At 52.7% G+C, this 141656-nt stretch overlaps 1 protein-coding gene and 2 long non-coding RNA genes across 15 annotated transcripts in view; 2 read left to right on the top strand and 1 right to left on the bottom strand.

Annotated features, from left to right (window-relative positions):
• Window positions 1-68095: 68095 nt before the first annotated feature.
• On the top strand, window positions 68096-82148 carry LOC135361551 (uncharacterized). Of its 2 annotated transcripts, none has more exons than XR_010404966.1 (3): window positions 68096-68400; window positions 71223-71347; window positions 81701-82148. It is a non-coding gene; the product is annotated as an uncharacterized LOC135361551 (long non-coding RNA). The 2 variants fall into 2 exon arrangements; XR_010404967.1 differs by having other exon boundaries at window positions 71218-71347.
• On the bottom strand, window positions 81626-129032 carry TLE3 (TLE family member 3, transcriptional corepressor). 12 transcript variants are annotated; one of them, XM_045899774.3, is made up of 20 exons: window positions 127951-129032; window positions 127279-127379; window positions 126716-126779; window positions 125619-125663; window positions 107940-108002; window positions 106272-106376; window positions 98084-98288; window positions 96566-96582; window positions 92888-93007; window positions 92050-92100; window positions 91252-91404; window positions 90715-90856; window positions 89965-90164; window positions 89122-89198; window positions 88166-88415; window positions 87585-87832; window positions 86795-86942; window positions 85842-85992; window positions 84651-84727; window positions 81626-83669 (listed from the first exon to the last, which is right to left on the bottom strand). In XM_045899774.3, the coding sequence occupies exons 1-20, from the start codon at window positions 127972-127974 to the stop codon at window positions 83562-83564; spliced, it is 2349 nt and encodes a 782-aa protein (XP_045755730.1). In that variant the 5' UTR covers window positions 127975-129032; the 3' UTR covers window positions 81626-83561. The 12 variants fall into 12 exon arrangements, with proteins under 12 accessions (XP_045755730.1, XP_045755732.1, XP_045755731.1 ...); XM_045899776.3 differs by having other exon boundaries at window positions 89980-90164; XM_045899775.3 differs by having other exon boundaries at window positions 90724-90856.
• Window positions 129033-135622: 6590 nt separating this feature from the next.
• Window positions 135623-141656, top strand: part of LOC135365702 (uncharacterized) — a 10914-nt gene continuing 4880 nt past the window's right edge. The window contains exons 1-2 of the long non-coding RNA XR_010413912.1: window positions 135623-135747; window positions 137342-137450. This is a non-coding gene — a long non-coding RNA (uncharacterized LOC135365702). The remainder of the gene's footprint in view (window positions 135748-137341; window positions 137451-141656) is intronic.

Here is a 141656-nt window from a genome sequence, read left to right as displayed (position 1 = left end):
TGGTCTGTCTCTCTGGTTTTAAGTCACCTAACTGCTTTTGGGCTGGACAGAACAATTACAGGCAATTGATCTGAATCAATCTTGAGACCACAGGGACCTCCTTCTGGGTTCATTAAAATGGCCACTGTTGTGCCTGGTAAGCATATCTGATTCATGTCCGGGGACTAAGGCGAGAGCACCAGGCTCGCTGGGTCTGGAGACTCAGTTCTCAGGCAGTATTCAAAACCATCTGCTACATCCCGGGCACCCTGCCCCTCTGCCCTGTCCCATCTCCCTCCTTTGGGCCTTGTAGCCCCATTTCTTCCTCCACCCCATCAGTCGGCGTCAACACGACATACCGCAGTACCATTTGTCACATGTCCTTTTTAGACATCTTGCCGGGATTTATTTTAAGCCCCCGAGCCTTGCACCAGGATGGCAGAGTTGGTGGTGCTACAAAGCACAGGGTGAGGCTTAGGGAACGGTACCTCGCCCAGCAGGGTAGGGTTCACCCGGGTAGTCACACGGTGTGCCTTGCAGGGCTCACGGGTTACATGGCAGCCTGGCATGCTCTGGGGTGCGGGGATGTCGGTTTCTGGGCTGGGAGGAGAAGCCTGAGTCCTGCCAAGGCCTCTGGCTTGCTGTGAGAGTTGGTGTCCGCTCTCCACACAAGCCGAGACCTAGGACACATGCTGAGCCAGGCGCCAGTCCCCCTGGCTGGGAAAGCTGACCCAGACAGGCTGCCCCAACCACAGCCTAGGCCCAGGTGCCATGAGCAGCACCCACCAGCAGTGTGAGGGGGTCATTTCCTTGGTTGGTCCACAGTGGCATCGGGGCCTGTCCTGCCGAAGGCCATCTCTTCCCCCAACCATGTACGGAATGCTTTCCAGGAGGACCCTTTGGGTAGGCTGTCCTGGGCACCCAGGGCTTGGCCAGCAGACACCCAGTGTTTGAGGAAGAGCACTGTCCTGGGGGGCAAGGAGACCCGAGTTCTGCCCAGCTCACGGTGAGCACACAGGTGGATCATGGCCTTGCCTGAGCTTCCCTGTTCTCATTTATTGATCTGAAGATCCACTGATAGAGACGTGAGTGAGAAAATGAAGATACATGCACACAGGGGAAGGCCAGTCACTGGGGCCTGATAGCCACCGCGTGGTCTTTGTTAAAGCAGCCAAGGTGATATCTGAACTCGTGTTTATGCTCTGGAATACTGTGAAGTCGTTGAAAAGAACAAAGTGGTTCTGTAAGTACCTCTGTGACATGATCTCCAGGAAATGTTGTGGATTTAAAAAGGCAAGCTGCAGAAACACGTAGAGCATGATTCCATTTAGGTTACGGCATGCACAAACCCACACACAGAGAAGCAAATACGTTTCTCCGTGTCCATTCATACACACGAATGGAGAAGCACAGAGAAAGGGCCGAGAGGATGCCGGCCAACTGTTAACAGTGGTGACTTCTAGAGACAAGGGGTCCCAGGGGTTCGCGTGAGAACTGAGATTGTTTGTCCAACTCACTCCTGGCAGACTGTGGCCGTGGAATCCCAGTCCCCTACCAGCCATGACGTCCAATGGTCCTTAAGTGCGGCGAGTTTGATGTGACACCACCACCTACTACCAACCCTCATTCTCGAGAGACTCCCAGGACATCTTGGTTAACCAAATTACCTCCGCCCCATGGCACCCCAGCCTCCCTCTCCCCCTCCAATGCTCCAGATCATTCCTCCTCCACTCCCCCTATTAAATGTAACCTTCCCTTTATCCATTCCCCTCTCTGCTGACCACGAGCCTGCAAAGTATGGGATAGACTGATCACAGTTATGGGTAATGACTGATGCCCCATGCTTCCTCAGGATACCTGGGCGCAGGTAGGACTGGCCTGAAGCAACAAGAACTCCAGGAAACAGAGACTACCTTGAAGACATCAGGGTAAGTGAAATAAGCCAGACATGAAAGGCCACATGCTGGGTGATGCTCCTTACATGAGGTACCTGGAATAGTCAAAAACATAGAGACAAAGGAGGACCACAATTGCCAGAAAGTGCTGTAGGAGGGAACGCGGTGTCGTCGTTCAATGGGTCGAGTTTCAGTTTAGGAAGATGACTATGTTCTGGAGAAGAGTCCCCAACAATGTGAGTTATTTAATACCACTGAACTGGATACTTAAAAATGGTTAAAATGTTAAGTCTGATGGATATGTTACCACAATAAAAAAAAAATCAGTCAAAAAAAGAATAGAAGGAGAAGGAGGAAAGGAAAGCATGGGACACATGATGTTCTGAGGCAGAGAGAGGGGCTTCCCAGTGCCCTCTGGAAAATCCTCAAAACATGTTACCTTCTGTCCTACACCTAGTGCTGTAAACTTTCTTCCAAGCCACATCAATCTAAAAATAAGTGATAGGGGCACCTGGGTTGGCTCAGTCGGTTAAGCGTCTGCCTTCGGCTCAGGTCATGATCCCAGGGTCCTGGGATCGAGCCCCGCATCAGGCTCCCTTCTCATTGGGAGGCCAGCTTCTCCCTCTCCCACTCCCCCTGCTTGTGTTCACTCTCTCGCTGTGTCTCTCTCTGTCAAATAAATAAATAAAATCTTAAAAAAAAAGTGATAAATCCTGGGGCTTTGAATTTCTATTCAGTGAAAAGGTTACCTTTCAAAACCAGATATGATGCCACCAATTATTGCTGAAATAAAGGAGAAAGAGAAGATGGTGGCGTCACAGCGCCCCAGGACGGAGATCACCTCAAGAGGCATTTCAAGGGCGCTGGAGGTCGGGTAGAGGAGGGCTGGATTGTGGCAGTGGATTTAGAGACCGGGAGGCCGGAAGGGAACTTTCTAGCGTGGCGGGGGCACAAACCTGCTTACAGCGGGCTACAGGACCCAGTGGCCGCGCATGCACGTGCACGCACACACGACATGAGATGTGGTATGATACGTATGGCACTCTGCTAATTGAACAAAGCTGTTACAGAACTATATATATGGTATGGCTTTCATTATGTTAAAATTAAAACAACAACCAAAGACCAGGGGAGAGATATCAACATAGGAACCATTATGTTTTTGGGTGTTCTTTATCCTATTTTTCTATTTATAAATTTGATTTCATGCACATGTGTTACTTTTAGAATAACAGATAAAAATCTATGCCTCTGTGGAGGTGCATTAGAATCATCACAGTCTGGCGGGGTCCAGACCGCAAAGAAATAAACAGCGTGTCAGGTGAGTAACCTGGAAGAAAAATAAAGCAGGGGTAGGGGGTCAGAGAGTGTGAGACAGAGGGGTTTTTTAGTAGAGGGTGCTCCAGGAAGTGGCAGGCAGCAGAGACCTAAGGGAATTGAAGGGCAAGCCTTGTGGATATATGGGCAAAAGATATAAGCAATGATGTGAATAATTTATGCACAAGGATATTCAATGCAACATTAGTTACGACAGGGAGAAATTAGGAACAATCTAAATGATGAACAGAAGGGGAATATTAAATAAAATAGGGCATGTCCACATCCTGGGTTACCATGCAGCACTTAGGGAATACAAAATAAAACTGCAAGACGCCACTTCCCACATTAGCAGGACTGATCTGAGGATGACGTCAGGGCCAACCAGTCACCTGGGGGAGGGGTCCTCAGAATCGCCATTGGGCAGGGCATGCCTTGGTCCAATATGGCAGGAAAGCAGGTTAGCTACATAGGCATCAAGAATCTCAGAAGTGTTTGTATTTGTTTAAGGAATAATCCTTCTAGAAACCCATCTAGGATAATAATAATAATGATAGTTATTATTTTAAGTGATCTCTATGTCCAACGTGGAGCTCGAACTCATGACACCGAGATCAAGAGTTGCATGCTTACCAAGTAAGCCAGCCGGGTGCCCCCATCCTAGGATAATTTTTAAATTGGCAAAACAAACCACATTATTACTTACGGCAATGAAAAACTAGAAATGGTCTAAATGTCCAACATTTAATGGTTAAGTAAAATACACTACATCTGTAGATGAAATTCTATGAGGTCATTAAAAGCATGTTTCAAACAGTTTTTTTAATATTATAGGAAAATGCTCCTGATATAATGTTAAGAAAAAAAAGGTCAATACTCAAATTGTATACAGCACAATATTGTGTAGGAAAAGAAAAATATCCTTAAGTAAGCATGAAATAAATGTGTTTGAAATATTATTCATGGCTGCCTCTGGGTAAGAATATGGCTGTTGTTATTGGGGTTTTTTTCTAACTTCTTTACTCTTTCCTGAACTTTACACATTTGATACAAAGAGCACATATTATTTTGATAGCTATAAAAATCATAAAACTTTAAAACTTTAAAAATTACTTTCTGGGAAAAAGCCAGAATAAACACATGTGGAAAAGTGGGGATAATAATTATAGGATATTCTTTTAATAAAAAGGACTCTCAAGGAAATTTCTTCTTGTAACTGAATGGTGTAAGGAGGGTCTGGTTCTCAGGGTGAAATTATGATTTTTTTAGTTGCTGGTTTTTGCTTGTGTTTGTGTTTCAAGCGATGGGAGAGATTGGACCCAGCTCATAGGTGGTGAGGAAAAGGCCAGCGGAGATAAAGCAGCAAAGATTCGGGACCCAGGCGCTGTGGGGGAACTTGAGAGCCGGCTAAGCGAGGCCTGGTGGGTCCTTTTCAACTCACAGTTAAAATGTCTCGACTGATAAGGAAGTGTCACCCTGGACACTGAGAGGAGGAGGGGCACACGCCCAGGTTGGGGAGTTAGTCCTGGCTGCCGAGTCTGCAGGGCAGGAATGACAAAAAGATGGGGGCTGTTTCCACCCCCCCCCCCAAATCAGAGCAGGTCAGAGTCGGAAGGAAAGTCAGAAGAGCCTTTGGCTCACCCCAGCGACTGTGTCTGTCACCGGGCACTGGGCCGTACTGACCAGAGTAGCAGGCAGCCCCCCACCCCCCCACCTCCCCACCTCCACTTCACGACTCCCAGGGGATGGATGGTGCACTTGGCACAGTGGGGTGAGGAGGTAGTGGGAAGGGGGTGGAGAGGCTGGGGGGAGGCAGATGGAGTAGGCACCCTGGCTGCACTGAGTGGGGAGCAGCAGGTCAGAGAAGACACCCCATAACCAGAAGCCTTCGGCAGATGTCCACGAGACTCTAAAAACTGAATGGTGAACAGACAACGAAAGTGTGACCCATCCAAACAAAGGGACGCTCCTCATTGGTCTAAGGGACCAAATTGCTGGTATAAACTACAACATAGAGGAACCTCGAAGACATGATGTGAAGTGAGAGAAGCCTGTCTCCAAAGGTGACCTACTGTATAACTCCATTTATAGGACATTCTGAAAGAAACAAAGTGATGGCGAGGGAGAAGAAATTGGGTGGGGGAGACCACGTGAGGAGTCTTTTTGGGGGGACAGAATTGGACCGTGGTCTGGACTGTGGTCACGGGAATCCCATGTGTGCGAAAATTCATAGACCCATGCTGGACACCAAAAGAAAGAAAAGGCAATGTTTATATACGGTAATTCCAGAAGTGAAATGAGTAATTCTTTTTAAAAAATCGCCTGATGGCAGGAAACAGATCAGTGGTTGCCAGGAGCTGGTGGTGGGGCTGACTACAAGGATGAGAGAATTCCGGGGGGAGTGACAGAAATATTTTGTCTCTGGACTGTGGTGGCAGTTACATGGCTAAACATTTGTCTAAATTCATAGAGCTATATACACCAGGGACTTCATTTTACTGTACATAACTTAAAAGGCAAGTAAGTAAAATTTTAAAACTTCAATTAAAAATGATTTTTTTATGGGGCCAGGGGTATACACCTATGCTCCCAGATCGAGATTTTACCCATTCCTTGGAAAAGACACCTTGAAGAAGAAAACTGAGCAAATAGAATAAAGTCAACAATCAAACTCAAGGCAGAAGAAACCTTTGGCTTTTCACTGTTTCTTGGGGACTAGCTTATTTCACTTACCATCATATCCTTAAACATCTCCACATTGTATCGTAGAGCTGATTTGAATAGTTCGGCTGTTGGTAGCAATACCTAATGAACAAAGACTTATCTTAGGGAAACTTTCTGAAATTTCAAAAACTAAAATATGCCTTTGGAGCATTCAAGATGAAAAAAACAGGTTCACCTTACACCCGAAGAAAATGGAATCTTTTTTTTTTTCTTAAAGAATCTTCATGGGGAAAAGTGAAGCCCAAGAATTCCCTATCCAGCCGATTTGTTTTCATCTGAGAGGTCAACATAAAGACAGTTTCAGACATGTAAGCCTCAGGAAATAAATCACCCACATGTCTCTCCTGGAAAAAAAAAATTTCAAGACATGCTTAGTCATCTTAGAGATGAGTCACAATGGAGAACTCAAGAAAAGAAATGTAATAGCACAAAAGGATTAGGGGCACACATTAAAATCAATTAAAATATTAAAATATAATTGTGCAAATTAATGCAAAAGGAAGAAACAATTCTTCGCAGAGGATAACTATATCTATATCTATATATAGATATAGATATATTTAAATACCCCCCAAAAATAAACTGGATCATTAAGCTCTGATTACATTAACACAGCTAAAAGGTGAATATAGAGGTAAAACTTCCAGGCATATGGGGCGCCTGGGTGGCTCAGTCGTTAGGCATCTGCCTTCGGCTCAGGTCATGATCCCGGGGTCCTGGGATCGAGCCCCGCATCGGGCTCCCTGCTCAGCGGGAAGCCTGCTTCTCCCTCTCCCACTCCCCCTGCTTGTGTTCCCTCTCTCGCTGTGTCTCTCTCTCTCAAATAAAGAAATAAAATCTTAAAAAAAAAAAAAAAAAAACCTTCCAGGCATAATACAAGCCGCTGCATTTGACAGTCTAACAGGAGAGCAATTCTCCGTGACCTACTAGGGCTGACATCAGGAACACGGGCGTCAACTCACGTAGGCAGGTGTAATGATGACACCCAGCATTTCAGTGTCAAATTTTTAAAAAATCTACTTCAGGTTTGCTAACAATCACTCAATGAATTTAAACATACTCTTAATTTAAAATTTCCAAGAAGATTAAGAATAGAAAGACATTTTTCTAACCTGGTAAAGAAGATCTGTCTCAAACGAACAGCAAAACTGTTCAAATCAGCTCTATGGTATGACGTGGATGATGTTTAAGGATACGATGCTAAGTGAAATAAGCCAGTCCCCAAGAGACAAATAGTGCCTGACTCCACTTATATGAGATCCTCTGAGTAGTCACATTTATAGAGACAGAAAGCAGAAGGGTGGTTTCCAGGGGCTAGAGATGGGGGGTGGGGCGGTGATGGAGAGTTACTATTTCATGGGTATAGAGTCTCTGGTTTATAAGATGAAAAGAGTTATGGAGATGGATGGTGGGGTGGTGTTTGTACAACATCATGAATGTACTTAATACTACTGAACTGCGCACTTAGAAGTGGTTAAGATGGTAGATTTTATGTTTTATGTCTTTTATCACAATAAAAATATTTAAAGACCAGAAGGGAATAAACAAAGATAATAATGTGTAACAAGGGATTAGGAGTAATTATTTTCCTTTAGCAAACTGTTCATAATGATACGTGTCTTCTATCATTTAAAAATAAATGGAGGGACGCCTGGGTGGCTCAATCTATTAAGCGTCTGCCTTCGGCTCAGGTCATGATCTCAGGGGCCTGGGATCGAGTCCCACATGGGGCTCCCTGCTCAGCAAGGAGCCTGCTTCTCCCTCTGCCTGCCACTCCCCCTGCTTGTGCTTTTTCTCTCTCTCTCCCTAATAAATAAATAAAAATCTTAAAAAAATAAAATAAAATAAAAATAAATGGAAAATCCAGCCAAAGAAAATCAGCTCTAAGAATAGTAATACCAGCTATGGCTGAATTAGCCCCTGCTATGCGCCAATGGCTCGAAGAGGTGTAGTCTACACGGAGGTGTGGTCTAACCCCACAGCTACTCCGCAGAGTTGGTGCATTTGACATATGACGAAGTGGGTCTTGTGGGGACCATGTGAAGACAATCACAAATCTTTTTAAAAACACAAACAGGGCGCCTGGGTGGCTCAGTCGGTTAAGCGTCTGCCTTCGGCTCAGGTCATGATCCCAGGGTCCTAGGATTAAGTCCCACATTGGGCTCAGGGGGGAGCCTGCTTCTCTCTCTCCCACTCCCCCTGCTTGTACTCTCTCTCTTTCTCTTTCTGTCAAATAAATAAATAAAATCTTAAAAAAAAAATAAAAAGACAAACATAAGAGGACGATGTATTTGGTTCCTAGCAGGGCATTTAATTGAGCTTCTATTATGTGCCCCTCCCTCTGTCTGTGCTGCACGGGACAGGCATTCCAGGCCAAGAGAGCAACGTCACAGAAGGTCAGGAGCAAAGCAGGAGTGCTGGAGGGGGCCAGTCGGTGGACAGCTGTGCCAGGACCATGCCCATGAGGTTGTGGGGGAGCCCACGAGGGCTTCTGACGGGGAGGGTGGTGGTCAGAGATGTATTCTTGAATATTAGAGGCTGGGAGGGCAGGGAGTGAACAGCACTGACATTTTGAATCTCCAGTCAAATGGCAAGTGGGTTAAGGTGGGAATGAGAGCCTCGTAGGAGCAAGGACGTCTATGAGGGGGGCGGTACAGTCCAGTCAGGAGGCCTCCCAGAGCAGCTGAGACCTGGGTCAGCCTGGAGGGGCAAGTCTGAGGGGCAAGGAAGGGGCCCGCAGCAACGCAGCCCTGCCTCTGGTGTCTGCACGCTGGGAGGAAGGTGGAAGTCACTGGACGGTCTCTCTGCAGAGACTGGTTACATTAGGGACCCGCCTTCACAGACAAGACTCCACAGATGTGTAAGAGAACACAGCCACAGTGTAGAACAGTAGCTTAAGTTGGACCCGAGGAAATCACCACTGTACGTTAGTTACAAAGCAGTCACATGTCAGCAAGTTCAGATGGTTCGAGCTAATGCAGAGTGTGGTCTTCCCTTCTCATCGAAAGGGGAGGGAAAAACAAGCATGCCTGTCCTAGCACAGTGCTGGAGTCCAGAAGGAATCCGGCTGGGCTGGAGGGACAGGTGCTTTTATTTTCGCTTTAACGCTACACCTCTACGTAACTCAAATTCATCACAATTGGTATGGTGATGGTTGTTGTTCTTTTTTGTTTAAGAGCTTATTTATTTATTGGAGACAGAGGCAGAGAGAACACAAGCAGGGGTGGGGCCGGGAGGGAGGGAGAGGGAGAAGCAGGCTCTCCTCTGAGCAGGGAGCCCGACGTGGGGCTCCATCCCAGGACCCCGAGCTCATGACCCGAGCTGAAGGCAGACGCTTACCTGACTGAGCACCCAGGCGGCCCCGGTTGTTTTTCTTAATAAAGGAAAATTAATTAAGTACAGAGGTTGAGTTAAGGGTATTTTAACCCTCCAGGCTGACCTGGTTCTCATCTAGGCTCTGTACCCAAGGCACATCCTCAGTCATGCATTTCCTCTCTTGTTAAGTGAGGGGTTGGAGGAGATTGTCGAGCCCCAAACCTGGACGCACATGAAAATCTCCTAGGGACCTTCGTAAAAACAAAACCAAACAGAAACAGAAAAGAAAAGAAATCAGCAGGCCTGGGAAGCTGCATTTTGACCAGTCCCTTCCCAGATGCCTCAGATGATCAGCCAGGTCTGAGAGCCCCGAGCCCGAAGTTTCCATAGTTTTCCTTCCAGCTCTGACATTGCCTTATTCCACCTAGTGGGTGCTTCCGTCGTCCCCTCTTTGAGTACAGCCCCAACCCAGTAAGACCTCCAACTTCCTACCACAGCAGTGTCTTAAAGAACGCTTCTAGCACCCAACCCCTCAGCAAAGGACTGGAGACAGAACCACGAAAAAAAAAAAAAAAGAATAGTTTTAATGTTCAAATGCTTCAACTGGATTAAGCATTTGGTTTTACTTGGATTATTATTTTTTCCATGACTATAAACCATTTTGCATGTTGGAACCCTTCTGCAAACAGAGCAGTTTGTCTTTGTGTTTGCTCATTTAAAAACAAATATTTGCCTGCCAAGCAAATACTGTCTCTTAGGATGTGCTATTAATAGGATAATTAGGCAGCCGGTAATGAAAAGGATTGCTGGTAATTATGGCAAGATTTGTTTTGGCATTTGAAGGCAGTGATGGAGGCTGGAGTGCTAAAATCTACCTTAGAGTTAATTAGTACAATTAGAACACACCTGAAAAAATAGCCCAGCTAATGAACACTTCACTCCGCATTTAAAGTGACAGCGCTCGGTGGTTCCCCCAGCACCCTGGGCAACCCCAGCCCTGGCATCTCTGATGGGATGGAGGGTGGTGGACACACAGAACTTGAGTTTGCCTAGCCTCGGTTTTCCAAAGAGCTCATTGTCTCTGAGCGCCTTCTTCTCAACCCCACCCCTACTCATCCCATGGTTTGTCTAAAAGCAAGTTCTCCCGTATTTTCTTAATTGACTTTCATGATAACCCTTTGGTGAGGTTAGGTTTAGGTGTTTTGTTTTGCCATTTTCCAATGGGGATATTGAGGACCCGAGATGCCCAGGGGTTGCCCAAAGTCATAGATGATGTCGGAGGTCAGAGGTGAGGTCGGAGGTCACAACCTGTGCCTAAGACAAACTCGAGAACGATTCCAAGGAAAGCAGCTGTCTAATTCCTGCAGGGTCCCCATGTCTGCATCAAATGCTGCACATCACTGTTGAAAGCATGGGCGTCAGGACCCTCTGGCCTGCGACGCTGGTAAACTCCACTGGTAGCAGGTCACAGGTGTGAAATCACTGAAATCATTCAACTTAGAAAATATTCTCAGACAGTCTCCTTTTCCCTCGTCCCTGTGGGGCTTCTTCCCATGGCTCCTTCTCAGGCAAGTTCCCTCAGCAAGCCGGCAGGCACGTGGGCTTGCTGGGCATTGCTGGCCATCGGCAGTGTGGCTGGCTGAGTGCTGGAGGGCCGTGCCTGGGAACTGAGTACACACACACACACACACACAGCCTGGGGAGAGCATTAGAACAGCAAAGAGGGAGACAATGGCAGTCAATCTAAGAAGGGCTCTGCAATATATGGGGAATGATTGGGCCTCTTTAAAGTCTTAGTTTCTGGGGGCGCCTGGGTGGCTCAGTGGGTTAAGCGTCTGCCTTCGGCTAAGGTTATGATCTCAGGGTCCTGGGATCAAGCCCCGCATCAGGCTCCCTGCTTAGCGGGAAGTCTACTTCTCCCTCTGCCCCTCCCCTGATTGTGCTCTCTCTCTCTCTTTCTCAGATGAATAAATAAAATCTGAAAAAAAATAAAAAAAATAAAGCCTTAGTTTCCCCCTCCAAAAAAAATGAGGATAAAATCAGTATCCACGTGTAGGTTTGCCACGAAGGATACAGTGAGGCAAAGTAGGCCTGGCCTGTCATCATCACCATTATGGAAGCCGTTGTAAGACATGCTTTCTTGCTGACCCTGTATGTGAGGCGTCAAACCCTTGAGCTGTCTCATTCAGACCTTTGGGGCAGTTTGGGTTGGGGGCACGGCACAAGGAAAGGAGGGAGGGAACTCCAGGAAGACCATGCCCCTCCTGGATCCATCAGCTCTGCTGTCTACACAGGCCAGACCCTAAACCACAGAATCCTGCCAGAACCAGCTAGAGGCTCAGGCCTGGGATTCGGGGCTGTCTCCCTCTGTAGTGCACCCTCTAGAACCTTCGCCCTCCACTGCAAACACCAGCAGGTAGCGATTCACTGGGCACTTTCAAACATGGCATTTAATCTCCATAGCAACCCCGTGAGGCAGATCTATCTCATCATCTTTTTAAGAAAGAGGACACTGGGGCTCAGAGAGGTTAGGTAACATGTTCTAGGCCACAAAGCCTGTCAAGCCAGGCTTGAACCTGAACCAACTGGCCCCAAGCCCAGGCTCTTTCCATCCCACACAAAGTTGTGCATTGTCCAGGGTCCAAAGTCCCCTTTGAGGATTTGGGGCCCACTATGGGCACATTCTTGGGAATTGTCAGACCTCTCAACCACCCCATGACCACTAGCATTAGAAATCACAGGAACAGGACTTACATTTTGTAAACTGAACTCCAAGAAGAAACCCCCTCCCACAAAACCTGAAATCTATGTCCCTTGCAGTAGCTGGATTTGCACTGATTAATTAGAAAATTGCATTTATATAACCCTTTAATCTGTATTTATGTGTTGCTAAGGGTGCAGTGAACTGGGCGGGGAATTACATCCAGATTAGCTTTGATCCATAAGCAGCCTGGATGGGAGCTGCTTTCTGTGCTAAAAGGGGAGAATCAAAAGGATTTGGGACCAGGATCCCCAGTGAGGGCTCTCTCCCCCTCTCCCACCTTAGACCCAGTGAGTCTGGGGCCTTCCAGGGCTACTCAGTAAAGCCTGCATGGCCCGCTTGGTCAGAACAACGGGCGAGATTACCCGAAGAGCTAATTTCAAGCTGAGTGGGCCCCTGGTTTCCTAAATAAAATTGGTTTTATTTCTCTCAACATGTGTTCAGCAAGCTTAAAGATCCATCAACCTGTACCGCTTAATACATGCTGTACTGATAGCAGCCCATGTCCTCCCCAGAGTGGGGGAGGGGTGCGGGAGGGGACAGGCCTCAAATCCTATGTATTGATTTAGGAAGACCCTTCATGGATAAAGGGTATTGATGTAGGGAATCTTAATAATTTGTGATGATTCGAGAAAGTTATTTGATATCTAAAACCATTTTAAAGTATTTCAGCTGTGGTTGTCATTTTTTTCTTTTTCTTCTTCAAGTTGGATCAACAGATGGGCATGGCTGGGGGGCAGTGTGGCTGGGAGGGTCAGTTCCATTCTTTAGCATATGGGAGGCAGCGTGACTCGGGCATTTGGTGTAGAACTCACTAGGTGCTGGGTCTAGGCTGCCAGCTGGGGCGGGGGAGGGGAGTACCACTGGGCTCAAGGGTGCCCTGGGGAGGGAGGCAATGTGGCTGCAGTTTGACTCCAGGGCAAGGAGCCTCCCACTGTTCCCCCTTCCGCCGCTAGGAAGTTCAATTCCATTCAGCTAGTGTGGCCAGAAGTTGTTGACCTTGGCCAGTCTGTTGTCCCACCTGGACCTGGCCTTCATTAGTTACAATGGAGTCGACCAAAGGGCTGATGAGGAACCAAAATCCTGATTTTATAAGCATCTCCATGGATCTCGTAGTCAGTCAGAGCAGCAATTCCTAAGACTCTCTAATAGCCCCGAGCATTGTGGTTTAAAAGTGTGGGTTCTGCAGTCAGCCTGCTGGGGAGATATCCCCTCTGGCTCTACCACTTTCGAGCCCTACAACCTCGAACAAGCTCCTTCACCTTTCCTGGCTTTGTTTCCTTCCTCTGCGATCTTGCAAAGGCAGCAACCGTGCCTTCATCACGGAGCTGAAGTGAGAAGTAGATGAACAAATGTGTACAGAGCTGCCAGAACAGTACCTGGGGCCCAGCAGGCCCTCGATGATGATCCTTGTGATTGTCATCACCCTCCTGACTGCAAACCACAGCACCCACCCCCCACCAGGCGCACTCACTTAAGCCTGAGAACACACACGCTGGACAGCTCCTGGGGTGCTCTTGAGCTGGACTGTGCTGCCTGGGCCATGTTTCCCAGAGGACCCACCAGGCTCTCACCAAGAGCTGCTAATGAACAGCCATTGCAACCTGTGGCCCGTGAGCAGCACTTGGTTTCCACACTGAGGTCTTCTTGGTCCACTTCCTCTTGTCTGGTCCTCAGTGAAGTTGAAAACCAAAGATTCTCTACACCCCCAGCATTCCCAATCACACTCATACTCACACTCTCTCTTACCCTGGGTATTTTACCAAGAAAGAACATGTTTCTGCATCCCAAGGGATTGGAAAACAACCTGGACCGTCTTAGAGGCAGAGAGAGTTTTCTGTGTGGGTGGGAGCGTGTTGGTGCTGTTGGAAGAGCCCTGGGACAGTGGACGGGGCAGAGGGGTTGGGGCATCTGCTCCCCCTGACTTGCCCTGTCTGGGTCTTCCTGCTCTTCTCTGTGAAGTGAGGGTGTGACACTGGATCACTCTTCCTCCCAAAGTGTGTTCAGCAGGACACGAGTCCCATAAATGCTTTGTCGGGGAAAGAAAAAAAAAAAAGTCTGGCCAACAAATATATATATTGGGAAACATGGCTGCTGTATCCCTTTCTTGATGATGAGCAAAACTCACTAGTGTATTAAAGGCCCGGAATGGTCCTACAGCATAAAAACAAAATCACTTAGCCTCACGTTATGCAGGGATTTCCGAGAGTTTCTGCCAAGACTCCTCTTGTCATGTGATTGGCCTCCTACGGAATTAGGTGGCAGCTTCTGGTCCTTCCTGGTTCCAGCAGACTGTGTTTCCTCCCCCAGGAAACAATCAATAAACACGTAAGATATAGCCGTCCCAAGAAGCAGCAGCTCGGTGTCCTCATTTCTCGGCCTCGGGGAGAAAGCAGGAGGAGGAGAGCAGAACCATGTGGCCAGGCTTGCACCCTGTCATAAAGGGAGCCCAGGGACCCCTGACCTGGGGCAGCAGGGAGAGAGGTGAGACAGAGGTCATGAAGAGCCAGGAAGCCCAGCATGAGTTGCCCGCCATAAATAAATAAATCAGGGGGCCACCCTGCAAAGCAGGTTGTATGGCGTTATTTGAGCAAGGCTGCTAGACATCTGGACGTTTCTGTTAGCCCCTATCCCTCCTGTTGCCATAAATTTAAGCTAATCCTAGGAGGCCCAGGATCAGAAGAATAATCCTCACATCTGTGTGGGCTTTTCAGCTTTTGAAAGCTCGTTCACAACATTATCTCATTAGTTCCCCTCAGTGCCTGTGGGAGGGACTCAGGGATGATCATCCCCATTTGGCAGAGAAGAGCCTGAAGCCCAGAGAAGGAAAGTGACTTTCTCAAGGTCACACAGCAAGGTGGGGGAGAGGTAAGACTCATGTGCATGTCTTCTGATCCCCAGCCCAGAACTCCCATGAGCACAGTCTCGTGGAGAAAGCTGGCCTGTGGGACTGAAGCTGGTGTGCAGAAGGAGGAAAGCAGAGATGGGGAGAGAGCCCTGGGAGTGGCTGAGACCTGGGATGCCCCTACCCTTCCCAGGGGTGGTTTGCATCATCCCTATGAATCAGCTGGCAGGCCCTCCATCCAGCCGCTAGGACCCAGACTGTCCTGAATGATAAAAAGTGGAAATTACCACCACGCCACTCACTTTGAGGGACCCTACCAGCACGAATACAAGGAAAACAGGCAGTGATCTAGGAGACCCCCCAAACAGCACCCCATATAATGAACAAAGGACCTGAGTCTCCTCAGTTTTCTGAGACTCCTAGGAATTCAGAGCTTGAAAGACTGGAGTCCTGCTCTCTCATTTTAACACAAGGCTGAGAAAATCCACTGCATGTGCTTGGATGTTGAATTCCCACCTAGTTAGAAAGCTGTAGGACACTGGGCATCTAGAAGTCTGGACTCCCAGCCTGCTGCTCTTCTGGCTGCCCTCCCCTCCCCTAGCTCACATACCAAGAGACTAAAAGGGGAAAAGGGGAGTGGATATGGAACGCCCCTGGATTCTCTGCTTTTCTCCGAAATGGTTATGAGGACTGAGCCAGATTATATAATATGTGGCTAGGAAAGGATTTATCAAAGTCTAAGCATTGTCCAAAAAAACAAGAGATTATTATTATGAAATTATAGACTCAAGATTCCCTTGGCACAGTCTGACTCTCCCCAGGGAATTAATGGTAAGCCAGACTGTGTACGAACCGTGGAGGAGGCAGTTAGAAGACTGAGCCCAAATCATCTCCCTGCGAGTCTTGGCCAGGGGGCCATTAACTCAGTCCCCTACCTCCCCTGCCTTGTACCCCCAGGCCTCCAAGTGCCTGCACTTGTTGACCGATGAACCATCCTGATTTGTCTGTGACCGGCCGGGGGGGGGGGGTTCCTGAATTAGTAGCTGTCTGACAAGACTCACTAGCACCTGCAACATTGCCATGTTGTTGTTGTTGTTGTTGTTGTTGTTGTTTTTAACACTTCTGTCTCCCCCTGTACCCTGAACCACTATTCTCACTCTCACCCCAGGGGCCGGCTTGCGCACAGCTAGACTCAAATACACCGTATCCTGGTGCCTCTGTCCATGGTTCTGAAATATTTTTTGTGCACTAGGACAAGGCTATTTCTCCTAAGCCTGGGATACTTGTTGGTTCATCCAGGAATTTATTCAATACCGTCATCAGTTAACTTTGACTGTCCAATAAACCATCCCCAAATGTAACAGCTTAAAATAAAAACATTAATTTTTTTTCTCACAATCTGTGGGTGGCCTAGACCATTTTGGTTCGGGCCATCTTGGCCATCTGCGGTCAACCAGTGGTTTGACTGAAGCTGGTTGAGTTACGATGGCCTCCCTCATATGTGATTGACAAGCTGTTGGATGGGGCACCTCAGTTACCTACCGAGCAATCTCTTGAGCATGTTAGCTCGGGCTTATTTGTATGGTGAACTCAGTGCTCCAAGCCTACACGAGAAGGCAAGAGCCAATGCTTAAGTTGTTTTCAAGTCTCTGCTGCACTTGCTAATGTTCTGTTGTCCAAGGCAAGTCACATGGACAAGCTCTGAGTCAGTGTGGGAGAAGAGTCCCCAGAGGGAACACATGAAGGCAAATGACTGTGGCTGGTTTTTAAAAACAATCTGCCTCTTCTTCCATTACCCTGAATCCTCAAAGCACCATGAGGCTACAAACAATGAGATGACCTTCTGGTGACCCCACAGAGAGACAAGTTTGTCCCAGAGCTGTTTTAAGCTGAAAATCACCTAGCCTCTGCTGAAATCACTTTCATAATTGTATCAGGAACAATTAAAAGCCCTCTTTGAGCTCTCCCTCTAACATTCAAGGCCACACCTCCAGTTCTTTCTGTATCAGAGAAGTACATCTTTTTTTCACTTCTAAATGAACAAAAAATTTTCTGAATTGCAAGTCTTTTCGATAATATTCAGCAATAATTTTTTTGAGTTGTGCATGTCTGGGCAGTAAATGTCTTAGCGACCTTCTTGGATGAATGCAGAAGAGATCTAGAGTGCGGTAGAATTCCCTGGCCCCCAACTCCCCAGAAGGAAGGAGGTTCTAGAGAGCACCTTCTAGGGGCCAGACCCTTACATAAATTCTCATTTAGTCCTCAAAACTGTCACTCCTTGAGAGTGTTCATAGAGGAAAAATTGAGGTGGGAGAGATTCAGTATTTAGGCCGAAGTCACAGAGATGGCAAAGTTGCATGGCAAGAATTCAGACTTAGGAACTGTGACCTCAAAGTCAGAGTTCTTTCCAACACTGCCATTACCTCAGGGCCGCAGGGTTTAGTCTCAGGGTCTGTGGGCACAAGGTCTTTGATCCCAGGTCTGCCCCCAATTCCTGTATGACACTGAGACACTCCTAGTCCCCTTTGAGCTTCTGTTGTCTCATTTGCAATATGGCCATCAGAATACCTACACCTGCTACTCCAGGCTCAGATGGGGCAAATGGAAACATCCGTTGGGCTGTTCCCCTATACCATGAAAAGCAAGGTCAGTTGACCTCTTTGTAGAGTGATCTTGGCATCACCTTTCAAAATTTTAAATGTGTGTCTTCTTTGATCTGGTAGTTCTACTTCTAAGAATCCATGTTAAAGAAATATATGTACATGTGAGTTAGGTATATGCACAAAGATGTTTATTTCAGCATTATTTATAATAGCAGGGGAAAAAAGCCTAGAAATGATGCAAATGCCAAAATGAATTACACCTTTCCATGCTGCAGCAAAACTATTTGTCATTTTTATTTACTTATATATTGAAGATCTAATTGACTTTATTAAGTGATTCATGAATTGGGCAACATCCCATCTAGCAAGTAGAGAGAGACTCCCTATTCATCATGTTTAAAGGTAGGGAAAGACTTATTGATGAGGACATGTGTCCAAGATATATTATTTAAAAAGAATATAGTAGGGATGCCTGGGTGGTTCAGTTGGTTAAGCATCCAACTCTTGATTTCAGCTCAGGTCATGATCTCATGGGTTGTGAGATCGAGCTCCACGTCAGGCTTCAAGCTCAGCGGGAAGTTGGCTTGAGATTCTCTCTCTCCCTCTCTCTCCCTTTCCTTCTGCCCCTCCCACCACTCACGCGCATGCTCACTCTTTTTTTTTTTTTGAAGACTATAGTAGATCTATAAATAATGGCACAGAAAAACCACTGAAATATATTTTAAGTAAAAAATACATTTTAGCATGATATATAAATTTATATATGTTTATTTAGGTTGAGAGAGAGAGAGGGAAAACCATTTGGAAGGAAACACACCAAGAAATGGTTAACCATTACTGCCTCTAGCAATGGTAAAGAGATGATGAGTTAGTTTTTTGCTGTTGATTTGGTTTTCCTTTCTATATTTCTATATTATTGAACATGTTCACACAAGTATTATATTTTTAATGTAAAGAAAGAGTGCAATTCTAATGCTGGAAGAAACTTCAAAGATAACTCTGGCCCACGGAGAGAAAGCTTGTGACAGTCATATAGCCAACCATGGGTAGAGTCAGGCTGAAACACTGGCCTCTCGATGCCCAGCCCAGCCTGGTTTCCCTCATAAGGGCAAGGCCTTCAGAAAGCATATAAGCCATATATACCTGAAGAATAGCCAGTGTTGTACAAGGGGAAAATCCTGGTCAGGGTGTGGTAAATGGCCTTTGGCCTTGGCATAGCCACCTATCTACTGAGCCAAGTCACTTAACTTCCCTGAGTCCTATTTTCAGCATCTGTAAAATGAGACTGATTATGTCCACCTTCCAGGGTTGTTCTAAGCTTCAAATAAGATAGGCAGCAGGTCCTGGCAGGAAAACATGAACTTGAACCCTAAACAGGTCTGTGTTCAATTATGCAGTCCCCTTCTCTGAACACCGCAACCAGCAAAACCCACCTTACTGGGTTGTTGGTGAACTAAAGTGACAAAATTCGTGTCAAACACTTGGCATGGTCTAGCGACTCCATGCAGAAGCCATCATCATGATGTAAAAGCTCAGTGAGGACTGACAGGCTTTGCAAGGCTCACACCAAGCCTCGAGGTCTTGTGATTTCTGGGTTGCTAGGCCTCCTGGCCTCCTCTTCCCATCTTCCTTCCTCCTTGAAGCAGGATGCAAATTCCCTGATGCTCCATGGCTCCAACTCACGGGGGAACTACTCTCTGACACAGCTTCTCCATTGGCCAAGTACAGAAGGCAGCTATACATTTATGATCCCCACAGATGCAGAGCCTCCCCCACGGGGAGAGGGACATGCTTGGGATCTGGAACCAGACAGGGACAGATTCACATCTTGAATCAGCCCTTTACAGGTTTAAGAACCTTTTGACTTGATTCTACAAACAATAGGGAGCCATGGCAGGCTGTTAAGAGAATGACCTGATTTGGGAGAAAATTGTGTTCTTTTCTCTATATATCTTGTCTTTGTTTACGGCCTCAGGAATGAAAAAAAAGGCAACCCTTCCCTGTGTATTTTAGGATGGATAGAATCTGCGCTGTTGTCTCTTCTCTAGCCAGTCTGGGACTGGCTAAATGAGAGTGAGAAGTCACCTAGCAGCAAGATATTGCAATATCAGAGGGAGGCTTCAGTTTGGGGATTGGCCAGGGGCTGGGAGCAAGGGAGAGGTCTTCCCAATCCTCTTGCTGTGCTCACGGAAAACCCCCCTGGCATCCTGGGTCAGGCCTCTGCTCAGCACATAACCTTCATGCACCTCTAGCAATTCTCCCTGATCCCCCTTAGTCCCTGGCTTGGCTCTCCTCCCTCAGGGCACCTCAGACACACTAGATGCACAACACGGATTACACTGAACTGTATCGGGGAAATCAGGAATTGCTGCATGGCGGGTCCTCGCTGACCTGCCAGCAGCAGGGTAGAGAAAGACATCTGAGCTCTGGGACTGACTCTGGGGGTGGAAGGGGCACGACTTTGCATTTAGCTGGAGCCTGTTTTTCACCCTGAGCACAAGAGTGGTCCATCGGAGCCACCATGAGCTGCCCCCTTCACACCTCTCATAAAGACAACTTCTTTTCGTGTCCTGGACTCAAGGGCCAGCCGTGGCCTCAGTCCTGTGTGCATCCCCAAGGAGCAGCCTCACTCCCCTCCTGGCTCCAGTCACCACCACCCCCACCGTCTACTACTAGAGCTTATGACCCCCCACCGGGAACGCACGACATGAACACACAAAGCCACAGTGAGTCAGTGGATGTGTGGCTCCGACTGCGAGGATGGCAGGACTCAGAGCAGGGAAAGCCTTGACCAGTCAGGCTTGCCAGAGCCACGGGGTTCTGTCTCTCAGCAAGAGCCTGGCCCGGGCTATAGGCCAGGCCGGCAGGATTTATGACCAAGGTCCCAACTGGAATGGCTTTCCCTGTTCAGGTCTTTAAATGAAGGCATGAAGGGGGTGGCTCTGAAAAGACCCACATAAGTCTAAGCATGGACAACGATAGCTCTCAGTGCATAAAGTAAAGGTAAAGTAAATGTATATTAAGGAGAAAAAAAAAGAGATAACAACTCTCTTGAGTTTTCTTCTTCTATTAAGCCTTTGTTTCTAAGTTTGGATATGGGTCTCTGCAGTTCACTTAAATTTTTGCAAGGGTTGGGGGGCGTGCACCTGGGTGGCTCAGTATGTTGAGTGTCCCTTGATTTCGGCTCTGGGCATAATTCAGGGTCATGAGATCGAGCCCCACAAGGGGCTCAGCACAGGGTCTGCTTGAGATTCTCTTTCTCTCTTTTCCCCTCCCCTATTCCTGTACTCTATAAATAAACAAACAAACAAACAAACAAATAAATAAATGAAATCTTTTTCAAAAAGTGTTTGCAAGAGGATTTGCTGTTTTGTTTCTACTGAAGTTCTTGCCCTACCCTAGAAGGTGAGGGTGGGGAAACTCCATGGAGCCTTCTTAGTCAGAGTGGGGTGTCTGGACCAACAGTATTGACACCTCCTGGGAGCTTGTTAGAAATGCAGAGTCTCAGGCCCCACCCCAGACCTACTGAATCAGAGTCCACATTTTAGTAAGTTCCCCAGGTGTTTCCGGTGTGCAGGGGACAGGCTTCCCCAAGCGGGGTACACTCGGGCCAGCAGCAGGCATAACAATCAGAGGTGATACAAGGGTGAACATTTACGATGTTCATAGCTAACTTTGATGTCCATTTATAGCAAATGATGCATTGCTTACAGAAATGGTAGATTGACATCAATTGGTGTGTTTTAAAAGTGAGTCAACTTAAAGGATTATCCACTGACGAATAGTAGGGAGTGCTCACATATGATGATGCCTTCCAAGGGGGCATGGGATGACTCTTCCCAGAAGTGCTGATCTAGCACGGCCCTCAAGCCAGCTGTGGTAAGGACACAGCTGTGCACAGAGAGACGGGGACTTGCCAAGGTCGCTCAATGAGAGTGGGGTGGAGACAGCACTGCGGCCCAAGGCTGCATCCAGGTCAGCAGGGCACCCCCCCCCCCTTAAAGCCAATCGCCCAGCTGCAGATCTGAGCCCAAAGCTCAAGCTGCAGCCACAGCAGCATCAGGAACTGGGACGTTTGCAGGTGACACGAGGCAAATGAGCAGTGCAAATGCCTATTACTGAAAATGAAGGCATCACATGGCCTGGGGTGGCCAAGGATGAGTCATTTCAAGATGAGCTGGCTCCCTCCACCCAGGGACCACGGGGCACCCAATTCTTCACTCATGAATAAACATTTTAAGCTGCTCTGCATAGGCTGAGAAGCCGAATGTGTCACCTGATGAAGTTTTGCGAGTAAGAAATCTGAGCAAGTTAGGAAGGAGTTGCTCGTTGACTTTCAACCTGGTGTGTGGAGGTTTGCTCAGATTTCTGGGATAAGGACATTCAGCTGCATCCCCAAGTCAGACAAAAACCTTCATAGTATTTTAAAGTTTTCTCAGCCCTATTTGGATTACCTGTGGTTCAGTATCGTCAGTACCTGTCCATTTTTCTACTTTTTCCTTTTTAAATTTGCAAAATTTGCTGTCAAATTTCCATTGACTAGTTCCTAGCTCCTTATCTTGGCATTCAACGCCGTCATCAATATGGCCTTAATCTAGCTTTCCATCCACACCACGTTCCAGCCCAAATATACCATGAACCACCTGTGGCCAAACCACACCCACCTTCTGCAACCTCCCCACCTCACATTCCACAAAAGCTGTGCCATCTGCCTAGAATTCCCTCTCCATCGTTAAAATCCTTCTCCTTCAAGTTGCAATTTAAATGCCCTTTCTTCCAGGAAGCCTCTTTGGATTATCCCCAAGCCCTGTTGGGAACTCCCATAGCCCTCTACTGCTACCTTGTTACAGCATTTAGAAGAGGCCTTGAATGACAGGGTTGTGAATCTCCAGGGTTGTGGCTGGGTTTTCCCTTATCTCTGTGTTCCTGGCTTCCTCACCTGACTCCCAGACATCCTACCAGAATTAAAGGACCCAGACAAGTCCTGGGTTTGATTCCCAGCTCGCTGGCAATACTAGTTAGGGTATGACACTGGGCCAGTGTGCTCATCTGTAAAATGGGAACATGAATCACTTGTTTGTAGGGAAGACATGAAAATGAAATGAGGTGGCATGTACGGCATGTGTCACTTACTGCCCAGCACCAGCTAGTATGTCAGCGCTCTCATTACTGCTGTGGGTAATAACCAGAGTTAATGCTATTTGGAGTAAAAGGCAGGTTCTGGGCCCCTGGGACATCCCATCCACCTCCACTGGCACCTCTGCCTAGCTGTGCCTCCTTCACACTCCAGCCCCCAGGCCTGCCCCAAACCCTCCCCCTTTGCTGCGTCTTCAGTAAACACCGCAGGCATTTAAGGGGTCTGCAGTCTTAACTGAGCTTAGAAACAGTGATCTGGTCCCAGCTCTCATGTCCCCGGGGGAAGGAACCCAGGCCCCAAAGGAAGGAGGTACTTGCTGGAGGGCTCAGTAACTGCAGCTCTCAGACCCCGAGGGGGGTGTGGAGTGGGGGCAGCATTCTGTGGTTTCCAGAGTGCCATTTCCTCCCCGCCCCCCAGTCTGGCACAGAGATGGATGCTAAAATGCGGCTGAACTTCTCTGTTTTCAAAAAAACAATGACCTTTCTGAGTCAACATCATTTTCAACACACTCATAAAAGAGAAGCATAACTTTCAGGTCTCTCTTCTCTGAGCTGGGAGGAGACCTTGGGGCAAGGAAACTTTCCACTGTGGGCTGGAGCTTGGAACAGAATGTGGAGCAGGCTGTCCAAGCCTGCCCAGGACAGTGCATGGTGAGCTTTGTGGGAACAAGCCAGGCGCTGCCCCTCCCAGCTGTCCGGCCGGCCCTGCAGGTGAGAGGGGGCTGGGGGCAGCTAAGACACCAGACAGGTGTATCGGGCTGGAGTACAGCCCTGAGGAGCAGAAGCAGGGTGGGACATCTGAGCCAGACACCAAGGAACCAAGAACGAGAGAGAGCTGGAGTTGAGCCAGCTAGGGAGGGGACAACTCAAGGGACAGCCATAGGAGTAAAATAAGAGGTAGGACCTTTCAAGGGCTCACGATGAACATCAGCTCCTGTGACCCTTAGAGCACCCCTATGAGGGAGGCTCTCTTCTCATACCCTCTTCACTGTTGGGATCAAGGTTCTGTTTTAAACATCACACAGCCCCCCTTGATCCACAAGAAAGAAAAACTGCTCAAGTGCTCAGTTGAGGGTGGAACAGGGGAGTGGGCCTTAGAGTGCAGGGAGGTCTGCATGAGCTCAGCCTGAAATGCTCATGCCTTTGGGGTAAAGCATTGAGTGACGATGCAAGAAGGGAAGAGGAAGAGGGAGAACGAGCTGTTCTTTACCTAGATGGGCGGTGATCGGATACACTGCCTGCCCTTCCCTAGCAGAGTTCTGGGCCCCCCCAGAACTGGGTTAGATCCAACTGAAAAAGTCAGGATCTGGCTCAGAGATGTGGCAACTGCTCAAGAAAAACCTGAAGAGGCTCCCCGATGGGGAGGACCTGAGTGGTTTTTCTTTTAACCCAGTCAACAGTCTGGATTTTTTTTTTTTTTTAACTCCAAGGAATCCACTTTATGAGACCAGGATTAGCGAGACAGGGTGAAGGTCAAAGCTGTCAGCTTACCCACGCAGCAGGCTTTTAACATGTATTGTATTCTTTCTGTGGGGCTTGATACAGGCAAAATTCATAAAAATTAAAAGGGCGAGGAACCTATACACCGTAATGACAGACTTCATCTGGAGAATTCCTGATGTTAGTTGGTTTAGTGCACTCACTGCTTTAATGGCCCCAACTACACACACACACACACACACACTCCACATCCACAGCCATTGCTACATGACTTTCACCGAAAAGCTGGAGATGATTTCCCCATCCTTAACCCTGGGCTAGTTTTATGACTTCCCCTGGCCAATGGAATATGGCTGAAGTGACCCATTGTCATTTTCAAGTCGGAGCCTCACTGACGTGAGCAGATGCCCCCACTACCTGCTGGGGAATGAGAGACACGAGGTGCAGAATCCAGTTGCCTCAGTTACCAAAGACGAGGCCATCCTAGATCAGCCAGTAGCCAGCCGACCCCAGCCTTGAGAGAACCCAGCCAAGAACAGCCTGACCTCCCTGTGGCTGACCCCATACCTGACAGCAATCAGCAGTGTTGTGTGCCTAGGAGGTTTGGGGGTTGTTTCTAATACAGCATTACTGTAGCAATAGATAACTGATACAATTTATTAGTTTTCATCTGATACTTGGCCATGAAGAGCTACAGTCCCTAATGCTCCCCATCACAATTATGGATCTCTAAGAAAACTTAGCCAGAAAATACTTGGAAGACACAAGCTGTTTATTGGCTCCTAAATTATAAATTAAGGCTAAGACCCTTTCTCTGCATTCAGAGACAACATACGACCTAAACAATCAATTATTGCACTAGTTAAACATTTTTAAATCAGTTGGACCTCCAGCTTATCTCTGCTTCCTCTCAAAAACTTTACTAAAATCACAGAAAAGAGGTTGTAAAAGGTTAAATATCAAAAAAGGAGGGGTGGGGGAATGAAAGAGAAGACAGAAATAAGATCTTAAGAAAAGTTTGGAAGGTAAGAAACAAGGGGCAAAACTGATGGAATGACTCAGGTCTCAATCTTCTCTGTCTACAAGAACCTACAAGGACTAAGCCAAAAGAGGGAAGCAGGTTGTGCACTGAAACTCAGGAAAGTCTCAGGAATCGAAGCTATCAGGCAGGGGTGCTGGGAGGGGCTGAAAATTACACACCTGATTGGAAGTCATGCTCCGCCGTAGTGGAGGGGTAAGCCGGGAGAGAGGGAGGAGGGTGTCTACGAAATAAGGGAGGCAACAGAGGAGAGATGCCCCAAAATAAACAAATAAAAGTTACCAGGAAGATGCTGGAGGGAGGTCCGGGAGGGTCGCTGCACAGTGGACCAGAAGACCTCCCTACCCCAGTTCTGATCAGAGCAGAAGGTAAAGAGCTCCAGAAAGCATGTATCCATGGGAAGAAAATAAAACTGAACTACTATCTGATGTTTTAACCATATTTAGAGGAGCTTTGCAATTCTTTTGGAGAATTTGGAGGTCAATTAGTAATAGGAATAGAGAAAACTAAACGAACAACAAAAAAAGAGGAAATTATTATCTGCAGAAAAACCCAAAGTTATAGAAGAAAGGAAATGTATTCAGAGTACACTACGTACATGGCTCAGCTGTGAACAATATTTAAATTGTCATAGTAGTGTAAACACTGAATATTGATATACTACCAACATTTGTGATAGAGGGTGGGAGGGTGGGGGGGGGCTGAAAATGCATGTGCGCATGTATAAGAAAGCTAAATGCTATCATGCAAAGCCAATAGATAATATTTACAATGGAAAAAAATCAGAAAATAGATGTATAATCACAGTATTCAAAAATATGGAGATGAAAAATGCAGAGAAAAGAGTTGATTGCACACAGAGCAGCCTGCCCTCCGCTGTCCCTGACAGCCCCAGCAAGACCACGGGGTGAGGCAGCAGCTTCTGACCATCAGCCCCGACCCGGAACGATAGCAGGTCAGGTTCAACATCTCAAAGCAGTCCTCCAGGTCATTTCAAAATCGGGCTTCCTCCAATCGATCCCTCCGGGGGAGCTATCAGGCCAGCCGCTTCCTGGTGTCAGCCAAGAGGAGGGAAGAAATTCATTTGCTGGGTCTGGTTGTGGCTAAATGAAATCAAAGACAGAGGGGGCACCTTCTGCAAAGGAGAGAAACCGTTCACTGGGGACGGCCACAAAGGACAGACAGGAGGTAACAGGAAGGAAGGCAGAGACTAGGAAACCCTCAAAGCTATCCCTCCTCACCTCACAGATGGGGGAAACCAAGGCACAGAGAGAGGAAACAACTTGCTCAAGGTCACTTAGTCCTTTAGGGAAGACTCTGAATTATAGTGATAAAACCCAGCATTTATAAAGTGCTTACGGTATACAAAGCCCTTAATATATATATGTACTCCCCCAAAATTGTGATCCAAGGATCCTTGTATATTATATGAGGATCTCCATTTTACAGATGAAGAAACTGAGGCTCAGAGGTTTAATTAAGTCGTTCAATATCACAAACATCTAGTATGTGGGAAAACTGGGACTGGAACACCATCTGATCATGGCAGTCAAATTCCTAAGCCATGGATCTTAGCACAGGACTACACTGCCTCTTGGAGTTAGAATCAAGTGTCCTTTGCTATAAGCCAGGGCCCAGCTGCCCCCCAATGCACAGTTGTGCCCAAACCCTGCGTGGTTATGCCCCTGCCCTCCCTCTGTGGGGCATATCTGTTTCTCCCTTCATCTTTGTCTGTTCCTTTCTGTATTTCCTTCTCCATGAGTGTCCATTTCCATCACTGCCTCTCCCTGTGTCTCTTTATCACTGTTTCTCTGTCTGAATGTCAGTGTTTAGCTTTGTTCTGTGTGTGCGTGTCTCTGGGTGTTTATGTGTATCTGTCTGTCTCTATCTCCCTCTGAATAACTGAGAAACAGCATTCTGTGGTGGATGGATGGATGGATGGATGGATGGATGGACAGACAGATAGATGGACAGATGGATGGATGGAGGGCTACCTCCAACCACAAAGAGCAGACACAGTAATGAGCAAGCACATCCCAGCCCAAATAACACTGGCAGCCAAGTCTCACTGAGCCATTGATCTGTCTCACCCTCTAATGCCCTCCCTCCCCAAGGCCTGTGCATTCCATTTCTGTCTTAACCCAAAGCTGCTTCCCCAGGGCTTGGTGGCTTGCATCCAGTTTTATTGTTGATACAGATCTTTATCTGCCTTGGGCTTATAACTGACATTTAAATTACTCTGCAAACAACGAATCAATATTTATGGATTCTTAGACTGGTGCATTTGCCAAACCTGGTGTCCTGAGTTTCTCCCAGGCCAAAGGGGCACATGAGTCAAGGTCAAGGCTTTATCTAATTAGAAATGGGGGAACTGGGTCTGCCTCTAAGCAAAGGTCTCGAATCAGAGTACAGCTGGGTGCTCCTAGACCATCTAACTAGAGCAAGGCAGCTCCCCATGGGAAATGCAATTCACTTCACAAACAGTAGGCATTTCCTGTGTGCAAAGCACCACGTTAAGCCTATAGGACAGACAAGGATAATAAAATCAGGTCCCTACCCTTTAGAGGTTCCTACACTGGGAGGAGACAGAGGTACACATAGGTGACTACAAGCAGATTATACCAAAGGTTGCAACAGAGGTCCAAACCTAGTGCGCGGGGAGACAGACAAAGGAAAAGTGGAGCTTCCTGGAGGGCTCCCTGGAGGAGGAAGGGCATTCCAGGAGAGGAAAGCAGCCAGGGTCAATAAGACCCAGAGTTACAGAACAGGTTTCCGGGCTGGAAGAGCTTTGTGGGTAAAGTGTCATAGAAAGGTGAACTGAGGCCTGAACCTAACGAACTCGGGACACCAAACTGAGGCTCATGGCTTTCCTCCTGTGCGTGAGAGCCATGGGAGGCCTTTGAGACAGGGAAGCACCCCGAAAGAGCTGTGCTTTGAGTTCTCTGGAAGCCGTGGGAAGCATGGGAATCAGTGGGAAGTGGGGCCTCCCAGGGGCGAGTGGGAGGGCCAGGTCCCTGGGGTGCTCCATGGTGGGACACCCCCATCCCTGAGCCTCGCTCCCCAGGGTACCACAGGATGGCTGGACCCTGTGTTTCTCCACCTTGTCAGCGTGGCCCTCACCCGCCTTGAGAAAAACAGCAAACATGAGATGGATGCTTCTGGGGCTTTTGGGCGCTGAGTTATGGAGCTGGCCTTCATCGCGAGGCCAGACCGTTTATCACCCTGGTGAATTTAAGCTCTGGTTCCAGGAAAAAAGACAAGCAATCTCCTGTCCCTGCATCAGCACAGACACATACGTTCCCAGGGGACCATTTATTTGTCCAGCTGCCCTTACCAGCCCAGTTGCAGAGACCCTCGAGCTGCAGCTTCCCTTGCAGCATCTGTCCCAGCGCAGGGCACAGTCTGGGCATCTCAGGGGGTGGCAGCTGAGCTCTTGGAGTCTGGGGGGGAGGCTGTGCGATCTGGAGGTGCTGCAAGAGCTGCTTCTCCATTAGGCGCACTGAGCACAGTACCCCAGGCCCGTGATGCATGGGGAGACCCATGAGCATGTTGAAAAACCTTTTAAAAACTGAAGAAGACAAACACATTCATCTTGAGACCAACACAGTCATAAAAATATAATTTTTAATAGTTTTTAATGAAGAAATGGGGCCCATGAAGGCCAAGGGCTCAGAGCCCATGAAAATCAGAATATGACCCTGCTGCCCAGACCAAGGCACCCAAGTTTCAATCTTCTCTCGGTGGGAATGGAAAGAGCCAAGCAGAGCTGGCCTCAAATCCCATGTACATCCCTCGGTGGCTCTAATTCCCTCCCTGCACCTCGCTTTCCTCCTCTGTGAAATGGGCTAATGATCTGCACCTCACAGCTGGCCTGAGAAGGCTGGAGCTGTGCATGGTGTCCAACAGAAAGGAACTTGTACCTCCAATTCGTGCCCACTTGCTCAAGTTCCATCTTCTCTGGGAAGTCGTCCTGGCCGCGCTAAGCCTCCATGTTGTCTGCTCCTGAATGTCTGGGGCTGTTGGTGGCAAAGAGGCTCCAGGAGCCTCAGCTTATCTCTGTGGTTCTCAGCTGGGCTGGATCCAGGCCACAGGTAGCAGGTGCTGGGTCTGGGGAGGCTGTCCGGGTCACAGCAGTTGTCACCCCCTTGAGAGCAGGAACCACATCTTACACATTCTGTTTCTGTAGCATCAGGCACAGAGCTGTATGCAGGAGGGGTTCTGTGACCATTAGTTGGTCGGGGAATCTCTAAAATTTAGTGTTGAGGGTCCTTGTGGTTTTTTGTCATGCTTAAAACTCCTCGTGGCTACACACTTGGGCTTGCCCAACTTGCTAAGCCTGCCTTACAACCAGTCTCCTTCCTCCAGGCTCTGGCCACACAAAAACCTCAGGACCTTTGCACATGCTGTCTGCGCCTCCAGGAATGCCCTTCTGCCCACAGTCTGCATGGCACCTCATTCCTCAGGTGTCATCTAGACATCACCGCCACAGAGAGGCCTCCCCAAAATGGATCCTTCCATTATTTCTTATAGCTCTGAACCTGACCATGTCTTCATGGTACTCAACACAAGTTTACTATCTCTCTCTCTCAACACATGAAAGTTTCTCGAGAGCAGAAACTTGGCCAGTTTAAATCATTACTATTTTACATAATACCTAACACAGGGATGGACTCTGAAACATATTTGTCAAATGAATAAATGGATGAATAAATCCTTTGTCTTATTAGGAATATCTTATTACTCAAAAAAAAGAGAGAGAAAGGAAGAATATCTTTTACTCTATTCTGAGCAGAATGCTGAGGCACCATGAGAGATTCCTGGGCCCAGGCCCCCCTGTGCCTTAGCAAGGTGACCCCTGCAGCCTGAGCATGGGGCTCAGGTGGCCAGGTATGTGGGGAGGACCGGGACCCTGTCAGTGGTAGGGGGACTCCCAGACCCTGACCCTCGCTTAAGGGGCTGATCCCCCACTAGGGGAAGCAAGACATTTTGAGGGTCCAGTATGGGCCCTCCATGCACGGAATGCAATGCTGGGTGGGATTCTTACCAAACTTCACTAGAACCTTAACCTGGCTGATTATCATATACGTGTTTGAAAGAATTTGATTTTGCCCATTCAAACCAACAAGTATCTATTAAGCCCCTCCAACGTGCCAAACACTGTGCTTAGGGGGGCTGTTCACTGTTGAACAAAAGCAGCTACTTTCTGTTTGGGGTGAATAAAGAATATAAACGGCAGATCAATCGGAAAAAAAATAAGTGGGGCAAGACACATCCAGAATATAAGATCTAGAAGGATTCTTAGACTTACAACTGACTAGTATGTGTCAGAATGGCCTGGAGTGCCCGTGACCCTCCTCGGAGTTCCTGGCCTTGGCCTTTTCACTGGACCCGACCACCTGACTGGAGGGAGGGCAGGTGTGGAGAGGGGAGGTGCCCATGCAGGGGTGAGGGGCAGGTGGGAGGAGCCCGCATGCTCCACTGAGGGAAGACCACTCTTTGAGTGAGGGTTACTACCTCGGGAGTCAAGGCTTCTCTCTGTCCTCCCAGCTAGACAAGTATTGTAGGGGTACACCCACCCCCCCCCCAGCGCCCTGGACCTGGGGCCCTGAGAGGATCAGGCAGAGAGCTGGGAAAGGTGCGTGAGGGCCTTGTCTGGGCCCTTCAGAGGCAAATGCCGCCTTAGCCACCTGCACCTCCTGCCCAGATGGGCTGCAGGCTTGTGTGTGAGTGTGACTAGGAGTGTGTGTGCGTGAACAACCGCGGGTGGGTGTGTCTGAGTGTGACTGTGTGCAGATGCGTGTGTGCGTGTGCTGGCTGAGTGTGAGCGCAGGCAGCTGGGCCCCTCCCGCCCTCTCCCTCCTCTCTGGAAGGAAGCTGCAGGGAAGGGGCCAGATGGTCTCCTCTGACCTGCTATTTATCATCCCGGCAAAAGCTTATTCAGTTTAATGCTCTTCGGCAATTCATTTAAGGGCTCTGTTTGTTTCTGCTGATGAGGACTGTTAATTTGCACAGCGGTCTCATTAGGCCTAAACCACCAATTAATTCCTTTTGTTCTCATTAAATGGCTGATTCCTAAACATTTCTCGGACAACAATGGGCCTCCCGAGCAGAGCCGCCACCGGGAGGGTGGCGCGGAGCAGGTACGGGTGGAGGACTCTTCTGGTCCCTGTCCCCAGCACAGCCAGCCACCCCGGCCGAGCTTTGTAAACCCTCGGGGCCTGCCAGCCACGGCCAGGCCCCAAATCCAGGCCCTGGACTGTGGCCTGGGAGGGTCGGGGCAAAGCAGGCAAAGGGCAAGGGCGAGGTACCCAGCAGGGAACATCCCCTGGCTCCCTGGGAGCCCCTGGAGTAGGCGATGGGCAGGTGTGTGCCCCCCCCACCCACCCAGCAGCAGTGACCACCCTCAGTGGCGCTGAGCCTGCAGCTTTTGTCTGCTGGAGATGCCAGACTTATGCCCTGGAGTCTGGGGCACAGAAGCAGGTGGGGTGGGAGGGTGGGTGGTCCTGAGGTTGCATCAAGCCATCCGCCAGAGTCCCCCCGCGGGCTGAGCGAGATCACCCCCACCTCCTCTGGGGCTCAGTTTCCTCCTCGGAGCAGAGGGCGTTGAACTACCAGCAGGATGTTTATTTCCAAACCGCTGAGCCATTTTTTAATCGACTGCAGGCTCACACAGATGCCCCATGGAAACAGTGGCTAAAAGCTGAGCTGCTCTAATTGGAGTCCCCGCTTTTGGCCTCCCCTTTGCAAGGCGCTCCCCCTCTCCCCCATCCCCTCCCCTCCATAGAGGGGCGTTCGGGGATTCTCCTGAGTATGCTGCAGGGCTCCTAGCGTGGAAGCCTCTGGACTAGCTAGCCATTCTCTGGGGGTCCCAGGGCCAGGTTCTCGAGGAACTTCCCTGGGCCCTGACTCAGTTTCTCCTCTGTTAAGGCAGCGAAGTGGTTGCCAACCCTGCCTTGCTGATAGGAAGGGAGGGTCATAGGAAGTGGGAGTGAACGAGATAAGGCACGGCCAGCGCCACGGAAAATTCCAGTAAGGTACAGCTGGATGGGCACCCAGAGCTTGAGTCCCCACACCACCACCTCCTAGCTGTTACTTAACCTCCAGTTTTCCTCATCTGTAAAGTGGGGATAAGAGAAGTACCTCCCTCCTCGTGATGGGATGAGGATTAAATTAGTCAGTACCCAAGTGCTTGGCAGAATTCCTAGCATTTAGTAATTGCTCTAATAAATGTTAGCTAATAGATACTCCTAATTCCTAGTAACCAGACAATGACCTGCCTCGCTTCCTTTTTCCACCTTACACACACTGCCATCCTGGACACACACATACTCCTCACTCCTCCCTCACTCCAGCCTGCCAAGCTGTAGCCAGCTCCCATCCCTTGGGCTGTTTTGTGTCAGCTCATTGGACCTGAACCGCCCTCACCCCCACATGGAGTTACCAGATTTAACAAATATGAAGATAAGATGCGAGTTAAATTTGAATTTCAGATAAAAAATGGAAAATTTTTTATATAAGTACGCTCCAAATACAAGATGGGTTATACTTTTCCTGAAATTATGTACTTATCTAGAATTAAAATGTAGTGGGGCATCTGTATTTTATCTGGCAGCCCTACGCCCAACCCATGTCTGGTGAACTTCCACTCATCCTTCCACACTCAAATCAAGCATCACCTCCTCCAGGAAGACTTCCCTGATGGCCGGTTGATGCAGCTATCCCTTGTTTGTGCTCTCACAGTTCCCTGAGCTGGATGACCCCTACCCAGCTCTGATCACCGCTGATCACAATGCTTTGTAATCAGTAATCCACATGTCCATCCCTCCCGCTATCTTTTGAGCCCCTTGGGGCAGTGCGGAAGGAATTCATCTAGTACACCCTTCTCCAAACCTGTGCGCCCTTGTTTCCCATATTCAGTGTGCTCTGTATGTGGACAGGGAGCTCCTTTCTGTCCCCACCACCCGTCCAGGGATGGCAACCAGGAGATGGGGCCAGGGACGGAGATTAGTTTGCCAACCAACATATCCATTCTCCTTCTTCCTTAGTCACAAAGCACTGTCTAGCACAGCATGGCACCCAGCTTAAAGATATTTCCCAGCCTCCCTTGCAACTAGGCAAGGCCATGTAATTAAGTGACAGTCAATGAGTATTGTGTAGGAATTCCAGAAGGGCTGAGAAGTGGTGACTTTGTCCTTCCCCTTCCATATTTCCTGTTGCTTGGAATGCAGATGTGCTGGCTGGAGCTCCAACAACCATCTTGGACTATGAAGTGAACTTGAGGATTGTGAAACAGAAAGATAAAAGGAGCCGGGCCTGGATTACTTTATGGAGTCAGCATTCCAGCCCTTTCTTCTATACCACTGGGGCCTGTGAAATTTTACCCTACTTGCAAGCTAACAGGTTAGCCTGTCCCAGTTTTGTGGATGCTAACAGAAGACACTCGCCTCCCAGGTCAGATAAAAGGCACTTTATCATCCATGACACAGCAAGCAGCATGAACCGCATGTTCATGTCTGTCCCCATTAGGTCCGCTTGTCCCCGATCCCCTTGGGGCCATGTGGAGCCGTCCATGCAGATGCTGCAGATGCAGTGGATTTGTGTCCCAGCTGCAGAACCTCGAGCTTTATAATGGGGCTACTAGCAAGCCTACCCAGCCTTTGCCCCTTTGACACATTATCCTTCCTGGAAAGCCAAGCAATCTACCCTTTGATCTCGGAACGGTGCTCTATCCATCTTCCAAGTCTCTTCGCTATAAAACGTGCTTGAAAACATGGTCTGGAGCAGAAGCTGCCCGGGGCTCTGCTTGTAAGGCCCACGGAGCTCGGTCTCCGCCCTGTACCCACAGAGGTCTCCCAGGAGAGCGACAGCTCCTGTGCTGAAGCCGCCATCATTCAGCTGTTCTGTGCAGCTGAACCAGACTGTAAATGAGACAACAAGGAAGCTTGTTCGGTGTTCTTTTAAAGCTCGTATCTGTGTTCTCTGCTCAAGGAAGCCCTAGAGGAAAAGACCCCGTTCCAAGCTGTGCCCCCAAAACCAGCACATTTGTCTTTAACAAGCCTACAATAAAGCAACGGCTGCATTCATTATGGAAAGATTCATCTTTTCCTCCCCGTTGAATCATCAAAGACCTAGAACAACCACGATGGACCTCAGAACAGCCACCTCGATAAGACTGTGGTTCAGAGTGTCTGGCTACATTTCCGCTGGCGTGGATAACCTGCCCCGGGGTGAATATACAGCTCACGGTGAGAAATTGGAGAAATAACTCAAGAAAGCACATTATGACTCTGTTGGCCCCCACAGCAGAACGACGGTGTTGTCTGCCCTGACTCCCCTCTTTTTGGCAATAGCATTCTCACTGCTCTGGGGAGTGTCCCTCCAGCTCATCTAACCGGTGAGGTTGTGGAGGAGACAGCCAACCAGAGTACCCAGCCCTGGCCACAGTGCAGGGGCGGGCGCGTGACTCAGCCTGAGCCGACCGAAGCCCTTCCCAGGCACCGCTGGATTTGAGACAAGGACAGAAAGTCTGGATGGGAGTTACGGCGGTCAGGGTGCTCAATCCTGTCAAGAAAACCAAACTGGGAGGTTAATGCTGAGGTGAGATGAGAGAATGCAAGGGTTTTGTTGGTGATGGTGGTCAGATGCCTGGGGGCCAATGCCCTATGCTTTCCCAAGCTCAGTCCCGTAAGTCAGTGAAGCCCCTCTTTTGCCAGATTGGTTAAAATGGATCGCCATGAGTTGCAACTTAGGATCTGAAGGACCCAGGTGGGTCTGGGGACTTGAGACAGAAGCCAACTGGCCTCCTCCGTCCACTCCACGTCAGCCTTTGGGGGAAGGCAAAGAAACACATAACCAGCCCACCTATGCGGATGATCACACCAGAGAGACCACACCAGGGGAGGTGTGCCTCAGATCACAAGGTTAAGAGAAGATCAGAAAGCTCCCAGCCCGTCTCCATCCCACGGTGATTGAACCCATGGAGTGAACCAGGAAGGGAGGCCTCGGCTGACCTCTGTTACCTGCTGGCGTGAACCCAGTCTCAACCCGAGCCCATCAAAGCCCGCCCCAGGAAAGCAGGTGCTGCGTGCTCGCTCCATATTATTAGAATTCATTTCCATATGTTCCTTTCGTCTTCTCTCCAGGATAATTGTTCTTCTGGGGCTCGGGGCGTGGGAGGGCAGGAGGTGTGCACTCTTGTTTATCAACTCACTAAATGCCTGCTTTAAATTAAAACCCACACCACATGCTGGCTCACACAGGAATAATATTAAGACCGACTGTTTGCCTGCCTTCTGCTATTAATGCTAGTCTGATTTAAACCTGCTTTTCTTTCTCATCTGGGGACACCCATTCTGGAAACATCGAGCAATAACCTAGTTCCTACAGCTCCCAGTCCTTTTTTTCCTTTAAGTTTGGGAGCCCCTCCACAGCTGAAGAGGACAGAGATTGGATGGTCCCTTTGTATCCTTTACTCTTTTTCTTTTTTTAGATTTTATTTATTTATTGGACAGAGAGAGAGACAGCGAGAGAGGGAACACAGGCAGGGGGAGTGGGAGAGGGAGAAGCAGGCTTCCCGCAGAGCAGGGAGCCCGATGAGGGGCTTGATCCCAGGACCCTGGGATCATGACCTGAGCCGAAGGCAGACGCTTAAGGACTGAGCCACCCAGGTGTCCCTGTATCCTTTACTCTTAGCCAACCCTATTCCAACAAGGCGTCTGCGTCATCGTCAGCAAGCCACCATGGTGCCATCTCTGTGCTGGGCTCAGTGCTCAATCCTTCACATCCATCACCTCCTCTCATCTGACCTAGTCCTCCCAATAAACCTGAGAGAGGTATGATCAGCCCTTTCCAAAGCAGAAAACCGAGGTTCGGAGAGGGAAGTAGAGTGGTTCAAGGTCATGCCTCTGGCAGGTGGCGACACTGGCCCTCCTACCCCCACATTAAAGCCACACACTCTCCCCAGCGGTTTGCCATCAATCTGGGTTCCATTTTCAGCTGCTCCCCCACCTGACCTGTGGCCCATGGGGCAGGATCATAGCTGTTCCGTATGCACAGGATCCAGCCTTAAATGCAGACCCTACCCGTGGCCACTCCCCTAGAGGGATGTGATCCACAGGAAGACAGATTCTGTTGCCGCCCCCAATCCGAGCTGCAGTTGCTTCCATTGACTGAAATGTGCCCATCAATCCTTTGGGCGAAGGCGTACGGTCCCTTGACATCCCCTTCAAAATGTACAGACTCTCCATGTATCAGCTCTCTATCTCTGCCAAACAAACAGTCCCAAAGCTTAGTGGATGGGGTCAAACAAGCACCATTCTGTGGCTCAGCAATTTGGGCTGGGCTTTTCTGGGTGGTTCTTCTGCTGGTTTCTCCTGGGATCACTCACATAGCTATACTCACTGGCCGGCTGTCCAGGGCTGAATGATTTAAGATGACCGTGATGTGGTGGTTGATTCTCATTGTCGTCTGGGGCTCTAACCAGTGACAATGGAAGTGGTAAGACCTCTGGAGGCCTAAGCTCAGAAATCCCATGGTACCTCTTCCATTTGGTTGGAAATGTGGTCGGTCAGAGCGAGCCACGGGAGTGGAGAAATAGACTCCCCTTCTCAGTGGTGTGAAGGAGCCTTACATACAGAGATGGGAGGACTTTGGTTTTGCAACCTGCCACTCACAAGAAGGCTAGTGCCTCTGAAGGAGGTTTTCTCAACCTCAGTATTACCGACATGTTGGGACAAAAAATTCAGACGATTCTTCTCTCTGGGGGCTGTCCTGTGTGCAGTAGAGAATTCGGCAGTGTCTCTGGCCTTGCCCACTAGACGCCAAGTCCATCGCTTCCACCCTGCACTCAGCAGTGACAACCAAAACCATCTGCAGGCCTTGCCTGGTATCTGCTTGGGGGCACTGTCCCTGTTTGAGGACCACCGCTCTAAACCGAGAGCGCCAGAGAAGCAATTCACTCAGCCCCTCTCAGGGGGTCCCCCTGGGGCCTGGGACGTGCTGTCCTCAGAGCTGACCAGTCAATAGAGAGGGGACTTGGGGTGGGAAGCGGGAGGTGCAATTTGGAAAGGCAGCCCCCATCTTTGCCTGCTCTGCTCAGCACAGACACTCATGCCCAGGTCAAGGCCAAGAGGCACTGTCTCAGTCCCGCCAGCCTGTGGCAGGGGAAGGAACCCTGTGCAGTGGGTCTGACTCTGGCTGTGTTCTTGGCCCCCGTGTGCTCACCAAGAGCCTCTCATTGAGCTGCCCCCTGCCCCACCAGCTCACTTGGCAAGGCCAGGGGAGTCCAGCTGGAGGGACTGGCCATCACTGTTGCCAAGCTCCTGCCGGCCCTCTCCCCAGGTGGGCTGGGGCCCATCCTTAGTGGACGGAGCCCTGGAATCACAGACCTGCTGCCAACCTGCCCACGAGTGGCGTCGCTGCCTGAGGTCCCCCCAGCTGATCATGCAGCAGATGCGGCCAACTCCACCTTCAAAGGACGCGCTCACCCTGCTCCCAAAGCTACCACCTGGTACCAGGCTCTGTATGCCTCAACTACAGGGTCCTCCCTCTGGGCCTCCTAGTCCCCGCCCCTTGCTACTACCGTCTGAGCTCCATCCAGCAGCTATGTGGTCCTGTTAAAACATAAGTGTGACCATGGCACATTCCTGTTCAAATCTCTGTTCTCGGAGATGAAGCCCAAGTCTTCACTGTGTACAGCCTAGAAGGCCCTGCAGGATCTGGCCGCTGTTGCTCCTTGACCTGACCTCTTACCTCTCTTCATCTGGCTCACTCTGCTCTGGCCACATTTTCCTTGCTGTTCTTCAGACACACTCCTGCCCCAGGGCCTTTGCACTTGCCCTTTTGTCTACCATGCTCTTCCTCCACATATTCACAGGCTCCCTCTTCATATCCTCGGGTGTTTTCTCAAAGTTAGCATTTCAAAGGAGCTTTCTTTGGTCCTTCTTTCAAAAGTGTCACTCACATGTCTTTCCTCAGCTTTATTCTGTCCATAGCACTTACCACATTCTGGCATATGATCCATCCTATTTTATGTTTGTTGTCCGTCTCCCAATGGAGCTCCACAAGGGCAGGGATTTGGTTTCTTCATTCACTGCTGTATCCCCAGTTCCTAGAACAGTGCTGGACACGTAGAAGGGGCTCAATACAAATTTGCTGAATAAGTGATTGATTAAATGAATAAATAAATCCCTGCAGGATAGAATGCCTACAGGATCTGGAACCAACTTGAGTTTTTTAGGGCCCCTTGTGCATGGTGTCTGGGTGACCTGGAGGACCTCATTTCAGCCTTAGGTCTCTTGCCCCCACCCCAGCCAGGCCTTCCAGGATCCAGCTCCCTTTTCCTCCTTCCCTGCCCCTCACCCCCATATCCCCCAGACTCTCCCCTGCCCTCTGCTAGGAGCCTAGCAGGCCTGGCTGTGATGTCTGTCCAGTTCTACCAGTCCTGAGACAGCAGGCCACACGGGGGTTCCATCTGGAGAGCTCTGAGGCACCTGGTACTGGGCAGGGAGGAGAGGGGAGGAACCAGGCTGGAGGGGGTAATGTTACAGAGCAAAGATGGGGGGCAGACACATCACAATTTGCCCAAAGTGGGGGCTGGTCCTGACACCCACATCCTCAGCCACATGTTACGGTGCAAACACACACGCGTGCACACACACACACACACCCAGCATCAGTCCCTCCTTCTCTCTCCAGTGTCTCCCACACCTTTCGTAGACTGAGAAGTGGCTCAGGGTGCCTGCCATCCAGCCCCAAGCAGGGCATGAGGAGCCAACCCAGGACACTGCATGCTCTCAGCCCTCTCCGGAGGGTGACTCTCCTGCATGTTACAGGCAAGGAAACACCCAGAAGGACTCCTTTGCTCTTTGACCTTAAGCTCATCTGCCCTATTTGAAAATGTTTACACCAGCATTTATTTGCTTTTATAATTAAAAAGGAAACTAGTTAAATATTAGATAAAACAAATGATTGTGGGAGAAAAGAAGAAGGTGATTGTTTTTAAGTGGAAGGAGAGAGACAGAGAAAGGACAGAAGGACAGGAAGGAGGGAGGGGCTAGCTCCCAGTCCCCTGCGAGACAGTGGGTGCCCCCACCTCCAACACTGACCACACATAGACGCTGGAAAGGGTTCCTTCTGCTGACGCTGCTCTGTTCACGCTCACTGATGGGGTGGGCGGAAAAAGTGTATTATGGCCACGTGTTCACTGAGCTCCCTCCAGCCGGCCAGGCCTCCCCCCACACCTCCCATCCTCCACTCAGCTGCCCATTCTCCCTCCTCCAGCACAGGTGGCTTCTTCTGGGGAGGAAGGGGGTTCTCTTGATGCATAAACAGCACAGCTGAGGGCGAGGGTGAGGGAAGAGGCAGAGAGCAGGCCCTGGACTGGGGGTATAGGGGCCCGGGGGACTCGGGGGGAGGGGGAGTACTGCACCAGGGGAGTGGGTAGGAGAGCAAAGGAGGCTTACTAAGTGTTGCTGTGGACTATGCACTTGAAGCTCTCTTAATATCCTTTGAGAAACTTGAGTAAAGAATGATTTTTTTTTTAATTACTGAGAATTGTTGAACTCTTCCTCCTAAAGGTCACACTCCCCGAGGCTCCTAAGGACGACACAGGTATTTAAATAGCGCCTTCGCCTTCAGGTTGATGGAGGCTTTGCACATATTAGCCCACAGCCACAACAAACCCAGGAAGCAAACAATGTCATTACCTCCAATGTTCAGGTCAGGAAGCTCAGCCTCAGAGCAGGACAACCAGAATCGGAAGACTGATCAAGGGAGAGGTGGAGCCGGGCTGTGCCCCCAAGTCCCGTGTGCCTCCCACAGCACACACTGCCTCCCTCTGACCCGTGAGCTCAGAGCAGTGGTCCCTGCTCGTGGGCACAGCAGAGTCACCTGGAGAGTTTGCAGAAAAGGCACATTCCCTGGTTTCACCCTCCCCCGCTAAGAGATTCGGATTCAGTAGGTGTGGGGCAGGGCCTGGGCAAGAGGATTTTGATCAAGTGAAAATCTCATGTTAAGTAAAAGCAATCTTGAGCAAAAAGAACAAAGCTGGAAGCATCATGCTTCCAGATTTAAAACTGAACTACAAGCTATAGTAAGCAAAGTTGTAGGTACTGGCATATAAACTGACATAGAGTTCAACAGAACGGAATAGAGAGCCCAGAAGGAAAACCATGCACATACGATCAACAAGTTTTCAACAAAGGCACCAAGAATACTCAATGGGGAAAGAATAGTCTCTTCAGTAAAGGGTGTTGGGAACACTGGCTATCCATATACAAAAGAATGAAGTTGGGTCCTTATTTTACATCACACACAAAAATCAATTCAACATGGACTAAAGATTTAAACATAAGATCTGAAACCATGAGGAATACTCCCTGACATTGGTCTCGGTGATGATTTTTTTGGATTTCCCACCAAAAGCACAGGCAAAAACAAAAACACACGGGACTACAACAGACTAAAAAGTTTCCAAAGGAAAAAATGACCTATTTATTGGGAGAGAATATTTATGAACCGTATATCTGATAAGGGGTTAATATCCAAAATATATAAGGAATTCATACAACTCAAGAGCAGAAAAACAAACAATTCAATTTTTAAATGGGCAAAGGAGGGGCGCCTGCGTGGCTCAGTCAGTTAAGCATCCAACTTTTGATTTCAGCTCAGGTCATGCTCTCAGCGTTGTGAGATCAAGCCCCACCTCGAGCTCCGTGCTCAACGGGGAGTCTCCTTGAGATTCTCTCACTCCCTCTCCTTCTGCCTCTCCCCCAACCCTCTCTCTCTCTCTCTCTCGCTAAAATAAACAAATAACTCTTAAAAATTAAAAAAAAAAAACAAAAAATAAAATGGGCAAGGGATCTGAATAGACATGTTTCTAAAGAAGACATACCTATGGCCAACAAGTACATGAAAAGGTGCTCCATATCACTCATCATCAGGGCAATGCAAATCAAAACCACAATGAGGTATCACCTCAAACCTGTCACAATGGCCATTATTAAAGTCAAAAGATAAGTGTTGACAAGGATGTGGAGGAAAGGGAACCCCTGTACCCTGTTGGTGGGAACATAAATTGATGCAACCATATGGAAAACAGTATGGAGGTCCCTCAAAATAAGAAAGAAAACCCCAGGATTGTCACAGGATCTAGCAATCCCGCTTCAGGGTGTATATCCAAAGGAAATAAAATCACTATCTACAAGAGGCATCTGCACTCCCATGTTCATTGCAGCTTTATTCAGTAGCCAAGAAATGGAAACAGTGTAAGTGTCCGTCGACAGATGAGTGGATAAAGAAGATGTGGCATATATAGACAATGGAATATCGCTCAGACTTAAAGAAGAAGGGAAGCTTGCCAGGGTGGACCTGGCAGACATTACGTTAAGTAAAATAAACCAGACACAGAAAGACAAATATCAAATGATCTCACTTACATTTGGAATCTTAAAAAAGCAAAACAAAAGAAAACAAGTTGAGCTCATCCTAACAGAGAGTAGGATGGCAGTTACCAGAGGCTGGGAGATGGGGGGAAAGGGGAGATATTAATCAAAAGGTACAAACTTTGTTACAAAATGAGGAAGTTCTGAAGACCTGGTGTACAGAATGGTGACTACAGTTAATAATGATGTATACTTGAAATTGCTAAGAGAGCAGATCTCCAGTGTTTTCAAAACACACACACACACACACACACACGATATAACTTTGTGAGGTGATGGATATGTTAATTAGCTGGGTTGTGTTAATGATTTCACAATGGATGCATGTATCAAAACATCACATTGTACATCTTAAATAGATATGATTTTTATTTGTCAGTCAGACTGCAATAAAGCCGGGGGGAGGATTTAATGTTGATTGGCGCCTAGACCAAACGTGAAGAAACACTGAGAGAGGTGTGGGCATCACGTGGCTCTAGAGTGGGCTGGGTCGCTCCCCCGAGCACAGGGGCGGCCTCACACCAGCAAGGGTCAGTGGGGAGCCCTCCAGAGGCAGGCAGTTCTGATGACCTGAGCCAAGAAGGTGGGTCAATCACTGTGCCCCCCACCCTGCGGGTCCAGGGAGCTCAGGGTAACGGGACACTTAGGCCATTTGAATGAGGGTCTTGGACCTGATGAGGGGAGATAGAGCCTCAGGATCTCACTCTGTTGTGTTGGGAATAAGCAGTGACCACCTTATGGGCTGGGAACTGGAAAGGGGAAGGAGCACAACCAAGTTCCAGTGGACGTGGTGTCTGTGTCTCTGATTCTAGAAGCCACTGTCATCCGAGGGTCCATGGATGTTCCGACCGTCCACTTTCTCACTCATGGCTTCCTCTCGGTTCTTGCCAAGAGTTTAGGGAAGTTCCTTTTGACAACTCCCTCTGCTTTTTCTGCAAAGCACTTACCACAGAGGAATTTAATTCACTTGTGCACTCAGTTGCTGGTTTGCAAGTACGATTTGCTCACTCACAATCCATTCCCATGTCTTCCTTGAAGGGGTGCTCCTGGAGAGCGAAAGCCCAGATGCGCAGACTCCCTGGCCACGAGGGTCCCACGCTGATTTAGGTTCTGCCGATCGATGGGCTCAGCTGAAACTCGAATTCAGAACAGAGCTAAGAGGGGAGAGAAGCAAGCACGAGGTTCCACTTTGTTGTAGAGGCACCAGCGTTCTCGAGCACAGGAGAATGGATTCACGTCTTGGCTGCTGAATCCTGATTGCTTTGTTGTGCGATGCCAGTGTCCCCACGAGGACAGAGGCCAAAGCTCTCTTGTCTACCACTGCATCCCCGTTCTCCAGCTGGAGCCTAGAACGTAGGCGGTGCACAGGACATGTCCGCAAGTCACTGACGGGATAAATAAAACACCAAATGAATAAATGAGAGAAAGCCCAAGAAGATAGCTGTTTCTCCTCTGGGCCAAACTTTCTAGCGGAGAGAGCCCCCAGAGGCTAGAGGGGACAGCCTGGCCGCCAGCCCTCTCTGCCTGCTGGATGCCGCCCCCCGCCTTGCTTGTGCGAGCACAGGGGTGAGAAGAGAGAGGAAGCAACTCCCTGTCTGCCCCTGGTCTCCGCTCCTCCTGCCACCACCCCCGCCCCCAGCGAAGCTGGAAATGTGCTGGATTTCACCTCCTCTTGGGCCCCAATCACTTCACCACAAAACAAACCCAGCCGGGGTGCCAATTAGTTCTATTGATTTGCAATTACAGGAATCAATTACGAAAAATATTACAACCCTTTCTAATCCCTGCCATAAAAAAATCACTCCACTTGCAAGGTTCAGAGTGGTCGGGGTCTGCCCTGGACTTCAGAACTGCCCTGTCTCCCTCCACAGCCATTGTACTCAGAGACCCCCGAGGCTGGTGGCTGGAGACAGGGCCAGGGAAGGTGCGGGGTCCCCCCTGAAGGGCTCCGCTGGGTCCCCATTAGCTCTGCCTCTCACCTGCCAAGATAAGACCCCAGCCCTTGAGGAAGTCTCCGAGTGTTTCTGGCATCCTCAGGGGGTGTGTCGCGTGTGCAGTGAACAAGCCCTTGAGTGCCATCGTGAGCCCCCACCGCACCCCCCTCCGAGCCCCTGGGGCCACCTGACTGGTGGGGCTCTCCCTGTGGGCAGGGCCTGTGGGCATACAGCTCACACCACCTGTAAGCGTGGGAAGTGATGGCAACGAAGGCCTCCAAAGCCAACCTCCTTCCAGTGGCGGCTGGAGCCAGTGGAGGAACGGTCCGGCCATCTGTGTCCGCACAGAAGATTCTGAGAGGCTCCTTGGTGTCGCTCAGACATCTCAGCAGCAATGAGCTCCAGCCCTCCCCGCGGGGTCCTCCGTGACACTGCCCTGCAGCTGGCTTTCTCCTTCCAGCCTCCTCTCACTCTTGCTTCTGGGGTCACCTCCCAAATAAGCCACCTGCACTCAACTCGGGGTCCTGGGCTCTGCTCCCTGGAAACCCAGAATGGAGATCACGGCTCTGTTGATCTGGCCCCTTCACTGTTGCCATGACGTCTCACAGGTACTGCCAAATCCCCCCAATTCCGAGAAGCACCTGCATTCTCCGCGCAGGACACCCCCCCCCCCACTTCTCACAGGCACTGCCCCCAGCCCCAGGTCCCAGAGCAGCACTGTCGGGCTGTGTGTGCAGAGGGAGGAGGTCGGTTCTGACCCAGGGCTCCCCAACAGAACTGCTGGGGCACCGGGGTCACTCAGGTTTTAGCCCAAGGGACCCACACTTGAGTCCATGTAAACTGGGCTCAGAGAAAACATTCAGAATATCTACTTCCTTCCAAAAGGGAAGGCTTAGCCATTGGGTCAGGCTCCTCCTTCCTTAGAATGAAGCTGTTCCAGGAGAACCTGTCCACCGATAGATGCATTTCTTGTTTACCCATCACTGGCATGACTGGACTCTAATCGCTGACACAAGTTAAATTCAAATTAGGCTCCTTGAAAGAATGACACCAATTCTTAGATGGGCCAGAACTTTCCGACGTACAAGAAGCCCTGGCTACAGAGGATCCACAGTGATATTTTTGGCCGCATGTAACAGCAGTCCCCACCCAAACTGACTAAATCAATAAGGACAACGTGTTCTCTTACTTAAGAGCAGGTCAGGGGTGCCTGGGTGGCTCCCGGAAGCAGAGAGGGTTATACCAGACATGAACACCCTCCCCCCAGACACCCCTGGCAACTGGGAAATTATTTCCAAAGAGTACAGGAAATGACTCCCATTTTAACACCCCTCTGCCTCCCCACCTCGCACCCACGCCCCACCCCCTGGCATCCAGGTGCCTCTCCCCTTGGCTCCTCGCCCTGCCCGCCCTCCCTGGGAACCCTTCTCTGCTCCGGCTGCGCAAGCAGGGCAGTGTAAACTGTCCCCCCGGTACATTAACATCCGACCAAGCAGTCATTAACAGAGTCACAATCAATTTCTCCAGAAGGATTTGCTACTGCACAGGGAACTTAATGGAATCACACAGTCATTTCTCATCTGGAAAAAAAAAAAAAAAAATGGGAGCGGGGGTTGGGCAGGGGAAGGAAGGGAAGAGCACCCGCCACCCTTCATCTCTACCCGCTCAGGGCCTCCCTCCCAGGGCGGGGCCAAGAGCCGGGGAGGGGCCTTTCCCAACACCCCTCCCTCCCGGGGCGGGGCCAAGAGCCCATGATGGCGGCTCCTGGGATTCGAGCTGATTAATCGCTCTGCAGAATGGAGACTGAAGCTTTATTAGACAAATGAAGCATGATGGATGTTCTATTTCAACAGTGGAATCGGGAGTAAGAGGGGGGAGGCAGGGAGTGTCCTGAAGCAACTGCTGGATGGGGCTTCTGGGATCTGGGCCAGGGGAGGGCCAGGGTCCCCAGCACCTAGCAGAGCAGAGTAAGGGAGGCATACACAGCAGGAACGGGGGGCCCAGCCCACAGCAGTAGGCTTTCCTCCAGTGAGTCACAAGGATACCTGTGCTCCCCCGGATGTGTCCCCCGTGGTGAGACTTAAAGCAGACTGGGGACAGCACATGCCGAATGACATGCATCGTACCCCAGGGAAAGCCCCTCGTGGAATGATTTAGCCCTCCTTTGCTGCGGTGCACTTGCTTGCAAAGGACAGGCAGCTGGGGCTATGGCCCTGGTCTGGGGCCAGCCAGGGTCCTCTGCCTGCAGCCTGGTGGCAAGGGAGGGGAACACTTGGATGTTCTGCAGAGGAGAGCCCTCCGCCTTGGCTGAGAAGGCCCGTTCTGGGTGCTGGGAGCTCCTCCTAGATGGCTGCAGGAGCCCGCCTCCCAAGGGCTCAGAGGGGTTTGCAGGATGTCTTCTAGGGACCAAAGCTGGTCAGTTCCAGCTGTCCCTGAGCACCAAGCAAGCCCTGTGTCACCCCACTGAATGTGCTCTAATACCCTGCCCAGCACGGTGGCATCCGAGGTAGAATTTTTATCCTCACTGCACAGAAGATGAACCCAAGGCTCAGACAGGTCAAGGGACTTGCTCAGGGTCCCTCTGGAAGAGAGCTTGGGCAGAGCCAGAAGCACGCCCCAGCTGGCCCAACCAGGACTTGAACACGAATGGCAAAGCACCTTAGCAGCTCCTAGGGGGCCGGTTCTCGCTGACTTTGCTTCTCCTTCCAGGCCCTGTGGGAGCTACTAGTCCAGCCAAGAGTGCCATATCTTCTGCTCCGGCATGCATGTGTTCATTCGGTAGGCCCTAACTAGCTGAGCCCGAAAAGCCTGGCGGTGTGCACTTGAAGTTGAACCAGACACAAGCCCGCAGGAACCCCCAGCGTCTGGCAGCGTCGGAGGGCCGCACCCCCGAGAGGACCAGCATCGGATCAGAGTCTTCGCTCTGCCACGTGCCAACCATGGTGTCCAGGACTCCTCCAAGACTCAGTTTCTCTAGCTGTACAATGGGAATAAAATTCATCTACTTGTTGGGATTACTGGAAGAATTAAAAGAGAACTCAGGTCCACAATCCCTTATTCAAGTTCCTCGAGTTTTAAGATTCAGAATATTTTGGGGATATTCAAAATAGAATCTGGTGGAAAACCCACTTACTTTGTATCTATCTCTCCAGCAGGATCTGGGACAGGGCCCTGTAATCAAATGCATTAACATTTCTGCAGGAAAACTAATGAATATTCACAGTCCATTGGGTAAATAAAGACTAAAAATAGTAGCCAAGTGAATTTTTAAAAAGCTTTTGGTATTCAGAGTGTTTGGAATCTCAGGATTGTGGATAAAAGATCTAGGTAGTACTGAGAGTTACTATTTACTGAGCACTTACTGATGTATATGCATTAACTCATCCAACAGCAACTCCATGAGAACAGAGACCATTATTATCCCTGTCTTGTAGTCGAGGCTGGGAGACCAGAGAGGTTGATTCATTTGCCCACAAGCACACAGTTGCTAAACGGCATAGCCAAGGTCGGTCCTGGGCAGCCAGGCTTCAGCATCTGTATCTTTGCTGAGGGTAGAAACTGAGCAACGCTGTGCTGGCAGAGTCCCAGCACCTAGCCTGTCGTCCTGATATGACGGGCAGGCACGGAGAAGAAAAGTGACATCCAGGGTCTCCTGTCCTCTTTCCACCAGGGCCACGTTTCCAGATTCCTGATCCAGTGTGCTTCCAACACTCTCTCTCTCTCTCTCTCTCTCTCTCTCTCTCTCTCTGGTCCCACCTCTACCACCTCCCTAGCACCTGCCCGAAACGTGCTCACCCAGACTGAGGAGTTAGGAAGGAGAGCAGGACATTCACAGCACCTGGCCTTTCTGCCTCTTCTTGCCCCTGTATGACCTCCGCCCCCATCTCCCAAGACCCTGTCACCCACCTGCTCTTCCCTGAGGGAACAAAGGAGCCGTCCAGGGGCAGTGGCCGGGAGGGAATGTCCCTGGGCAGCAGAACCCTCCTGAGTTTCGGACCCACGGACCCACACAGCGAACCCTCCCCTTGGCCATAAGCGTACAGACTGAGTTAAGGGAGGCCCCAGAGAGGCGAAAGACTGGTCTGGATTTAAATTCCAGCTCCTTCTCTCCAAGCCCAGCAAGTGATTCCAACCCCCTAAGGCCCAGAAAGAATACCAGGTACTCAGCTGGGGGTTGGGGAGCATTTGCAAGCTGTGAGGTTAGCTGGAGCCCAACTGACCAGCTTTGCTCCCCAGAAGCAAGCCTCTCTGAGCCCTTGGGAGGCGGGCTCCTGCAGCCATCTAGGAGGAGCTCCCAGCACCCAGAACGGGCCTTCTCAGCCATGGCGGAGGGCTCCCTTCTGCAGAGCATCCAAGTGTCCCCCGCCCCTGCCACCAGGCTGCAGGCAGAGGACCCTGGCTGGCCTCAAACCCGGGCTCTGGCCCCAGCTGCCTGTCCCCTGAAGGCAAGAGCACCTGGTAAGGCAGGAACTCGCTCCAGGAGGGGCTTTCCCTAGGGGACGATGAGTGTCATTCGGCGTATGCTGTCCCCAGTCCACTCTAAGTCTCACCGCCTGGGACACGCACTCACGGTGTAGCAGCTCCCCTAGTCCCAGAGCTGGTACCCCTGGGCCTCTTGGGCAAATGGCCAACGGGCCCTGCTCAGAAAGCGGTGAGGCCGGGCCTGGGGACCTCCCAGCAGCCTGTCCGATGTGCATGGGAGGGCTCGGGCGGCCGGCCGGAGCCCCCGGTCCCAGCCTCTGCTGTGAGGGGAACAGTTCTCTCCGGCAGGATGATTTACACAGCGCCGAGTACAGATGTGTGAGTCAGGAACCTGAGTATGAATCCGGTTCCACCACTTACTTACTAGCCTAGCCCCTGCAAGCTTGTTCACCTCTCTGAACTTTTGTTTCTTCATCTGTGAAATGGGGATGATAATTTCTCTTACTTCAAAGGGCTGTTGTAGGGATTAAACAAGATCACGGATTCTACAGCAGAGATTTGTGGAGCCCCTGCTCTGCGTCAGTGTGTTGCTGAAAGCTCTGGAGGGACACTGAGCGCAGGGACTGGCTCTGGCCCCCCAGAGCTTGTAGTATGGTGGGTGAGTGGCCAGTCAGGTGTAATAGAAAACAAAATATGATGAAAAGAACTTGGCTTAACAAGCAAGAGTTCTTAATATCCACCTTTGGATGGGACTGTGTCAACATGAATTTATTAAAGCATTGCTATGCATCAGTACTTATGATTTATTTACAGGTTATTATGAGAGTTAAATGAGATTTTATACATAAATACATAATATGATCTATAATACATAATACATACATATATATGTGTGTTTCACCTCAATTAAGCCTCATAAAGACCGGAGGCAGTAGGTCATTTCCCCATTTCTCAGGCAAGGTAATGAAGGCTTAGAGAGGTAAAGTGACTTGCCCAAGGTCACATGGCACATAAAGGGTGGCACGGGAACTCCAGCCCAAGTCAGTGTGTCCCAGAACCCGTGTTCTTATCTGAAAGGACACTGCCTCATCTTAGCCTAGAGCCCAGGCATGTTTTATGTTAAAGGGCTCCATGTAAATTACTCACCTCTGGACAAATGTAAGGGGTTATTATGGCTCTGTTTCCTACTTCACACCTGGTCCCCTGGACACCAGGCAGTTGAGTCCAGGGTGGGAGCCAGAAAGACAAGCCACCCGGGGCGTTCCAGGGGAGGAATTAGCTTCCCTTGACAGGTGGGGAGCACAAGACATATAGAAGCAGCATCCGCTCAGCCCCAGAAGGGAACCCTCCCTGGAGAGCTCAGATTGTCCCCCGAACAGCCTTTGGCTGGTCACTCCCTCCATCGTTGTCAAGCTAACTCCACCCCAGAGAATGCCTAAGCCCTGGATCTACCCTCTGGGCGGAGGCGTAAGCTTTAGTGACAGTCACATCTGGCTCTGAATCCCCACTCCGTGTCTCCCAGCTGTGTGACTTGACCTCAGGCAAGTCCTCTAACCTCTCTGAGCCTTGGCTTCCTCATCTGTCAAGTGGGGGAGAGGTCCTATCTGCAAGGCTGTTGTTAGGAATAAAATAATGAAGGTGCTGAACGGAGGTGCCTGGCCCAGAGTCCACACTAGGTAGATGGTAGGAGCCAAAGAAAAGTGGCCTGGGGGGCGGGGCAGTGCCACCAGAGAGCTTCAGTGTCAGCCATTGCCTGTCCACAGTGATACTTGAAAGGAGCAGGGATGACGTGGAATCCAGCCAATTAGGAAGATTTCCTATAAAAATTTAATTCTTCAATAAAACAGTGCACCATGAAACAGGTGAAGAATTTTTAAACTGTAAATTAATGATCTATAGTTACAGCCATAATAATAATAATAGCTACCAATTACGGAATACGGAAGGCCACATCTGGGCCAGGAGCTTCAGGCTCACGGCGCCCACCTCGCCCCTTCCGACGTAGGGACTCTGAATGCCTTCGCAGGTGGGGAGGCCAGGCTCCGGGGAGGTCAGTGGTTTGCCCACCATCCCACAGACACCAGGGAAAACGTCACGGTGACGTGGCAGAAGCTACAGCTTCTCCCTCCTGTGTGTCCTTCTCCCTCCAATGTCTGGGCATTTTCAAATACACTCAGAATAAAATGTAAAGAAAAACCAACCCAAGCACAAGACCCAGCTCTCGTTAAGTTTAACTGTCTCCAGTCCCCTTTGAAATAGAATTTAGTCTTGCCTCCCCAGACCTCTGTTTCCTCACAGTTCTGTTCCCATTCCGGGCAAGCCTCGAGGGCCACGCGTATCCTCGGGCCCCTCCCTGCAGCCCCTGGAGGTCAGTGAGAGCCTCCCCCCCATTTCTCCTGCATCTCTGTGTAGCCAGAAATCAATAGCCCAGCCTTCGCACCTGTTCCCCTTAAGATCTTCCCCATCCTGGGAGAAGAGACCTGCTCTCAGGGAACTCTGTGGAACATTCTGCAGTCCCCTCTTGTTTTCATGACTCCTCTTCAGGGTCAGAAACAGACGAGACGTGACAGTCTACGGGGCAGCTGAATTCATGGATGCTGGAGCCAGGTTATCAGGTTCAATCTCTGACTTGGTACAAATTACTGTGTGGTCTCGGGAGTTACTCAACCTCTCTGTGCTTCTGCTTTCTCGTCTCTAAAATGCGACTGATAACAAGAGTGCTTGCCTTCTAGGATTTCTGTGGGATAAAACAATGCAAAGCACATAGAAGAGTGCTCGGCACCTAGGAGGTGCTCAGCAACAATTCTTTTCTGTGCCCTGATTGTTCATTTTCCACCAGTCGCCAGGCCAACTTCCTTCCAATACTAAAGATGAGAGGCAGCAAGCTCCCTTTTACAGGGGAAGCCCAGCACTCAGCTCCGAAACGTGACAGGCCCACCACAGGCATTGGGTCAATGTCAGGGCCTCTGAGGACCTAAGTCACTTTGTCACTCCGCTAACTTATGACCCTTTCCCCCCCACCTTTGCTTTAACCATCATTCAATGAGAAGCAAATGACATTGGGATTGCCCTCAACCATGTGTTTCTTGAAGAAAACAAAACTTGTTTTTTCCTTCACATATTTTTGAATGGACAGAATCATTTTACAAAGTCACCCAATGAAATGATCGGCTCACTCAGTGATTTCCTGGGCTTTTGCCTTTCTCTGGGTATCCCTGATCTCCTAAACCCTGCCGCTCACCCGTCCTGTGTCCAGCCAGCCCCCAATCCTGTAGATTTCCCTTTCAGTGTCCCTCCTTCCCTAGCCCCATTCTCGGTTCCTGCCCAGGCCTCCCCTCACCCTTGGACTGTGACCAGCCCCTCCAGGCCTTCCCCATCCCAACCAAGCCCACACCACCCGTCTCCCCTTCTCTGGGATCAGGTCCCTGTGCAGAAACTCCACACCCTGCCCCCCATTCTGGGCCCTCCAAGGCCTTCTTTCTGACACAATCTCATCCTGGGCAGTTTTTCCCGCTTTTCCAGCCCAGCTGAAAACTCTTGGCAGTGGCCCTGGGTTTCCGGTCGTGTGGGAACCTTCCTGCTGCCCTAACATCTAGCACAGGGAGCACAAAAAAGAGGGTTGTACCACATGTACAGCTGGTTGATCAATGGCGTGATTGGATCCAAGCTTTCAAATCCAGTTCAACAGGCTCTGTTTTTAGTTTGAGAAAAAATTTTTGGACCTGATCTGCCAGTCTGAGTAACTAGGTGTAGTACAAATGTCAGCAGCTAATTACTTTTAACCATTATTAATAGGTTCGCACTAATTATCCCTTGCACGAGGCAAGATTTTACAGATGAGAAGACCAGCAGAGAAGGGAGGAGTGAAGGGCTATGCCCCAGGCCACAGGGTGCGTGGGCTGGGAGGCTGGGGCTGGAAGCCCAGGAGAGGGGTCCTGGTAGGGGGCAACGGGGTGCAGGCTGGGACAAGGGGGGCGGTTTTGCCTGGGTAGATGGAGCTCTCGCCTCCCCCTCTCCCAGAATGCAATCTACCGAAACCTCTTATTAAAAGTATTCTGGCTGTGATAAAAGTGTCACCAAAGATTTGCTCATTTTCTAAACTGTCATTAAAAAAAATTTATGGTCGGGGGAAATATAGGCAGTAGAGGAGGGCGGGTGGGCAGGGAGAGAGGGAAGATGATTTAACATCAGTCCCTTAATAGATTAAAGACGTTTGCTCACAAGAGGGGGCTTGGAGAGGGAAATTGCTAGAAGGTCATCACTTTCTCCATGCCGGCCGGTGGGTCCTCCCAGGTGGTCACACACTCTGCAGTCTCTTCATCCCCACCTACACCAGCCCTCCTAGCTCAGCGGCACGGCCGGACCCTCCCTCCCTCCAGGTCTGGCCCGACCTTCCCCGCCTCCACCTTCCCCACCCCCCACAACCCAGGCTCCCACAGCCCCACTGTCTGAACTTGAACTAGAACCCAAACCTGCGTGGAAGGTGCTGTGGCTTGCCCCACTGGACTGGAAGGTTTTTGAAGGCAGGAGGCCTGTCTCTGACTATTGCTCGATTCTGAATCCTCATGATGTCCCCTTGGGGTGGAGAGGGAGAGGTGTGATCTCATTCCCTTAAAATTATGACATGCCAACTGAGAAGGGGGACAGGGCAGCCAGGGCAGTCAAGCCCTCATTATACACACTGGGAGCCTGAGGCTCAGAGGGGAGACGGGCTCACCGAAGGTCACACAGCGGAGCCACAAGAACCCATGTCTCAAGCAACCAGCTCAGGGGTCCAGCAGTCTGCTCGGGAGCTCAGACTCTGGATATAGCTCCCCTGAGTCCAGTTGTGGCTCCTCTCCACTGGCTAGCTGTGTGATCTTGAACAAGTCACTGACCGCCCCCACCCCCACCCCATGTGCCAGGCACCTGAGTCGTAGGTATCAGCCGTGGTAACGTAAGTGCTTTGCTCAGTGATGTTTTTATTCATCATCATGGTCATAGTCAACATCTTGATGGGAGGGAGGGCAGTGCAGTCCAAAAACCTGCCTTTTGTTTGGGCCCGGATCACCAGCTCAGCAATTACCCAGCGTCCACAGCGCACCCAGTCCCGTGTGAGGATTGGGAGGGAGGAGATACAGACTAAAATAAGCATAGCTCCAGCCCCCCCAAGATACTTCAGCCTGGAAAGGGAGAGCACTGCTCTGAACGTGGAGCCCGCCGGGGCCGCTCACAGACGTCCCACCCCTTGTTCCTCTGACAGGTGGAAGGCTTGCCTTACCCCACCCAGCAGAGGTGAAGTGGCATGTGTCTTGCTTTGGCCAAGCAGGACCAACCCAGAAGGAGGCCTCTGGGACAAGGCAGAGGGTGTGTCTGGCAGAGGGTGAGAGCGAGAGCGTGGGGTGCTCAGCAGGTGCTGACCCACTGAGAAAAGGAAGTGAGAGAGCAGGTTGCAGGCTGGGCCCCTGGGGATGGGTTCTCAGGTTTGTGCAGTAACCCGGTTCTTGTTCCAGGTCCCCACTAACACCAGCGCTCAGCTCTTGTCCCCAGTGAGGTTCAGGAAGAGGGGCCGGGGCAAGGGTGGTGTGTGGCAAGAGCCGGAGTCCAGGTCTGCGTGTGCGGAAGGCCAGCTCAGGGAGCTTGGAGGGCTGCCTGTCCTGGCTTCCCCCCACCCCACCCCCCGTCCATTTCCACGGTGGGTCATGTGACGTCTGTTGCTCACTGTCCACACTGAGGACTAAGTGCTGGCATGCACAGGCGCGAATTCGGAAGAAGTAGCAAGCACTACATGAATCAAAGTAGCACGTTTCAGAACCTCCTGGAAGCCTCTCCGTGTATGTGCATTAAGACCCGGGTGGGGAGCAGGGAGAAGAGGATCTAAATCCAGATGAAGAAATGGGAACAGAGAATTTATGTGTGTAACATTTAGAAGACAAATGCCATGTCACTGAACATGGCCTAGCGTGGCAGGCAAAATTCTTGGGGGCTGTGGTCTCTGTGGGCTTCTTGGAGGAGTTGGAGTCTGGGTTGGGCTTTGAAGGCAAGATATGCACGGGTAGAGGGGAGAAAAGAAGGCCCAGGTGGCAGGAGAAGCAGGGGAACAGAGGGCCGTGGCCACTGCAGGCCTGAGTGGGGCCCTGCTGTAGGGATGGGCCTCCAGCCTCTAAGGGGCCAAGGAATATGGAGGAGGAGGATGCAGGCCTCCCAGCCCTGACCAGCCCCCTCCAGCCCCTCCAGCCCCTCCAGCCCCTCCAGCCCCTCCAGGCCCCTCCAACCCCCTCCAGCCCCTTCCAGGCCTCTCCAGCCCCCTCCAGCCCCCTTCAGCCCCTCCAGCCCCTCCAGCCCCCTCCAGCCCCCTCCAGCCCCCTCCAGCCCCCTTCAGCCCCTCCAGCCCCCTTCAGCCTCTCCAGCCCCTCCAGCCCCCTCCAGCCCCCTCCAGCCCCCACCAGCTCCTCCAGCCCCCTCCAGCCCCCACCAGCTCCTCCAGCCCCCTTCAGCCCCCACCAGCTCCTCCAGCCCCCGCCAGCTCCTCCAGTCCCTCCAGCCCCTCCAGCCCCTCCAGCCTGGGGTCACAGCCTCTGCAGGGGGGTATCATTTTCTTCTGAAGACTGCATCTGTGGAAAAGGGAGCAGCCGGCCTGGCAGGCTCTGCCTTTCATCTAGAAAGCAGGCCAGCCTCCATGAGTGGGGAAAGGAGGGTAGGCCAAGAGGCCGAGGTGCCAGGCCGAGGTGTGCCGGCTCCACGGGGGGATTCTGCCGAACGCCACATGCTGACACCTTGCCGGCAGCGGCCCGCAGGGCCCCCTCAGACTCTCGCCTGCCCTCGCCTCTGACACCCTCTTCTATGGCCTCACTGCCTCTCTAGCCCTGTGGCTGTGTCTTCCTTTTGCTTTCTGTTGGATTTTTTCGCTGTTTCTCTCTGTCTCTGTCCCTATCTGTCTCGTGGTCTCTCCCTCCCTCCCTCCTTCTCTCCCTCTCTCTCTCTGTGCTTCTCTGCCCTGCTGTCTCTCTGTGTTCTTTCTCTCTCTCCCCATCTCTCTCCCCCATCTCTCCCACTCTCTTCCGGGCCCCCTTGTCCTGCTCTAGGTATCTCTGTCCATCTGTCTGTCTGTCTCTGGCTGGCCCGCTGGGGCAGAGCCCTACCTGACAGCTGTGGGAATTCCAGGCCAGGGAGGCTGTTGAGGGGCGAGCAGGCCCCCTATAGACCTCAGCCTGTGGGGAGCTGGCCCCGCCTGCTTTAATCTGGGGGGGATCTGACTTTGGCTTCTTTGACCTCCTCTGCCTTTGATCTTTATCTTTCTTTGAAACCCTGGGTTGTTAGAAACCTACTGACTTCAGATGTTCTCCTCCTTTTCCCGGACAGCCAAGGCGGCTCTGGCCAGGGGTTCGGCTGGGTTATCCCCCGGAAATCACAAGGGCAATGATCCTCCAAGAGCTAGGGCTGCCGCTGACGCCATCCCCAGGCTGAGCGCGAGGCTCCTCACGAGCCCTGCCGTCAGGCACACAGGAAGGCCATGGGTGACGGATGGGGACAGCATGGGTCCGGGTGACAAGCCTTCCCGAGCTCCGACCCCAGCTCTGCCGGGGCTGCCTGCACGCCTTTGGACAGGTCACAACTCTGAGCTTCTGTTTCCTCTTCCGGAATGTTCCTATGCCCTTCTCTTGGGGATAATCCTGGGCATGAGAATGTTGAGCACGAATATATTTAAAATGCCCAGTGGCTTACTTGGTGCATAGCAAATGCTCAAAAACGTTCAGCTGCCTCCCTACCTGCTTCTTCCCACACCCTGTTTTCGTCAACCGCCAGGCTCACTGGAGCAACGGGACATCCCCGTCACAGTGACAGAGCCCCCCTCACTACCCTGTGGAATAGATGAGCCAAACGTGGCACAGAGCCCTTCACGGACACGCAGCTCCCGTCCCCCACCCTGCCCGCGGCATGATGACCACAGGACTATGCTCTCGGCGTCTCCAGGGCTCTCAGTGCTCCAGGTTTATTCACGGAGGAATCAGGCCAAAGGCAGGAGGAGCAGAGTAGAAATAACAAATACAAAACCACCGCCGCCAATAATAACGCTCTCAACTCCTCTCCTGCCTCGGGGTCTGCAAAGTCATTCCCCAGACACAGGTCCGCTTCTCAGGAGCCTCCTCCCAAGGAAGGAAGGTCACCGATGAGAGGCCACACCAGCTCAGGTGACCTAGCAGGTCAGGGCCAGAGCTGGGACTACCCTGGTCTCCCGACACCCAGACCAGCCGCTGTGTGTCCACCGGGAGGCGCGGAGCACAGCCCTGGCAGCCTGGGAATCTGCACGGCAGCAAGCTCTGGGGAATCTGGTGTGGGCGGTGGCCCCCAGCCTGAGAAACACCCCTCCCCAACCTCTGCGCGGAAGGCGGTGAGTCTTGCTCGGCTCTCTCCCCCGGATGGCAAGAGGAGCTTGGCTCATGGTCACGCCCCGTGCCCCTTACGGGGGGCAATTTCTCATCGAGGGTTTTTTTTTGACAAGCTGGAGGGAGACAACTAGGCCTGGAAATGGGGACACTGCATTAGATGCTGGGGGTGCCCCCTGAATTTCACTCTCTGGGCTTCCGCGCTGGGTGATGAAATGAATTGAGTGAGGGTCACTGGTTCTCCGCCCTGGCTGCACGTTGGAGTCACCTGGGAGGCTCTGGAAAACACGGTAGCCGTGGCTGGGCCGCAGGGACTGGGAAGCCGTGCTTCTGGGGTGTGGCCGGGCCAGCTGGTGTGTTTTAAAGGCCCCCAGAGGACTCGAAGGTGCAGTCAGGTTTGAGAGCTGCCAAAGCAGGCCACTGGGGTCGGTCCTGTGAGGTCAGAGTCTGTGACTAAGGGCTGTAGAGCGGATGTGACCCAAGATGGACTGCCCGTAGGGGTGTGTGAGTCTGTGCGTGTCTGTGTGTGTGTGTGTGTGTGTGTGGAGGAAGACCCCGAGGGCGGCTCCCAGTGGGACGGGAGGGGCTGTAGGAGCGGGGACAGGCCCTGGGGAGATAATTTCCCTTGCTTTGCCACTTGGACCCAGAAAGAGCAAATGGCTTGTGCAGGTCCCACATCCCAGGCCTCCACAAACCACACACACAACCCCAGACTTAGGGGTGGAGGTGCCAGACTGGGCTTCTGGCTGAAGCAAACTTTTGCTCTGCTTCTTTCCCTGCTGCAAACGCGGGGCCCAACCCCAGGCAGCTTGTTTCGCTGGCCCGAGAAGGTGGGCCCGCCTTTCTGAGAACCACGGGCTCCCCCAGCAACCAGCGGACCCTGCCTCCCACCGCCTCTGCCAGGCAGGACTCCGGGGCCAGCCAAGGGCTCCTCCTCTCTGCCCATTCTCTCACAGGGAGAGTTCCAGAGTGAGGAGGAGCCACACACGGCCCCCTCACGACCTCTGCAAGTGACTGCCACATCTTGGGGCCGAGGTTTGGATCCTGAGCTCACCTCATGGTTACCTGGAGAGACGCCAAGGAGCTGAGAGTGGTCCGGGACGGGACCTGGGGGTTTGCCTCTTGCCATCCGCGTAATTCGGGGCACAGCCAAGCCCTGCTTTCCTCACCTGCAGCTGGGTGGGGCTTGCACGAGACCAGATGCAGGGGGGCGTCCTCCACGAACTATGGATGACATCTCCACACAGGCCCGAGACTATTCCTGGCACTATCTGAGGAATGCCCAAACCACTCTCTGTCCCCAAATGTCCTCCCCACCTGCTTACTAATGCCTGCTGTCCCCACCATTAGATCTAGCCTTCTGGGTTACTCAGAAAACTCTAGCGGACTTACCACCCCGTTCCCGCCAGGAGGGGAGAAAGAGGTGGTGGTGTACCCCACGGGTCCCCTCCGTACCGGTGTGACCTGCGGTCAGCTCCATGGCAGGAGGTGCCACAAGCTTGGATGAAGGAGGCTCCTGCTGGAGCAGGGACCTAGAGACTTCCAGAACAAAGGCCAAGGGGGGAAGCAGATGGCTGCCCTGTGGTTCTGTGGACAGCAGGAGTGGGCATGCTGGCTTGAGTGTCCTGGGGACCTGGGAGTGACCCCTGGGGAAAAAGGGGTCTTGGGAGCCAGCAGGGACCCAATGAGTTCCTGGCCATCCTGAGCTACTATACAGCCCTGCCCAGTGGGAAGGACCAGGAGCTGGAGCCTGGCAGATTAGGGCTTGAGGGCACATTTAAGTGGCACATTTCTTACCCTCTCTGAATATCATGCTGCCATTTATAAGATGGAGATAAAGAACAATTCTCTTTTGAAGTCATTTCATGATTAAAATAATATATGTAGAAGCAGGTCAGTTATTATTTACAATTCGGTTGGGGCCTTGGCATGGGCGCACTCTGTATGTTTTCCCCCATATATGGGTATTCACTCCCTCCTCGCTGCATCACCTCCTCCAGGCCGGAATGGGGTGCAGTAGACAGGACACGGGATCAGGGTCCGGGACCTAGATTCTAATCCTGCCTTCGCACTTACTGCCTGAAGGACCATGGACAAGTCCCCTCGCCACTCAGAGCCCCACGTCTGACAGCAGGGGAGTGGATGGGGTAATAATCGCTAACCCATGGGGCAGCCGTGAGAACGATATAAACAATATCCGGCATGAACTGTGTTCCAGTCATTGTCAAGGGCTGAGCATTATTTCCAGGGATCCCCCACTGCAACCTTATAATCATCCCTACTCCTAGAGATGCGAAAACTGAGGCTCGGAGAGGTTAAGCACCATGGCCAAAGGCCACACGGCTTGCAAGGGGGGAAGCTCTCGTTTGAACCCAGGCAGCTACTACTTCACTACATTACTGGGCAGAGGCACCAAGCACATCCAAGCTGGTCATCCACAGATGCCCCTTGACACTCTGTGGCCAACACTTCTTCCTTCTCTCCCAAGACCTGGCTCTGTACCCTGCTATGACTGATTTCCCCCTGTGCCCACACGGGTGGCAGGGACAGCCTGGGTGGCATAGGGGTGGCACGAACTGCTGGTTGCCCGCTTAATATTCATTGAGATTTGCGTTCAGATGCCCAGCCCAAGTGATGAAATGTGATTGGTCTAAATCAGTCATGGTAATCCTTTTCTTCTCTGCCAGTGATCCGCCGGACTGTGGCCAGATGACCCAGTTCCAACCAACAAGGGGCGGGGGGAAATTTCCCTCCTTGAATGAAGAGACTTGTGAGAAAAGAGCCCTTTGGTTCTCTCTCTCTCACACCTCCGCCTTCCTTCCTGTTGATGATGTTCTTGCATGAAGATATGATGCCTGGAACCACGGCAACTGCCTTGTGTCCATGAGGCAACATCTGCTCAGGAGGGCAGAGCAGGAGGGTAGAGAGAACCTGGGCCTTCACTGATGCTGTTGAGTTGCTGTTCCTTCCTTGGAACTGACCATCTGATCAAGTCACACATGTATGTGTTGGCGATGCCATTATCTGGGATTGTGTTACGTGCAGCTAGGGTCGTTCTAACCGATAAAAGGGGTAATAATAAAAATAATGATAGGATGTATTTTATGCAGTAGATGTTCTGACATCTGTTTTATATGTAAGGAAGCTGAGGTTTAGAAAGGATACTGAATTTGCCCACTTTATATAGCTGCCCCTAGCAAGTAGTGGGAACGAAATTTACACCCAGGTGACTCGACATCTGCCCACCCAACCATCACAGAGTCCTGCCCTCAGGGAGAGCTGGGTTCGACTGGAAGGACATCAGAGAAAAAAGTGATTTCTACTCCTGTCTTCGATCTGTCTCCAAATTAACCCATTTCTAACTACTCAGTGAGCACCTGTGTTGGCATGTGTCCTGTCAGACAGATGATGTGTTTTAGAGCTGAAAGACCGAGACAGCAGGACCAGGCCTGTGTGGGATGAAACCAGTCCTGCCCTTCACAGCTGTGTGCTTGTCATTAAGGATCCAGGATGGTCATCCAGGAAGTGGCACAGAATGTCACCAGAAAGAACACATCTTCTGCTTCCTCTGCTCTGTCTGGATCCTTCCGGGCCGGTTCAAGTGTCCCTTCTTCCGGGAAGCCTGCTCTGATTGTTCCCAGCAGAGCTGGGCCCCCAAACTATATGCTTTCCCACTTCTTATCAGGGACAATATTTTGAGCTTCTTGTGTGCATACGCACCCCTCCATCTGACTGTGAGCACCTGGAAGGCCAGACTGTGTCTTAGACACTGTGCCCCCTGGTGCCCAGCACAGTTCTGAGGGCCAAGGAGGCGTTGAGGAAATACTTGCTAGTTTGACATGGCATTCGGTGCTAACCACACACTAAATAAGGACGGCTCGCCCTTGTCGGGATCATCCCCCATTGCCATACTACCGCCCCCCCCAAGAGCTCAACACAGGTCCTTGTCCACCAAAGGGAGCTTTTTCCACCAGAATTTGGGGTATTTGTTATGAGGCAGGTGGAGAAGCCAAGTAGTCACGTGAACCAGAGGAGGAACCCAGAACATCAGTCATGCCGGGAGGAGTTAGGACTTGACCTAGCCTGGAAATATATGCAAGGGTAAGTGGGGAGCCCCACATGAACAAAGGCACAGAGGTGGCCCCAAGAGTGAGGGTGTAAGGGACAGTAGGGGCTGGCTTCAGAGGGCCACCAGGCACCATAGAAACGTCTGCTTTCTCCCCTGCTCCAGCCAGGTGACTCCACCTCGACCCAGGCCTGAAGAATATTCTAGAAGCTAGTGATGCCCTTTCCCTCTGGCCTTACTCTTCCCTGGAACATCATGGCTGGTGCTCGAAGAGCTTGGGGTTTCGAATGCATTTAGTAAAGCCAAGGAATCAAGAGTTTCTGGGGGCTGCCCTTGAGCGGTTCCTCTCTGTGGGTATTTTTAGTCACACTTTAATTTGACAGCACGGAGCACTTTTGATTTCACATGATTAGTTAGAGCTTGTGTGTGTGCTGTTTTTCTTCTTCCCGCCCGCCTGTCTCCCCCAAGGGGACTGGGTGCTGTTTTGACTTTTATGTGCTACAATAAAAACTTTCATTGTAGCAAAATGTTTGCTCGTCAAAATTAGCTTGGTTAATTCCAAAGAATTGTTTCATCTTGGCTCCACAGGCACCCGGGATCTTTTTTACAAGACGAATTGGCCACCAGCCAGCTATCTCCGGGACAATTCCTCTGTAGTGTTCTTCCCCCTGGAATTTACCTTTCAAGAGGAAAGACGCGCCTTTGCTTTCCAGCAGCTTCTCCTCTGAACGCATGGCGGGGTTCACGTGCTCCGTGAGCGCGGGCAGAGCCTCGGCTGGGGGCGGGGACGGGGCGGGGGGGGGGCGGGGGGGGGGGCTTGGCAATGCCAATTTTGGAATCGCCGACGTGAGAGCAAGCCCCGACCCAGACACGTCACGCGGCCAGGCACACAGCAGTGCATCCTCATAGAGGCACAGATGGACCAGGCGCAGACGCCGCACACGAACAAGCTGACCCAGGGGCACGCGGGACCATAGAGATGCAAAGGCACCCCCAGACCCCGCTCAGCCCCCTCCTGGCGGGGAAGGCTGGAGCAGCCCTCCCCGCACCCCTGCCGGCGTCAGCAGGCGGGCCGGGCCGCAGAGGCCCACCTGCGTCAGCAAGAGAGGCGGTCCGTGCTGCCTCCTCACCGTGTCAGTTATCCCAGGGGCCCGGCTCAAATGCCCTCCGCCCCAAGGAAGCCCTGATTGATGCTCTTGAGCCCCGAACCCGGGCCTGCAGCCTTCCACCTCAGCCTCTCTCTTCCCTGAGCTGAGATCTCCTAACCAAGGAGGCGGAGGAAGCCCATAGAAGCCTGAGGCCAGCAGACCATTAGGTGGGAGTTGCTCAAGTGATCGGGGAGACCCCTGAAGCAGCGAGAGGAGCCAGCACGCAGCCTGAGGCAGCATGGGGGCAAGGAGCAGGGGGGCGCGGGGAAGGAGGTTCTAGAGGATGCTGGGCGGATGCACTGTTTGGCTTTGGCCCTGGGATGGATCCTCAGAGTTGGCTCTCTGGGCTATTAAATGACAGAAACACTGCCCCTCCTACCCTCCCTTTGCAGCAGTCCCTTCCTCCTTAGTCATCTCTCTACACTGAGTGGGTTTATAGCTAGACAATTCTGGGAAAGAGCCAACGTTAATATTCTCTGAACATCTATCATGTTCCTGGCATTTCAAATGCTTCAGTCCCAAACTCGATGGTCGATGTCTTTATCCCCATTTTGCAGATAGTAAAGGTAACCATAATAGCACTCAGCGTGGGCCCAAGAATAGTTGCTTTCTCTCTCTCCTGCATCTGATGGATGGATGCGAGGCCCAGAAAGATTCAGAAACTTGCCCAAGGTCACACAGCTCTTACTGAGGGGGCACGATCTGAGATCAGGATTGGCTCCAAAGCCAGTTCGTTGGCAGGCGTCTAGGAACCTCCGCCCTGGGAACAAGGTTGCACGGTCAGGGCGTGAGATGGGGGGCAGGGTGGGGGGGGCAGACCCTTTGGGTTGCAGGGTGGCCTGGGCTGAGAGCCTGACCTAGGGATGCTGCTCCCGCGGGGGTCAGAGGGACAGGCAGAGTGGCATTTGGTTGGCAAGTTGGCTGATCTGTCTACACAGCTCTGACACAAAGCGTACCAGACAGGAACCCTTACCACTGCAAAGAGAATCCCTGGAAATGTTGCTCTTTTGTGGGGCGCCTGGGTGGCTCAGTCGGTTAGACGTCTGCCTTCGGTTCAGGTCATGATCTCAGGGTCCTGGGATCGAGCCCCACGTCGGGCTCCCTGCTCAGCGGGAGTGTGCTTCTCCCTCTGCCTCTGACCCTCCTCCATGCTTATGCTCTCTCGCTCTCTCAAATAAATAAAACCTTTAAAAAAAATAAAAATAAATAGAAATAAACGTTGCTCTTTTGCTCTCCCTACCTGCCTGTGCACCAACCCCCCCCCCCCAAAGAAAACCCTCCCCACCGAATTATCTCCTTGGAGAAAAGGCACAGCCAACATCTTTAGAGGAAATTGGCCTTTGGGCCATGAATTCACTCTGTAAATTTTTATTAGCTGCCCACCCTGTTCCAGGCCCTGGGGATAGAGCAGAGAACAAAGCAGAGCTCCTGCCTTCCCGTGCTTGCTGGGGAGTCAGACAATAGTGAATGAAACAGTGATGTCCAGCAATGAGGAAGGTAAGGAAGAAGACACACAAAGCCCGTGGGGTAACGGGAAGTGGGCGGAGGGCGGCCATCATGCAGGGAGGGCTGGAAGGGACCAAGGGTGCAGAGACAGGAGGGCTGTGAGCGGTGAGCCCAGCAGTTGTCTGGGAAGGATGAGCCCAGGCCCAGTCATCGGGGTGAATGGAAGCCTGACACAGAAGCAGGCTTGGTGGCTTTAGGAAGGGGGTGTGGCACAGGAGCAGAGAAGAGTGGGGGGAGCCCACCAGAGACTGGGGTTCCTCCATGTCAGCCTTCATCTGTAAGCACCAGGGGCCACCGGGCAGGAAGTCAACTGCATCTTGCAGAGAATCAGGCCACTCTTCAGCTGCTGGTGCTCTTCAATCTAGAGTTTCTGTGGCCAGAACTTTCGGTTCCCTGGCTTAGAGACGAAGCCCTCCTTCTCTGTCCCCATGAGGAAACATGACGAAAGGGGCTTGCAGAAGCTTCCAGAAAACTCTTCCTACACTGCGGTGTGCCAGCCAGGGCTGAGGACCCAGCTGGGTCAAGGGCAAGAGCAAGACTTGGGATGGAGTCCCGTGGCTTCCCCTGCCCAACTGTGTGGCCTTGAGTGAATCGCTGGCCCTCTCTGAGCCCCCCAGCTTGCCCTAGTGTCAAAGAGAGAGACGTTCTACCCCAGAGCCACAGGGGTCAAATAAGCAACAGGAGCCAAAGTGCATCGTAATACGTAAGAATTCTGCACCTCTGCAAATTTTTACTTAAAACTGTTTCTCCCGTGTCAGGGGATGACATGCAGGGAACGGAGAAGGCTTCTCTGGAAGGGGCTCGGGCCTCCCTCCCTGTCCCTACCTCCCCATTCTCCCCGAGCTCTGATCAGGCCTCATCCAGGATCCTTCATCCTGAACAACTAGGAGGCTTCACCTAAACTCCAAGGCCCAGCCCACTGGTGTCCAATTTCTCACCCCGGATTTCTGCCCGGGCGTGTGCATCTGGCTCTTTCCAGGTTAGAAGCCGCAGCAGAAGAGCAAACCCGTTGTGCTCTCTGAGTGGCACCTGGAAGGGATCCCAGGAATCCAGGCCAGCCTGACAGGACCCCCGCAGGCCTCTTCCTGTCCCCCCAGCAGCCTCATCTCCCCCTCACACCCCAATTTCAGCTTCGGTCAGTCTCCCCCTCTGCATTCATGAATTACTTTTTAAAAAGCCAAATGATTTTTAGAATTGATGTTGCTAACTCCCCTCATTCTCAGATCCTAAGGATGCATATCTACAGGTAAAAGAATAAATTACAAGCAAACATGAAGGAAATGGCCGATGGAAGAACTGATCATCAAGGAATTCTAAGGACCTGAAATTGACTTCTCTCCAATAAGACAAAAAGACCCTCTGGTGAGTCAGGGTGTGGGGACAGTCACACGTGGGGACCTGGGACTGGGCCCACAGAGCAGGCCTTTGCTTCAGAAGGGGGCTCCTGCCCCCTGAGGGCCTCCACCTGCTCCGGGGCCTCCTCCTGCCTCCGCCGGGGCCCACCCGAGCTCAGCTGGTGCCTTCTCCCTTCCGTTCCTGGAAGCACTGGCTGTGGACGGGTGCAGCCAGGGTCCGGGGAAGACGGAGCAGGGCTAATCAGCCCCTCTCTGGTCCTCGTCCGTAGGGAGAGCAGAAACCACCGCCCTGGCAGGGCTGCTCAGAGAAGTCAGGCTGAAATGTCACATCCCCAGCCAGGGCGGAGTCCCGGATGAGGACTCGGCGGTCCTCACTTCCCATCCAGCCTGTGTCCTGCGCTGGGCACCGGGGACACAAGATGGAGACACAGTCCTTGCCTCTGAGAAAGTCACTGTTCTGTCCTGCTCTGAAAACGGGCCATCTAGGTTCTGGGGGCTGGAGGCTATAATCTGGTTATTATAGATAGTGCTGCTATAAATATCAGGATACATGTATCTCTTTGAAATAATATTTTTGTAATATTTGGGTAAATACCTAGTAGTGCAATTGCTGGATCATAGGGTAGTTCTATTTTTAACTTTTTGTGAATGGGACTGTGTCATGGTGGAAGGAACCATGACAGAGGGAGGCTCTCTCTCTTTCTCTCTCTCTCTTCCTCCAGTCTCTGAAGGACTCGGGGCTCTTTACTCATAGCCAGAAGGTCCTTTTAGGCCCTGCAAGGCTGCTCGGAGGCTGCTTGGAGACCAGGACTCAGATAAGCAACCTCCTCCATGTTTGCTCCTCTTTGTCATCATTTACTGAGCATTTAATAGGTACCGACGTTCCGCTAAATGCTTTCCGTGTATTAATTCATTTAATCCTCCCGAGGACCCTATGGGGTGAGTGATTGTTTATCTCTGTTCTATGGATGAGGAAGCTGAAGCACAGAGAGGCCAAGCATGTTACCCAAGGTCTCCCAGGTGATCACTGGGAGAACTGCCATTTGAACCCGGGCAGTCTGGCTATCACGTCCCTCCGTGCTCAGAACTGCTCTCCTCTGCTGCCCAAAGTGGGGCAGTGTCTGAATCTCTGGGGACCACATGACCTTCCTAATGAGAGGAAGAAGAAGCCCATCCCTTCAGCTCAGAGGCCAGCTGTGAGGTTCAGATGGACAAGTCCAGCACTGGGCCATGGGCATAAAGAGGGAAGCCCCCAACCTGCAGGGGACAGCGTGGTGGACGCACACACGCTTTCACGTGTGGGTGGGTGGGTGTGCTTGCAGGGGTGATGCTCAGCTATCAGTGGGAGCCCTAAAGTAGGTCAAGGATCTGGCCCTGGGACTGTTTCTGGAGGACAAGAGCTGTGTGTGTCTTGCTCTTCCCCTGATGCCTATCACAGGACACCTAGCTGTGTGGCCCTGGGCAAGTTACTTAACCTCTCTGTGCTTCCTAGTCGTCTTTTGTGAAATGGAGCCGGGTCTGGAGCCATGGGAGGATCCAATGACAGGGTGAAAGAACTGGTAAGCAGTCTGTGCTGGCATCCCTTGTGCCCGCAGAGCATCCAGAAACACAGAGACTGGCACTTGGGGTCCTCCTGGCTCACCGCCACCAGCAGATGGGACTTTGGATCCTAGAAACCAGAACCATCATCAAAAGAGAAGGTTAAAGGCACTGGAAACCCTGAAACCTGGGGAATGCTCTTTACCAAGAACACTTCACGAAAGTAATCATTGTTTTCTGAGAGAAGCGGCTCTCTAAAGGGCACTTGAAATACCTTACCACGAAATCCTCCAAGAACAATCACGGTGACTTGCTCTGCGGCCTGCCTCCGACAAGAGGACTCACAAACCTCGCTCCATCTGGATCTGGAGAGGGGAAGGGGGGTCCAAGGCTGAGGACCGGGCCAACTCCTCCCATAGAGCTTGGCTTTAAGGCACTAAAGCTTCTATTTGTGAACGGATTTTAAGACGTTGGTGTAAAAAAGTACGATATTCCGTCACAGAAGAAAAGAGATGGCATAGACACATAGTGCTTAGCATATACTAAGTCTCAAGAGATGTTAGCTATAATAATAATGATTATTTATGGGGCGCCTGGGTGGCTCAGTAGGTTAAGCAGCTGCTTTTGGCTCAGGTCATGATCCCAGAGTGCTGGGATCGAGTCCCGCATCAGGCTCCCAGCTCAGCAGGGAGTCTGCTTCTCCCTCTGCCTCTGCCCCTCTCCCTGATCATGTGTTCTCTCTCTCTCTCAAATAAATAAAATCTCTAAAAATAATAATTATGTATGTATTATAAGTATTATTTAGTTATAAATCTATAAATACAAGGACTATTTATTTACAATAATATTATCATGCAATAAAAATGAATGACGCCCCCTGGAAGAGTGCAAGGAGCGATCAGGTGACCCCCATGTTGGTCATCTTGGAGGCAAGACCAGGGCCTCAGAGGGGAAATGTAGCAAAGTGAGACTTGCCCAAGTTATGCAGAAAGTCAGGGACGGAGCTAGCCCTGCGGCCCTCCCCCCAGCCCCGAGAGCCGTGACTGCACCCCATCCTGACCTCGGTGTCTCTGGGGAGGGGGTGACTCTCGTCAGTCACACCAGCACCTCCCTCTGCCCTTGATCAGGGAGGTTTACCTGCATCAGCTCCACTGAGAGCCAGGAGAGACCCGGGCCTGCCTCGCTGGGAGGGACCCCGAGGCCACCAGAACATTCCCGGGGGCTGCCTCCATTCTCCCCTCGTGCCCCTGGGGGGCAGCGACTTCCCTAAGGCCTCCATCTCAGAATGGGCAGCAGCCTGCTGGGCCATGTGACTCGGGCAGGGTCTCTGGTCCCAAGGCACCCCCACAGGGGCTTGGTGGCTGTGCTCCCGGAAGAGGCCTGGTCCCAGCACTCGCTTTCCCTGGATGAGCACTATCATGTTGAAATGAGAAAGAAAATTCAAGTTCTGGAGCCAGTTCTGCTTTTCTGTTGGGCAGGAGGGGGCTGGGGAAAGTGTAGACAGAGGGGTGTTTAAAATCTATTTTTATTTGTATCCTGAACAGAGGGCCAACAGACGCCACTGGGTTTGAAACAGGGGGACCCACTTACTAGCTGCTTGAGCTTGAGAGGTCCTGCAAGCTCCCTGAGCCTCAGCTGCCTCCTCTGCACAGTGGGGTGATTGGGCGCTAGGCATGGAGATGCCTGTGTGAGCTGAGGCTTCTACATGCACTCAGCACGGACTTCCACGCACAGCGATGGCTGGGGAGTGGGGGTGGGCAGCCGCTGTAACCATTTGCCCTGTGAAAGTCTGAAAGAATATTCTCCAGAATGGAAGGGGGGGGGTGCTTATCACCGAGGGGCAGGATTTCAGCGCCTCAAGCCCTGTTCTTTGCCTTTTCTTTCTGCTTATCTGCGTTTTCCAAATATTCCACGACGTTCCCGAATTCGTTGTCCTTTGAAAATGGTAATAAAGTGCAAAGCAAACGGGCCGCCCGGAGCGGTGTGGGGCAGACGGGAGCCGGGGAGCCGGGGAGCCGCCCCCCTACCCCAGCCCCGGGGGCGCGGCGGGGGGGGGACAACCCCCTCCCCGGCGGCCGCGCGGACCCCCCACCCCGGCGGGGCGGCCGGCGCTCGCTCACTCGGCTCACGCCGGCGCGCACAATGCGAGCACACAATCATTCATTATAACTCAATTACAGTGATTAAAGCTGGTGGCATGCAGAGGCAGGAGGGAGTGTTGCCAACAAAATTTACACTCCGTGTCATCAGCGAGAGATAACAGCAGCTGACGCGGCCGCTCGCCTCCCCGGCCATCTGCTCAGCGCGGGGCCGCCCAGGGCCGAGGGCCACGCGCGAACGGCCACCGCGCCACTGAGCCGCCGCCACGCTGCCCCCCGTCCCCCCCCCCGCCCCGCCCCGGCGGAGCGCGACCCGCGCGACCCGGCCACGCGGCGGCCCAGAGGGGACACCCCCCCCAATCTGGAAGGGGTAGGGGGCGGCGATGGTGCTGACTGTTCTGGGGCTGTCTGGGTTTTGCCCCTGTGTTCCAGATGAGAAACTGAGGCACAGAGCGGGGGGATCCCGCAGGTAAGCCTGGAACAGAACCCAAACTCAGGCCTGCCCTAGCTCTCCTAGGGACGATGCACAGAGGGAGGCTGGGAAGTTGGGGGTCACTGGGGACTTCAGGCAGATGGGAGGAGCCAGGCTGAGGACTGAGACGCGGGAGGTCCCAGAAGGAGGCAAGGATGGTGACAGGAGGGCGCATGGAGGCAATGCAGGGGACACCGGCACAGGGCAGGGCCTGGCGGGAGTGAGGGGGGCAGGATCAGCAGGTAGCAGACCCATGGTGAGCTCTGGGTGAGGTGACCAAGAGGGACAGGAGGGAAGGGGGAGGCAGAAGTCCATGACTGTGGTCTGTGCTACCATGAGGCAGAGGGGTCAGAGGACAGAGCCACCTTTCAACAGGCAGCAACGACACCAGGCATCCCAGAACACCAGGCCCCCAGCTTTGTCAGCCAGAGGAAACAGAACACCTGTGCATTGGCCCAGCACGTTTGTTGATCCCTGATCTGGAAGCATCTCCCTTCGGAGCCCCTGTGGACTGGTGGTGGGGTGAGGGGAATGAGGGATGTGGGAGGTGAAGAGAGGCTTAGGTCTCTCTTCCCCTGGTTATTCCTTACTCTCTCACCCAATACATTTTTCTGGGGATGCCCATCTCTGAGGCTGCAGTCACCATGGTAGCATCCGCACTGCTCCCTGCCTGACTCTCCCTCCCCCAAGCGCTGCCCAGTGCTGCAACTGGAGCTCATTTCCCATTGCTCAGATCCCACCGTAAGTGCCCTTTGCCAAATTGCCAGCAGCTCCTTGGCTTCCCCAGGACACTTCTTGGCCCCTCAGGGGCTTTCCCTTGAGCCTCTGTCACATGCACCCCAGGGCCTTTGCACCTGCTAGCCCACAGGTGTGCTGCCCCTCCTCCTCTAGCCCCCTCATCCCACTTGTCCTTCAGAGCCCAGCTGAAACATCCCCTCCCCCAGAAAGCCATCCCGACCTCAAGGCCAGGCGGGCACCCTTCCGCTGGGCCCCCACAGCCCCATGCCATTGCCTTTAGAGCACTGACCATGGAATAGTGGGGTCATCTGGGACGGGTCTATTCCCTACCAACAACCCTGACAGCAACTTGGGGGCAAGGCATGGGTCCAGTTCCTCTCTGAATTCTGGGGACTGACTGGATAGGTGCTGGATGTGGGTGGTGGGTGCATGGCCCGAGCACGAGCTGATAAAATGACTGCCTCGCGAGGACTGGCTCAGGAGAGCACAGAGCCAAGCCCACAGTGGGGCCAGAGATCAGTGTCCTCAGAGTGGGCAGCAAGGGAGGGAAGGAGAAGGGACACAAGCTCCAGATACACCCCCAGCAAGGCCTTTCTCATATCCCCTGGGGTCCCCTCGGCCCCCGTGTCCAGGCCTGACAAGCCCACTATCCACTCCGCAGCCCTGGCTCCCAGGAGGGTCAGATGTGGCAGGATTGATGGCCCAGTGTCGACCTTGGAGATGCTGACCGCGGAGACCAGAGAGAGCAGGGATGGGGCTGCTACCTTCCCTCACCTGCACATCACCTGCCAGGCCACCTAGAGCGTGGGCTGCGACCCACCCCAGATCACTGGGGGGGACAGTCCAAGAGCGTGGTTCAGGCCCGGCCACACCCCCCTGCCCTAGAAGCACAGTCCCTGGAATTCCCCTGTGAAGAACCGAAAGAGGAAGCTGAGGAGAGGGGTCGGAAGCCGGGGCCGGGTGGGGGAGTCTGCCATATGCAAAAGATGCTCAAAGTCCACAACCTGGTTTTAGTTTCAATCCGGACTCGGGGCTGTGTGAGGTTATTCATTTGTTCATTCAGCGAACAGAGCTAAGGACACGGGAGGGTGGGGGGGCAAGGCCGACAATGGTCCCTCCTCCGAGGGACTTCCATTACAAGTCACTTGTGCTGGCTGGGCCTCAGTTTCCCCATCTGCATTGGGGGTATTAGACTAGCTCAGGGTTCCCAAAGTGGGGTATGGGGGAGGATATTTTACGTGAGCTAAGGAGGCATTAACAATCATTGACTCACAGCAGGGAAGTTATTTCTTTTCTTTTCTTTTTTTTAAAGATTTTTACTTATTTATTTGACAGAGAGAGAGATAGCGAGAGCAGGAACACAAGCAGGGGGAGTGGGAGAGGGAGAAGCAGGCTTCCCGCAGAGCAGGGAGCCCGATATGGGGCTCGATCCCAGGACCCTAGGATCATGACCTGAGCCGAAGGCAGACGCTTAACGACTGAGCCACCCAGGCGCCCAGGGAAGTTATTTCTTTTCCTCTTCTCCGTCAAACATTCTGATGAGATCCGGGAGCTGAGGGGTCCTCACACCTCTCAAATACTGCCTCACCTCCCTTTTGGTAACAAAGAGGGAGTAAGAAGGACTTGAGGCATAGCTAGCCCACTTTGTTCTCATTGTATTTAATAGCATGGAGATGTTTTTAAAGGTGGGCGATATCCATTTAGGATGATGATATAAAGTTTCCTTTGAAAATACTTATATTTAGGCTTAAAAAGTGAATTTATTTATTTATTTTTAAAGATTTTATTTATTTATTTGACAGAGATAGAGAGCACAAGTAGGCAGAGTGGCAGGCAGAGGGAGAAGCAGGCTCCCCGCTGAGCAGGGAGCCCGATGCAGGACTCGATCCCACGACCCTGGGACCATGTCCTGAGCCAAAGGCAGACGCTTAACTGACTGAGCCACCAGGCGCCCCCAAAGTGAATTTATTTAAAGAGAAAGTACAAAGTCACTCAACAGGCTGGTGGGTTTCGTAAACCGGGGCAAATCTCCCTAGACAATAATTTACAAATAACTGACTTTCTTTGATCCTTGAGTCCAGGGGCTGCCCTTGCAAGGGAAGACCTGCTCATGTTGGGGGGCAGGACTCCGACCTGACAGCTGTGACTCCTCGAACTGGGCCAGCAGGGGCAGGGGAGGAAGCCTCCCCCTGATAAAAATGCGATGGTGAGTTAACTGGTAGAATCTTGGGTAACATGGGTGCTTGGGGTTTCCCAGGGACTAGGGAGTGTGTCCCCAAACAAGCCTGAATGCAAATTACTTTCGTTGACAAACAAGCTGATCTCCGGAGTGCATGCACAACAGTTGACGTCTGTTTCGAGCTCTGCCTTGAGGGGCAGCCTCTCTGTGTTCTGAAGAGTGACTCGGGCCCACCAGCTCCCAGCCTCCTCCTTTCCCCTCTCACACTCGGTGCCTGCCCTCCTGCACATCCCTCAGGGGAGACACTTGGGGGTTCTCCAAGGAGTAGACTGCGGCCCCAGCACAAAGATTTGCAAAATCTTCAGCCATCCAGGAACAAACCAGCTCAGCACTACAGAGAGGCAGGCAACTCAGGGACTAGTGCATCTAAAATGCCTTTCCTGGGCACCTGGGTGGCTCAGTCGTTAAGCGTCTGCCTTCGGCTCAGGTCATGATCCCGGGGTCCTGGGATCGAGTCCCACATCGGGCTCCCTGCTCTGCAGGAAGCCTGCTTCTCCCTCTCCCACTCCCCCTGCTTGTGTTCCTTCTCTCGCTGTGTCTCTCTCTGTCAAATAAATAAATAAAATCTTTAAAAAAATAAAAAAATAAAAAAAATAAAATGCCCTTCCTTCTCTCAGCCTACAACCCCTACGCATCCTTAAACAGCCAGGACAAACCTGATTTCTGGAAGCCTTCATGGATACCTCCCTTTCTGACCTTTGTAAAAGTTGCCCTATCCTCCCTTCTCACAACCCTCACAATATGCTCTCCAGGCCACTATTTATTAATAACATGGTTTTATCATTGTTACGATCATTTGAGTTTGTTTTCCCCACTTGGGTGCATTGCTTGAGGGCATGGACCATTTATCTCTATAACCCTTGTCCCTAGCCTCCAACACTGGGTATGCTCTGTCTGTTTCTATTGAATTCATGGATGGGTGAATAGTCTTGGCTTAAATTTCAGAGCTAGTTTTCAGATTCCTTGTTTTCCTTGAAAGCATCATTCTTTTAGGTATTCAGTAGCTATTTATTAAGTACCTAGCATGTGACAGTTACTCTGTTAGGAGCCAGGAATACAGAATGAATCAAACTTGATCTCTGCCCTCAGGAAGTTCACTGTCAGGTTGGAGAATGAGGCAAATAGCAAATGGGTAACAAGAGAAGGTTTTGAACATCATTGTCACTTAGATGTAAACCACTCAGAATTTAATCCACTTTGTAAGAAAATTCAGATAGAAGATCAATGAGGTGAAGTAAAAACATGCAACCCTGAATTTGAATTAGAAGTATCAATAGATTTCATGATGTGTTTTATCTTTAACAAATGTAAACACACACACACACACACAACTTAGCTCTGCTACTAAAGGGATCTAAAAACAATGACCAATCCATTAGCACCAAGCACCCTTAGCCCCCAGATTATGGTCTCTAAATACCACTTCCCACTAAAAGGAACAAGGGCTCCTTGGAGACATGGCTGACTCCAGATCTAGGACAGAAAATGTACAAGATGAGTTAGGAACATTATCTTATATCAGAAAGCAATGAAGTTATCAAAGACTACCAAAATCATATCAAAAAAACTCAGGAGGTATCTTGAAGAGGATGATTTGAGAAACAATAAGGATAACTCCACTTGACTGAAGCATATAAAATATGTTTAAATCCACAAGTTCATAATGTTATTTTTAAAAAAGAAAACCCTTATTGGTCAGCTGTTGAGAATACTAACTTACTACTTTAAAAACTGGCAAGTAAAGGAAATGAATCAAGTATTTATCCTGCATTTAAACTATACTTCAAGATAATCATATGGTTGATGAGGGGCAGTTTCTCTTTACAGAAGCATTCAAGCAAATAGATGGAGGAGTGACAGAATTAAAATGTCACCATTTTGTAGCCCCTAATGAACTCATGAATCTAAATGATAATCATCAGTGACAGCTAATATATAAAAGGAGAAACATCTAGATAGTGTGTGCTTCCTCATGGATCAATGAAGTATTCTTGACAGACCCCCCCAAAAAATCAAGCCTTGAGTTAATCAAGCTGAGATCTAACAATTTAGCAATCAGCCAAATTCAGACTGTGAGAAGCTCTAAGGACAAATAATTTTGTTTCTTAATGAATAAGGGTGTGTGTGTGTGTGTGAGAGAGAGAGAGAGAGAGAGAGAGAGAGCATAAGATGTGAAAGAGGAACCTAAAAGACATATCAATTATAGTTGCTTTGTATGGACCCTATTTGGATCCTAACAAACAATTTTTTAAAAAATTATGAGACAGGGCGCCTGGGTGGCTCAGTCGTTAAGTGTCTGCCTTCGGTTCAGGTCATGATCCCAGGGTCCTGGGATTGAGCCCCCTGTCTGACTCCCTCCCTGCTCAGCGGGAAGCCTGCTTCTCCCTCTCCCACTCCTCCTGCTTGTGTTCCCTCTCTCTCTGTGTCTCTCTCTGTCAAATAAATAAAATCTTTAAAAAAAAATTATGAGGCAATTGAGGAAAGTTGAGTACAGATTGGGTATTTGATGACACTGGAAATTATTGTTCATTTTTTAGGTGGGATCGTAGTATTGGTTATATTTTTAAAATAGATCTTACCTGGTGGAGATATTTAAATATTTACTAATTAAATGTTGAGATATCTGGGATTTGCTGCATAATAGCCCACTGGTGGTGGTGGCCAGTAGAAATGGGTGGGGTAAGATAAAACAAGATTAGCCCTGAGTTGGTAACTGTTGAAGCTTGATTAATGGGCACAGAGAGATTCGCTATACTGTTCTCTCTACTTTGTATCTGTTTGGCATGTCTCACAACGAAAAGCTAAACTAATTTAATTCATGTTGTCTCTGCGTGAGATAGTTGCCCTTGTACCCCTACAAGATCATTAGAATCACAAACATCCAGCCTGGAGAGGAGCCAAGGATTGCTTATCCAGCCTTCAAGCATCAGTCCATAGATGAGAAGACCAAGTTCTGGAGAGGCCCAGTGATACGGGCTAAGATGACATGGTGACCTGAGGGCTTTGCTCCTCCACCACTGGGCTTGTGCACCCCCAACCCAGGCCCCTCCCCACCCCTCGCCCAACGAAAGGTGGTTTCTTATCAGGTCCTGAGTAGTCTGGCTTTCCTCACTTGATCTTTAATTATGAAATATTCCAAACACGTAGAAAAGATCAGAAAATAATATGACACTACTGAAAGTCACTACACAGATTTTAAAAATGTGAACAATTTAACATTTTCTTCAGATTTTTTTAAAGGTAATAAAATTAATAGGTATAGCTGGACTCCCACCTGACCCTCATTTCCCTTCCTCCCTCCCTCCATTCCTTCCTTCCTTCCTTCCTTCCTTCCTTCCTTCCTTCCTTCCTTCCTTCCTTCCTTCCCTTCTTCCTTCCCTCCTTCCTTCCTTCTTTCCTTCCTTCCCTCCTTCCTTCCTTCTTTCCTTCCTTCCTTCCCTCCTTCCTTCCTTCCTTCCCTCCCTCCCTCCCTCCCTCCTTCCTTCCTTCCCTCCCTCCCCCCCTCCCTCCCTCCATTCCTTCCTTCCCTCCTTCCTTCCTTCCTTCCCTCCCTCCCTCCCTCCCTCCCTCCTTCCTTCCTTCCTTCCTTCCTTCCTTCCTTCCTTCCTTCCTTCCTTCCTTCCTTCCTTCCCTCCCTCCCTCCCTCCTTCCTTCCTTCCTTCCTTCCTTCCTTCCTTCCCTCCCTCCCTCCCTCCCTCCCTCCCTCCCTTCCTTCCTTCCTTCCTTCCCTCCCCACAGATAACCATTGTCCTGGTGGCATGGTGTGTTCTTTCCACTCATGTTTTTATATTTTGATATATATACTCAAATTTAGAATTGTTTTATATTTATATTTGACACAGCAGTATTGTATCATATATTTCCTTTTGTAACTTGCTCTGTTCACACAACATTGTGTTTTTGAGATTTATCCAAGTTGATACATAAAGATCTAGCTCATGTATTTTAATGCCCACATATAATTTCATTGTAGGAAAATGCATAGATTATTTTTCCTCATGCATTCCCCCAATAATGGACAGGATATTTCTAGTTATTTCTGCCACTTCAAATAATGGGGCAATGAAAACCTCCATGTACATCTCTTTGTACTTGTGTTTTTTTGTTTTTGTTTTTGTTTTTTTTAAGATTTTATTTATTTATTTGACAGAGAGATAGAGAGAGAGCGCAAGTAGGCAGAGCGGCAGACAGAGGGAGAGGGAGAAGCAGGCTCCCCGCCAAGCAGGGAGCCCAATGCGGGGCTCGATCCCAGGACCCTGGGATCATGACCTGAGCAGAAGGCAGCCACTCAACTGACTGAGCCACACAGGCGCCCCTGCTCTTGTGTTTCAGAGCTTCTCTTGGGTATGTACCTGGAAGCTGAATTACCAGGTCATAGGGTTGTGTTGCTTCCACTTTGCCAACTATTGCCAAATGCTCTGCAAAGTGGTTGACGCCAGTCTGCTCCCACAAGCAGTGTTTGACAATGCTCCTCATTCCCCATCCTGGTGGAAGCTTTGTATTACTAAACTCATCAAAGACTTGTCAATCCGATGGGAATGAATTGTCCTGTTTCACTTTGTTTTTTGTTTTTGTTTCTTTAAATTTGCATCTCCCTGATAACTAGCGAAATGGGGCATTTTCCACATGTTTACTGGCCATTCATTTTCCCTCTCCTGAGAGTTGCTTGTTTCTGTCCTCTATCCAGTTTTCTGGGTTGTTTGCTCTCATGTACTGACTTGGGAGAATTTATTACGTATTCCAGATACCACTTCTTTGTCAGGTAAGCATCCTGCATGTATATTTTTTCATGTCTTGTAAGTTTTTCATCTCTTGCTATGCAGGTGTTTAAAATTTTAAATTTTAATGCAATCAAGTTGACCTTTCCTTTTCTTCATTATAGCTTTCGCTTCCTGTGTCCTGTTCAATAATCCTTTCCCTCCTCACACCACTAAGGCTGTTCTCCAATATTTTATCCTACAGGTTTAAAGACTTTAATCCCACTAGAGTTTATTTTTGTGTAGTGTGTGAGGTAGAGATCCATCTTCCCTCCATAAAGGTGGCCTATTGTCCTAGAATTATCTGCTGATGCTTTTCTCCACTGACACATAATGCCACATTGGTCATACATAGTTGGATTCTTATTTATACAGCAGTCTATTTATGGACTTAATTCTGTTCCACTGGTCTGTTTGACTGCTTCTAAGTCAAACTTAGCTTTACAGTAAGTCTTGATTTCTGGAGGGCTAGTCCTCCTTTCTTATTCCTCTTCGAAATTATACTTGCTATTTTTTGGTCCTTTACTGTTCAGATAAATTTTAGTGTCAGCGTATGAAATTATATAGAAAACATCCTAGTTGGATTTTGTTTAACATTCCATTACAGGTTTCTGGAAAAGACAGCATTTGAAATAAAATTGGATTTTCTCATCAATGAATATGGTATAATGTAGGATCCATGTAGGTCTTTTCAAAAATATTTCCTTCAATAAAATTTTATATTTTTCTTCATAAAGGTCTTGTATAGCTTTGCTAAGATCAGTTCATGGATAAGTTTTCTTGCTACTGTAAATGCATTTTTTTCTTTATATTACATTCTTCTAATTGGTTATTGCTTATGAATAGGAAAGCTATTGATTAATGAATGTTGATCTTGGATCCAGCAACTTGACTAAACTCTCTTATTTGTTTTAATTGCTTATATATTTTCTATGTATACAGTCATATTATCTGCAACAAATAATTACAACTTTTTTTTTCATTTCACTCATTGTACCTTGTTTATTCTTTTATTTTGTCTTTTTTTTTTTAAAGATTTTATTTATTTATTTGAGACAGAGAGAATGAGAGAGACAGAGAGCACATGAGAGGGGGGAGGGTCAGAGGGAGAAGCAGGCTCCTCGCCGAGCAGGGAGCCCGATGCGGGACTCGATCCCGGGACTCCGGGATCATGACCTGAGCCGAAGGCAGTCGCTTAACCAACTGAGCCACCCAGGCACCCTTTATTTTGTCTTATTACATTGGCTAGAGCCCCCAGAACTATGTTGAATAGAAGTGGTAATAATGATTATTCTTGTTTTCTTGCTGACTTTAAACCAACGCTCCTAAAACTTAACTACTATCTATGATTGAGCCACTGGTCTGGTTTAGCTATCCATTGTCAGATTAAAGCCATTTTCTTTTATTCCTAGTTTGGTACTTTAGGAAGAGTCATGACTGGGGATTGAATTTTGTAAAATGCCTCCTCTGCTCCTTTGATTGGTAAAACTAAGTCTTCCGGGTATGCTGGAAAATAATCTGTGCTTGGGGCACCTGGGTGGCTCAGTCATTAAGCGTCTGCCTTGGGTCCAGGTCATGATCCCAGGGTCCTGGGATCGAGCCCCGCATCAGGCTCCCTGCTCCGCGGGAAGCCCGCTTCTCCCTCTCCCACGCCCCCTGCTTGTGTTCCCTCTCTCGCTGTGTCTCTCTCTGTCAAATAAATCAAATCTTAAAAAAGAAAAGAATCTGTGCTCTTCAATAGTTGGTTATAGGGTTTGATGGGCTCAAGCTTGCAAATTATGCTATTCAAATCTTCTATGTCCTTATAAATTACTCTTGGCTTGATCTACCAGTTTCTGTTAGTGGGATGTCAAAGACTCCTGTTCCTCCTTGTAATTTTGTCAATTTTTGCTCTATGTAGTTTTGGGCTTTTGTTCTGAGCTTGGGACCTCCCTACTCTGCCTTTAAAGTTTTTAAATTTATGACATTAAAGGATTCCCCTCCCTCCCTTCCTTCCTTCCATTTTTCCAACCTTCCTTCCTTCCTCCCTTCCGTCCTCCCTCCCTTCCTTTCTTCTTTCTTTTTCTTTCTAGGTAAGCTAGTAAATTTGTTTTAGTTTAATTTTATCCACGATGTCTCAGTGTCCACATAGTTAAAGGGAATCCTTATTAGCTTGCTGTTTCATTTGCCAGCACTGAAAATTCCAGACCTGCTTTTTTCAAACCATGTAACCTATTATCAGCACACGGTTGCATCAGGCAGCTATAATATCAAGGAGAGACAAAGGCTCCAGCCCCATCTGACTTTCATCCAGCCTCCACAGTCCAGGAGGTCCCGAGAGCCCGCTTCTGAGCCATCAACCCTGCCCTGTCTGATCTGCCTGGAAGAGAGCTGAGTTGGGGTCAGGGTGAGCGCACCGTGGAGTTTTCTGGGCCCCGACTAATGGTGACCTAATGGACACGAGCAAGGCCTGAGCTGGGCAAGGATGGAGTTGGGGAGGGGGCTTCTTATCTTTCACTTTCCTGCTTGCGCTCTTCACTTTGAGATCACTGATCTCCTCCTCTGCCCTGGGATCAGCTCTTTCCCACCTCTGGCTGAGAAAGTTCTATATGGGTAAGCATTGTCTTACTGATTTTTGCATTCCAGCACCTAGAACCATGCCTGTCATATTAATTCTCACTACATAAATGTTGGTTGGATGGATGGGTGGATACAAGGATAGTTTGACAGATGGGTGGATGGATGGATAGAAAGATGAGCGAGTGGGGGATGGATGGATGGATGGATGGATGGATGGATGGATGGGTGAGTTCTAGGTTCTCAAGGGAGGAGGCTGGTTTCCATGGCTTTTCTTGGCTGCCTCTTTCCATGAAGAATTTTTTCACCCGTACTGTTGAAGGGGCAGGAGCCCTCATCCTCTGGATTCTAATCTTCCAAATATCAGTCCTGCCCTCCCTGAAAGTATGCTAGGGATTTAGGGGAGAGGGAGATGTGATTTGGGTGACTCATGGTGAGTCTCCTGCCCTTTCTGGGCCTAATTGTCCCATTCATAAAATTAAGAGCTCAGTAGAGAGACCTCTTCAAACACAAAAGGTCCAATTTTAGGGTAATGTTTAAAAACGTTGCACAGGTACTAGAATAGAGTGCATTTTATATTGTTATCATAAGAAAAAGAAAATGATGCATAACCATGCAAATTTTTAAAATATTAATGTTTGTTTGCTATACTTTACATTAAAAATAATGTTCATTTTCAAGCACTGCATTCTTGGAAAAAAAAAGTACACTCCATCATGATGAAATACTTGATGGCCAGGTTATACCATTTAGCATTCTTGCTAAGGATCTGTCCAGCTGCAGTATCCAGGGATCTGTAGCTCTGTACCTTCTCATAGATGCTAAAACTAGGAGAGTCACTGCCCATGTTGGGGTTGAGCAGCTTACGGGTGGGGAAAGGGGACAGAGAGAGGCCAGGAGGCCTGCGGCCTGGTCAACTGTGGCTTGGGATGACCTGGACACTTGCACATAATCTGATGTGGACTAAAAGCATGAAAGCTGCCTTCTCGCAACCATACCCTCCCCATTTTTAAAAACGGATCTCCTTGCTTTGAGCAATGGCAGAGTTGACAGAACTCCAGAAGTCAGCCCACTTCTTGGCTTCAGTTACCAGCATCCAGATGCCCTGCTCCCAGAGAAATAGAATAATCTCAAGCCAGGACCACCCCGGGGCCACTGAAGTCCTGGGAGCTGCCCTCCAGGGAAGCTGGTCTAGCTGGACAGACGGACAGGTATGGTGACATGTGGCCAACGCCAGGACTGACTGGGCCTGCGTTTCTGCAGGGTAAGGTTAGGGGTGACTTCGAAAATAGTATCAAGGCCTCCCTTCCCATTTGCTGTGAGTGGGCCCCTCGCCTTGGACTAGAAGAGCCCCTCACCAACGTACAGGTGCCGAGGGGTCAGCGAGGGGCTGTTAAAATGCAGGTTCAGCGGCAGCAGGACTGAGATTCGAAGTTTCTAACAAGCTGGCTGGGAAGCAGAGCAGAGTGGTGGGTGAGAGGCGGAGGAGGGAGCACGCAATGGGACCATCTGCGTGGAGAGGCTTGGCGAGCCGCGTAAGGGACAATGGTGGTGACAACAGGCGGGAGGCAAGGCGCTTGCAGCTGGGGCCTGGGATGTGTCGCCAGCAGCGCGGACAGAGCCAAATTTGGGGCTCTATGGCCTCCCCACCCTCGACTGGGAGCCTCCGGGGTTAGGACCAGATCTCGGTCGGCTCTACATCCTTGCCTGTGCCCAGGACATCTGGGTACAACAGCCTTCCAGAGGTGGTTTCCCCCCTCAGAAATGGTCGTAACCACCTCTGCCAGGGCAAGACTGTAGGTGAGCCTTCTCTGATAGACATGCTGCTTGTCCTCTCCCTGAGGCTTACAAGCCCAACTCCTGTCTTAGCACCGGTAGGCAATCCCCAGGCGGGTCCTGGGCACATGCACAATCTTCTGGCCAGAGCCCATCAGCTGGCCCTCTATCCCTCTGCTTCAGTGCATCAGCGTGGACAGAGGAGTGTGATGTTCTACTGAAGTCCATGCAACCAATACAAGCTATTGGCCACACAGCGGCCCCAGATCGGCATTCCTCCTCCTACCTGCTCTACCTGCTGGAAGCTTCTCTAGAAGCCTGAGCGGACATCCCTCTCCAGCTGGACAATCCCTCTGTGCATGCAGTCCAGCTGTCCTTTCTAGGCTAACAGACTGCTTTATTCTCCTTTTTAAAAACGTCGTTATTCCCTTTTTTGTGTAAAACGACAGTGGATTTAGTGGATTTAGAAGGACTTGGACCAAATACGGAGTTGGAAACCATGTCAGTCCCCAGCTTTAGGAGAGGCCTCTACTGGGTGCAGGAAATCCCAGAGCCTAGGAAGCACCCTAGCCCAGCCCTGCCTCCGAGGGTACTGGCCAGCACGTCCTATCCTACCCCTTCTGCAAAATCCCCCCTCCAAACGCCTTTACCCACAGCTTTGTGAACCGAAGACTGAGGTCCCCCGTGTGACATCTAACTTGAGACGTAAGATGGTGAAGGCTTTCAGAGTCCAGATGTTCATAGACATTTTACACTTGAAGTTCTTCGCATTTCATTTTTTGCCAAAACGTCTTGCACGGGCGACTGTCTAGTAAGAATCTGGTGTAAATCCTCGGTCCTCCCCTCGGGGAACTTTATCCTGCATGCGCATCCAGAGGAAATCCTGGCTCCCACCCACCACTCCCCAGTGTGGAGACGGGAAGGCAGCCTGGGGAAGGCAGGGAGAACGCTCCCCCTCACCATCCTGCGAGATCAGACTTTTAGGGGTTGGGGGCAGCACGGGAAGTGCTTTGAAATGCCAAGAGCTTCTGTTTAGGGATGACAGGGAAATCACCCAGAATCCAGGGCATGAGGGTGACAGTGGTCCCCCTCTCTTTTCGGGGAGGTCTGACAAACGGGGGGGGATGTAGAGGCAATAAAACACAACAGTCAAACCAACCTTTAAATAGCAACTTTTAAAAATATAAAAACAGCTCATTACAATGACTTTTCATTTTCTTTTTTTCTTCAGGAATCAACTTTCTTCTACCCTCACCCTCCCTTGTGGCTAGAGCCTTTAACAAGACACGGCAGATGCACATCCAAGACCCAGAGAAAGAGAGGAATTCTCCAGACGGCCCCTCCCCGACCTCAGAAAGGTACAGGGCGCCCAGCCAGTCTCCGTGGCCTCTCCACGGCCTCTGGGTCATGTCAGGGGAGCTGCTAGCCTGGAGCAAGATCACTGAAGACCAGCAGTTTCCACTGGGGCCCCTTCCTCCCTTCTCACCAGACGGAATCACACATTATAAAATAATCCATAAAAATGCAGTTATCAAAATTATCTTCCATATGCTACATCCATGGAGAGCCCACCACCAGGACTCACGTCGGCCTTTAGCTTTTCCTTAAAAGAAGAAAAAAAAAAAGACCAAGAAGAAGAAAAAGAAAAAAAAAATAACAATAAACCCAAGTCCTAATACCTCAGAACATTTTGGTACCAAAGAGTGGTACCTGCAGGAGACCATTTTTCTACCTGTAACCTGTTTGGGCTCCAAAGAGACTGAAAGCCACAAGAAGTCACCACAGTGCCAAGACCGGTGTCCCCACCCGACCCCTGGTCCCCTCAGCCCTGTTGCGCTGCCCGGGGTGGGCGGGGGGGGAGACTGTCCCTTCGGACTCACAACCCTTGCAGGTTGATTACACTTTTCCCCTCTAGGGAGAGAGGATGGGGTCAGAGGCAGGAAAGGGGGAGAAGGCATTTTTATAAAGGACATCAATTCTAATTCTTTTTATTAAAAAAAAAAAAAAAAAAGCACCCACATCAGTTGCTATTTTTCTCTGGTAGCTCCCTGAGCTGAGTTGCTATGCTTTCCTCTAACTTTTTGTCCTTTGAAGGTTGTGTCCGAAGATCAAGAAGGGCCAGAGATGGGAGTTCCTTCGCGCCTCCACCTCCCATCACCATAACCAAGTGCGCACCAAAGAGAGAGAGCGAGCGAGCGAGGCGAGAAGGAAAGGGAGAGCAAGAGTCGGACCCCTGAGAGAGAGGGAGGAGAGCGCAGGCGGCCACAGAGAATCCGACCTTCGTCAGCCTGGCTGGCCACCATGCAAGCCTTGCCCGGCTGCCCGTGCAGCCTGCAAGGGTCCCGACAGGCCTTGGGCTGCTCCCAAGTCCACAGGGAGGTGCGTTCGTCCCAGGGACCCCCCCCCCCCTCCTGGTCAGGCTGGTCACCAGCTGCAGCTCCCTTCCTCTGCCCCTCCACTCCCTCTCCATTTGGCTCCCCCTCCCTGCCTCCCCTTCCCAGATGGGGATGTCCCTTTAAAAAAAAAAAAAAAAAAGCCACCACCACGAGTGGGTTACAAATACAGCAGGCGAAGTACACGGCTAGCGTTTTCGGTGGGAAGGGGCCTCCTCCCCCACTGACCAGTCCGAGATAGAGGAGTCTGTTATTTACATTTTTCACAAATGTTGTGCGCTGCACAGTCGGGAAAATGAGATCCCCCCTCCCCCAGCACAAACACCTGGTCCACTCCAGTGTCCCCGACCCAGGGCAGGGGGACAGAGCAAAAGAGAGGGGAAGGAAAGATGGAGATTCACGAGGGCGTCTGTCGGGGGGGCTGGAGCCCCAAGCCTCCAAAGAAATCTACTTGTAGCATCTGCCAGGGTTGTGGACAGGGAGGAGGAGAGACATCCATCAGAGTCCGCGAGACACAGGAGTCCATGCCCAGGGGTCCAGACCGTGGCGGGCGCGCCCTCTCGGCCTGCCGGAGCGCAGCCCTGGACTGCTCGGCTGCCCACCGCCAGCCTCCGCCAGCCTCGGGGCCCCTCGCGGGGTCGCCCTGTCACCGCCGAGTCTTTTTCTCCCAGAGTCTGACAGCCCAGTTAGAGTCCTTGTTTAGTAGATGACCTCATAAACCGTGGCCTTCTTGTCACCAGAGCCTGTTACAATATATTTGTCATCCGCCGAAATGTCACAACTCAAGACAGACGAGGATTCCTTGGACTGCAGGGGGAAGGCGAGGACAGGCAGGAGGGTGTGGGGAGGCAAAAAGGCAGAAATTCACTTGCTTGGTACACAGCATGATTTCCGCTGTCTGCGTCACACCCCGTCTGCCGGCCCCGGAGCTCCAACCCCAAGCGCACCCAGCACGGCCTCCCCCAAAGCAGCCTGGAGAGGCACTTGCGGGGACAGATGCCCCGTCCTTCGGCTTTTCCACCAGGAAAGGCTCATGACCAGGGCCCAGGGTGATCGTGGAGTCGTATGGCTCGAAAGAGAGCACTGGAGGACGAGCTTCTCCTCGGTTTACAGACAGGAAGGAGCACCTCTGAGCAGGGCATGGGTGTCAGTGGGCCGGAGCCAGGAAGGGGACCTCCGCCCGACCTGAAGCGTCCAGTGTAACGAGGGTTACACGTGTGACATGCTGGACGCCACCCATTCCCAGCACGGATCCCGAAAGTGGCTTGTCGGCTGGGAGCACAGGAGCATACTGTGCGTGCGTGCGTGCGTGCGGTCAAGACTATGTGTAAGTGAGAGCTGTATGTCGGAACCCAGATCTTGAAAAACCATGAAAAGCCTCTTCCTGCTCTCCCATCTCTTTCCAGACCCTTTCTCTCCTACCCCCTCTCACTCCTTACACTGAGGTGTCGAGATGAAACACAAACTTACTTGAACATCAGGGAACGCTGCTCTGAAAAGAGCTGCCCAGGGCACCTCCTGGGAGTGCTCAGGCCACAGGCCAGAGCCAAGAGCATGACTTAACTCCCCCTTGTTCTAGAAATCCCACAAGAACCCCCACTTAAAAGCCCTCACCCTATGGGTCAGACGCCACCAGCTGCAGTGTGTGTCCCACTGATGTGTCCCAGGCCTTGGCTCTGGGAAACCCACCCTGGATCCCCAGCACGTAGGGGCTGGAAGGGGCCATCCCCATCCCCATCCCCAGGGGCAGGCCCCAACCCCGAGCAGCGGCCGGGTGGTGGGCGGTACCTGGAATATGCTGGCTCCGTACGGCGTCCTCCAGGCGTTGAGGAGATTGTCTTTCCCAGTGCTCACGAACCACTTGCCTGCAGGCGGGAGGCAAAGGAGCGTCAGCTTGGGGCTGGCTGCCCTGAAAGCGAGACCCGCCCCAGACATGGCCGGCTGCCACGGAGATGTGGTGTCTGCCAGCCAGTGCTTAGGTAAGAGGCTTGGCTGGTGAGGGGCATTTCATAAGCGAGACCTGTATCTGACTCACAGACTGCCCCCCGCCCCCCTGCCCAGAACGCCTCTCTGTAATCATAGGGGAGGGGTGGGCGCAGCCGGGATGGAGAACGGTGGGATTTGCAGTAAATCACAGACATGACACTTCCCCAAAAGATTCTTTTTAAAGCTATCAGTGGAGGGGCGCCTGGGTGGCTCAGTTGGTTAAGCGGCTGACTTCGGCTCAGGTCATGATCCCAGGGTCCTGGGATCGAGCCCCACATCAGGCTCCCTGCTCAGTGGGGAGCCTGCTTCTCCCTCTGCCCCTCCCCCTGCTTGTGCTTGCTCTCGCCCTCTCTCCCCCTCTCTCTCTGTGTCAAATAAATAAAAAAAAAAAAATCTAAAAAAAAAAAAAAAGCTATCAGTGGAGTGAGCCTTCTCGGTTTTATGACTAGAAGGCGGCAGAAAGTGCTAGAAATGGCAGAGCCCTGAGGTCTGGAGACCCAGCCAGCCGCAGCTGGTGGCCAGCAAGCGCTCTTACTTGCAGGCTGCTCTGCCAGGCTCAGCTCGGACTAACGTGCTATTGCTCTCTAAAGCCTCATGGGGGGCCCGGGCCACTCCCGGAGAAAGACCCCCTGGCGTGCAGAGAGGATGCGGGGTGGCCAAGGTTTCGCAGCCAGTCTGGGGAAAAGCAGATCCAACCCAGGGCTGTCAGCCATCAGAGCCCGAGGCCTCAGCCAGCGGAGGAACGGCCCCAAGGCTGAGAGTGCCGTTCCCCTGCCCCAGGCCCGCAAGGGCTGGCTCTGGCCTGCTGCTGTGCGTGCTTGGCGCCCTGTGGCCGTATCCGCACCCAAGGAATAGGGATGGGGGGGTAGCGGGGGGAGACAGTGGTCGGGATCGGGAGGCTGGATTCCAAGATGTGGCTGGCGTGCGGGCTCTGCCTTGCTCCCAAGCTTTGGGCCCCTCATCCGCGCCGGCTCCCGGCTCCCCCAGGCTCACCGCAGTAGGCGAACTTGAGCGAGAGCACGCAGCTCTCGTGCAGGTGCAGCTGGTACTTGTCCGGCTTGGTGTGGTGTAGGACCTCCACGTTGCTGCTCTCCATGCCCACGGCCAGCCACTCCCCGGTGGGGCAGTAGCCCAGCGAGAAGATCTGCAGGGGGCGGCAGACCGAGCTCAGCTCCTCTGTCCCCCTGACCCTTCCCCCGGGGCCCCAGGGGCTCCTCAAAGGCCCTGCTCAGGGACCCCGAGGGCAGGGGCCCACCGCTCCCACTCCCATCACATCCCCACGGGCCGTCTGCAAGGCAAAGCCCCTCTCCTCTCCCTCAGCCCTGGAATGCCTTGCAGGGGCGAGGAAGTAGAGGCTCAGAGAGGTTGCTGACTCTAGAAAGTAAGCGGTAAAGCCAGCATTCCAACTCCGAGATGGCACAAGCATTTCACTTTCCAAGTTACACAAGTTTCCCTGTGACTTTTGCCTTTCCTTAAGAAAAAAAGTGAATAAAACACTAAAATATTAAATATATAGTTAAAATATTTAAATAACACAAACAACCATGGAAAATAAGGCTACCTAACATTAACAGAGTATCTTCTATGAACCAGGCTACGGCTAAGGCTTTTAGAGGGACCATTTCAGGTGCTCACACCAGACCTGCGAGGCAGCTACCACCGTGCCCATCCCATGAGGGAGGAAAAACACCGGGGCCAAAGCGCTCAACAGTAGCGTTGCTGAGAATCCGTTCTGAGCAGTCGGGTCAAGTACATCCAACTCCAGGGCCTGGTCGGTTCTAGTCTATTGCTGCCTCCTCCAGGAAGCCTTCCGAGGTAGCTCAGGGTGGTCACAGGTCCACTTGCAATGACCACCTGTGAGGGCCCCCGTGTCCCCCGACCCAGCCAGTGGGACCCCAGAAGGGAAGGGCACACGCTGGCCTTGGGGAGGGGAGGAGCACACACACCTGGGAAGTGAAGTCATGCTGCTGCAGCTGCCGGCCCTCTCGCAGGTCCCAGGAACGCACGGTGTTGTCCAGGCCTCCAGTCCACAGCTTGGTGCCATCGTGGGAGATGTCTATGCAGCTGGCCCCGTCCGTGTGGCCCTGGAACTGCCTACAAAGGCCAAGCAGGGAGAGGGGGTGAGCCCTCCAGAACCACCGAGTGCCGAGGCCGGCTGTGTCTGAGCAGAAGAGGAAACGGAGGCCCGGAAGGGGGTGGCCCATGCACCCGCGGTCCTCTGGTGAGCTCGCAGCAGAGCCGGGCCTCCTCCCGACAGCCGACTCCGGGGCGGACACGCCGCCCTGCACCGTCTTCACCATGCCCGCTTCACACCGGGGACACGGAGACACGGGCGTGGAGTGACCGGCATGGGGCCATAATGGGGGTAGGATTCCCACGGGGCCACCGCTCCCAAGGCCCCACAACAACCACCAAGTGACACTGCCCCCGACCTTCCGGTCCCTGAGGAAGGTCTCCTTCCTCAGTTCTCTCCCTCTGCTTGTCTCCGACGCCCTGAATTCCATGCTCCCCTCCCCCCGGAGCCTTCTGCAGGGGAGCCCTCCATCCCCTGCCCACGCGGAGCACCTGACCCACGGCTGCGCCCTCGCATAGGGCAGGCCTGGCTGTCTCCTCACCCGGGGGTCCTCGCCCACTCTGATGTGGCCACCCCACAGCCAGAAGCACCCCGGACGGGTCCCCGTTACGACCAGCGCGACCTTCCCGACGAGGCTCCCCTGCTCCCTCGCACAGCCTCACCTGACCAGGGTCTGGTTGTGCAGGTCCCACACGGCGATGTTACCGTCGCTGCAGCAGGAGAAGCAGACTTTGGCGTCGGGGCTGATGGCCAGGGCGTAGCAGGCAGGAGCCGAGGACGTCAGCTCGGCCTTGATGCGGGGTGTGGGCGAGGCCAGGTCCCAGATGGTGAGCGTGCTGGCCTCGCCGCCCACGATGAGCGTGCGCCCGTCAGGGAGCAGCTTGCAGGAGCGGATGTAGTTGTCCCTGTTCTGGAGGGAGAAGGGGCAACATGGAGCTCTGCCCGCCCCTCCTCCCAGGGACCAGAAGAATCGCATCCGGCGACACCGGGCGCCCTCGCCACCCTCCCCACCCCTGCTTGCTCACATCCCGCCCTCGTTCCCGGCAGCTGCCAGACCGTCCCCTCCCTCATCCACAACCCTTCAATCTTTCGTGCATTTCTTCACAAACTCCGGGAAGCTCGCTATCTCCACTTAGGGATGGTAAGTAAAGCCAGGGCTCAGGGGTCAGCCAGCCTGCTCGGCTGCCCAGCCAGGCTGCCCCTCGGCCGGCTAGAGGAGATGCCTGAGGTCCTGGGGCCTCACCAGGCAGTCCAGCTGGGAGATGGGGCTCTTGCTGCCCGGCTGGCTGATGTCCCAGATCTTCACACAGCCCTTGCCACCTGTATAGACGTGCCGTGTGGGGTTGCTGATGGTCACGGCGCACACCACCTCCCCATGGCTCAGTGTGTTGATCTGCCGGGCATGGCGTGGGATGCCGGGGCCTGCCAGGGCATCGTGGGGGAAGGGCACGGGCTGCATCTGCCCATCGGCACTCACGTGGAAAGAGTACGCTCTGAAAGGGAGAACCGTCCCTTCCGTCATCCCCAATCCTCTCAGTTCCCACGAGTCCTCCCAGGTCAGACGGCACCACCCCGACTGGCCCACGTCTGGGCCCCACCCCCAAATCTTAGGGAACCCAGTCACCCCAACCTCCCTGGCCTGGTTCTACCAGGGTAGAGGACTGCTTAACATCCCAGGCCTTGACTTCTGCTCCTGCTCCCATATACCCTTGGCTCCAGATTGCGTTTCCCACCATCTATAAATCCCCATGGAAAGGGTTCAGCTTGAATGTTACCTCCTCCTTTACAAGCCCAGGGGTGACAGGGAGGGAAAGAGGTGTGCCCCCCCCCCAGGAGGAATCATGGAGTACACATCGGAGCCGGGGGTGAGCCAGCACGGTCTACCTGCTGTTCTAGGCTGGGGGTGCTTCCAGCAGCTCCAACCCAGCGGGGCTCCTGAGGCCAGGGCCGCTCACATCATTTGGCTATGGAGGCCCCATCAACTGCGGCGTTCCCCATCCCCAGTTCCCCACTCAGCAGGAGCCCCAGGGCCGGTCAGGAGTGTGGCCAGGCAGCCGTCTCCTGCGGCTACAATCTGGTCTGTGAGTACCTCTAGCGGGCAGACACCTTCTCGAGGGGAGGTCGGCCAGGGCTGGGGAGAGGGGTGGGGGGTTGTGTGCTTTCCCCAGCTAGCATGCAGCAAGCACAGCCAGAACTTACGGTTTCCCACCAGGAATGGAGGCGAGGCTTGAGGGCAGGCCGGTGGCCCTCATGGGAGGGTGAGGGTCAAAACCAACCTGCAAGGCAAGACCAGGCCAGCCCTTAGTGAGGGAGGCCGCCCCGCAGCCCCCGCCCTGGCCTCTTCCTTCACCACTTCCTAGGTCCTGCCCACAGCGCTGCCTCTTCAAAACCCGGAAGACAGAGCAGAGCCTGCTGTCTCAGAGGAAAAACAGGCCCAGCAGGCCAGGTGTCTTGCCCAGGACAGTGGGAGGGACAGCGTGACAGTCCAGACCCACCAACTCTGAGCCAGTGTTCTCGAGCCCCACACCCACAGCTCTCCCTGCTCCACCAGGCAGAGCTGATCCGGCCCCACTTCATTCTCTCCCCTGGTGTCCAGTGGGCCCGTCATCTCAGAGAGAGGAAGCCACCCAGGAGAGAAACTGTCTCCTGAGAAAGAACCCCTCTCTGCCGACCCAAATCTGAACTCATTCTCGGTATAGCAAGCAGCCTCATTTACCAAACCCAGGCTACGTGGAAGTCACTGGACAGCTTTTGGGATTCCCATCCCCACACAGCCCAGAAAAAGAGAGGGCAGCCCCACTTTCCAGATGGAAAAAGATGGCCTGGGTGGGCGGTGGGCGGGGGGGGGCATGCTGAGTTGTATGAGGTCACATGACGACTAACAGGCCAAGTGGGGGTGGGGCCCAGGTCTGCTGACCCCAAAGCCTCTGTCCCGTTCTTTTTCTAATAAACACTCCGCCCCAGAGGCAGCTGCCTGACAACCCCCACCAACTCCCCACTCCCTGCCCCGTCCCCCCAAAAGGAGCCAAAAGGTCTACGTACAGCTCCAAAGCTCACCATTGGCGATCGGCCGTAGGCGGCGGCGGCCGCAGCGGCGGCCGCACTCATCTGTGGGGGGATGTTGTGCAGGCCGGCGTAGGCGCTCGGGCTGGTGAGCGAGCCGTTCATCTCGTGGTGGCTCATCATGGCAAAGGGGGCCGCGTAGGAGCTGGTGATGGAGATGGGCGTGCGCAAGGCCGAGGCTGCAAGGAGGCGGGCGTCAGCCAGGGGAGACCCTCAGGGGGAGTGGGCCCACCCCTCCTTCCAGGACAAAGCTCAGGCCGCCAGAATGCCTCCCAGCCCAGCAGCAAGCCTTCCTGCACTCGAAAGCTGCCTGCTCCAGGCCGTCCTCTTGCACTGAACCCATCTAACTGGGATCCTGGTCTTCGTGGTCCAAGCAGGTTCAAGCTGAGAGATATGCCCACCTCTTTTTACACAGCAGGACATGGAGGCCCAGAAGGGGGTTGTTGGGGGTCTCAAGGAACTAATGACACACATGGGGACAACCTGTCTGAAGCTCCTTCCACATGCCGAGTCCAACAGTGGCCCCAATAAGCCCTTGCCGTCAGTTCTGACACATCGGGTGTCCCCGTCCTCCTCAAACCTGACCATGGAGTCCCCCTGGAGGCAGGCCCCGGGACAGCCCCAACTCCCGCATACTTCCTAGTGCCCTGGCCTAGCTGTGTGGTTCCAGCCCTGGCCCGCGGCAGACCCCGCCCTCCAGCACCGTCGCCCCAGCCCCTTCGTGCCTACCCATTATACCTATCGGGTCCATGCCTGGAGGCTTGCCCGGCATCGACCGGAGCCCTGGGGTCGTGCTGGTGCCTGGAGTCGGGGCATCGTTCCTTGGAGTAGGTGTGTTGGACTTGAGCCCAGGGGTGGAGGATTTGTCGTTCTGAATAGGGAAGACACGAAGATTCCTTTTGCTCGAGAGCTGGGCATTTGGAGCTGGGCCACGACACCCAGGGCCGGCTCCAGTTCGGAATCTTCTGCCCCACGGCCCCTCAGTTCTTGCCCAGCCTTATTTGTCAGAGACAGTGGCGATCGTTCCCATTTTACGGATGCAGTAACCAAGGCTCGGAAACATTAACTGGTAGCACAGGGCCCAGCCAGTAAGTGGGAAAGCCAGTATTTGAACTGGGGCCAAACCCCAATCCATGTTCTTTGTAATCCACCCCTCTACCCTCCAGTTATGACCACTCCAGCTTGTCCCTTTCCAGAATCTTCTCCCTCCACCCCCGCCTGCCCCAGCCCTCCACTTCTGTGGCACCAGTGGCAGACCCCACATACATGACCAAGGTCTTTGGTCTTGGAGGAAGGTGTGCTGCTGGAGGAGGCTACTGAGGCGGGGCTGGTGGGGGCATCCTTTTTCAGGCCGCGGGCCTTGTCCAGCCCGTTTTCAGGAGGGGAGTGTGCCGGGCTGACCCGGGGCGTCGCTGGGTCCTAAAAGCACAAGGGATGCCGAGATGCACTGACAGCAACAACCAGCCTGGAGTCTTCCCTGCGCTGGGGACGGGCCGGGAGTGCACACAGCTGACGGGGAGAGGACCTGGGCTGAGAGAGACTGGGGGCCCCAAAGTCGGGGGCGACTAGTTCCCAATGATCTCGTCTCACCCCTTCATCCCACAGATGGGGAGACTGGGGCCTGGTGGGGGTGGGGGATGGTGACCAGCCCAGGATCAGACACAAGTTCAGGACTCAAATCTGGGCAGTGGGGCCTCTTGGCCTCATGCAGCTCCAGGTCCTCCTTCCCTGCTGAGGCAGATCCCAAAGGACTCACAACCCCTACCCTCAAGATCCCGGGAGGTGGTGGGGAGAACAGAGCTGACCTGGAGGACCAGGGGGAGCAGGAGCTGGCCCTCGCCTGCGTTCTCTCCCCTGGGCTCCCGTCCTAGCAACCCCAGCCACCATGCAGCCAAGCCCTGTCCTCCTCCTCCTGACCAGCCGAATGCCTCGCTGCCCTGCTCTGGCTGCCGGCCACGTTGGATGGAGCAGTAGCTGGGACACAACAGCTCCCAGCCAGGGGAGGAGCCGCCTCAACCCACCCCCAAACCGAACACGCTGCAACCTGGGCCTGTCCGTGCTCACCTCGTTGGAAACATCCACCACCAGATCGTCACTCTTGTCCCCATCACTGTCCTGCAACCGAGAGAGAAGCCAGTCAGGGGCCACCCCCACCACACCCCCAGGCAGAACCTGAAGCACCCCCTGCTTCCACCAGCTGGAATCTGAACCCAGGGCCAAACCCCACAGTCCACGCGCTCTCCCCTCTGGCCCACCGACGTCGGCTGTCTGCTCGCCCAGCCCCCTAGCCCTGTTCCGGGTCACTGCGCTCCATGCCCACTGGCAGCCTCACCCACACCTGCCCCATCACACTTGGCTCCTTCCAGCAGCTTCACAGCCACCATCACGGAGGAGGAAGCGTGCTAGCCTCACGTCATCACTTCCGCCACTCTGTGTGGGAGGGGTGATTGCCTCGTCTCCCAGAAATGCAGCCGAGGCACTTGGGTGACACGTCCAGAGCCGCAAGAGGCAAAGCATGGCCTCCTTCCCTGGGTCTCAGCTCTCATCCGAACAGCTTGGCCCATAGCAGATACCGTGACCACACGGTAGGCTCAAAGTGTGGGGGCATGGGGGATGGCCCCCTAGAGCAGATCGGGGATTCTGGGAGGGCCGTGATGGCAGCATGGGGCCCCCTGGCCTGTGTGGGTGGGGCACCCACAGTTCTCAGGCACTCCCCGTCCTGGCTGTGGCCCACGTGCTCACAGTGTGTGTGTATGAACCTACGCCGCCACCCCCCACCGCCCCCCGGCCAGGAAACCCAGCCCACCCCTGCCCGTGCCTCTGACTCACCCACGAGTCAGGCCTGTGGGTTCTCCCACACCCCAGCCCCCACCACCGACCCCGTGCTGCCCAGTAGACGTACGTATCGGCTCAGACTATCCTTCTCCTCTGCTTTCCGCTTCTTGGCTTCCATGCTATAGTCTGCAGAGCCCCGGTGCTTCTCACTGGCCCGGAGGCTTTCAGAGGGCGACACGGAGTTATTCTGGAAACCAGAGGAGATTCAGTGTGAACATACCATGCACACCGAGACATAAGCTAAGCGCAGGGGTCTCAAGAGGTCAGTGGAGGTGTTGTGTGTGTCCTGCAATCCTCCACGCCATCGGAGCCTTACCAGGGAAGCCTTCCCAGCAATCCAGACTCTCTGCGGGGGAACCCTGGGAGCACAATTCTCTTTTGTAGCCACGACGCTGCTATTAAGTAAATAGGCTTGTACTGAGCTCTCTGCCTTCTGGCCTGTGGGACTTTATGTTCTAGGAGGGCCGGATCACCCCTCCTTCACCACCCACCTTGGGCCAGCCATGCACATTTGCTCAAAGAAGGGATAAGCAAAATTTGCACTGAGTCTTGAAAGATGGGTCTCAGAGGACACACAGGGGCCATGTCCAATACTTCCATCTGCTGACCCCGACTGGAATGGAGAGATTGACAGGGAGGGAGGACGTCGGGTTGCCAATAGGTCTTCTACGTGTAGGTGGGCAACTTGGCGTTTTGTATGAACGTCCTACTCCTCCATCACCGGGTCTCAAGCACTTCAGAGAAATAGCAGTGTTAGAAAGAAACAAGAATTGCAACTTCATGAAGCCTTTCCCTCTGCAAGGTGGGAAAAGGCATAAGGGCAGGTGGAATCGTTCTCTTTGTAACGATGGGAATGCAGGGGCCCTGAGAGGTTGGGAGACGTGCCCAAGGCACACCACGGGAGGCAACGTGAAGGAAACCCGAGCTGCTCAGGCCTGGAAGGGTCTAATGAATTCTCCCTTCAAATTCCAAAGCAAGCAAGCCCAGCAATAGTTTGAAATGCAAGGCCTGGGAAGAGCAGGGCCGGGCCGGTAGACCAAGCTGGAACAGCACGGGCAGGCGGAGAGCATCCCACAGAGGATGGGGTCCGGCTGACTCGGGGCGCTAGCGGTGGCCAGGAACGCTGGCCCCCGCGGTGTGGCTGGTGGCACCGGGCTAGGGAGCAGGGATGGAGGGTCTACCTGCAGCAGTACCCGCCAGAAAACCTGTGCCCTCCGGGCCGGGGCTGGGACAGTATCAGAACCAGCGCCCCTCTAGGGGGCTGCTGAGGTCTACTCCTTTCTAAGGGACCAAACTACACCTTCCTTCATCACTCAGCATTCACGCCCCGCCTTTCCTGAGCATCCACCCTAGATCAGGCCCAGGGCTGGGTGCCAGGGATAGGGGAGCCAGACACAGCCCCTGCTCTCCCAGGGTGCACAGTCGGACTGCAGGGCAGGGGAAGTCCAGTCCAGCCACATCCCCACACAGCGTGGACGTGCAGGACACGGCCATGCGGGGACACAGAGGGCCGTGGGCAGAGACGGACATCGAAAGGCGGGGGTGGGGTGGGGCAGGAGGGAGGAATGAGCCTCCACTTCACGTCTCCCCCACTTTCTTGGAGACCAGTCCCTGGCATTTGGGGGGGCGGGAGGGGAGGACAGTGTGGAAACCACAGAACTTCATTTCCTTTCCTAAGCTGGTTTCTGGGCAGCCCTTCCCTGCCAAGTTTCTGCCTGAAGCAAATTAAAATGGCAGAGTTATCAAGCCTTGAAGAAAAAATGGAGGTTCTAATGGAAGTGCAGCTCAGCCTTGCCCACAGCCGTGCGGGAGCGGCGGTGAGGCGCGCAGAGCCGCAATTCAATTAGCCGCTGCGAGCGCCCGCAGAAAAATCAGCGGCATTTCATTTCCTCCGACGGCCACCCTGCGCTAAGCAGCGAGGCTCCAGGGCCCTCTCCTCCAGGGTGGGCGGGCGGGCGGGGAGCGGGGCAGGGGGGGGGGCGCGCGGCTGCTCGGGTTTCTCCTTGCGACCCGGTACGTGGCTCGGAGAACAGCGAGCTCTTTCTTCTCCTGCAGTCAGGCTGAAAACCCTCGCTGCTACTGGAGGGAGTCATGTCAGGCATTTAGCGGCATCGATCCAGCCCGCCTCTGGCTGGCAGGCGGCCAAAAAACTAAGTATTTTTTATTGCTTCGGCGAGGCAAGGAAATATGAATGAAGCTACCTCTAATTGGACTCCAGACTAACCCCTCTGGGACAGCTTCCAGCCCGTGCAGCCGTCCCCCTCCCGCTCGTCCGCGGCCCTGTCCTTCCTGCGGGGGCCTCATCTGTTGACAACCTGGTTTGCAGAGGGCTGCTCGCTGCAGGTTGCACAGTGTCGGCCGCCGCGGCCACAGGCAGACAAGCCCTGCTGCCTCGCCCGCACCGGGCCCGGGACAGATGGCGGCTTGACGCCTTCCCACCGGACTCCCCTGAGTCTGCCGTGCAAGGGTGTGGACCAGCGCTGCGGAGTGAGGAGCTCAGCTCTTGGGGGGTTCCCCGGGGGATTCTTTTAGCAGAAAGCTTTTGCAGACTGGGGCACAAAGCCAAATGCAAACAGCAATGGGGAGGAGGACGATGTGAAGACAGAGGGCGTCGGGCGTCAAACCCTCGTGTCACTCGGCAGCGGGTCCTTGTTAACCGGGTCACCTCCCGGATGCTGGGTGCTCTTGTGAGGGGGCTTCCTGACTAAGCAGGGAGGCTTGGCTGGGCAGGAATATGGCCGTGGCACAGATACAGAAACTGAGGCTCAAAGAAGCCAAGAGAGCTACCCGGCGTCCCATGAAGCCAGGACCAGACCAAGGCCTGGAGGGGTCCAGTCCACCCTCCACTCCTATCTAGGCCTACCACCTTTCCAAAAATGCCACCTTCTGAGGATCAACGCTAAAGCAATCAAAATGGATTTTCAGCTTCAGTTTTTCCTTTCTGATATACTGAGCCATTGCTGGGCCCAAACGTGCACCTGGATTTCTGAGCACGTCGGCAAGTCGAGAAGGGACGAGAACACTATTGCTAATTGGGATCAGCCTGGTGGAGGGCTGGGCGGGAAGGGGGTCGGGATGGAGCTGCCCGAGGAAGCTGCCGTCTAGATGGTTAGTTAACTGCCTGACCTCCCAAGTCCTACTTAACACGAGGTAATAACCAAAGCCATCCTCACAGATTAGATGGCCCCAGATACAAGGACAGCGATGAGGAATGAAATAGCTTTGCTAATCGCTGGAGGATTTTTTTTATCCAGACTCCACTGCGCTTATTCAGAAGGCTTATTCACTTGAAACAGAACCTCTGAGCCTCAGTGTGATCAGAAAGATTTACAACAAATCTCAGAGCTGGCAGACATGCAGAATGCCTGGCCTTAATGCTTGCTTGCTAGCACTTTCCTAAACCGAGTTTAAGCCCAGAACACAGAGAAACCTCGGGCGTTTGGAGGAAGGGAGGAGGATACAGAATCAGACAGGGAACAGCCAACTTGGGAGGAGGGAAGCGACCCTGCCCAGGACACAGGAGCCCCAGGCTGCTTATGGAGGCCCGGTGACTCCACAGACTGGCCAGCTGACCTCTCTGGTTAATCACCACTCGTAAAAAAGAGGGTTAGAGCTCACTTAAAGCTACTCATTTGCCAAATGATGGACGGAAAGCCTGGAGAGACCCCCCCCACCCCAGGATCCCACCTGCTCCGCCCCCTGCACCCCAAACACACTCCACACGCTCCAGAGTGCTGACACTTACCGCGCTGGATTCTCTTTCTTTGGGGACGGAAGGCCCGGACAGGAGGAGGGTCAGGCCCCCCAAGAGAAAAAGACAAAAAAAAAAAAAAAGGGAAAAGGTCAGTCTCACACAGCTGGCTTTTATGCTTTGCTAGTGGACGGGTTTTAAAATGGGCAGCAGGCCTAGCTGAGTCACTTGGGGTCAGCCAAGGCAGGGCCATTAGGTGACATTTCCTACTCCCGCAAATTAACCACCCCAGTCCCCCACGCTCCCCCTGGCCACCAGTCCTGTGTGGGCCGGTCAGGGGTGGGGGGGTGGGGGCTGTGGCCCTGCTCTGCCTGACACACCACGAAGGGCACCCAGATCCCTGGTCAACACATTTTAAAGCCACCAGCTTGCAAAGGATCTGGGTATTGAGCATGTTGTTGTTTAAAAGGAACTGAGGGAGTGGGTTTTGTTGTTTTTTTTTAACTAACACCATTGTGTGCGTCTTTGCGGAGAAGTCCGGTCATCCTGCACAGCAGCTGAGCACTAGCTCCCTGATTCTCCTCTCAGCTGTGAGGACACCTCTCCTCTGCCAAGTGCACCAGCCCTCTGCAGGGACACGCAACTCAGTCTCTGCTTCCCACACTCCGTTACCGCCCCGGCGCCCTGGCCTGGGCCGGATACCCTGGTCAACAGCCAAAGGCCAATCAAATCATGGTGTACACCTTCAACTTACACCATTTTGTATGTCAATTCTATCTCAATAAAACAGGGAAAAAAGTGTCTAAGGGCAGACACCACACGAGTTGGCAACTTTTGGAAAGGGCCTGCCAGGGAGCCCTCACTTTTCCTTCCCTGACAAACTATGCCCTCTTGGGCCCTAGTGGGCGCAGCTTCCAGGGTCCTCACGGTAAGGGCCCAGTGAAGGGGGCGGGCGTTCTCGTTCCAAGTATTCCCGATCATCTCCCTGCAGTAGAGTGATGGCTATCTCTGCTTAAAGACAGTCGACTTGCAAGTCTTTACTTGAGCGCCAACTGTGTACCTTTTCCAAGGCACCTACGCTGGTGAAAAGCCAGGAACTTGGCCTCTGTTCTTGAAGGACTAATGATCTTGGTGAAGACAAGACATTCTCCAGGGGCAGGCTACAAGAGGACAGCAACCTAGGGCTCATTCTTGGGACCCTAGCTCTTCAACTCTCCTAGGAATTGGAAAAAGGTCCCCAGCACAGACTGGAAGGCATCTTGAAGGAATGGGCCTGGGCTGGCCCTTTAAGGATGGGCAGCGTGTAGCTGGGAGGATGGGAGGACGCACGAAAGGTCTTCCGGGCCGGAGAACACCCGGTACATAGCAGGGATTGAGGAGTAGTCACGGAGGGGGGCAGTGGGGCTCCGATTTCCATGTACCAGGAATTCGACAGATAGCACCACATCTTTTGCTAACTCCTGCCCCAGGGTGACAACATTTGCTGTGTCCCCTCGCAGTAGGACCTACAGGACACCCGCCCTGCCCCCACCCCCAGCCCACCCTGCCCTCTGCCCCAGCTCTGGGCCGCACCTCTGTGGTCCAGCTCATGGTGGTTCTTCTCGTCCTTCACCGTCAGGTGGGCCTGGCTGCCCAGGGCGCCAAGTGCCAAGAGCCCGGCGCTGCTCCCCGTCACTGGGGGGATCCCTGGGGGCTGGAGGCCTGACGGGTGGGGTGGCAACTGGACCGGGGGGCCGTGCGTGGCGTGGGAGAGGTGCTGGGCCTGGAGCTGCTGTTGCTGCAATGAAGTGGGTGGTGAGCACAGCTGAGCGGGGACGGCGGGGGAGGCCGCTGGGGGGTGGGGAATGCCCCCAAACCCTGTACCCCCAGCTCAGTCCACATGCTGTCTGGCTGAAGCAAGTCTGTTAACCGACGGCAATTTAGGCACAAGACTTTTGTCTTCAAACTCTCCACCCTTCCCACCACCCCGGTTTCAAGACAGAATTCCTCAGTGTACATTTCCAAGCCCGAGATAATGAAAGCATGCATTTAAGAACCAAAGAATCATCAGGGCTCCCTCTCTGTTAAGGGGGATCCATTTTTAAGCGAGCAGTCACACTTGCTCATGCTTGCATGCCTTCCAACATTCGCAGCCAGGGGCTCCCACCCTGCGCCTGTAACCTGGGAAGCTTCCCGAATTCTCAGGAACTCCAGGCTGGCTGGCTGAGCCAGGGCCAGACCACAGAAGAAAATCCCTGAGATCAAGGGGAGCTTGGGGCCAGTGGAACGAGAGCTGATGTCGGCAGACATCAGAGCGGAGATCAGAGTGACAAGAGTGGAGGTTTGGCACTTGACGGACCAGGATTCAAATCCCGACCCTGGTACTTCCTAGCTGTGTGACTCCAGGCAGGTCACTCATTAAGTGATCTCACAACAACCGCTAACATTTACCAGAGGGCTTACAATGCCCACCCCCCTCTCCGTTGTTCTAAAATCTACACCCACATTAAGGTAACAGTGTGAACAATCCCAGTCGAGGTTTGGCTCCCTGAGGCCCCAGGGACCCCCACCCAGACTAGCCCCAGGGTGTTCTCTCCCCCTCCACATCCCACACCCCAGGAACTGGCGTGGGCAGCCTGGTCCTCTGCCCAGCAGCCGCTACAAAATGCCCTTTATCTCATCATTCCTAACTTTGCGCCAAGAACCACAGGAATTGTGGGGCGGGCTACACCACGGCCAAACATCCCTGAGGAATGGCTGGGGCCTTGGGTATGCTGATTGCCACCCATGCCAATATCTTCTCCATGAGCACGGGAGAAGGAGACCAAAATTCACTGAATGTCGGAGTGAATGCGCGGCACTTTCCAAATATTCTCTCTGACCCTCCCGGCCCGGGAGGGGGAAAGGAGGGTTTGTGCCCACTTTACAGATGGCAAACTGACACTTAGGGGGCTGGAATGGGAGGCCGGTAACTAGCCAGGTCCAACCACTAGTGGGTGAGACCTGGACTCAAATCTGTCAACCACCAATCTTATCCAAACAGTGTTCCTAAGGAGACCCCCCCCCCCCACCCCAAAGCAAGAAGAGCTGCAGGAGTGACAGAGCAAAAATCTGACAAGCTTGCCTGTCGATATAGACTTTGCTTTCGGGCCACACCGGCAGACAACAGAACACAGGGGGAAGGTCTACAGTTCTGGTTGGAGGTGAGGCTCTAAGAGGCAGGAAGTGTTTGCAGTCAGGGGGTGAGGGCCCTGCTCTCCCCCAACGACCTGCAAACGACAAACCTGGCTCATCTGGAAGTTACTGGTAACCACAGACACCACCACACTCCTGGCCCCCAAGGGCTTTTTTCTCAGCTCTGGGTCAAAGGCTGGGACCCGTGTCCATCACTCAGAGCTGAGACATCCACTGTTGGATGATTTATGGAAGCTGCTGGTGCATCCTGACTCCAGATCTGCCCCGAGGTACCAGAGAAGAAAGAAAGCCAGGGCAGGGGACCCCATGCAGAGACCCGCCCCAGCCCGCCCCAGAGACTCACGCGCTTCTTGGGACACGGGAGCTTACATCTCACCTCCCCTATCCTTTCTTTTCAAAGAAATTATAATTCTTAGGTCTTATTACAAGAAAAAAAATATATGCGGTCAGAAGATACGAAACATAAGTATGGATTAAAAAGTTGTTCTTTAAAAATTACCCTTCAATCCCACTCCCTAGAAGATTCCACCATTCCTCTCTCTAGAATTTTCCTTTACGAAAAGCTACACACTGTAAATGTATTCTTAAATCAAGAGTCGCTTGCCGACCTCACTACTACTATTACTACTACTACACAACTGGATTTTAACTGAAGACTGTTCTGTACCAATCATCACGTCCTTTCCAACGGCTGCCCATCATTCCTCGGGGTGGGCCAACCATCCAACTGTATCTACATTCCCGGTATTAAAATGGGTCTCCATCTGCAGCCCCGTGGTTTTAGACCAGTTGCTGGCAGGCCCTTTCATTTTGCCAGTGTTAACTATTTAGTAAAATCCCAGAGAGCAACGAGTGAGGTATTTAATCCACTTTTTTACAGGGCACAGCCAGGTGAGATCCCTGGAGGGAGCAGCGAGGAGGGGAGAAGGGCTTCTGGGAAGCAGCTGCCTGGGTCCAAGGTTGGCTCCCTCCATGAACAATTCTGTCGCTAGAGAAAGAGCTTTACTACAGATTTGTGCCCAGGCAGAGATGCAGTTGAATAACTCCAAACACCCCGATTCTTACCTTACCAGGTAAGCCTACCCAACCTTCTCGGCTCTCTGCCCAGGTCAAATGCTTCCTCCTCCGGAAGCCTTCCCCATCAGCCTGGTCAGCACGGAGGTCTCCCTTCTGACACCGGGGCCAGACAGGCTAAGGTGGATGTCCAGCTCTACCCTTTAACCTTAGAGGAGTCAGTGGAACTGTCTGGGCCTCCGTTTTCTCCCTGTGCAAGGCCCACACCCGTGATATTACCTGTCAAGGCACAGCAGGTGCTCAGTTCACGGTAGCAAAAACTATGAATGGATCACAAATACAACCATTTCGTTCATCTTTATGGGATGCTTGCCAACTTGTGAGTTCCAGGAAGACGGGGACCTTGTGTTATCCATCCCAGCACCTCTCATGGTGACTGGCTTGTCTGCTCAGTGTGCATTTGCTGGGTAAATCAGTGATAATGTTGCAAAAGGTAGACATGGAGAGGTTGGGAAGTAAGTCAGCACAGGGGCTCTGTCCAAAAGGAACCATTCACCTCCCAGATCCGCGCCTCCTCTCCAAGGCCCACTGAGATACAGCTACAACAGTTCGTGGGGACAAGGAGCATCCGTGGAGTGTGTCCTGCTTCCTGGAAACGTGAACCCGTGAACCAGCATCAGAAACTTGGAACAAAGGCTATGGTGGCCTTTTGGAGAACAGCGGCTTTTCAAAGCTGCTGAGCTTCCAAGCCTGGGAGGGTGATTTTCTGCCAGAGCATGTCCGACATCAGTGTCTTCTTTGCAACAGAGGAAAGGAAATTTCCATATACTTCTTATCTTCCAGTACAAAAGCACCCCCTGTGCAGCCAGAAAGTCCCCTGAGAGGTCCTCTGCATGGTTTGAAGGCACAGGCAGGAGTAGCCCGGCGGGCTCCAGGAAGCAAGGATGTAAGTGCCGACCGCTAAGGGCAAGGGCAGTTGCCGGCGCTTACTGGGCGTGGGGTCTGCTCATCACAGTCTTGTTTGCAACACAGAGTGAAACAAAATTTTCTCCCCAGCGGGGCAGGGGGAGCTGGAGGGCAACGATGCACCTGCCTTGCTGTCCCCTGTCACAGCCCCACCCCTCCGCAGGCAGGCAGGGCGCAAGCCGGCGGGCCTCGGGCTGCACTTCTAGCCCCTGTGGCCCGTCCCTGACTTCAGAGGACGACGTGCTGAAATACGGCGCCACGTGAGTGGGGGGTGACAAGTGGGGAAACATGGAATCAAGGCCACTGTCCAAGAAGGGACAGAGCTCACCACTTCACTGCAGCCCATCTCCAGTTTCTACTCCTTCCAATACTGGGATGTGAAAGGAAGTCAGCAACCCACCCCTCCACCCCCAACCCCCAGAGGGGCTAATTGCCTAGAACCGAGCCTGCTCAGGAGTACCCGTCCCTCCTATAATAGTTCATGCCATAACACAAGCATGTCAAAGCAGGTGGCCCGTGGGCTCCTAAGTGCGTGCCTGTCCTCCACGCGCGTGTCAAGTGCCTGTGGCCTGAGCTCAGAGGGTAGGGCCACTCACAGGAGAGGCTGCTGGGGAAGAGCTCCCTCGCAGAGTAACTGGATTATGCACATCACGCTGTAATGCCTTTGCTGGCTGATTTAATGCTTCACTTCTCAGGTTCATGATTTGGGTTGAACTTAGTGACGTCGCCCACGCATTTCCAAAGCCCAGACCCACTGAGGACACCCACCAGAGGAAGCCCAGAGTTCTGACTGCATAAAATGGACACTTCCTGCCCTCCCGGAAAGGGGAGAACAGCCCTGGGCCTTCCCTGGGCCCTGCCTCCTCACTCAGCTGGTGGGCCCCGCAGCTCGGCGCACGCTCTGTCATAGCTTTTAGAGTCCCCAACAACCCCTGCTATCCTATTTCGGAGGTGCGGACAGGCTCGGGGAGGCAAGCAGAGCCGGCACACCCGCTCCCCACCACGCTGCCGCTGCCGGGCTGAAAGAAACTCATGTGTTCTGAAGCACGCCCTCTTCACCTTCTTCCTCGTGGAAAACTCAGGCGAGTGAACCCTGCGCGTCTACACCCTGGAGTGAATGCAAGACCCTCGGGTGCAGCATCAAAATACTGTGTCGTCTGTGACAAGCTACAGTCTCCCTCTTCCTCCTCCTCCCCACCCCCACCCCCAAAAATCAAGTCAACACTTTATAACAGGTCTTCCACTAATACAGTTCCAAGGGAATGCAGACCAAACTGTCAGCGGGCAAATGCGGTAAGAGCCCCTGCATCCGTCAGGTTCAATGACCTTGGGCCAGCACAGAGCGATGTAAAAGTATTCTGGAAATGGCTGCGAGGTCAGCTCACGGGGCCTACAATCCGCCCAGGGATGCCTTCCGCTAGATGCTGCTCCAGGGACAAACCCCGCCCTCAGGCACAGGGATCTTGACTCTCTGAGGATCCCTCTCCTAGTAACGTGGATCCAAGAAATAGGGCCTAGCACAGTACGGGGTCTACGATAACGGGGCCCTGCCAGGCCCCGGCTGGCACACAGAGATCTTTGGGCCCGTGTTCCCTCGGGGGAATACTTGAGTTCCCCAGAAAGGGGTTGTGCTGGGCCAGCAAGCCTGGGCTCCCCCCATCTGCCCCTTCACACCAACCTGATGGGGGTTCCGAGTCTTCCTCTCCAGGAGACCCTAGAAATACTCTACTCCACGTGGGAAATAAGCCATGACAGGTGCCCACAGCAGATATACTGAACTGTCGAGCCAAGACACGACCTCGGAGTCCTTCAACCCCATGCCCAAGACAGCCATGAACACCAGACTGAAGCAGGCACACCATACGAAACTTACCTAGCCCTCTTCCGTCTTTTCACAACTGGAGAAACTGAGGCCTGGAGGCATGGAGGGCCTTGCCCAAAGCCCTCCTAATTCCCGGACCAGGAGGCTGGGCTACTTCTCCCTCCAGACGGGCAAATCCAACAACACCATGGTGTGGGGGGGTGGGGGGGGGAGCAGTCTTCCCTTCACCGCCCTTTACCGCTGGGGCCAGGACCCCCACCCCCCGCCTCCACCCCAGCTTCCCCAGTCAGCTCAGGCAGCCAGCCCGCTCGGCCCGCTCCTCCCCAGCGGAGTGCAGTCAGGTCTGGCTCCCCAGCGCGAGCAGGCCTCAGCTATCCCCAATTCCTGCCTGGTGAGGCTCTGTCAGGTGCAGCGATGAGACGGCCACCTGCTTAATGACAGGGTGCCGGCTGCATTCACTTGGAGCCCGAGAAGCAATTACCTTGGAAATGGGGGTCACAGGCCCCACTCGCTGGCTTTAATTGAATTCCAATATCTGCCTTGAGCTGCCATGACCTAACCTGCAGCTTCCTAAATACTACTTAAAGGAAGGGGAGCTAAGCCAAGCGGCACTTCCTCCCCAATCTCACCCTTTTTCTTAGAATTTAGAAAAAAGTTATTTCCATAAGAGGATTTTTAATTCCAAAGAGGGTGGCAGGAGCAGGAGAGGGGGGCCCACTGGGGCCACTGTGCGGGCGGGAGGGCTCGGCCTGGAGAGGGGACGGGACGAGGAGCTGGAGGAAGAGAAATTTCGGAGGACAGAGTGCACGGCACACTTCCCGCCCCCGGGGCCGCTTTCCGCCGCTATGGGAGACGTAAACTGGTCACCCAGGCGGGCTGCCCAGGGAAGAGCCCGGGGCTGGGAGTCAGGCCCCCAGGCCTCTGGCTGACTTTGTGCCCATCCTTGAATCACTGCCCCTCTCTGTGAAATGACAGCATTGGCAAGATCAGTGGTTCTCTACCAGCGGCCATCCCACCAACCCCTAGGGACATCTGGCAATGTCTGGCGACATTTTGGGGTACTACCGGCATCCAGTGGGTAGAAGAAAGGGTTGCTGCTGGACATCCTATAATGCACAGGACTGGCTCCACAACTGAGTATCTGGCCCCAAACTTCAGAGTGTCGAGGCTGAAGAACCCCGGGGTTGGCTGATCTCAGGGACGACAATAAGCTTTACGGTACTATGGCTTCCCCGTCAGGGAGCTGCCTCCCAACTCAACGGCTAAAGACACTGACCGCTTACTCATAGTCCCCTTTCTGGACTCTGCTCTGCTCCTCCCACACAGTAGGTGGGGTCTGCTCCTCCCCAGCATCCCCAGGCTTCAGACCAGGCGAACGCTTCCATGCCCTCCCCCCACAGCGTTCGGCAGCTGCCATGGGGCCGACACCAGGACAGAACCGGGTCACCGTCATAGGTCCCAAAAGCAGGACGACGGAGCAGTGGGCCAGCATCCCTCTGCCCCTCTGCCCCCAGCCTACCCCAGCACATCTGGCCCAGGGAGATGGTCCACTCCCTCCTTTAACAGATGCAGAAACTGAGGCCCAGGAAGAGGCAGGACCTGCCAAGGTTACACAGGAAAGAACTATAACCAGAATGCACATCTCAGGGTTTCCGCCCCAGACTGAAAACGCAAGAGTTGTCATTTATCCCACCAAGCAGAACATTCTGGGGCCTTCGGTTCCACCATGAAATAATGACATCACATAAGAACAAAAGAGAAATGAGGACCAAGCAGGGTCCCAGAACGTTAGGGCTGATGGGACCTCAGCCATTTGGGCCACTGCTTCCCAAACCTGACTACCCTTCATTCGGAATGATCTGGAAAACTTCAGAAACACAGATTCCCAGCCCCATCCCCAGACCTATGGAAAAGAACTCTGGGGCGAGTGCCCTGGAGTCTATATTGCTCAGAAGCCCCCCGACCCAGCTGTCTGGGGATGGGAAGCAGTGATCTCACCGACCCCGTTCATTTTAGGGACAAAAGGTAGACAGGAACACCCGAGGCTAAGAGCTTTGCCCAGAGTCACATGAAAAAACTGTTTTTCCTCAGCTGCTTATCTTAAATATCCCTAGCCTCACACCAAAGCAGGAGAAAGATGCTCTGTGAATCCAAGAAATGCATTAAAGATGCAAGCCAGATAGGGACGCAAAAGAGGAGAGATCTGGCTTCCTCCTTTCATGGAGGGGTCCGACCAAAAGTGGACCTCACAAAGCACTCTTGGGTATTTTTCCCAGTGCATCTGGGAAATCCCAGCTGGAATTCCCAAGGGCGCACAATCCACACTCAGTCAGGCAGCTCAGTGCATGGCACAATTAGGCCCAAACCCCAATTCCACAGCACGTTTCAGATCAACAGTACAACAGAGACAGTTCTGATCCCAGCTGGCCAAAGAAGGGCAGACCTTTGCCAGGGAGGGGACACAGGGCAGACGGGCCCCCCAGGGGAGGCTTGAGGAGGAGCTGGGCATGAGCGTTATCTCAGAGCCTGCCCCCCTCCATGGTGGGGACACCAAAAGCTGGAGGAGGTTGGGGCTGGTGAGTTTAGAGGTGGAACTGAGGCATGTCAGACAACCCGTCAATTTGGGGAGCAGGAGGTAACTGGGGGGGCTCGTGGAGAGAGAGCCCCGAATGGGTCCAAGCCATCGGAAGCCAGAGCCCTGGGGCCGCCATTCTTTGAGGCCAGCTGAGGTCAGGGTCGATCTCTGGTTATGGTAAATGAAAGGAATAAAAGGGCTATACACACGGTGAGAGGCAGATTGGGGAGTCCACGTACCCCGATGATGGCGTTTAGCTCCGTCATGGTGACCTGCTTGGCCCTCTCCACCGCCTGCGCCACCTGCTGCTGGTGCTGGAGGACACAGGGAGCGGGTGAGATGCACTGCTCCCCGGCCACAGGGGGCACAGCGAGGGCCGCGGGGGACAGGCCGGGACGCAGCCCCCGCACGAGGCAGAGGAGGTCCATGAGACAGGTGGCCCAGGCCTTTCTCCCTTCTGCTTTAAATGCTTTCCAATGAGCATGTATTACTTTTGCAAGCACGACTTCCCACACATTGTTTTCAGTTAAAACAGCAATGAGCCCAAAGACCCGCCTCCCTCCACCACACATACAAAAAAAGTCCTTCTGTGCCTTTGAATATGAGCTGGAGAGGAGAGGACAGTTCTCATTATTAATTTTCTAAATGCAGTAATGGCATTCGTCACAGAGAAGGGGGTTCCCATTTTTAGGAGACGCAGCTAGGAATGAGTGCTGAGTCAGGGTATCTGCAACTTACATTCAAGGAGTTCAGAAGAAAAGTATGTGAATCTAGAGGTACTCAATCCCTAGCTAAGTGAAGAGAAAAACGAAAATGTGTCTGCAAAGACAGAGAGAGAAAGTGGCATGATGAACCCTAATAAAAACCAGGGACTTGGTATATGATAATGATGTGTCGACTCAGGCTTGTCAACTGTAACAAATAACAACACTCTGGTGCGGGATGTTGGTAACGGGGGAGATTTCTGTACCTTCCACTCATAGGTTGCTGTGAACCTAAAATCACCCTTAAAAAATAAAGTCTATTTTAAAAAAGGTATGTTTTTGGTGCGTTCATTCCCTTCGGCCTTGAGATAGCACCTGCTTTGTATGTAGCTGTCTCCCCTACTGGGCTGTAAGCTTGAGGACATCACTATATGGTCTTTTCACATGGACTCGATCATTTACGGGTCGCTACTCTGACTCAGAGACCTAGGAGTCCGGGAGGGAGCTGAGGTGGTCCCAGTCCCTCAGTGGGCACGGAGGCCAGGGCCTACCCCAGCTGGAGGGAGCTCTGCTGGACAGAAACAGGCCCCTCCTCAGGCAGCTCACCTGTCTGACCTGCACCAAGGGGCCTCCTTGGAGACACTTCCCTCGTCTCCCCCACTAGCCCAGTCCAGGCCTCAGGTGGTGGTCCCTTGGGAGGTGTGCTTAGAAGGTAGTATGACTGGTCATGCCTCTAGGGAGGACACTCTGTCCTAGGGGCTAGGGTCCCCCTTGGGTACTCATTCCCTTTATAAGGTCTGCCCCTCAGCACTTTCTGGCCAGGCTTCTTGCTCCTAGACATTTCCAGGTGTGGGAGATGGGGCACAGACAAACAGACGCTAGGAATGGCCGTTTGGATGGGGGTGGAGGCAAAGAGGGCTCCCACTGCCCATCGCTAGCCCCCTCACAGGCCAGGACCCTCCTCTCTTCGGTCTCAGGAAGTAGCAGAGAACCAGTTTTACCAGAAGAACGAGCAAATGTTCTCTCTGATGTACTGGAGCATTTTCTCTAAATCCCCAGGTTGCTAACATCAGTCCCTATGAAAGAACAGGGGCTGGGGCTCCAGGGGGACCCAGGCAGCACCGCGCTGCATTACACTGGAGACAAGGAGGACACAGTTAAAGAAGGTCTTACCTCTTGTGACAGAAAAGGCATGATCTGTGCTAGAATCGTGTTCAACCTCTTCGCAATCTCTGTCTGCAAAAGAAGAGAGACGGCGTGAAGCATAGGCAGATACATCAAGTCGCCGAAATGTCCCACAGGTATCAATGCACTCCCCCAAAACCACAGACCCCCCAGACAGGCTCCATGCCCCCCCCCCTCAGCTGACCCCCTGCCAGAAGGCCTTGCTAAATCCACGGCCCTCCCCCAGCCAGGCTGCCTTGGCTTTGGGGAGCTCCAATTTCCTATCAGAGGGGGGTCTACATGTGTGGTTCAGACCATAGAGAGTCTGCCCACTCTGGACGGAAGCCCTGATTAAAAACAAAGCAAAACGAAAAAGGAACGACCCCACCCCCACCCCCCACTGCATACCCCAGTAAAACCCATTATCTGAGTGAAGTGTTGCCCAATGACAACAGCAGGACAAGTTCTCTGGCTCTCAAAGCAGGTGACACCTTCCAGGGCCTCTTTCAGCCCTCTCCACTTTTCACTTTGCCTCTCCCCCACCAGACGGATCCCTCCCCGACCCAGCCTGAAATCCCACCACGAATGATTCCCATTTTAGGGTTAAAGCAGTGCCTTCTTGAAGAAGCTGCTCAGGAGGTAACTCGTTGGAACCCCAATCCTTCCTAGAAGTCGATCATGAGCTGACCACTTCTCTGCTCCACCCCCAACATGCCAGCCAAGATCATATTTAGATAAATATCAACGACTTCTGCCACCCCTGTCCTATGTTAACCCCCGATCTTGGATCAAGAGCGGTCTGAAAAAAAAAAAAAAAATAGTGCCGAATGGTTAACTGTGTCCAGACAGGAAGGCCTAGGCCCCCTGACAGACAAGGCTCAGGACTGCCTTTCTTATCTCCTGCTGAATCCTGAGGCCGCTAGGACTGAGGTCCCAGGACTGAGGTCCCAGTGCAGGCTTCAAAGCTCTCATCAGCCCACAGCAATCTTCCAGAGACAAAACCATGACAACAGCCTTTAAAAATCCCTGATCATCGTCAAATGGCTCTTGATGAGAAATCCTGGTGCACTTAAAAACAATGATGTCTGAAGGCTTAGAAATGGAGCCCAGACCTTGGGAGAATTCCTGGAGCTAGCACCCCACCTCCCTCTAACCCCCAGCCACTAATGAGGACGCCTCTGGCTGGTGAAGAGACAAGACAGGCCATCAACTGGGAACCTGATAGGCTTGTGTGGCCCTACATCCTGGGGCTGCCGGCCACAGTGGCAGGCTCCAACACGGACAGTCTGTCTACTGGGGGCGCACTGGGTGGGGACCAGGGATTGCTCCTCTCTCCTGGAACACTCCGATCCTCAGGACAGGGCCACAGTTGCCCCTGTGGGCATCCGGGGTGGAACAATTCTTTGTTGCAAAGGACCGAATGACCCACTGAATGCCAATAATGGGTCCCACTTCCAAATTCCAGGGTAGAGAGGGAGTGTTCCCCTAGCTGAGACCTCTGGGCCTTACTGCCCCATTTGCCATTGGGGTATGCTCCAGTAAGGACACTGGACACCAGGGCTTCTCAGCCTCAGTGCTGCGGACATCGAGGCCAGATACTTCTTTGTGGAACGGAGCTGTTCTGTGCATTGTAGGGTTTTTAGCACCATCCCTGGACTTGACCCACTAGATACCCATCATTTATATTGTAAGGAATCTAGGAAGATGACTAAGTAATTACTGTATAAATTATTAATCTAAGTAAGTGGGAAGAGTTCTTCTCCCAAACAGGATCCTTTCTCATTTCTGTCCATCTTTCCCTCAATTGATAGTGGGGAAGGGGAAGGAAACAGGATCAGGGGTGTATATGGCAGGAGTTCTAGAACACTCCGCCAGTCTGCATCTCAGTCCATACCTGCACAGGGCAACACGGTCATTCAACTGACGGATGTTCGCGTGCCATATCAGAATAGAAGGATATATTAAAAACAGAGAACAGACATAAACTAAACCAACCAGGCTCATTGGTCCAAAGCGTCTTACCACCAATGACGAGCACAGCAGTGCCTGGCACACAGTACGTACTCAGTAAATATTTAGCCGAAGGAATCTCACTAGCCTCCGTGCATTGATTTTCCAAGGCCCCCCTGGCTGCAGATCGGGGCCTGGCCCACGGTGGGCGACATCTGTGGGAAGGGCCTCGGTGGATGGAATGTTGACATAACAACTGGGCGATGGGGCGGGCAGCAGCCCTTGGCCAACAGGGTGAGGCAGGGCCATGGAGCCAGACCAGCCACAAGCCGTCTCGGTGGGTCTCGCTGGGTATCCAGCTGCTGCCCCCGCCCGAGCCAGGAAGGCAGGCGGCAGGCAGGCTTGGAACCTTCCCCGTTACTTTGGCCTACGCAGCAACTACAGCTCTCGCAACCTCTGGGGTGGGTGGTTATAAAAGGGTTCCCATCTGTTGCTTCCTTCCCCTAGCAAAGAGGTCACGGGTCAGGGTCTTGGCGGTTCCAGGCAAAAAATGAAAAGTAGCTGGCCTTCCCCTTCCCCATACCCTTTAGCAAACATGTGGCCACAGGCTTCCCACAGGTGGGATCCTCCTGCAGGGTTTGGTCAGGAGCCCAGCATCCTCTGGCTATGAGGAAAAGGGACCTGCTAAGATTTCCCGTAGCTGTGCCCAGCTCCAGGCTTGGCATCCAGGCCACCAGGTGACCACCACTGGCCCCTGAGAAGCCCTGCGGGTGGCCCCGAGCAAGTGCCTAGTCTCACCGTTCCACCCTACTGGAAGCAGTTCCTGCCACCTTCGCCCACCTCCCAATAGCACCCACAAACATCCACCGAGGGCCATCAGAACCACTCCACACAGACAGGGAACCTTCTGGAGGCCGGGGCTATGGGCATTCAGGCCCCGTTCTGGGCCTGAACTCAAGGCTGGCCTGGTTGCATAAGACAGAATGACACAGGGTTGGGAGGTGGGGCAGAGGGGAGGGAGGGGGCGCTGCACACTTGGTGAGTGCTTATAGTAAACCAGGGCTTCCCTGTCCCTGGGTCTGGGGTGGGTGGGTGGAGAGCACGCCCACTATGTCCCTCCAAGCTGTCACTGCATGGTGATCGCCTGCCGCGGAGTGGCACTCCCCTCCCTGCTGGTCTCCCCAAACAGTAGAAGCAGGGAGTGAGCCTTACCCATCTCTCCGTGGGCCGCCCCACCCACCCTGGGAATGGCCTCAGCTCACTGGTGAGTCAAAGAATGGACAGGAAGACTATCCCCCTCAAGGACTGTTCCTTAACATTGATTTTTTGAAGGGTGCCGATCCCAGAGGGCAAGCTCCTGGAAATACAAGCTGACCAGACAGAGCCACTCTTAACAACAACAATAATAATAATGATGGCTACCACGCACCATCCCAGCTGTTCCCAAGCATTTCCCACGTGTGAGCTCACAGTAACCTTCCAGGGAAGGCCCTTACCAGGACCATCTCCACGATTCAGATGGGGAAACTGACGCTCGCCCAGCAATGTAGCAACCCCACTAAACAACTTCCTACCAAGAAGCCCAATTTCGACATTTTGAGAGAGCTTAGAGAAGTATTTTTGAAAGAAAAACTCCCATCGGGGTTAATCATGGACAGCATTTCCGATTAGAACAGCTGTTAAAACAGCATTTGGTCCAACTCAAACAAGCCCTAAATGTTCAGTTCCAAGAAGGGGAGAGGGGAATCAAGATATGTGACTTCCACAATTGGGACAGGTCACAAATCACAAAATGGAACTAGATCACATGCTGGAAAACTCCTCCTGGCAATCCAGGGCACCATGTCATCAATAAGGCAGTCACGGTCCGAGTGAGGCTGGCCTCCATCCTGGCCTCCGTCCTTGCCTCCGAGTGGGTCGCGTAAAGCCACCGCCTTTGAGCCAGATCTTCAGATGTGGACCTGGGAGAAGGTAGGTGCTTGCGCCGGGGAGACGGCTGCCTTTGGAAAGAGGTGTTTGGGGAGGCGGGTGCGGCCTTTGAAAGTTTCTTTTCAAGCGTGGTTCAAAGAAGGCAGCTTGGCTGGTGGGAAAAGACTGTTCCTCAGAAGGAGCTAATCTAGCAGATGCAGACAGAAGCAGTTCAGAGAAATGTGCCCAGAGACCCTGTGCGATTCAGAATCTGTGCTCCCAACTGGGCGCGGGGAGTAACATCTGCCCCGCGTCTCCGGCGAGATTGTTAGGCTAATAAATGACTGAAAACAAGATAGTGGGGGGCAAGTGTAATTTCCCAAGGAGCAATCTGCTCAGTGCGCCTTTGTAGCTCCCGTTCGCGTGATGAGCATCTCAGGAAAGCAGGACCTGTGACCCTCTTGCTGTAAACCGAGGGTCCTTGAGCATCTTCAAGCTCTGCTTCTCCCATCACACTCCAGCATGCACGGTCCGACTCACCAGCCGGGGGGCCCAGACCCAGGACACCAAAGGAGGGGAGTCGCAATCTGCTCTTGGTCCTTGCCCCACAGCCTCCTGCTCCTGGCCTTTGGCAGCCAGCCAGTCTTTGGCCTCCCTTTTCTTCTTCTTGAAAATGTAGCTGACTGCTCAACCCAGTCCACAGCCACCTCCACCCCACGGTCCCTCTGCTATTTATTTTAAACTGCCCCGTTGTCTGTCCCCGCCGGCTTTCGGGAATGCACACTTCATTTCAACCTCAGCCCAATAAAAACAATGGGAGGGAGAACTCTGCCAGGGGGAGACCCAAAGCCACGCAGAACCAACCTGGCTTCCACCCCCAGCTCTGCCTCCATCTAGCTGTGTGGCTTTGGGCAAATCGCTTCCCTCCTCCAGGTTCCAATTTCGTTGTCTGCAACACAGAGTGGCCAAGTGGTAACTTGTAAGATCCGGGAGCTGTCATTTCGCCTTAGCCTGCTAACCATTCCTGAATGGCGCTGTGACATGTCCTTCCTCCCTACAGCTCAGGAAAAGAGAGCATGGCAAGAGTTTAAAGGGTGATGAGGAAGAGACGAGCCCCGCTGGCTGGGGCTTGGTCCCAGGACCAGGCTTCATAGCACAAACAGGTGGAGAGAGCAGGGACATCCCATCTGTCAGTGCTGAGCAGCCATGGTAGGAAGGGCTCATCCTGCTCGCCGGAACGACAGCTTACTCCTCGAGAAACCTGCGTGTTTGGGGTGGGGACTCGGTCCGCTCTGGGGTTCTTGAATTTTCATCAGGTTTTACCTGGTTTCTCTGACTCAAGTCTTGGGGTGTTCCAAGCGAGTCGGCTTCATCTCGAATTAAAACGAGAGGGGCACGGGGGTGGGGGGAAGAGGAAGTCGGGGGCTATGCAGAAGGAGGAGGCTGCAGCAGCCGGGTGCCATAACCATGAAGTAATCAAATGCTGGAAGATTCTGGAACAATGTGCCTGAGTAATTTTAACTTAAAATATCCCACTGCATGTACCAGGCAATTCTAAATTGATAGGCCCTCAATTATTGGACTATACCATGAAATTCCTTGCCAGGCAGTTTCTCCTCAGACCGAGCTTGGACAGCTCTGAAATAAAGCAAGTGGGTGTTTTATCAGCGGCGGGAAGGAAGTCCAGGGACAAAGAGGGGTGAGACCTCCAGCAAAAGCCGGGACGGGGTTCCCCAGCCCCACTCCAGCCCTGCCACGGGCTCTACAGGAAAAGAGCACCAGTGTCTTAAAGAAAGGGGCAAATAAATGATCCATTTAGCAGCCCAGGGAGATAATGGCCCCTGCTTCTGGAGGGGCTGGAGGGTTTACATCATAGATCACTCAATGATAGGTGAGCCTCCATAAAGGCCCTTTTAGCACTGACATATTGATCAAATTATATATAACTACAATGCCATTAAATATTTACGCCTTCTGAGGAAGCCTGCTGAATTCTTTATGCCGGGAGGGCTGGATACAAGAAAAGGCCCAGCCTGCTGTGACCCTGAGGATCTGGCTCCCGAGGGAGGGAATGGGACGCTGGCTGGGGCCAGCCTGGGCCGGGCATTCTGCACTAGCCCCCATGCCCTTCACACAGGTAAGGATGGCAGTGAACATACGACACGCTTGCCCCCCACCCAGCTAAGACAGATGAAAGGCGAGAGGCCAGGGTGCCGGGCTTAGGACGTGACCCTCCACGTGCCACCCTGGAAGGAATTCCACCTTCCCTTCCTCTGCCTACCAGGAATCTCTGGCACTTTCTCCCAAGAATATAGGGAGTAAGGGAACTGGGAATGGTGAAGGCTCCCAAGGAAGGGGTAAGCTCGTGTGGGGGGAGGGGCGGGAGAGGAGGCATCTAGGCCACTGACCCGGGAGAGTGTTGGCAAGGCAAAGTCCCAGTCTGTCCTGCACTCGGGCCTCAGTTCCCACTGCACAAAGGAGGGAGATTCGAGTGCAGTATAACCAGACCTCTCAACAATGAATTAGGTGCTGTGTGAGAGCAAGCACCCCCCCCCCCCCGCCCCGTCCTGAGGAGCATTCAATGGCCACAGAACAGGGACACAGGGTCAGACATCACTCCAGGGGAGGGACCTGGGCCTAGGTGGCAGCCAAGTCCCTCCCTGGCTCTCAGACTCTACGACTTTCATTTTTCAGACTCTCAATTTCCATCCACCGGGCTTCCTGTTAACAAGATCCAATAATCTTTAAATATTTGTTCACTTTAATTTCTTGGTTCCCAAACACATTAAACTCCGCTTGCCTCCCACCCCCACTCCAGGGGATGGCCCTCAAAGAGCTTGCTTGTGTAGAAAGAACAGGGAAAGCCTTTGCAGATTAGACCTTCCCCCAACACTGCCCATTCATCCCAGGCACCACTAGCACCCCCCCAGCCCCTGACGCCCTCTGTCCCCTCCCTCCCCTCAGATAACCCTCGGCCTCCCTCCCCCACCTTCCCAGACTCCATTGGCCAACTCCCGCCAGGAGGAAAAATTCTCAATTCATCCCTGTGGGGTTGCCATGGCAACCCCCAGCCACCTAATCCCCCTTGGAACATTATGCAAATCTCCCTTTGCCCCTCAACAGGCTGTAAAAGTCACATTACCCTTGCAGAGGCAGCTCGTTAAATTTTGGGGGTCTCCCTGTAAGGTCAGCACTACGAATGAAACGCTGGCTATGACTTTTTAAGAACAGAGGCTCACTGGGAAATCCGGGTGGCAGGAAAGGAAAACAAGGTGTCCGGGGAGGGGACAGGCTGACTGTGGGCAGACACGTTCTAGCCACCCACCACCGAGTTCACAACCGAAAAGCACGTCTGTCCCTCTTAGACTGAAAGGGTCACAGGGTCCTGTCTCCCCAGACAAGGATGGCAGGAGTGGTGGCATTTCATAGGCCATAAAAAATCAAGATCGGTTATTTAGAAAAACTTGTTAATGGGTTGGGATGGGACCACCTCCCAAACCACCAACATATGCAACACCTCAGTTTACAGATAAGGAAAACAGGGCCCAGAGAAGGCAAGGAACTGTCCTACATCACAAAGTCAGACAGTGGCAACCAACTCTCCCAGCTCTTGAGCCAGAATTCTTCCCCCTACACCAAGGGTTCACACCCGGGGTGGGGTGGGGGGGCATTTTTGCTCCCCAGGGGACCCTTGGCAATATCTAGAGGACAGTTAGGGGTGTCACAACTGGATCGGTGCTCCTGACAACTAGTGGGTAGAGGCCAGGGATGCTGCTAATCTTGGGGAACACAGGACAGCCTCACCCCAAAGAATTATCCAGCCTCAGATGTCAATAATGCCCAGACTGAGACACCCTGATCTGCACACGGCGGCCACACATTCTACTTAATTCTTAAAGGCCTTGTCTGGGGCCTTCCCAGCCCTGCAGTCAAAGTCCTGAAGTACAGGTGGGTCCTGGGGGTGGGCATGTGGGGAGGCCACGCCTTGATATGGCCCGGGGGGACAAGTGGTTGGCCCATGAGTGAAACAGACAGAGTTTCTCGTTCTGAACCTGCCCCCGGTCCACCGGAGCCCACGAGCCAGTCACTCACCCTGTCCAGATGTCCGTGCTCCCAATAGGCAGTGCTCATGGCTGGCATGCGGGGCCAAACAGCAGTACATGGGAAGGGCTCTGGGAAGCCCTACAACATCCACAGCCCCAAGCATCTTGGCCTCACTCTTTGAAGCCTTGGCTACTTGTGGGACTCCGTCCCGCTGCTGAGGACCTTCCTACACGCAGGGGACTGTGCTAAACAGTCACTGTGCATCCCCCACCTTACATACTCCTCCTAGCACTGCCTGTAACCGCGGGGTCCCACAGAGGAGGCCACGAGCCACGTGGGGCTAGTGAACGTTAATTACAACTCAATGTCAAACTCAGTTCCTCGGTCACAGTAGCCACGTCTCGGATGGCACTGCTCTGGCGGGTAGGGGTTCCGATTCTCCCCCGCCCCAACCCCATACAAACTGAATTTCACAGAGGTCCCCCAGTCAGCCCCACGTCACACGGCCCGGAAGTCCTGATGGAGGACTCAAACCCAAGGCTGTCTGACTCCCAAGCCCATGGCATAGCCATCGGGACTTAGCACCTCCCGGCGCCTGGTATTCTGCACGTGACTGCCAGGACGCCCCTCTGAAAACCAGTGACTTTTGATGGAGAAACTCTGAACCCACCACCAGCACAAAGGCGCCAGGAAAAAGTCTTCTCAGGCACGGGCCCCGCTCCCCACCGGGGCCTGGGCAGGGGGAAAGTGACGGAGGGCCAGGTAGAGGTCCCTGCAGAAGTGGGGTCTGACCCAGGCGAGAGAACTAAGAAACTCAAACAGGCTAAGTGAGAGACGTATCCAGACAGCAGCCATACCCGCCCCCTTTAAGAAGCTCCTACGAGCTGCGCACCCCATACAAGTGGCAGGCGACTTGCAGGCCAACATCAAGCCAGCAACGACAGGACTCTGGCAGGGGCAGAGCTGCTCTCTCCATCTCAGGCTGGCCTCAGGGAGATTCCTTGTTCCCTCTGGGATGAAGTGTGAGGGCCTTGTTCCCTCTGGGATTCCTTGTTCCCTCTGGGATGAAGTGTGAAGGTTTGAGGAGGGTGGGACCCAGGACATAGGGCAATATCCAATAACCAACCTCAACTGCTCTGGTCTTTCCCTTAGGATTTCTGCCCTGAGGCAAAGCCAGGTAAGAACTGGACTGCTGCTGGACCCCCTCCAGTGGTGAGGGGGCTCGGAGGAAGGGGCCCCTTCCAGGAAAAGCAACGGGGAAGGATTTAAGGAGAAGCTAAAGCTCCTCTGGACCCATCAGTCCTGGGGCCGACTCACGGCCTCCACCTGCTGGGTCTCATGCTCACTCTGCTCCCATCGGGCCACTGAGCCCCTCACTCTAGGCCATTTGGGATCACCTGTGGCTGCTCCCGGTCTCACTGAGTCTGCCCTGCCTCTTCCTGGACACGAAGTCGGATAGTTCCTGTCCCCCAACCTAGACCAAGGACTGACTCCCATTCCTCACCCACTGGTCTCCCCAAGACTGCCCGGCTCTTCCCAGCAGAAACCACCACAGGTTCACAAAGCATGCCCTTGATAGGACAATCAGCTTCACACTCAGGGATCAGGACGGACCTGCTGAGGGCAAGTATTTGGGGACTGGGTAGAAGGCCCCCTCCTCCTCCAACCTTCTGGTCGCAGACTGGCTGGGTGGTGCAGGAGTCCAGAACCAAAGCCTTCACACCCAACCAGGAAGAGTCCCCTCCCCTGTCCCCAAGGTGCTCCTGGTCTCCCCAGTGCTGCAGGACTGTGGGAAGGACCCTTGCTCATTTGAGTCTCCTTGTGAGGGAAGATGTCGCTTTTGGGGGCAAACAAAAAAGGAACTTCTACCATTGGGCTAGACTAGGTTTCATTCCGTTTTTAAAAAATGACAACAAAAACCAGTTGAAGAGTGTAGTGTGAACAGTGGTCACCAGGGATTTAAATGGGCAGTAGGGTAAGGCCATAGCACATGGAACTCCACACCCAAAGAGACGGCCAAGGCATGCCAAGCACGGTTTACCAATTTACCTCCAAGCCACTGACTCTTGCTTTCCTGCTACTTGGTTTCTTCTCGGAATCCCAATTCAGCGTGTTTTCTCTTCCTCATTCCTTCCTGCCCCATCTCTGCTTTATCATCTTCCTCCCCGCTATCTCTTTCCTCACCACCTCCTATCTTCCCTTTGTACATCTCAACTGTCCACAGACCAAGACGAAACACAAAAACAAAACAAAAACCTCCAATTATATTAAAGACGCTTCAACATAAAAGCTCATGACACTTTTACCTTTCTCTCTCCAATCACAACTCTGCGGCCAACAGACCTCTCTCGGAAGCAGGAGAAAACCTGTATCCTTCCCAGAAAGTCCATAATGCTCTACAGGGTCAGGGAGAACCCCCAAACTAGGACATCACCCTCCATGAGTCCCCCCAAAAACGTACACTGTGCACCCAATATGGGCCCAGCACCACGCAGGGCTCAGGGGCCCCAGTGAATACAAAATGGCCCTGTCCCTCAGGGAACTCACAGAGTCGGCATTCCACACACACCCCCAGCCCCTGCCGCCCCGTCCAGTTTAAGAACACAGCCCTCTAGTGCCCCGAATATATGCAAGTCATCTCCACACCCCACGCTCTGATGCTTTCCTCCTAGGCTGTGTTTGTCCTGCACCCAAATGCCTGTCATTTGGGGTTCTTAAGATGAAAGGGCCTGCTGTGCTGTGCAAACAATCAAGTGCTACAGAAACACCAAAGGTTGATATTATTACAATATTTGGAAGATGAAAACTTTCAAACTCTTTGCACTCAATAAAGGCCTTCTGCTGGAATGATTTGGTGGTGGTGGTGGTAACTACCCCAGGACCCCAGGCCCCTGTCGGTGTCACTCACATACATGGTGGGTGGAAGGAGGAGGCCCCTTTGGACACAGACGCCAAGCCCATCCACACTCCTAGCCTTTGCCACAGCCAGACTCCAGGCCCCACCCCCGCTATCTGGTTCTTTCTTCACCCTTCAAAGGATGCCATTGGTGAAGGGGAGCTTTGGTGACAGTGGGGTGAGGGAAACCTCTGCCGAAAGGGCTGCGTTGCATCTTCAGAGTAATGAAGTCGGCTGGGGTGAAGGGGAGGGCGGTTTTGTTCTCAGGCTAAATCTCCAGGGCTGAGTAGATGGGACCCCTGGTTAAGCCTCTAAGCCCTGCATGAACCTCCACTTAAGAGTAAGTCCCTGCCCTACGGACCCTCGTGCTTTCTAGAGGAGCTTCTGTACAATGAACGGCCTCCCAGAATCTGATTTGAAAGGGGCCAAGGGCTCCGAGGTCCCTGATGGCCTCTCCAGTAAGTACAGCCTTCCCCCGCAGCTCCCCCAGAGGTGGCCTTCCCGGAAACATTCAGAGGGCTCCCTGGAAGCCTGCCCCCCCCCCACGAGGCTGTGACATCCTTAGCCAACAAAAGAACTCAAAATCAATACACAGGGGAGAACAGCACCCCCAGTCCCTCCCCCAGAAACACTGGGCCGGGGCCGGGGGTGTGAGCAGTGGCCAAGGCCTCACAGCAAACCAGCCCAGCCGACAGTCCTTACTTAGGTGCAGGCAGGGAATGCCCCCCTTCCCCAAGTCTCTCCTCAGCCCCGACCTGAGGGCGGAACACGTGAAAGGCAAGAGAGAGGCAAGAGAGAGGCAAGAAAAAGCCAGGGGAGAGGAGAGACGTATGAGAGGAGCCAGCATCTTGGCCATGAGTCTCAGGGAGCATTTGTTGAAAACAAGATATTGTCCCTTTAAGCATATAAAAACAAGGCCCTCGAGCACGCAGTTCTCACTCTGGTACACAATTATAGGAGCTTTCAGCTGTCTAGCACTACTTCAAGTGCTCTCTTAAACCAGACTGTCAATGGCATGTTGAAAGCTATTTTGCTGGCTGCTATCATTAATAGCAAAGTGGAGAGAGCTGGCTGATGAGAATTAAATATGGGGGAGGGGCGGGTCAGACCCAGTCATTACAGAATTACCCACACGGGAAAGGAGGCAATGCCACTTGGGGGAAGAAAGCTCAAGGCGGCACGCTGGGGTGTGCAGGCACGGGAGGCCTCGGCCAGCCCCCGGGGGCCTTCCCCCGCTTCCCCCCCCCCACCAAGCACGGCCCAGGGCAGATGGCCTCTGGCCAGCCCTGCAGAGCCATATGGGGACAGAGGGAGCCGCAGAGTCGGGAGTGTGAGAGCAGAGAGGCTTTGGAGATCACTTGCTGCAAAATGTCACCACCTCGCCTCACTCCCCAAGTGGAGCCCCCACCCCCCCCACCCCAGGCATTCCAACTTGTGGACTGTGCTTCCGCTGGCCTTTCCAAGAGCGGCTGCCACCGAGAGAGAAAGAGAGAGAGAGAGAGAGAGATCTCCTCCTCTCTGCAGGCTTCTGCCTCAGCAGCCACTGCCCTCCCTTTAAGGCTCAGGTAACAGCCCTTCGGTGTAGTCTTCTCTGACCCGACTCCCCTTTCCCTCCCCTTTCCGGGGAAGAATAGGCTGTTCTGTCCCGGGTGTTCCTCCAGTGACACTGGGCCATATTAGCACTTACCTCACTGCGCTGCCATGACTTATTTAGATGCCAACTCCCCAGCCGAGGGAATGGTGTCTTATTCGGCTGTGTAACCGGCCCCAGCCCACACCCAGCACATCCCAGGCCCCTAATAACCGTTCTGGCAGGAATCCAACCCCCTCATTTTCCTGATGAAGAAACTGGATGCTGAACAGTAGGAGGAAGCCTGCAGAGCTGGTGGCCAACCCACAATTAAAACCCTCACTTCCTACCGCCAGAGCTCAGGGAATCGGAATCCCACCCTCTGACAACCCGAGTAATTCAGATATAGGAATTACTGGCGTGTTTACTGAGCACCTATTTCGTGCTAAGGGTACATAACAGACCCCAGCCGAGGGGCTTCCTCCATCCACACAAAGACGAGACGCTGAAGTGTGAGAAAGGACAGCAGGCGTGTGCCAGATCACAACGGGAAACCCCACTGAGATTTGGCCTTGACTACCTTTTCGCCCCACATGTCCCGGTATTTTGTGCAAACAGACCTGGATAAAAAAACACTTTCCCATGCAGGAGGGAAAAGGGAGCTCATTCCTTGACCAACTCACTCCTAGGACAAAATGGAAATGAAGGGCCTCGGACATAGACCAGACCCTTCCTATACTAAGTGGAGGAGGAAGAATCCGAAGGGAGATTCAGCTCTGTGCCCTCTGGGGGCCCCTGGTCCAGGAGAGGTTCATGGAAGGAGTCTTATTAAGAAGCCAGGTTTCCCACCCAGGCTCCGTGTCCTTGAGTAAGGACAGGAGCCATTTCTGTGCCCATCTCCTAGGTCATCCCAATGATCAAACGTATGAGAAGGGAAAGAGCCAGAGAACCACACCAACCCTACTCTGTATAGCTCATTAGGCAGTGAAGAATAAGGGTCCAGAGAAGGCTGGGGTGGAAGGCAGTCTGGGGCCGGGGGGAAGGGGACTTTGAGCTCGGCAGACCCCAAAGCTGACCATGGCAGGCCCCCAGGGCAGTGAGAAGAACTGTGTGACTGGAGAAAGACTGTCCTAGGCAAGAGTGACCAGCCAGGAAAGGTTAGGTGGAAACCAGGGCCTACGAGGGGTGCTTGGATGCCAGGAAAAAACACTACTCCGGATCTCCTCTTAGCTCAACCCAGATGCCATACAAACAGGCACTCCTGGGCCGGGTCTTTATAACCTTGCCACCTGCCGGAGATCTTCCAGCCAAGCCCCTAATTATTCAGGGGATGAGAGGGGAGGGGACAGAGATTTGCCATCTCCTTCTTCAGCCCTGTGTTCACGGCTTTCTGTATCCTCGGGTAAAAAGTTCACAGGTTTTATCACTTTACCTCGCCAGTGAACCTTACCTCTGGGGTTGCTAGTTATGCATTCGGTTTATTATTACGCACATCAAATCATTGGTTGTGCAAATAGCTGGCAATTCGGAAGAGGACTGTGGGCAACAAAGTGTTCAGCTGATATGGTTATACAACCCGAAATGGGGTACTTTGTACTTTGGTATAACCAGGTTTGTAGCCTTAGCTTCTGGAGATAATAAACAGAAAGAAACAATAATACTTAAAGCCACAGAGTGCGACTGGTTAGTAAACAAATATGCTTCACTTCTTGAGTCTTGCTAAACAGAGACCTGGGGACTGGACGAAAGCCCCAGGAGCAGCCCTAGCACTAACGTGGGACTGGGTGACTGGGTTAGCTCAGCTCCCCTCCTGGGCCTCAGTTTCTTCATCTGTAACATGGAAGGTTTGGATGAGAAGCCAAAGGGCTCTCCCAGTTCCGGGATGCCAAAAGAAACTTGGAGGAAGCATCGCTCCTCTGGGTTTGCAGAAAAAGGGTGACCGTTTGGCATTGGCATGGCGCTGCCCCAGAGTTCCAAATGCCTCAAGTCCTCTTTTGAAACCTCAGCGCTGACTGGGGGAGGGTGAAGATGGCCTGACCCAGCTTCTCCTGCCTCCAACCCAATGCCCAACAGGTGCTCTGGGGTGCTCCTTTCTAAGCCGGCTTTGTGACCCGTGGCTGACACTGGAGAGCCCCAGCAGGAACAGGATGGGAACCGACGAGGATGAGCTGGGCAGTCCCCATCGCCTCCCTGGCCTCGCCAAATCACCCTTGACATTCTGCCTGGAAGCAGGAGCTTGGAGGAGGTGGGTGACCCCTGGAAGGCTGAGGCCTGGCCCGTGATTCTGTAATCTTTGCTTTGCCATAATTAGAGAGGTAGGCAGAGGAGTAGGAGGAAAACCCATTTATTACTTCTCTGGGATTTGACAGCTTGGAGAAAGAGCGAGAAGGAGACAGAGAAACAGCCAGGAAAGGAGCCAGCCACAGTGAGTTTAACCTCTCGGTAAAAGAAAAAATGGGCTGGACGCACCTCATCAGCTGCCCTCTGTCAATAATCAGGGCCCACCTGGCAGAACCTGAGGTTCCCAACTAATAGGCATTTCCCATAGAGACAGCAAAGGAGAGCTTTAAAAAAAAAAAAAAAAATGTAGTGGCGGTTGGTGGAAAAGCTGGGGTGTGGTGCACGTGAGCAGGCTGAGGACCCCCACATTTCCCAAGGTGCTGGCTCTGGAGCTCACCTAATATATATAAAGGTACAGCCAGTCCCCACCACCCGCCCTGAGCTTAAAGATGAAGAATCCAGCCTGTTTGTTCCAGGCAGATGTAATCACACGAACAGTCAAGTCTAGAGGGCAGGACACTGCATGAATAATTCAAGCACTCCAGTCACTTGATTGTGTGTGCAGATAAAACACCAGTCAACCGCTAAACAGGTCAGCTGATAAACTTGTTTGCTCAGGCCTAACCACCATCCGCCAAATGCACCCAAGACCCACACTACAATTAGTGGCTGGGTTTTCTTCTGCAGAACCCTCGCAAGCCTAGGGAGTGGCCGGCCCCATTAGGTCAGGATTGCATTTCTTAGCCCCGGTTTCTTCACCCCCTTGCCTCTTTGTTCCTCCAGAGCCACCGGGCGATTTCACCCCACTCAAGACAGTGCCGTGAACCCTGCAAGGGCCCTGGCACTCAGAGCACACTCATTCATGCTGGGAAGCCAAGGGCAACTGGCTGGAAGGCAAAGGTGAGTGGCAAGTGGGGTCAAAGCGCCCAGTGGGGGAATCCAGAGGCTTGGACTGGAGTCCCAGCTCTGGCCCACTGGCTTCCCTGAAGCCTCAGTTTTCTGGCCTATACAAAGGGTGCAAAGAATCCCATCTGTCTGCCTCTAGCAGCTGGGAGGATTACAATGAGACCATGTTGCCAAACCTCAGGCATTCTCCCCTTAAGAGCCCCGTCTGGGGAATAGCCAGAGATCTGGGGAATAGCCAGAGGTCCCAGATGCGCACAGCTGCTCTTGAGGCAGACGCCACCACCAAAGGCATTAAGACAGTTAACTCTTCCAGAGTTCAGTGTCTCCCCAGGACTCTGGGAACACGTTTGCTCCACCAGCCAAGGTGGATTCTTTGTGCCAAAGAACCATCCACTCATAGACGTGGGAACACCACCCATGCAGACCTCAACATGCAACGACATATTACACCTTAATTATGAAGCTCTTAGAATAACTGCTGCTATAAATTTTAAAACTGTGTGCAATTACCCTCTTTAAACACACCCAAGAAACTAAGCACTGGGGGGGGGGGGAGAGGCAGTTGAGAAAGGGAGGAGGGGGCACCTTGCATAACACCCCAAGGTCCTTGAACACCTGAGACCCCAGGTCCATGGCATGCATTCAGACTGGATGAGTCAGACCCAGCCGGTCCCACCTAAAGTTGGGCAGAACCTGTCTCCAGTTCGTTCTTCTGAAAAGAAACATCTCTATGTACACAGCCATGTTTGCTTATGATTTCTGTGGGTCAAGAAGCAAAAAGCTGGTAGCCTTCCTAAGGAGCTCATAACCCCTCAGGAAGCCACAGACTGGCTTCCCACACTGCTCCATAAACTCAGGCCCCTTTCGGGCTGCCCTCCACCTAACACTGGGGCTCCTCCAGTAAAGAAAGGAAACTGCAGATCCAGAAGGCTCTAGAGGAAGCCGCTGGAGCAGGCAGCAATCTACAAGCATGCCTGGGTCACCTGCCCTTCTCACCTGCCCGGGTCCCTGCCCCCTGAAAGAACAAAATTTAGACCTTGTAAACGACTGTTCATTTAAGGCAGAAAATCCATTCAAGTCACGGTCACCAAAGGCTAGAATGAGTCAACAGCCTTCTGAGATTTCAAGAACACCAATTGTTAAAAAGAACAACCGGTCTGCGCCATTTATTCGTGCCAAGTCACTTCTAATCGCTGGCCAAGCCAAATTACAGGCAGCCTCTCCTTGGAACACAAATACACAAACAGGCCTCTCCCACAGCCCAGCCTAGCACTAGTTACTGATATGCACCGAGATAAAGCCTGTTTGTATTTGCTCCGTTTGAGGTATACTGTTATTAGAAGAGCGACAATACGAGGTAGTTTACATATCCATCAAACAACAACACGCTAGCTAAACTAGTTTGACTTCAGGATTTCAAAGCTGAGCTCAACTACCAGCCATCTCAAAAGTCCTGGCGAGGCTGCCCCTGGGCAAGTTACTTCACCTCTCCGCTTCAGCTTCCTTCTCTGTAAAATGGGAACCCGACTGCCTTCAAATTAAGATAGAGAGGAGAAAGCGGCCTTGGAACTGTAAGGCATTATACGGCTGTAGTTCATCCTGGATTCATATTTTTCAGCAGTTAGTGGCTTGTTCCCTTAAATTCTGACAGCTCAGCCTGGCTTTTAAGACTCTTGAAGTTTAATCTTATCAAGGCAGAACATCAAATTTTTGCGACCGCCGGTAAACACACACACACACACACACACACACACACACACACACACACACCCCTCCTGCATTTCCTCTCAAGAATTTTACATTAAAACATTTAAAAGCAGCCAGCCAGCCCCCTCTGGGTTTTAGGAGTTTGTAAAGCAGATCCTGAAGGTACAGCTTTCCCTTTGCTCCTTTATCTTCCACCAAGATCCAAGACCAGGACTAATTCCACAAGCTCTATTGCTAAAAGCTCAACATGTCCAAGAAATAAGCAACACCTCAGACCCTGCATTTCAGAAACTGGATCCATTCACTCTTCAAGGAGAAGGAGGAACAGAAGGTCTAGGCTCATTTTCAAAGAGAAGGGGCTATCAGAAACCCATGTATTATATGTTTTTAACCATCAGATAGATTTTTTAGAAAGAAAAGCACTTACCTGCTTGTGCATTTCAATGTTCAGGCCATAGGACATCTCATAGTACTAAAAGTAAAAAGAATCCCCATTAATGGGCAACACATTGATCTGTTCACTTTCCAAAATCAGCTTTTGGGGCAGGTTTCTGGCCAAGTCATTACTTTTATGATAAATCTGCTAAAGAAGTTCAACCTAAACCCCGAAGCCAGCTAGAGAGAGGGGTTTAAGAGCTGACAAGGGGCAAGTGCTGTCCTCATCTCTACAGAACATTATATATGCAAGAGTACCAGGAGCCGAGCCCTCCCTCCCACAAGCATCCATGTGCCATATATCCTGTTTATACAAGGTTCGGGTTCAACAGGGAATCGTGTGTACACTGGGACCCTCTTGTCCTCTGAGAGTTATTTAGCAATGTGTCGAAGGCCTCTTATGTGGAAAGCAGTGCAGGGAGGGCGCTTAAGTGCCTTCCCTGTCCTCTCACAAACAGAAGATTGAAACTCACTGAACAGCCGCTGGGAAAGGGGTGAGAGTCTACCTACTGCCCCAAGGCTGACAAGATTCTCAGTTGGGGTATCCCTGAGGAGGAAGGGGAATGGAGGCAGAGGGCTTTAAAAGGCTCCTCCATGCTCACAAAACCCAGGGGTAAGCAGTGGGGGAGGCAGAGAGGGCTTCTGTCCCACTCGGTCTAGATCCCAGGGCTGCAAAGCCACAAAGTTTCCAAACACTCCCAGGAGGTCTCAAAGAGAGATTTTATCCAACCCTGACGTGTACTGATCCAATCCTATCTTACTGGCCAAGACAGGGCAACCAGCCCTCTGGGAAACCTTGAAAACACAAATGAAAGGGGCATAGAAGTAGCGCCCAAGCGCCCCGCCTGGACTTGGGTTTCTCTGCTTCTCTTTCTCCCCTTCTCTCGCCCACCCTCCCGCAAGTGGCCCGGGCTAAGGGGGGGGGGGGGGGCGGGGGGAGCTGGTGGAAGGTCGGGGCACACTCGGATGACATCGGCTCCCAGGGCTGCCCTGCGGCTGACTGGCCGCGGCGTCCTGGGACCCCGGCTGCAGGGTCCCCTGACCCCCGCCCCCGGGCCGCCCCCGCCCCGGCCCGCGGCCGCCTCTCACCATCACGTAATGGCGCTGCATCTCCGTCTTCTCGTTCGCCAGCTTGTCGTACTCCACTTTGAGGCTGCGAGGGCAGGAGGAGCCGGCTCAGGCCTGGAGCCCGCGCAGCCTCCTCCGAGGCTCCAGTGTCAGGGCCTCCGTGAACCACTTTTCCACTTCCTGACCGCCCCCGGGGGTACCCCGGTCATCCCGCAGCCTCTGCGCGGAGGGGGCTCGGGTCCCCGCCGCGGGGAGGGGAGTGAAACAACTTGAAACTTCCCGCGACCGAGCGCGTGGACTTCTCGGGGCCGCGGTGGGGGGGGGGGGCCGGCTCGCGACCCCCGGAACACGGAGCGAGCCCGCCGCGACCCCGACTCACACCCCGCGGACGGCACGGGGAGCCGGGAGGCTGCGGGCAGCAAAGGGTTAAGGCGCCGCGCTCGGAAAGGGGAAACAAAAGGCGGAGGCCCCGGCTGCCCCGCCGCCCCGGGTCGGGAGCCCCCACCGTCCCCGCGGGGGGTGGCAGGAGCCGCGGCGGGGACGCCCCTCCCCGCCAGCCCCGGGGCGGCCCCCACCGTTCTTACCTGTGATATTGAGCTTGCAGGAACTGGAATTCGTCTTTGATCCTGTCACAAGACTCAGCCACCGTGAATTTAAATCCCGGCTGCCCGGGTTGATGGGGAGCCTAGAGCCCGCGAGGACGAGACAGGGGAGGGGGCGGGGGCGTCAGACGGAGCTCCAGGCTGCCCCAGCCCCTCGGCGGCTTCGGCCGGCTCCCCCCTCCCTAACCCGGGAGGCCACCCTCACAGCCCAGAACGTTCCCAGCAAGTTTCTCAGCTGCCCGTCGCGGGGGGAGGGGGGGCGCCCCAAATCCCTCCCCATTGGCGGCCGGGGCTTGCATCCCTTGCACGAATGGGCTCCCATTCCCAAGTAAGACAGGAACTGGGAGACAGCCGGGTGAGTTGGGGAGATTTGGGAGAGGGGCGGGGGGCAACGTGAAAACAAACAGTTCGGCTGGAACACGGGCAGCCCCCCACGCCACTCGGGCGGAATTAACCTCCTCTCTCAACGGCGCCCCCCCATCCCCATCCCCTTTGTGTGAACGCGCGCGCACACACACACACGCACACACACACACGCACACGCACACACTCTCACCATAAAGGTAGCAACAAGCAAAATGGAGGTGCCAGATAAACTGCCTCGTTTACCCTGCCATGATAGATGCTTAAATAAACCGAGTTGCAATTACTCACCGGATGTCTGCCTTGCGGATACATGGCAGGGAGGGGTCGTGATTCCGAGAGCGTGGAAGCGCCGAGAGCTCGGGCCGGGGAGGTGCGGGGGAGGGGGGAGCCAAGCCCCAGCGGGGGGCGGCCGGGAAACCGAGAGCTCGCCCCCGGCCCCCCCAGCCCGCTCTCGCAGCGAAATCCCAGAGTCGGGCGCCCGCCCCAAGTGGAGACAAAGAGCTGCGGAGCAGGCGGCAAAGTCGTCGGCCGGCGCCGAGGCCGGGCGGCGGGCTCGGGCTTTGTGCGCCTAGGGCTCGGCGGGCTGCGGCCGGCCGCCTTCCCCCCACTGCGTGGAGCGCGTCAGAGCCCGGGGCTGCGCGGACATCGTCGTCTCCCCAGTGGCTCCGGCGCGGGATCCCGAGGCCGGGGTCCCCTCTTGGGGCGACTGCGGGCCCCCTCCGAATCACTCAGCGCCTCGCGCCGGGAGGGGGGCGCGCCGAGGCAGCCCCAGCATCCGGGCCGCGCGGGTCCGATCCCAGAGGCGGCGCTCCGGGAGAAGAGGAAGGAGCCAAGCACCGAGGTGGCGGCTGGGGGCCGCAGGAGCGCCGGAGGGTGAGGGCGGGAGCCCGGCGCTGGCGCTTCGACGCCCCCCCTCGGAGAGGAGAGCCTGCTGTTCCGTCTGCTACTGCCGCCGCCGCCGCCGCTGCAAGCCCTTCCCAGGGCAGAGGAGGAAACTCCAGGCTCAGTAGGTGCAAATCAGCCGCCCTGGCATCCTAACTCCAGCGGGCACAGGAAGCCTCCGCAAAGGGGTCCTCGCTGCTCCCAGCTCCAGCGCCGCGTCCTCTGCGAGGAGCGCTCGGCGCCGCCGCCGCCGCCGCCGCCTCGGAGCGCACAGGCAGGAGAGCGCAGCCCGAGACCGGGGAGCTCTGCGGCTTCCTTCCTTCCCCTCGGCCCGGCTCTCCTCTCCGCGCCCCGACAAACCCCCCAAACACACACACACACACCCAAAAAAGTGCCCCGGACCTGCGGATACCACACACAGACAGGCGAGGGGGACGAGCACGAGGTCTGAACTGCCGCGAGAGCAGTTCCAAATAGGGACTGAAAAGTAACAAAATAATGTGGCAGCTTCGCCCGGCGCTGGCCAATGGGAGCGCGCGGCCCCCACGTGGGGCCACCGGGCTCGGCCTGCGACTGGGCGCCGCCGGGCGCGACGTCACAATGCCCTCTTGTGTCTAAAACTATGCATGAAAAGTAGCAATCAGGCCCTACCCGCTGGTGACTTTCGCATGGGAGTGAAAAACAGCGCTCCTCAGATCAGGAATTAACCGAAAGACATATAATAAATAGATATATATTATAGTCCTGGGCTGCTAGACTTTTTTTCCCCCCGCCTCTTTCTTTCCTCCCCCCCCCCCCATCTACTAGCAAATAATTATTTGGCGGGAGGGGGAAAGAGAGGAAACAGGAATAACAACAAAAGAAAAAAGACAAGCTGTACGGTCCTCAAAACCTGTGGCTGGTGGTAACGTATCAGTTTATTCTGCAGTGGCGGCGAACGAGTCCTCCCTCGATCTCATTAGGTCTGCAAAGCAGCCCAATTAGATACTATAAAACAAACAGAATCACTTTGTCACTTTAATGTTTTCACTTCGCAAGATTTAAGACTGATAAAATGGTGGATCCCGAAGTTGCCTCCCACCTGAAAAAATTTGCTGGAAACTGAGGGTGCCCCTCTCTTTACCCCTTCTCCCGCCCACGCCCCCACGCCCCCCCAACTGGCCCCCAGCTTTTCTTCTTTGTTCATTCGTCCTTCTTTCCAGAAAGCCAAATAAACAGCGTCTTTGATGTGCGGCGGCTGCCTGCGAGAAGTCTGAGGAACTCTTGCTTGGCCAGCGCAGATGGAAGGGCCGGCTGCCGGCGGACAACCGGCCCAGTTCGCGCTTTCCCCACTCGGGGCTCCTTCCTGCGGCTCCCCACCGCGCACCCGGGTCAAGGGAGAGGAGGAGAGGATGGGGAGGCGGCCCTGCCCCGGCCCGGGAGCTCCCCGTTCCCACCGGGTTTACCGGGCCTGCTCGAGGCAGTGTCACCGCCTCGGCGGCAGCCTGCGGACGGACGCGCGTGCCGGCCCCTGGGTGTCTCTGCCGCCAGCCTCGACGCCCCGGGAGGGGCAGACGTTCGCGCGCCCCCCTGCACCCCCACCGCCGCGCCCCCGGGACTCCCCGCGCGGTCGCACGGGCCACTCGACTCCGCGGGCCAGTTTGTTCGCAAACCGGTAGCCTCGATCTGCCGCTCGGGGTTACGTCAGGGCAGACGGGCCCGGGTGGGGGGAGGTGTGGGGGAGCGGCCATGCCCCGGACTCCCGCGGGCACCGCCGGGTGGACGGGTCCCGCGGGGTGGGGGGGCGCGGGTCCCTCCCCGGCATCTCCATGAGAACGCACGCACCCGGGGGCCGGTGGCGGGCGCGAGCGAGCGGGCCGCGCGCCCCCGGATCTATATTTTCCCCTCATTAGGATCTGGAGTTCGCTCTTGCATCTTAATGAGGAGCTGAGAGCGAGCGGGCGCTCGGAGGCCGGTGCGCAGGGAGTTACACGTGAGCGCCCGCCTCGGAGTTGAACCTCCCAGCGCCCGCTCCGGCCGCCAGTCCTGAACCGCGCTCCTCTCTTCATTTATTTATTTTCCTAAATAAAAACATAAATCGTGTGCGGCGCGCACCGAAGGGGGGGTTAGGGAGAAGCCCAGCTTGACAGATGCGAGCATCTGGCCGCAGCATTCATTAGACACAAAATGGCTCCTCTTTGGAGCTTCCTTTTCCCCTCCCCCTTCTCTGCCCTCCCCCTTACGTCACGGGTGGGCGCACCCGCTTCCTACCCGCCCCGCCCCTTTCTCGCTCCTGCCCCCCACGTGGGAGCCGTCGACCCCGCCCCCGAGCAAGGCCCGGAAGACCAATCAGAGACCGCTGAGGGGGCTCTCCGTTCCTGATTGGTGGAACTGCAGGGAGCTGTCAGTCCGCGGCCAGAGCTGTCAGTCAAAACCACGAGGGGTGGGGGAGCGCTGACAAATGCCGAGGCTTCTGAGCCTCCCGCTTGCAAATAGTGCTTGGAATGGCTGCTTAATTAGCTTTGAATGGCTTTTCCTTCCAGCTCAAACAATCTGTCACTACCATGTGGTATAAAGGAGCCATGCATAAAAAAGTAAGCAGAGGCTAAATATCAATTTGATTTTGTGTATCAAAGGAATATTTTATTTTTCTCCCTAGTAATGAAACGTATCAATTTAAATAATAGAAGGTAAAAAACACACACACAAACCAAAAAAGAAAAAAAGAAAGAAAGAAAGAAAAAGGAAAAAGAAAGAAAAAAACCCCTAAACTCCACGGTTCTCTGACTCCTGCGCACGCCTGAAACAGGTAATTTCTACGGCCCACGTTTAGGAGGAAATCTGAAGATTTCTCCCTCCCCTCTCCTCCCCTCCCCAAACTTGCGTCGTGTTTTGTTGTTGCCGTCCAGAAGTCTAGAAGGAGAGATGGGGGAGGGGTGGCCTGTAAAAGGGAAGGTGGGGGCAGGGAGGGGGCAAACTTTAAAGGGAGCCCTTTGAAGCTGCTAATCAAAGTGGAGGGGGTTTTAAGACCCCATAAACTGGGGATCCCACAGCAGGTCTCGATTTGGGAGCCAGGAGGAGCGGGGGGGGGGGGGGGAGTAGCGGGTGTGCGTCTCGCCTGGATTTATTAAACACAATGCCTTCAAGATGCGCCTCGTCCGGCCTCCCTTTCTCGATCTCATTCCGAACTGGCTCCGACGGCGTCCGCCCGTAGTCGGCCGACTAGTCCTGGCCCCCGGGTCAGGTCTACTCGGATTGCGGACAGAAGAGCCCAGCAGCTCTGTCGCCGGTTCAGGCACGGCTCTTGCCCCCCGCGATCCTGGGGACCGCACGAGCCTGGACACTCCCACAGGGCGGACTCCGGTCCAGTTCACCTGTGAGCCCGGGCGCCTGCGCGGGGCGCGGCACCTTGGAGGAGTGCGCGGCTGCATAGATGGACTTGGGTTTGCCGAGCGCCGCCTCCTCTGCTGGGCGCCGCTGGAGGGCCCGCCACGCAGTCAAGAACTATTAGCGCACCAGAGCGCTTACTATGCACGAGGCAGGACGCTGTTACCCAAGCGAGCACTCTCTTCGTCCTCACCTCACGCCCTAGGGAAGCGGCCTGCATGGTAACCCCGTTTTATAGAGTAAAAAAGAGAGGCTGAGAAACCTCCGAATTTGCCCCAAGCTGGGCAGAAGTCTCAAGATTCGAATCCAGGGCAGCCAGCTCAGGAACCAACCTCAGCGCCTCCTTTGCTTGCGGGAGGAGGATCCGTGCAAGCATTTGCTAAAGGAAAGGCCTTGATTCATTCCTATTCATTCACTCTTTCATTCATTAGCAGCCCTTTCTGAGGGTCAGGCTGTAGGGTCACAGGGCCCGCTCGCCCGCCTCCGGAATCCTACTCGCTGCGCACCCCAGCATCACTCCCAGCTCTCCGGAGCCCAGAACAGGAAGTGGGGCGGGAGGTAAGTAACGAGGCCAGCACCCCCTTAGGCTTGCCACCGCTCTACCCCTACCCGCGCGACACCCCACAAGTTAGAAAAAAAAAACAAGGAGAAATATACATTTCTTTTATGCTCAAGAAAGGGAAAAGAAAACAAAAAAACATGTATACAACACCATGTCCAAAGCGCTTGACAATTATTTTTAAAGAAGGAGGGGAGTGGAGAGAAAGAGTTCAAACGTCTCTGTCTCCAGTTCTAATTGGAAACGTTTCAACTGTTTATGTTACAAGAAGTGTCAGGGTCATTTGCTACCGGAGAGCTGACTTTTCATTGGCTGCTTAATTGAGTACCTCGGAGTCCACCCCACGTGGGAGAGGAATTCCTGGCACACTAAAAAAAAAAAAAAAAAAAAAAAAAAAAGTCACCCGGGTGAGACAGAAAGTCCGGCGTGGATTTGCCGAACCGAGTCTCCCCAGCCCCTCATTTGGGGTGCAGGGTGGTTGGTGGGCAGCTGTTTACCAGTTCCAAGAGCTTCTGCTCTGGTTCTTTCAAAAAATTGTCAAACGCTTCAGAGAGGGTTTTAATATATGTTTTCTCCCTTTCTCAGAAATTAAAGGGTCTGGCTCAGGTCAGCCACCAGGCTGTGGCCTCCTATTTGAGGACCTGATCCCAGTGCCTTGGGTGGAGTTTTGAACCTCTCCCTGTCATCCCTTCTACTGCCTCCACTGACTTTGATTTTTTTTTTTTTTTTTTTTTAAGACCTCTCCTTTGGACTGCCCAGAGGGAAGAGAAATCTCTTTCACCCATCTCCCTTTGGTTGATTCTGTAAGGCTCCTCTGATTATTGGCCTTTTGCTAAGGCAATCCTGCCCATCCCCCCCTTAGGTCCTTCCCCCTGAGAGCCCCCCCACTATTCATCCCAGGCCTTCTCCCGCAAGCAAGCACCTGGCCATAGAGCAAGAGAAAAGAGAATTTTTATTTATTTAACAAACTCTTACATAGTGCTTACTCCGTGCCAGACACTGTTCTAAGCACTTGACAAATATTAACACACTCAGTCCTTTCCTAGTGAATGAAGTGGGTGCTATCAGGGTTACTCCTATCTTACAGGGGGGCAATTGACACACTGTGGTACAGTGACTTGCCCAAGGTCACTTCAGAGGCTGCCAGACTTGAACCTAGGCAATTCAGTTCCAGAGTCTTCACCACCACCTGCCACTCGCTCTAGGAGCTTAGCTTTCCTGGGAATGCAGATCAGGCTTCAGGACACACCACAGGAAACTAGAGGGCCCCAGGAAGTCCCAGAGGGAGCCCTCTAGAGCACATCTGGGAGCCACTTCATTTCAGGGAAGGGGACTGAGCTCTGAGAGGTCGGGAGATTTCCCAGGGTCTCCCAACCCCTCTTCCAATTCTCTGGCAGGTCCAAGTTATGTGACTGTGGGGACTTATTTAATCTTGCTAAGCCTCCATTTCCTCATCTGTAAAGTGGAGAGTACAATCCTGTCTACCGCAGAGGATTGTTTTGAGGATCGATGGAGATAATGCACGCGATGTACTTAGTACAGAACCTGGCACATGAGGTGATCAATAACAGTTAGCTATGGTGGCCACGATGATGATGTAGGACCATGGAGGGATTCGAGTCCTTGTGCATTTTCTGGGTGCCTACAGAGACAGTAGGGTCTAGTGTCAGGGCTCTTGGGGGGAGTAAACCAAGCAGTAACCACGCCCAAGTGAGAACACCCAGTTCCCTTCCCCTGAGCTCCCCCAATGCCCTCCTGACATCATTGGGTGGTCCCCTCCTTCTCTGGAACTCCCACTCTTTATCTTGGCCCTCAGTTGACTTTGGAGATCCCTACTGTCCAAGGCTCCCTGAGGGGTGTGTCTGTGGGGGGGAGGACAGGGGAGTGATTCAAAGCCACTCCTTGGGGGGGATGTGTGTGGGGTGGTGGAAATGCAGGCAGAGAAATCTGACTACAACAGCAGTGGAGTTCTTAGCATTTCTGAGAAGACAAGCCACAGCAATGAAGTATCTGCGTATAACTGTGCAGTCTGGTTCTGTGGGAGAACAGGAGTTGTGGGGGGGGGGGGGGTTCTCAGAGGACTTCTGGGAAGGGTGGAGCTTGAACTCAGTCCAGAAGGATGGACAGAAGTTCCAATGGGTAGAAGGGAACAGGATGAGCAAAGAGTTCTAAAAGAAACCTTCCCCTCCCCCTCAGCCTGCACCAGGGTGCTTTCTGCTTCCATGGATCCTTTCTGTGTTTTGCTATCTGACAAGGTGTCTTTGCTCCCTAAGGAAGGGAGCTAAGAGCCTGCTTCCCAAACACCTCTGCCCTCGTCCCTGCTTCCAATGGCATCTGTCTCTGAAGGCTCTAGCCTGTGTATCAGGAGGCCTTGAGGATCTGCATGATCCTGGGCAAGACCCTAAAACTCTCAGGGTCTCAGTTTCCACATCTGTAAAATGGGAATGGAATAGTGGCATCTGATTGCTTACCTGGCAAAAATTGACAGAAAGCCTACTCTATGCAAGACCCCTTCGGAGGTACCATAATCTAAGGGGAGCCCTTACCTCTGGGACGTACTCAAGGTCAGACAGCTCCTACTTACTTCAAGACTGTGTATAGGGCCTAAGAGCTAAATAGAGTCTACGTAGGGAAGCAGTATTGGGTACAAGGACGGAGTTGACAATCAGGGAAGCTACCTGTAGAGTATGGCCCCTAGTGTGGCTAAGTGGAGAAGGGAGAGAGTTCCAGATAGGGGCAAAGGTGCTTAGCCAGGACACTCTTGAGAATGCGGGGGATGGTTTGGTTGGCTTGGTGGCCCAACTGGCAGAGGAGACCGCCACCTCTCTCCAGAAAGTTGAGGAAGCCAGGCAGTTATTTATGATGAGCCCTCCATCTCAACCCGGGACTTTGTCGGGGCAGGTGTGCAGAGTAGGCAGGGAATGTGCTTATTCACCTGTCGCTAAAAGAGGCATCCTCCAAGCCTCCATCCAAAGCCAGGCTGGACTGCATCACACGGCTCCCAGGGTGCACTTTGCTGACCTCTATTGACTAACGGCATGGGGTTTCCAACCTCGTGCTGGAACCAGGTAAATATTTATCAAAGTGATTGGGCGTCCTAATTAAGAGATTTGTGCTGTTTCTTTCTTTCCTTTTTAAGGATTCAAAGCTGAGGCTTAGGAGATTAAGAAATATTTTGCTGGTATTAATGGCTCCAACTTCAGAGGGGTGAGGCCCACGCTGCAAGAATGACCCAGGCCGGTGGAGGGGAGTGCTCGGGGTCAGCCAGGATGATTAAGGTAGGACTCTCACCAAGCACACCTGGTCTTTGCTGGTGGGGGTGGGGGTGGGGGGAGGTGGGGGGAGTGGAGAGGAGAGAGGCATTTTGCCTGGCAGCTTTGATTTTCACTTCCAAATCTGCTCTCAGCTTTATGTCCTTTCAGTGGATGAATTTATAAATGTGTGTTGGTCACATACATGCGGTAATTGTGAAGAATTTGTTTATCTGTTGTGTTCACTTATACCAGTGGTTCTCAACTGGGAGCATTTTTGCCCCCAAGGGGACATTGGACACTATCTGGAGACATTTTTGGCTGTCACAACTCAGGGTAAGGGTGCTCCTGACATCTAGTGGGTGTAGGCCAGGGGCACCCCTAAACATCCTACAGTGCACACAACAGCTTGACAGCAAAGAATTATCTGGTCCCAGATGTCCCTGGTACTGAGGTTGAGGATCGCAGACAACACTGTCTACATCCTGTAATCTGAACAAGTACGGTGGGTCCCTATGTCCCCATTTGCAGATGAACAAACTAAGATACAAGAAGGAACATCTCGAGTGTGCAGGAAGGGAGGGAGAGGCTGTGGAGCTTGGCCCCTCCCTTTCCAACCCTTTTATCAGGGTCTTCTCTGTTCTCAGTGCTCTCTCTACGTTAAAGTCATTAAAACCAAGCAGCTCTGGGATCCTATGGTGTCGGGTTTAAGCCATTTTAAAGGTAGCCCTACGCATTTGTAATTATGTAGTCGCTCAAATAGAGTTTCTCTATGAGGGGCTGGCTCTAGACAAGGTCCTGGGATCCCCTGGTAGCTTCTACAAGCTGGGACAACAAGCCTGGGCCCGCTGAGTGTTTGTGTTATACTGGAAAACAGACCCTGGGACGCCTGGGTGGCTCAGTCGGTTAAGCGTCTGCCTTCAGCTCAGGTCATGATCCCGGGGTCCTGGGATCCATCGAGCCCTGCATCGGAGGACTCCCTGCTCAGCGGGGAGCCTGCTTCTCACTCTACCTGTTACTCCCCCCCGCTTGTGCTCTCTCTCTCTGACAAATAAATAAATAAAATCTTTACAGAAAAGAAAAGAAAAGAAAGAAAACAGTCCCAGCTCTGTAAGACATCAAGGCGGAAGGAGAAGCTGCATTAGGTTATGGGGGGGAGCGGTGGCTCAGAAATGGCTTATGTTTTGGCTTCTTTGGGAGTGCCCTTTCTGGAAGGGGGTTTCTGCCGGAGGGAGACTGAGGCAAACAGAGAAGTGTGGGCTGGGGCAGGGAAGAGAGGACCGGGGGAAGGGGGAATTGGAAACTCTGGAGGTCCAGGCTGCAGGTAGACCCTGGAATTCTGGGAACATAAAAAGATGGGGTGGGGGGTGGGTAGGGTAAGAGGGAGGGGGCTTCCATAGTAAGAAGGGATGAAATCAAGAAGATAGACCATTTCAGATGTTGAGGTTGGAGTAGAATTACAAGAAAGACTCGTTTTGAAAGCCTGGAAGTCCAACTTATTCTGTCACTACTAACCCCTACTGCAAAAAATTCAAAGAACGAAGTAAGTTATAAACAAAACCAACACACCCTTACTTCTGTGTTTTCAGCTTAAAGTATTTTCCTATCTGTGGACTTACAGGCAAGAGACAGCAGAGAGAGCAGGGAAACTATCCCCATTCGATAGATGAAGGAACTGAGGACCAGAGAGTGAAGTGGTTTTGCCCACCACCACTGGCAAGCTGATAATGGTGAGTCTGGGACAGAATTCAGCTTTTTGGCATTGGAATTCGCTGTTTCCATAGGGCCACAGGGATCCCTTCTGCTACTTTACTCAGACCGGCTCCAATTTTTTTATCTGTTTTATGGGTTAAGTTCTACAGAATATTTTGTTTGGGGGAACAAAAGGGGGAGTTTCTTGGGCCAAAAAAGAAGCCTCAGAATTACTGAACTACGTAACATCCATCCATCCATTCCCAGCTATGATTACAAAATTTTCTTCTGCTCAAAGGGGAGGCCTGGAGGGGCCTGATGATGCCGGAGAGCAGAAGGCCTTGTGCCATCTTCACACTCAGGGAGCCCTGCAGCTCTGAGCCAGCATCCCATTGGCTCTTGTGAGATGTTGCTTGGGGTGGGGGTGGGGGGGGGTGAAGGGAAGCGAGAGGCCCAGGGCCACATGCACTTCCCAGAACAGGTTGGCGGAGGAGGAAGACTTAAACTCAGGTCTTGCTGACCTGAGTGAGAGATGGCCCAGCAGCCCAGGAAAGAGCTGCAAATTATTCTGGGCCACCTCCCTCCCACTCCTTTTACAGAGGAGGGGAAAAGAAAAAAAAGGAGATCCAGAAAAATGCAGTGACCTGCTCAAGTCACACAGCTCATGCGTGGTAGAAGTGGGATTCCACACCAGCCCTGTCCAGCTGCAGAGTCGGCGCTCACAGCCATGCCACCACCCTACCCAACACCAGCCTGCCTCATCAGCCCACCATGTCTTCATGCCTGGGAGGTCGCAGGATATAATAAATCTCTGCTCTCTGCTAAGCGGGAGCCTGGCGCTTCCTGATACATCATCTAATTTATTACCTTGCCCCCCTTCTCCCCCCCCACCCCCGGTCCTCATCATCCATTCCAACCTCCTTACTGGGCATCTGCCTTCAGTGCAGAGGCCGACAGCTCAACATCACCCTTTTAGACTCCTTTGCTGCTAGGACCCTGAACAAAAATACGGTTCCACAATTAGATGCTTCCAAGCAAGGCTGGCGAGCAGACGTATGGCAGAGACCGTCTCTGGCTACCCCAGTTATTTCTCACTGGTGACATGTCTACAGAGATGGTGAGTTTCTCTGCACCCAAGTTCCAATGTCTAGTCACTAGCTCCATAAATGTCAAGGGTAAACTGTAGTGGTCGGAGCAGGGAGGGCAGGTGGTGCAGCTTTCTAAGCTCTGAATCTTGATGACAGCAGGTATTCTTGATATTAGTCATTTCCCCGTCTTCCTAACTGTGCCAGAGAGACAGCCCTCTCCCCAAGACTCCTAGAAGAAAACGGAAGGAAAAAGCTTTATGGCATTGGATCTGGCAATGATTTATTGGATATGATACCAAAAGTACAGGCAATAAAAACAAAAATAGACAAATGGGATCATATCAAACTTAAAAACTCCTGCGCTTCAAAGGAAACAATCAACAGAGTGAAAAAGGCAACCTATGGAATGGTAGAAAACATTTGCAAATCCTAAGTCTGGGGGCGCCTGGGTGGCGCAGTCGGTTAAACGTCCAACTCTTGGTTTTGGCTCAGGGCATGATCTCAGGCTCCTGGGATCAAGCCCCATGTCGGGTTCGGCGCTCAGCACAGAGTCTGCTAGTCCCTCTCCCTCTGTTCCTCCCCCTGCTCTCTCTCTCTCTCATAAATAAATAAAATCTTTAAAAAAAAACACACACATTTGATAAATGGATAATATCCAGCCTATATAAAGAACTCCTGCAACTCAACAACAAAAAAAACAAATAACTGGATTAAAAAGTGGGCAAAGGACTTGAATAGATAACTTCTCGAAAGAAGATATACAAATGACTATAAAAAGATGCTCAATATCATTAATCATTAAAGAAATGGAAATCAAAACCACAATAAGATATCACCTCAACCCCATTAGGATGGCCATTATAAAAAAAAAAAAAAAAAGGAAGGAAGGAAGCTTTGGTGATGATGTGGAAAAAGTTGAACCCTTGTGCACTGTTGGTGAGAGTGCAAAATGGTGAAGCCACTCTGGAAAATGGTATGGAGGTTGCTCGAAAAATTAAAAATAGAAATTAAAAATAGAATACCATATGATCCAGCAATCCCATTTCTGGATATATACCAATAAACATTGAAAGCGGGATCTCAAAGAGATATTTGCACACCCATGTTCACGGCAGCATTATTCACAATAGCCAAGAGGTAGGGGCAACCCAAATATCTATTTGTGGATAAATGGATAAAGAAAATGTGGTCTTGGGACACCTGGGTGGCTCAGTCGGTTAGGCATCCAAATCTTGGTTTCGGTTCAGGTCATGATCTCAGGATTGTGGGATCGAGCCCCAGGTCGGGCTCCATGCTGGGCATGGAGTCTGCTTGAGTTTCTCTCTCCCTCTCCCTCTGCTCCTCCCCACCACACACACATATGCGCCCTCTCTCTAAAATAAATAAATAAATCTTAAAAAAACAAAAAGAAAAGGAGGACTATACATACAATGGAATATTACTCAGGTTTAAGAAAGAAGGAAATCGGGGCGCCTGGGTGGCTCATTCACTTCGCATAATGTCCTCCAGTTTCCTCCATATCGTAGAGTGTGTGCCAGGATTTCCTTCTTTCTTTTTTTTAAGATTTTATTTATTTATTTGTGAGAGAGAATGAGAGACAGAGAGCACGAGAGGGAGGAGGGTCAGAGGGAGAAGCAGGCTCCTAGCTGAGCAGGGAGCCCGACGTGGGACTCGATCCCGGGACTCCAGGATCATGACCTGAGCCGAAGGCAGTCGCTTAACTGACTGAGCCACCCAGGCGCCCTCATTATATGATTTTTACCACAATTAAAAAAAAAACAGAGGCAGCCCTTCTGGCAAGTGAATTCTGGGGACTTGTAGGCATGGCTCCTACGGGTCAGCCCCCAACCCTCTCCCCTGGCCCTTCCAACCCTGTCTCTCATGCTAATTCCTTCCAATGAATATTGTCTGTGTCACAGAGCTTGAGGGGCTCCTGCTTCTTCCTGCAAACTTCCCCAGCTGTGCCAATCTCAGGCTGGCTTGGGCTTTTGGGATTGTTTTGCCTTTCCTTGCTGTTGACCTGTCGCATGAGAATGGGGACTGAAAATCCAATGACTCATGGCCATCCAGCCTGACCACAAACAGGTGAATCTGTGCAACCTACTCTCTAGAGCATACTCTACTATTCAGAACTCAAGTGCTGTTGGTGGTAGACAGAGCTGGGTTAGCGTCCTGATTCTCCTGGGGTTTTTTGGTGTTTTTTTGTTTTTGGTTTTTTGGTTTTTTTGCTGTGGGACCTTGGGCCAGACACTTGTCTTTGCTAAGCTTCCGTTTCCTCATCTGTAAAATGGGGCTATGAGTCGTGCCTCCCTGCACGGAGGTTGTGGAAATCAAGCAGGATCACACGGGTTGGTAGCATGCTTTCCCGGACTGCTAGTGATTCTCAATGAATGAGGGTACGTGCACCGCTCTGTCTCCCATGTGTTCAGATCCCCCAACTTCTTTATCGACATCTAAGCTTAGATGCTTTTCTTCCTAGGGCCAGATTCTCCGCTCCTGGAACTGAAATATGTCTCACATTAGTGGGAGGCAGGGAAAGAAGGGCGGCTGGAGCCCCAGGGGCCTGAATGCTGGAGGTCAGCGGTCTGATTACAGCCCTTGGAATCCTTGGAAAGGGAGATTGGAGGCGAATGCCATGGGTTGACATCTGCAGAATTCAGGGCAGGAGCAGATTTGGCCATCAGACACACAAGGGGGACTGCGAACGTGCCCCCCACTCCCGCCCTGATGCTAAATCAACAGACCTGATTTGGGAAGATGCTCCCTAAAAGGAGCGGAGGGAGATGGACGGAGCAGAGAATTTGGACAGGAATGGTTGGTTAATGGGCTTGAAGGCCAGGCTCAGGGACCCGGCCTCCATTCAGAGGATGCCGAAGTCACTGACTACTAGGTGTCAGGCTCAGGCTAAGCTGTTTACACCGTTGTCTCATGCAACTGGGTAACGAAAAGGTCATGGTTGCTGTGGTGGGTTGTTGCCCGGATGCCCCCTCGGGACTAGAGCTCAGGGGCCCCCACCGCAGGGCGTATCGAATGTCCTGCACTGAGCTGAGTCCCCCTCTGGAACTGCCCTCAGCAGAGCAGAGCCACCTGGCCCGCAAAGAGTCACACCCCCTCCAGGAAAGTCGGAATCCAGTGATAGGTGGGAAGTGGGAGTAT

The sequence above is a fragment of the Mirounga angustirostris genome, unplaced genomic scaffold, assembly GCF_029215605.1.
Source record: "Mirounga angustirostris isolate CCGP_5_RB_7025 unplaced genomic scaffold, mMirAng1.0.hap1 SCAF_9, whole genome shotgun sequence".
Classification (NCBI taxonomy): Eukaryota; Metazoa; Chordata; class Mammalia; order Carnivora; family Phocidae; genus Mirounga; species Mirounga angustirostris.
The sequence above is the reverse complement of the archived record's forward strand: the minus strand, read 5'-3'. Positions and strand labels throughout refer to the sequence as shown.

What these genes read in the sequence shown, in the direction of transcription:
- TLE3 (XM_045899774.3), bottom strand. Translation starts at nt 127,974, where the DNA reads ATGTATCCGCAAGGCAGACATCCG. An exon ending in TCTCCCAGCTGGACTGCCTG is followed by an intron (nt 87,833 to 88,165) that starts GTGAGGCCCCAG and finishes TTCTCCCTCCAG; the next exon opens with AACAGGGACAACTACATCCG. An exon ending in AGCATGACTTCACTTCCCAG is followed by an intron (nt 85,993 to 86,794) that starts GTGTGTGTGCTC and finishes CGCCCCCTGCAG; the next exon opens with ATCTTCTCGCTGGGCTACTG.